Source organism: Podarcis pityusensis, assembly GCF_964106645.2.
Source record: "Podarcis pityusensis genome assembly, chromosome: 8".
In the NCBI taxonomy this organism is placed as follows: Eukaryota; Metazoa; Chordata; class Lepidosauria; order Squamata; family Lacertidae; genus Podarcis; species Podarcis pityusensis.
Window position 1 is genome coordinate 33,577,839 of NC_138033.1, and position 144,179 is coordinate 33,722,017.

The 144,179-nt window shown below is 44.7% G+C and overlaps 2 long non-coding RNA genes across 4 annotated transcripts; one reads left to right on the top strand and one right to left on the bottom strand.

The window, feature by feature from the left end:
* Window positions 1–42,806: 42,806 nt before the first annotated feature.
* LOC308483346 lies at window positions 42,807–109,780 on the bottom strand. 3 transcript variants are annotated; one of them, XR_013989638.1, is made up of 3 exons: window positions 109,652–109,780; window positions 48,251–48,339; window positions 42,807–43,067 (listed from the first exon to the last, which is right to left on the bottom strand). It is a non-coding gene; the product is annotated as an uncharacterized lncRNA (long non-coding RNA). The 3 variants fall into 3 exon arrangements; XR_013989639.1 differs by lacking the exon at window positions 48,251–48,339 and adding an exon at window positions 89,517–89,599; XR_013989640.1 differs by lacking the exons at window positions 42,807–43,067; window positions 48,251–48,339 and adding exons at window positions 57,524–58,287; window positions 89,517–89,599.
* A 1,051-nt stretch (window positions 109,781–110,831) lies between these two features.
* On the top strand, window positions 110,832–114,003 carry LOC308484049. The gene is made up of 4 exons (XR_013989884.1): window positions 110,832–110,925; window positions 111,311–111,637; window positions 111,758–111,897; window positions 112,463–114,003. It is a non-coding gene; the product is annotated as an uncharacterized lncRNA (long non-coding RNA).
* The last annotated feature ends 30,176 nt before the right edge of the window (window positions 114,004–144,179 follow it).

Sequence of the window (144,179 nt, forward strand, 5' to 3'; positions counted from 1 at the left end):
ACAAGAAAAGCCAATAGGGTCAATTTTCATTTGATCCTAAATTAATGTGCATGGATAGGAATGAGGCTCCCATCTGTTCCCATTCATGTCTCTAGAGGTGGTGGCGGCAGCAGCAGCAGCAGCAGCAGGGCTAATTTCTCTCACTGTTCCTCATGCTTGCCATTTTATTTACCCACAATGTGCTGGATGTGGTGTGTTGTTCCAGCGTCTACAAGGCGAAAAATCCCCAGCCTCTCAGTTGCATACATTGAAAGGCAACTTTATTCATCTTTTGCTGTGTGGTAGCCACCATTTCTCAGAGCAAGGAAATATTTCAGAATAAATAAAAGGATGCTGTCTCTCCCCATGGGACACCTTTTGCTACCACTGCCAAACACAGCCCCCTGTAAACAATTGGGTTAACAAAAATAGAACATGAGCATGGATGTCATAAAACAAATTTAATTTGTGAAAATGACTAATGAAATGATGTGCTGCTTAATAACAAAAATGAACTAAATAAATAACCAATGCAAACACCTCTGCTGTTGTGTGAGTAGATGTCCAGCCAACAGTGGCAATCCCCTTTTCCTGAATTCACCCAGACCTGGACTTTGAGATCCTTTTCAGGTGTGACTTTTAGGGCCAAAATTTGAGTTTCAAATGCCTGGGATTTGTACACACTTTGTGATTTTCACCTCATTTTTTTCTGGTTTCTGAAGAGCAATACCACCACCTCATTCAAGTCCCTGGAGCAAGATGGGCTGTCCTGAAATTTAACAAGCAAACCAGAGACGAAATAATTGCAAGTTAAAAATAAGCAGTAATAAGCCTTCCTCTTCTTTGCTAAAGGAGGCAAGTGGCATAATGTGCGTGAAGCATTTTGAAGGTTTGAAATGCTCTACATAAATGCTCTGATTATTATTAATTTGCAGAAGCTCATTTCAAGTTGCTGCGTTTAAATATATTACTTGAATGCATCCATGTGTTTCTAAAGCGAGGTAGGAGCGGAGGCTGCCTGCCTGATCCCTCGAACAAAAGGCTGTTCATGTTTTCAATGAGTTCATTTTGTTTGGATCTCAAGTGTGATTTGATCAGCAAATTGTCCTTGGCATTTGACATGCCTGTCACCACCACCAAACGCCATGATTCCTGCCTCTGGGAAATTAATTTCCCAGCCAATCTCCTGAGCAGCCTAGGCTTTTCTCTTTACAATCGCTCCTCTTACTAGCTGCCCACTTCATTCTCCTGCAGAAAAATATGTATTCCAGGCGGTTTATTAACCAGCGGCGAAGACTGCCAAGCTTTCACAATCCTCCTGCCGTAAGAAAATACAGGGCTGTAGTGTATCAGAGATCAGCATGAGCTGTTGTGAACAATAACAGTTCGTGGAAAATTCCAGCTGGGAGGAGCATTGAGAAATGTTCAAGGGCAGTTTCCCCCTCATGCGATGATTGTCAAGGAGGAAAGAGACCTGGGATGTGAATGGGAGGTAAAATCTGTTATCAAGGGAGGCCATTATGATACGCCAGGAGAAGAGAGAGAGAGAGAGAATTGGATTTCAGAAGAAATAGAGGCAAGCCAGATGTCCCACCGAAGCAAACTTTCTGAAATAGAAGAAATTGCAAATTTTCCCAGAGGGAAAGTTGGCAGGCAAGAAGGAGGGAGCCTGGAGGCACTCTGCAGGCATGAGGAACCAGCTTGCCCCTTTGAGGCAGCTCGTTTGGGGGAAATCTTCTCTGGGGCTTAATCTCATCTTAATCTCAGCATACTGAGTTGTAGTAAAAAAAAGATGCCTTATTTCTTTAGACAGCTGGGAAGAAGAAGAAGAAGAGTTTGGATTTGATATCCCGCCTTTCACTCCCTTTAAGGAGTCTCAAAGCGGCTAACATCCTCCTTTCCCTTCCTTCCCCACAACAAACACTCTGTGAGGTGAGTGGGGCTGAGAGACTTCAAAGAAGTGTGACTGGCCCAAGGTCACCCAGCAGCTGCATGTGGAGGAGCGGAGACGTGAACCCGGTTCCCCAGATTAGGAGACTACTGCTCTTAACCACTACACCACACTGGCTCTCTATATAATACCAATAAACATGTCACCAGTGTACCAAGTTTATTTCCTACTGGAAGGAAAGGAAGGCAGGCAGGGAGGGGAATATATATTGCTCCTTTGGAACTCCCTTCCACTTGAAATTCACCCACATCCAAGGGTGTGTACACATTACTACCCTAGGGCACAGTGAAGTTGCGTTTCATAGCTCTTCCCCACTGACTGCTCACAACAGCATGGCTTCATTAGTGTCAGGTTCATTTCTGTTTGTATGCATACCCAGGTGCATTGATGGAGCAGGGATGTCTTTACCCTGTGCAAAGGTGTTTGCACCTTGGCTAGAGATGAATTAGGAATGGCTTAAAGGACTCCAGCTGGTTTGAGAAACAATAGCATCAGACAAGAGCCTCTTATAATAAAGTATAGGATACACCTGCATTTTGGATAAAATGTGAACGCAGATTGAAAACCCAGCCCTGGAAAATACCACTGTGGGTGCCCAGTCAGCAGGAATGTGGACACAGAACTTTCTTTAAAAAGTGTTTCCATTGGGGCACAGATTTTGAGGTTGTAGTTTCACTGCCTAGATACTTCACTTATTGTGTGGCATATAACGGACCCTCCAAGTGTCCCTATTTTCCAGGGTCGTTCCTGATTTGCAGAAGCTGTCCTGGTTTCTGATTTGATCCCAGAAAGCCCCACTTTTCCTTAGCCTGTCCCTATTTTATTGGAGAAATGTTGAAGGTTATGGAGGTATCCAACCCCTGAGCTGTCTGAAGGCAATCCTGTCTAGAATTGTTTTTTTAAAAAAATTATTATTATTATTATTATTATTATTATTATTATTTGGAAGCTGCCCAGAGTGGCTGGGGCGACCCAGTAAGATATGTGGGGTATAAATAGTAAAATTATCATTATGGAATGGGACGTCTCTATTTTCTTCAAAGAAATGTTGGAGGGTATTCACATAAGTACATGAAATAAATAAGTATATAATTAAACCATCTACATCTGTCGGGCTGTTGGTCACTTTGGTCTGTTGGTCACGCTGAACTTCCAGAATGATCAATGTGACCAGGGGATAGACAAAAGGGGCCTATCACTCTCTTGGGGCTCCCATTCTGTGAGGAAGTGCAATTCCAGTGAAGCTGTCAATGGCGCTGGTGCTGCAGCCAGAAGCAGGTGAGCTACCTGCCCCCCTCCTTTGGCTCTAGCTGGAAGGAATGTAATCCATAAAGTTGTGTGATTCATGTTTAAAGATCCTTTTGGCTCTAATCTCTTTAGCCACATTGCTTTCTCCCTGAGCTCCACAGTAGGATCAGAGAGCCTTTGCTGCTCCCTCTCATCCTGCCTCTGGATTCCTGTCCCTCTCCTTGTAAGCCTCCCACATCCATCTGATGTAGCCCCCTCCCCCTCCCTCAGTGGTGGGGATTTAACTTCCCTCTGAAGCCTGTGGCTGAGATTGCTACTTCTGCCTCCAGGATGGAAGGTCTGGAGAAGGTTTTTGTTGTTGTTGCTGTTATTGAAGAGAATCCTTGCTTTGTTCATCTGTGTTGGCCCACAAAGGGTTAATAATCTCCCCCACGAAGGAGGGGTGGGTGGGTGGGGGGACGTGGAGCAGCTCCATTTATCCACTTTGGTAATTGAAATCAATTCCAGGGCCTTATCTTTAGGAAACCTATAGAGGCAGACACTAATCTGCAGTCTGTGGCATTTTTAAAGGAGAAATCTATCTGAAAGAGAGAGAAGGGGGAAGCATTATCCCCTCTCCCCACCTCCCTCCCAAAACCAATCTCCTGCTTTTCCTTTACAGGAAAGAATACGACTCCCCTCCCTGCCCCATGCAAGAGAGTTTCTTTTCAAATGTTAACACAAAGTATTGTTCAGGGCTTGGAGCAGCGGAGACAAAAAAATTGCTTAGATTTGCCCTCTCTCGGCCTCCTGCGATCAATTAGCTGATATCTTTGGATTTGCTCAGGCAGGCAAGGTGTGGGGGAAGGCGGGGTGGCAAAAGTTTGGATTTGTGGGTGGAGGAGAAAGGATGCTTCTCAGTTGCTGAACAGCCTGCCCAGAAACCTGGAGTCCAGGTGAAAGAAGATGAGAACAGAGAACATCAAACGAGCCCTGCAGATGGATCAGGGCAATGGAGTCCTGTTCTTACCTAATAACCCTAATATAACCCTAATAACCCAGGCATCCAAATGGAAGAAGAGAAGAAGAGTTTGGATTTGATATCCCGCTTTATCACTACCCGAAGGAGTCTCAAAGCGGCTAACATTCTCCTTTCCCTTCCTCCCCCACAACAAACACTCTGTGAGGTGAGTGGGGCTGAGAGACTTCAAAGAAGTGTGACTTGCCCAAGGTCACCCAGCAGCTGCATGTGGAGGAGCGGAGACGAGAACCCGGTTCCCCAGATTATGAGTCTATCGCTCTTAACCACTACACCACCCTGGCTCTGCTTCTGGACCTAGAAGTTCCACAAGAACTTAAGAAGAGCCTGGCTGCTGGATCAGGCCAAAGGCGGACCATCTTAGGCCAGCATCCTGTTCTTAAAGTGGCCAACCAGATGCCCCAATGGGAAGCCTGACAGCAAGGAAGTCAGATATGGAGGAGAGGGCTATTGATGACTACTAGCCAGGTTCACTCTGCTCTGCCTCCACAGTTGGAGGCAGCAATGCTTCTGAATACCAGTTGTTAGAAACCGCAGGAGGGGAGAGGACTCTTGCGCTGGAATCCTTTTCCGTGACTCCTCTCCACTTAGCACATGTTCCTGAAGGATGGATTTCAAAGAGTCCTAAAAAGTTTCCATCACTTTGATAGGATGAACCCGTAAATGCTGGACCATGTTCTCCCAAGAAGAGTACAACCTCAATGGTACACTTGTACAGGCAATGACCATTTCACACGGGGTTGTGTTCCTGACCCCCGCGGGCATTGGTGGAACACATGTAAACCCACTGTACCCCATTGCACACCCACTCCATCCCCCTTTTCAGACTTCCGGGGTGCAGTGATGCCCATGTGCAAGATCACACATTTTTTGAATCTTGAATGCTTGAATCTTGTGAAACAACACATTTTGCTTGAGAGGCAATCTGCAAAGTACTTTGCAGTAATAGCAGATTCCACACCAGATTCTTCCCATATCAAACAAGCAACATTTCTATGGAGATACATACTTTTGAAAGAAACACTGCATGAGAGTCAAGACAGATTTCTCAAGTTTGCAGATCGTGGCAATGAAAGCGGGGAAGAAATCGCTCATTTGATAAATGATAGATTGAAACAACATGCTATTCCTCTAAGTGATTGTAGAGCTCAACCCTATGATAATGAGGCAAATATGACCGGAAAATGCAATGATCCATAAGCAAAAATGCAAGAACAATACCGAACAGCAATTTTTTCACCTTGCAGTTGTCACACACTCAACTTATGTGAAAATGGTGACGCTGAATCCATTCCTGCTGCAATAACCTTTTTCAGAACAATTCAAACTGTGTACCACCTGTTCAGTTCCAGTCCTAAGCAGTGGGAATTACTACAAAACCATATTGGTTGTTCTCTTCAGGGTATGTCTGAAACAGGATGGTCAGATTGTGTTGAATGTGTACAGCCTTTTGCAGCTCCCTTGCCTGGCATTAAATTAGCACTGGAAGACCTTCTAGAACTAAATGTGACGGTCAAAACAACAAATGAAGTCCATGGAATTTCATTAAATGTGACATCTTTTGTCTCTGTGTTAATGCCAGCCTTGTGGTACAAAATACTAGCTGGCTTAGATATTTGCAACACGGTCATCCAAACTAGAGATGCCACACTGGATATTGAAGTAGCAAACATAGAAACTTCTCATACAGCTGACAAAATGTTGAAACAACTGGAAATGCATGTGGAATAAAGCCAAATTGGTTGTGTCAAACCTAGATATAGAAACAAAACTCTCCCATAGATGTGATGGAGTTAGGCGCAAGAGGGTAAGGCCGCAAGACACCTGATTTGGCTGACTTGGAAGAAGTGAATGATACAGATGATACTCCAGAAGAGGCCTACTTCAGAATTTGTGTGTTTTATGTTTCTGCAGACAATGTTGCAGCAGGATTAACTGTCCACTTCAATGCTACTAAGCAGTAGGCAGAAAAAAAATTGATTTCTTGTGGAAATATCTCACTATGTACGAAAGTGATGTGGAGAGAAAAGCTTTATCTTAATCAGAGCAACATTCCTTCTGATCTTAATGGTGATGATTTTGGAAAAGAAATGCAACATTTACCCTCAGTACATAAAGCAAATTTTGTAAATGCATGGTTAAAGCCATGGGATCTGTTGAATTTGTTAACACGGTACTGACTTGGTGACTTGTTTTCAAATGTTTGTGTTAGCTTAAGAATACTATTAACAATTCCAGCAACAGTAGCTTCTGGGGAGAGGTCATTTAGCAAACTTCAGCTAATTAAGAATTATTTAAGGTCTACAACGTCTTAGGAGCGTCTTGTGGATTTGGCCAGGCTAAGTACTGAATCAAACATTGCCAGAACAATTAATTTTCATGCTGTGAATTGAAGTTTTTCATGAAAAAGGTTAGAAAAGCCCTTCTTGGAAAGCAAATAGTAAGTTTACCTACCTTATTTTTAACCAATGGCTATTGTTTTACTAATACTAATGGTGATCTGATCTGTACTGCAGTAGAAAAGTATGTTTTGATATGAATTCTTTCTCATTTTCTGTATTGTAGCAAAAACAAAAATCTCTTTTATTTCTTTATATTTATTGTGGAGGAAGTATAAGAGCACATAAGGTCTTAAATGCAGAGAATGAACAGAGTGCTGCGCTGCACCCCTCTCTTGTCTTCCATACCCTTTTAGACCTTACAGGCTACAGCTCATGGCATAAAACTGTTGTGGTTAAAACCAGAATGATTAATGGAGAAGGGAAATGGCCCCATAGAAACTTTGTATCCCATGATAAAATTCCTCTCAGAGGTCCTGTTCCTGAGTTGCTTCCTTCCTACGCCCTACAACTCTGAGGAGGCAAGATGGATTAGCCCCAAAGGTGATCCAATGGCTTCCAGAGATCAGCAGTGGAGACTGACAAACCTCAGCCTGCTTACAACCAGACAAGGCGGATGGACCTGCCAGTCAGCTTCCTTCTCCTTAGCTTCCATGTTGCCCTTGTAGGACTCAGCAGGGAAGGGGATGGGGACAAAAACAAATTTATTTATTTATTTAAGTGTGGAATTACTTGCCTGCCCTTCACCACAAGGTCCCAGGGCGGATTGCAGAAAGAGAAAATGCAATTATGAAAACAGATAAAAGCATTACAATAATAGCATGCAGAAAACCGTTCCAACTGGAGCAGAACAAGATCTAGTCTGAGAAAGAGGTAGGTTCCACAAAACAAAACACACCTTAGCTGTCAAAGGCCAAGGTAAAAAAAGCTGCATCTTAAGGGTAGGAGCTGTACAATGAAAATGCTAGATGTACCTCTGTGAAGAAGGGACACGGGTGGTGCTGTGGGTTAAACCACAGAGCCTAGGACTTGCTGATCGGAAGGTCGCGGTTCGAATCCCCGTGATGGGGTGAGCTCCCGTTGCTTGGTCCCCGCTCCTGCCAACCTAGCAGTTCGAAAGCACGTCAAAGTACAAGTAGATAAATAGGTACCGCTCCGGCGGGAAGGTAAACGGCGTTTCCGTGTGCTGCTCTGGTTCTCCAGGAGCGGCTTAGTCATGCTGGCCACATGACCCGGAAGCTGTACGCTTGCTCCCTCGGCCAATAAAGCGAGATGAGCGCTGCAACCCTAGAATCGGTCACGACCGGACCTAATGGTCAGGGGTACCTTTACCTTTACCTCTGTGAAGAGGGAATTCCACAACTGAGGGGCCGTCCCCTCCTGGGCTGCCCTTCCTTGCACTTCTGAGGGTGGGTGGCAGAACTAGCCAGAGATTCCCCAGCTCTGCAAATCTTAATACCTAACAAGGTCAGCAGGGATGGAGATGTCGTTTCTGCTCACCATTGTTGTCTATAAGCTACTTGGATGTCTTGAAGGCATTGTGTTCCCCTGTATCCCTAGCATGAGGGCCACATGGATGGACTTTGTAAGGATCCACCTTCCTGTCTTTCCCAGGCTCCCCCAAAGCCATGTTCTCTTCAAAGAGCTTGTAAGGCCTTGGAAATCCCGGATAACCTCAGTTGAAATGCCCATGTGACTGATGATGATGGGCAAGAGGCATGTGAGCATGTAGGATGGACATCCACATGACTCAGCAAGGGAAGTGGCAGTGCTCAGGATCCGGTCCTGACACCTACATTCACTCACACTTCTATGGAACTAATTCATCTTCCCAATCACGACCTTCTCTGTCTCTGTCATTGGAAGGGAGTGGGCACCAGCCACCACTGTCAGATGGCCATCCATCAAGGCCGGATTTAGGTTTGATGAGGCCCTAAGTTACTGAAGGTAATGGGGCCCTTTATATGTCCAGCTGTCCTTTGTCAACAACAAATTGTCACTTTTTTTTGTCTTGAATATATGCTATATGGTAATTTATGGACCCAATAGGTATCTAAAGCCATTTGCACATAACAAACAGGAGCCTACACAACACAAAACACTGCCGCTGTATGTAGGTTTTATTTGCTTTTTATCTTATATTTTGGAACTGTACATCTAGGTTTTTTTCCCTTTAAATTTTTTTGGGGCCCCCAAGAGAGTGGGGCCCTAAGCTATAGCTTGTTTAGCTTATACGTAAATCTGGCACTGCCATCCATGCAAGATGGTGCAACACTTGTCTGGCATGTTGAGGCACCCCTTTTCAGAGCCCTATGAAGAAAGAGGAATCCTGAAGGACCACCTCCCCCACCTCCCCCATTAGCCAGGAAGGATGGGGCAGTCAGACTGACTTTATAAACCTTCAGTTGCTGATGCAATGACTTCCTAGCCCAGCACAGAGTTCTAGAAAGTTCCAGGATTTGGCCCTCTAAAGTTCCCATAACCTTTGGGAAAACCAATGATATATCAAACCAAACCACCACACCCAACATCTGGGTGCGTAGAAAAATGATTGCTTGGTTTACAGTTTCCTGCTTTAATATATGGTATGCGCTCCTGGAACTGACAACAGCAGCAAGAAGAAGGACATGGATTTAGGCATGTGCTCTGTGGCTCACATGACATCTCACATGTGTCATGCGCAAAGCACATGTATCCAAGGTACCACATCCTATGGGCTCATGGGAGGCAAAGCCCTTGGTCTGACTGATCCTTGTAGTTTCTGAAAAAAATAATTGCACCCAAAGGAAAGTAAACAAGAAAACCAGACACAACAATGTTCCCCCATAATCGCTTGAAGTGAGAGTCCAACAAAGGGAATGGATTTCTAATTTGAAGCCAATCAGGCTTGAAATCCCGGCTGTTCTGATTGTAATTACATAGATCAGGTAATCGATAAAGAGTTATAATGCACAGGCCCTATAAATGCAAAGTGAAAAAGGGAGCGAAAGAAAGGAAAAAATGGGGAACAGCTTTTGCATCCTTGCAACCAGGTGGAGGGCGGAATGGGAGCTGAGATGGGTTGAAGATGTCAGTCATTCAAGAGGAATTCAGGATGACACTGGGGAGATAAAGGCAAAGGCATGCAGCCAATTCAGCCTCCTTTGATCTGAGGCAAGGTCCTAGGAAAGGTTTGTGCCAACAATTTTCACGGTATTTGCAAGTAGCTGGTGCAGCTTGAATTATGGTGCACTGAATTATGACTGGTGCACTGAATTATGACTGGTGCACTGAATTATGGCTGGTGCACTGAAATATGACAGCCTTCCCCAACCTGGTGCCCTCAAGATGTTTTCGACTACAACTTCCACCATTCCTGATCATCGGGCTGTTTGGCCTGGGGCTTATTGAATCTGGAGTCCAACAACATTTGGAAGGTACCAGATTTACCTTTCAGGCTGAATTATTTGGGGCCAGATACAAATAACCCAGAGGGCTAGCAGAAACCAGCTCAGGGGTTTCCACTACACACACACACTGGGTGCCCCAAAGGAAAAGGTTGTGGGCAGATCCATAAGTGGGGTGAAAACCCTTTTGGGAGTGAAATAGCTCATAAGCAAAGCGTGCAATAAGGAATACGTTCTTCTTAAAGTGATGAACCTGCTTCTCCTCATTTGCACTTATTAGCAGTACAACAATTGCTACCTTGAGGAAATATTCTTAAATTGTGATGGCATCCCTTTGAGCAAGACAGAGTCACTCGAATTTTGCCGCCTTCCCTAACTCAGTTGTTTCCCCCATCATTTCTTCCTCCTGTGAATCAATTTATCTTAAAATTTTGGTCTTTCTCAGTTTCTACATCTTAAATTCAGTTCTCCACATTTCCACATCAGTTTGCATTTTTTTTTTTAAAAAAAAACAGCAACTCCCCATTATTATTTTTACAGAATTTGGGTGCAAATTTGTCTTAATATGCACTTTTTAAATGCAGTTTTTCATAATATAGACTTTTGAAAACATTTTCCCGAGCATAATGCATTTTGATATGTATTATTTGCTTGAAGAAATGCATCACACAAGTCAGAGAAGTGCAAATCCTGAAGGACAAGTGCATTTCGCTTTCCAAATGGTTTGGGGAAATTTGAATTGCAAAAGAAACCAAATTTCTCCCCTATCTCTACTCTCTTCACTTTATCAATCTCCCTTATCTTTTTTTTTTTAAAAAATATTTTGCTCTGCTTGAGCAAGTCTTCACTCCCATCCAAATCTTTGCTAATAGAGATCTCTTGACTGATGGCAGAGTAGGATTTCTCCCTCTCAAATCTCCTATTTTCCTGTAAAAAGTTAACAATTCATAGTTTCCTCCAAACTTCTTCTGCAAGACAATATAATTAAATGAGGCACATTAATAGCATGAGATAAGCCTCACTGGTCACATTTATGACAATATAAAAAAAGAAAGATGGGGGGAGACTAGGAGCAAAGAACAGAACCCTCTTAGACACGATAAATCAATGCATTTTGATGCATAAAATTTGGAAATACAACTCTATGAATTGTAATAGAGCGTGACGAATTCTCATCAACAGAAGTAAATATTAAAACTGCAATGACAAATCGGCGCCTTGCATCCCGATGTTGGAGTGTTTTCTTGAGACGCAAACCTCCAGCGTGGCAGCTCCTCGAACTTCATTCCTTTTTAATATAGATAATTTGCTTAAGTGCTCATCACGGCTCACAACTGACAATTGCCCTTTTAATATTCTGCTAATATGAATCTGCTTTTCTGGTGCTTGATGAGGCTGGTTCCCTTGTATTTGAGCCTGGCACTTCCACCGCAAGCGGGAAACGGAGACCAAAATGACAAACTGGGGGGACAAAGAGTGAGGTGGAGGAAGGCAGGCTCGAGTCCCAGGGTTGTCTATGGCTGCGTTCACACTACAGTGGTACCTTGGGTTACATACGCTTCAGGTTACATACACTTCAGGTTACATATGCTTCAGGTTACAGACTCCGCTAACCCAGAAATAGTGCTTCAGGTTAAGAACTTTGCTTCAGGATGAGAACAGAAATCGGGCTCCGGTGGCGCAGCAGCAGCAGGAGGCCCCATTAGCTAAAGTGGTACTTCAGGTTAAGAACAGTTTCAGGTTAAGTACGGACCTCTGGAACGAATTAAGTACTTAACCCGAGGTACCACTGTATATCTTTAAAGCACAGTTGTGAGGTGGGGGTGGGGGGTCTGTATGACACCCTGAGTTCCTTGCAATTCTTGGATTCCTGTATCTGTTAGGGTAGAAAGTATGAGAGCAATCCTGACAAACCAGTCTCAGTGTCTAGGCCAGTGGTTTTCAACCAGTGTGCTGTGGCACCCTGAGGTAACTTGAATGATAGTCAGGGGTGCCGTGGGCAACACTGGCCTCTGTCCCTTTCCCCCTCCCTTCCTTCTCTGATGCCCTCTTGTGTCTCTGCCTCCCAAAGGCTTGCTTGCACAGCTGTTTGTTGCAGCAGACCTGGCTACAAGCTCACCAGGTAAATAGGGCCTCTGGGTCTAGCCAGGGCATGCTTCCCAGGCCCCTGGGCAGTGGGAGGAGGCACTTCTCTTTGGGGCAGGGAGGCAGCTCAGAGACCAAGTGCAGTGGCAGCGACTGCCCAGAGGACTACCAAGGAGAGAAGAGAGGAGGCTGAGGAAACACTCCACAAGGGAGAGTGTTTGAAAAAGGGTGAGAGGCTTTCAGCTTGGCAGGCAACGGGTGACATAACTGGGCTCCTGAGCCCCACAGGGTGCCGCAGAAAGAATGTAGTTGGTCAAGGGAGCCATGGACTCAAAAAGGTTGCCTCTGGTCTAGGCAATGGTTTTGGCTGACTAGTTAAGCACCACAACCAGCATAACCAAAGAAGCTGCTCTGTGCCATAGAACAAATGGGTGGAGGAACAATAGCTAGAGAGTTGTATGTGAGTAAACTGGAAAGCAGTCTGGAAGCTGGACATAGAAACATGCTTGTTCTGTGTGGATACAAAGCTGGGACTAATGGAGAAGCAAGATCTGTTGGGGTGTTACACCCAGGTTGTCTATAGGTATCAATAAAACCATATATCCTAAAGACACCAACATCTTTGTTGACCTTAATTCCAAGGAAACCATACCTGGGTAAGTGCTAGGACCCCTGGAATTTTTCACTGCTCAGAGATTGGGGTATCTTTAAGATATATGGTTTTATTATACACCCCATTCTTGTTGTGAGCTGGGGGGGGGGGTATAGCAGTTAAAGTGTCAGACTAGGACCTGGGAGAGACCAGGGTTCAAATTCTCATGAAGCCATGAAGCTCACTGGGTGACCTCGAGAGCCAGTTGCTGCGTCTCAGCCTAACTGACCTCACAAGGTTGTTGTGGATTAAACAAGGAAAGGGAGAACTCCTTGCAGAAACTCCTTGGAGAAAAAAGTGGGATATAAACACGAAAGAAAGAAAGAAAGAAAGAAAGAAAGAAAGAAAGAAAGAAAGAAAGGAAGGAAGGAAGGAAGGAAGGAAGGAAAAAAGAAAGGAATTGGCTTAAGTTTTCTAGTCTTGAGAAAAAACACAATGCTTGTCAAGAATTGACAGGGTTGATATGTCATGTATATGCAGCTTCAAAAACTAACAATAGGAGGAAATTGGACACAAGATTGGTCATGAAAAGACTAAGTCATTCTTTATAGTTTAGAAAGTGCCTAAAGGTGCTTGGAGAAAGATGCAGAAGATTGTGGACTCCTGCCAGCAGCAGCATCTTGTGCAGGACTGGCCAGCTCTGTCATGCAAGCTCCACCTGCTGAAATCCTGCTTCTGCTCAACTCTTACAGAGCCCATCCTCTTTTGCGTTTGGTTACCCTAAGATAGCATAAAGATCTGAGCATCCGTGAGGGAGGGTGGATCACCTGATATAACCCAAACCAGACGGGCTCATCTGCTTTCTGACCCTCCCCTCCCACCCTCCCCAATCATTTTTGATAAAACAACCACCTCTCTTCCCATTCATGCTGGCCCATTAGCATACCGTCACGCTTCTCTTGGTCCAAGGAAGTGGAGGCTATAATTGGACCCTTTTAACAAGGTACACAAGGCATTTTCAATGCAACTGCTTTCCTCAAATCGTGTTAACCTTTTCAGCGTTGTGCAAAGGAAATTAATTACTCGTATCAGAATACGTGACCTTTTCACGGCAAATGGGATTAGTGGCTGCTGTTCCTTTCTCTCTCTCTCTCTCTCTCTCTCTCTCTCTCTCTCTCTCTCCCTCTCCTCCCCTCCCCTCCCCTCCCCTCCCCCTGCCCTTTTTTGAGAGGTTTCAAGCTTGCATTGTGTCCAAAGCCAAGTTTGGTGTTTGCACACAGGTTTAACTAACTGCAATTTTTTTTTTAAATCATCTCCATGAAGGAAACAGCCCTCATTTGTTTCTTTCTCCATCTTTTATGTTTCTGTTTCGGTGCTTCCATGACAGAGGCAGAAGGGCAAATTGTTTGTTTATTTGTTTGTTTATTTCAAGTTCCGTATTTTTCGCCCTATAGGACGCACCGGCCCATAGGACGCACCTAGTTTTCGGGGGGGGGGGGATCAAGGAAAAAAATATGATCCCCCCCCCCCGCAGCTCTGGGAGCAGCGGACAGGCTGCACGCAGCCTGTGCGCTACTCCAAGACCTTCTTCCTGCTTTTGTGGGAGGTGGTGGAATTCCCCCACCTCCTAGAAAAGCCAGCAAAGCCGCGCAGCCGCTTTAAAGAGCTCACGGCTTTTGCCTGCTTTTGTGGGAGGTGGGGGAATTCCCCCATCTGCCGCAAAAGCCCACAGGAGCGAGAAGGGACGGACTCCGACAGTCTCCCTGCTTTCCCCCACCGCTAGCCTCCAAGCCGGGTTGGAGAGTAGCGGGAAGGCGTCGCACGCCTTCCCGCTGCCCCCCATCCTCTGGGGCTGGCGATGGGGGAAGCGCTGCTTTCCCCCACCACCAGCCTCAAAGAGCAGACTCTCCTGGCTTCAGCAGAAGCAACACGAAGCCTCTGGAGCGCAGGCTTCGGAGGCTTCGCGTTGCTATCGCTTAAGCAAAGGAGCTTGCATTCGCCCCATAAGACGCACACACATTTCCCCTTCATTTTTGGAGGGGGAAAAGTGCATCTTATAGGGCGAAAAATACAGTATTTTAAAACCTGCCCTTCACCAGATGATCCCAGGGCAGGAAATGCTTAGATGTTAAAAACTCAATTAAACAATATTTCAAAACTAAAGCAGATGATACAGAAACCACAGTTAAAACATTCTGGACAGTGACTTAGAATCATAGAACTGTAAAGTTGGAAGGAACCCAAAGGGGTGTCTAGTCTAAGGTTACCAGACGTCCCTGTTTCCCGGGGACAGTCCCCGGATTTACAAATCAGTCCCCATACAAAATCCATTGAAGTTGAAAAATGTCCCCGGATTCATTGAAAAAGATCTGGGAACCTTAGTCTAGTCCATCCCTGCAATGCAGGAAAAGTGACTTGAAAGTGATGTGTTAGTAATACTCACTTTTGCTGCCCCAGCCACTTTTTTACTCCAACCTTACCTGTTGTGTTGTGGTTGTTGTTGCATTCACATACTTTTTCTTCCAATGAGCTCAAGGTGGTTCTCCATCCCATTTCATCCTCATCCTTGAGAGCCAGTGTGGTGTAGTGGTTAAAAGCGGTAGACTCGTAATCTGGTGAACCGGGTTCGTGTCTCCGCTCCTCCACATGCAGCTGCTGGGTGACCTTGGGCTAGTCACACTTCTCTGAAGTCTCTCAGCCCCACTCACCTCACAGAGTGTTTGTTGTGGGGGAGGAAGGGAAAGGAGAATGTTAGCCGCTTTGAGACTCCTTCGGGTAGTGATAAAGCGGGATATCAAATCCAAACTCCTCTTCTTCTTCTTCTTCTTCTTCTTCTTCTTCTTCTTCTTCTTCTTCTTCTTCTTCATAGCAACCTTGTGAGGGAGGTTAGGCAGAGAGACACTGACTAGCCCAACACTTTATGGCTGAGTGGGGATTTGAACCCTGTCCTCCCAGGTATTAGGTCAACATTCTAACCCTTACACCACACTGGCTCTCTTTTATCCTCTGTGTGTACATACAGCATGAATGCACATTCGGTGTAACCTAAGAACAGACCTTGATTGCCTGGTCTTAAATTGAGCTAATACCCCACTGGAAGGAGTAACCCCATGGATTCTGTTCTTCCTCCCTGCAGGTCTTTGCCTCTCTTTTGGAAGCACGAAGTCCTTCCATTCCATTCATCTGTAGAGCTGCTGAGCTACAGAAAAGGGTGATGATGAATATGCTTTTGGGATGTGGACTGTCCCATCAATCACCTGGGCAAGCTCATTAACAAGAAAGATGCAGAAAACCTCAAAGTCCTTCAGAGAAGATGGCTTAATGTGTTTTCTCTGGTTGAGAAAACTTGCTTAACAGAACACCCAAGAGAACAAATTTTGATTACTAATTTTCTGTGTCCCGGGCACACAGCTCACAGCAACCATCTTTTTTCTTTTATTTGAGGGCAGAGAGAGAAAGATGAAACTCCTATTGCTTTGGCAAACTTAGTGACTGGTGGCAGAATTAAATTTATAGTGAATCTGGAAATAAATCAGCGGTCTGAGACTGTAGATTACCTTGGACATAGATCAGCATCATTGTAATGGGGAGGGAACTATGGAGATGCAAGATGGGGCAGAATTAAGGCATCAGAGTTTGCCAATAGCCCAATGAAACCATACCTCGAATGGCTGGATATATGTATATGAATATGGTACCTATGAAATGGCTAATCATGACTCGTTGCAAAGATAAAATTAGTTTAACGACCTGTCTTTGTCTGTTTCCAAGAGGATGCAAAATGTAATCAGGGAAGAACAAGTATAAATACAATACCAAAGAGTAATTTCAGACATTCTACTGATGTCCTATTTATCAGGGCTGTATATTATTCTTTGGATGTATCCCTAATCCAAAAATATTAAGTTCCATTTCTTTGCCTATTAACATCAGGTAGGCACCTTCACTAAACCCTTTTAGATACCTCCAAAAACATCTATATAATTTCATGATTCTGTTGATTTTATCTGCATATTATTGGTAAATGATTTTCTAATGTTTTGAGATTTACTTAATTTTTTAAAAATAAGGTGGTTCCTAATTTTTCCCAAACAAACAAACAGACCAAAAGCCACAATGCTGCTTTTGATGCTCTTTTGTTTTTACTTTGAAGTTGGTGACTTCCTGCCGAGTCAGGTTCTTGCTGAGCTAAGTTAGGGACTGAGATACCCCAGGCATATCCTGAAAGGCTCTTTCTGTGTTGCAGGAAAGTCCAAACAGGTTTTGCCATATCTATGGGTTTTGGGACACGCAGGTCACCAAAGTGCATTCTTGAAGTGTGCATAATATGGTGATTTTCCCCAAATCTACACATCACAGCATCATACATTTCTCTTGATTGATTGATTCCATGTGGGCTTTGCTTATTTTAGTCAAGTGACATGGAGGCAGAAGCAGCAACTTTAAAGCCTGCTGGGTTTTTTTTTTGTTTAACTAAAGGATTAAAGTGAAATGGTTCCACACTCAAGTTCATTGTAAGTGGGAAGTTTTCATTTTCTTTGGAAAGTAAAGGCTTGTAGCAATGAACACTGTTAAAACTGCAGAGTTTGGATAATCGGTCCTGAAGACCACACAAGTGCAGAAAATATAAATTAACTCCTAATCATTTTTGTTTTGAATAACAAAAAATATTAGCTTTCAGTGGAATGTAGCCAGGGCTTGTTTTATATTTACAGAGTCAACCTATGAGGGTTGAATTTTTGGAATCACTATTGCATATTTAAATGCAGATTTTCTTGATAACCAATTAACACTTTACAATTCACAATTTAATGTGGAAATATGACAGACATGACCTATGGGTGAAAGTGAGATGTGAAAGTGATAAGGACTGGAAAGAGGGTGATGAGTGGGCCAGCCAGGCTTCCTGGCTAGACAAGAAACCACTCCCACTCTTCCCTGTGGGCTGCCTGGGGATAAGATTCCTGAGCACTACTCTGGGACATACGGTACTTTCCTTCACTGCTGTTTTGAGAACCAAGAGAGGAGGGGGCCATCACACCCTACTTCCTGTTCTCTCTGATGTGTTTCTTCCCCCCCTCTAAATGATTGTTTTTATTATGGCTTACCACCCACCTTATATCTGAGGGCACCCACAGTCTTCTTCCCAACCCATCCAAATAAATCTACTACTTTTTACTGTAGATCGTATTTTTCAACTTTTCTTTAATTTCCTTCAATTGCTCCTCGAGTTGCTGAACTCATCACAATCAAAATGCTAGAGTCAGCTCTGTGTCGGGACTACATTTCAAATGGTGCAATATCACTGTGCCTTTCACTTGTTAAAAGAGAGAGAAAGTGGGAACCCTTAAAATGGTTAATTGTCGTTCCTCCTCATCTGCGCCATTTATTTATTTTTGCCCTTGCTTCAGTGATGCAGATATCAAAAGCCTAATGTTAAAAATCCAATTTAAAAAGCATGGAAACAAACAACGGGTACCCAGGTGCTGATTAACTGTGCTTTTTGTTAAGAGAGGAAAACAGCATTAAAAAGAACAGTCTTTGAGAGAGGTCACAGTGATTTATTGCAAAGCGGTCTCATTCATTCAGAATAAAAGAATGTTTCATTCAGAATAAAAGAATGCAGAATGGAGGCAGTTAAGAGCTCTAAGCAAAAACAGGCTTGGCTTTATCCAGGGAGGTGCCCCACACTCATCCTCGGGTGCGAGTGTGAAGGTAGTTTTCCTTGGTGAGCCAGCTCTACAATGCAAATGCTATGAAGAATGAAAAACCCCACATTGTAATAAACAGGGTCTCAGAACTGTTGGTGGGGCTGTAAAAAAAGAGGCACTTTTTCCATCTATGGTGGGACTGCCCAAAGATATTCATGATCTGGACAATGGTTTGTCAATAAATGACAGAAATCCTAAAACATTTCATCCCAGCTTCAACACAGCTTTGTTTACTAAATATATGGGATGATCAGCTGAAAGTTTTCAGCTCTCAGGAGCTCTTGAGATAGATGTCGGTGGCTGCCATAACCTCAGTTGCCTCTGAATGGAAAACACTATGCTGTTGGGTGGGATTTTATCTTGTAAACAACAAATACAGGCACTCAGGACTGCCTCTCTGCAGAAATTTGGCTTTTCTAATCACAGAATCATAGCATCGTAGAGTTGGAAGGGGTGGTCTTAAGTACTCTACCAATTGAATGGTCACCCATGCCCCCCTCAAAGTCCCATTTCTCCCCTCTACCACAATTTCTGACTATGGACCAGTCTAATATATGCGGCAGAATCCCAGGGATGAAGCAGATCTCAGTGGTGGAACACTTACTCTGCATGTTGAAGATCAAGCCCTGGCATCATAACTCAGAAAGGGTTTAGATCCACCACCAGCCACAGCAGACACTCCTACAGTAGATGGAGCTCAAACCACTTCATACATTCAACCAAGACCTTTCCTCTCACTTTCATCATGGAAAAAAGCTGGTTGCAGTATCTTGCAGGGAATGTCCATTTTTATAAATTCCTTCTCCATGCATGTTTACCACAGTCATACCTTGGTTCTCGAATGCCTTGTGACTCGAACATTTTCGCTCCCGAACGCCGCAAATTTGGAAGTGAGTGTTCCGGTTTGCAAACTTTTTTTGTAAGCCGAACATCCAATACGGCTTCTGAGGCTTCCGATTGAGTACAGGAAGCTCCTGCAGCCAATCGGAAGCCGTGCCTTGGTTTTTGAATGCTTTTGTAAGTCTAACGGACGTTCGGAATGGATTCTCTTTGAGAACCAAGGTACGAGTGTATTTGAAATGATGTTTCCATCCTGAGAGCAAAATCATGAAGGATCCACTCCAAAGTTAATCCATGAAACATCTCCAGTTCCAAATTGTTCTGTCCAGCTGCCAGGGTTTGTTTGGGAACAGTGGTGCTCGGCTAAACAACATGACACATTGAACAGGTGGAACAATGGAGTCAGGCCCATTACCAGCTGTGAATGTTAAATGAGCTATTTCTTGCAACGAGTAACAGACATGAAACACTGTCATTTTGTGGACAGTTTGAAATGATTGCAAAGAAGAGAAGGCAGAAAAAAGAGAACAGCCAGGGAGAGAGAATGAAACACAAGTAGAAGAATGAGGCAGGTAAAATGTCTGGCCTATTGATTTAAAAATAGCATTTTTGTCAACCTGAAATTGTTTTAAGAATTGATCATGTTCCTTCAGTTTGCCAGCATTCTTACTCAAATGATGAAGTCCTTCTATCTTTTTCCTAAAAGCAAAATAGCTCTCCCATTTATGTGCAGATACTGTTGTCAAAATATGAGATACAAATATGTTCCTTTTAAAACTGAGAAATAAAGGGGAAATTTCAGCAGAATATTTTATTAGTGGCAAAGTATCCTCCCCTTAACAGGGACGCAGGTGGCGTTGTGAATTAAACCACAGAGCCTAGGACTTGCCAATCAGAAGGTCGGCAGTTCGAATCCCCGCAATGGGGTGAGCTCCCGTTGCTCGGTCCCTGCTCCTGCCAACCTAGCAGTTCGAAAGCACGTCAAAGTGCAAGTAGATAAATAGGTACCGCTCCAGCGGGAAAGTGAAGGGTGCTTCCGTGCGCTGCTCTGGTTCACCAGAAGCGACTTAGTCATGCTGGCCACATGACCCGGAAGCTGTAGGCTGGCTCCCTCGGCCAATAAAGCGAGATGAGCGCCGCAACCCCAGAGTTGGCCACGACTGGACCTAATGGTCAGGGGTCCCTTTACCTTATCCTCCCCTTGGTGATTTTTGGTGTGGGGGCACTGTGAAACAAGGTAAAAGTGTCTACCTGTTCCAAGTGAGGGAAATGGCTTCCAAAGCAATGCTTTCATTGTGTTGTCTGTCCAATATTGCCAAGCCAAATCTGTGTAGTGTCCTGATGACAATGCACCATCTGATCTCTAATTGGCTGGGGTTATTCTCCTGGCAGAAGAAGATCCAGTGGCACCACAGCAAAGTCCAGCTGGGAATGAGCAGTCGGAAAGTGGGGTAAGAAAAGAGCAGGGGAGCTGGGGGGGGGGAATATCCCCACCATCACCATGAAAGCACTATAAGCCTGTTGCCAAAATATAAATGGATCACTGTGTTTGGCACAGTGTGGATCTGTTTCTTTCAACAGATGGGCCTCCCCAATGCATTCAAAAAATATTGGGGGGAGGGAACCATGGGGTCACATGCACTAACCCTTCCCTCCATCTGTGTGTTCAGCATGTGACAAGGGATTATACCCTTTGGATAAGCAGATACAGGAGAATTGTTATATAAGTCCCCTATCATTAGTACTCTGGTCGGCATCATTGGCTGTTTCCTTTCTGCTCACAGTTCTTCGGATATAACTCCATAGTTTGAATCCAAACTATTATATTATATTGTTATAGGTGTGAAAGTAGAATGCATAAGAGGGAACCTGGTTAGCCAGTCAAACCAGCTCCTTTCTGCCACTAGCTGGCCAACCAAGCACTGCCATATACAAGTTCCAAGAGGTTGCCATAGAGTCTTTTCCTACTTTCCCTGGCTGGATGCCACATCCACAGAGAGCAACAGGCAAAGGGAGTCTGTATATGGAAGAATTGTGTGGGTGAGAAAAAGATTTTAGCTGTTGCTGGAAGCTAGAGACACAGAGTCATGTCTGCCAGGGCCGTCTTTACCCGGGGGTGCAAGGGGTGTGGTGCACCCGGGCGCCGACTTCTGGGGGGCGCCCGCCGCTGAACCTGCCTAAGCTCTTAACCGCGACCCCTGGGTGATTACAGTCGATGGATCATTTCTCTTCTCTTTTGCAGAAGAGCTGCAGAATCAACGTATCTGGTGGCACCCCCTACTGGTGTCTTTCATTTTCACATGATTGCAAAAACGGAAAGACCGAGTTATCACTGCTGCTTTTAATTTTTTTTCATGTTAGCGGTTTCCACTGCTCCTCTCCTTAAAAGCTCAACAACTTTCAGCTGCCCCCTTAGTACAAGCTCAACAACCTTGACCTGGCCTCCCTAAAAATTTGGGGGGTGCTGGGCGGATCTTTGCACCCTGGTGCCACATAAAGACGGCCCTGATGTCTGCTTTTCACCGAGCCCAAAGCTGTAACTTGGGAATCTTATTGGGAAACCTAATTGAGAAGCAAGGGCAGCTGGAGTGTTAATGGGGTGAGCCTTTAAATCCTATGCTTAGGTTGCATGGATGTGTAAATAAAACCACATACTCTAAACTAAAGACATCTTCCACTGACCTTCATTCCAAGGAAACTGAACCATGGAGGAGCACTGGAACCCCTAAAGTCTCTTGCCATTTGGAGGTTGGAGTGTGTGTAGAAATACATTATATATCTAATTAGTCACAACAAATACATTTTACTGCTTTGGCTTAAACACTGCTGTTGCTTCTAGCTGACACTGACTGCCAATTAACAACTGGAGGGCAAAATGTCCAAAGGCTTTACTTCATTGGCAAGAGGAGTTGCAGAGCAAATGAGACACACCTTTTCTAGAAGGGTGCCAAGTCACAGCGGGCAAACACTGCAGGGCTGGCTTGCAAGAAGCAGGCTGGTGTTGATAGTGTTGCTATGGTTACAGTGAGCTATAAACAGTTCAACCCAAGAAATGGAGCTTAATATTACGATTGTGAGTTTTTGGGTTGGTTGTGTGTATGTGTGTGGAATGTTGCCTTGAGTTCCTTCCAGTTCTTGGGATCCTGTGTCTGTTGGGGTAGAGTGTGTGAGAGCAAGCATGTCAAACTAGTCCCTTTGTCTAGGGCTAGGCAATGGTTGCGACTGGCTAGTTTAAGCATCGTCTTTGCATAACCAAAGAAGTTGCTCTGTACCATAGAATGAATAGGTGGGCCTCCTCCCCTCCCCTAGCTGCTAGGTAAGAGAACAATAGCCAGAGTGGTGTGTGAGAGCTCAGCTAGAAGCAGGCTGGGAGCTGGACACTCTGAGACATGCTTGCTCTGTGCTGAATCCAAAGCTGTGACTAATGGAGAAGCAAGATTGGTTAGGGTGTTAGGACTGTGAGCTCTTCCATCATATGCTTGTGGGATGTGTTACATCAGTACAGTCAATTACAACATGCTTTACTTCCTAGAGTGGATGCAACTTCCTGTTCCTGCAGATGAGTGTTACTCTATAAAAGTAGTCACGCAGCCATTTTGGTTCTGTTCGATTCAACTCTCAGTTAAGCCTCATCCATTTTGTTGTCTGCTGGCTCTCAGCCAGCAGCGCTTGGGCCCATCCTCACAAAGGATGTAAGCCACGTTATATATTTGTAACCAGAAGCTTAAAGCCTGCCTTCTAGGATGTGTACTGTGAACAACTTTTGAGTAAACTTATTGTTATGCTTTCAAAGCCAGACTCATGAGTCTTTATTGTATTTTAAGAGGGAGAAAAGGGGACACCAGAGATCATCCATCTGGGCAAGCCAAATTGGATTAGTCATTTTGTAGAGAGTCAAACGAATCTGTCAACTAGCTTCTGTGAATATAGAGGAGATTTGCTCTGCTACATCACTCACTAGCGTGAGTGAAGGAAGGATAATATTTAACAAATATTTCCTTGCCTGTTATCCTAAACATACCCACAATGCTCAGGTTGTAGAGATGTGTAATTAAAACCATATAGCCTAAAGATACCGCTGTCTTCATTGACCTTTGTTCCAGGGAAACGGATCCTGGATAAGTTTTTAATGTTTGATGTTTTATTGCTTGATGTTGATGAGGATGATGTTGGTGGGGTAATAATAATAATAATAATTAGTTCCTGGAACCCCAGGAGTCTCTCATCGCTCAAAGATTGGGGTGGCATCATGTAACTTTACTTTTGCTTCTGTTTGATGAAGTTTATGCCATAATAAAATCTGTTAGTTTTTCAGGCACAATGCAAAATGCTTCATTGATTTCACTGCAGCAGACTAGAACAGGGCTGCCCACCTGGGATTCTTTTTTTTGAAGTGTGATTATAGGCATATTAGGAATTACTTCTCTTTCTCGGTTTCCTCTGCTAAAACTTAAAAGCACATCCTTATTTGGATTCTCCTCCCCCCAGTAAAATGAGTGGCATTTTGCAGTAACCCTGCCCACCTCTTGCTTATTTCAATGGGGCTTGTGTAAGAGAATCTCTCAGGATACTGTGTCCTTCAGTGGTCATCTATCGAATGCAGTAGCTGAAAATGTAGATTGCCGCCAGTGTTGTGCAACCTGAGGAAGGCAAAGATCCTAGCATCTCTTTCTGCCCATCCTGAATCTTGCCAAAGGCAGCAGGAAATAATGGAAATGTTTCAGTCAGAGCCATGGAGAAAGATGCATACAAAGGCGATGCGATGCCTCAGACGGGCTGGTTTTGTTTGAAGAGTTTCATCTGTCTCAATTCAGTTCTTCCAGATGTCACCCCAATACTTTATTCACTGCTACAAATCACACAAACAAATGAAAAATTAAAACTATTGTTATCTAGATAATCCATCAGGGGGTTGCTTTCCCCCCTCCACATTCCTTGCATATTTATAATGCCTCTGTAGGCAGAATGTCCAATTAGAACAGATGGTTGATGGGTTGCATTGACTTACCTATCCAGAGAAACTGGGCAGGTAGCCACAGAGACTTGATGAATGTATTCCAGAGTTGTATTTTTAAATGTGGATTTTAACCCATATGATGCTATGGTTGCCGACCAACCAACTAGAAATATCCACATCTATCCATCTATATCCCAGCCTGCTTTGCAAGCCCTTGCCAGCAGTGTGAATGGTGAGGCTGTTCAATTGCAAAATAAACAAATCCGTGCACCTCTGGTGAATAGACAGCTTTTGAGCTAGACTTCACCCACTCAAATCCACAAAACTCCTTCTGGGAATCACTCCTGGCTCTAGCCCTGGAAAAGAGGACTCCACCCCAACCCAGATGGTACAAGAGTGCTTTACTGAACTATTTCCCCCAAAGAGCTGCCAACCTTGTCCTAAGCCCAGCAGCTGCAGAAGGACAACATGTAAAAATGGTGATCCATCATTTGAAGGACTTGAATATGAAACAGAATCACAGAATTGTAGAGTTAGAAGGGACTGAAAGGGTCATCTAGTGCAACCTCCTGCAATGCAGGAATCACAACTAAAGAGTCCTGGACAGGTGGCCATGCAACCTCTGTTAGAAAACTTCCAGTGAAGGAGAGTCCACCACTTTCCAATGCTGTGTGTTCCACTTCAAAAAGCTCTTACCATCTGAAAGTTCTTCCTGATGTTCAGTTGGAATCTCCTTTCTTGTAACTTGAATCCATTGGTCCAGGTTCCACCCTCTGGAACAGAAGAAAACAAGCTTGCTCCCTCTTCCATGTGACAACCCTTTAGACAGTTGAAGATGACTCTCATATAATCTCTCACTCTTCTCTTTTCCAGGCTGAACATATCCAGCTCCCTCAAGTGTTCATCATAAGGCTTTGCTTCCGGATCCTTGATCCTCTTGGTTGCCCACATCTTCACATGTTCCATGCCCCCTATGGGCTCTGGAAGAGAATCCCAGGGCCCTAATCTCAGAGAGGGATAGCTGATATCAGATTTCCCCTCCCTGTCCCCACAGCAGCCCTGATTTTCCCAATGGCAGAGCTCTGATGGTGGAGCAGAAAGGTGTTTATCTCAGGGAAAGGCCAGGGAAAGGTCTTGGGTGCAAAGTATCCATCAGGGTTAGTAACCACTGAGCTTCTGTATCTTCCATGAATTTCTCTACTCTTCTTTTTAGATTCATAAGATTGCTCTGTCTGTGCGTTGCCATCCATACTGCGTGGGTTTTTTTGCTCTTTGTGGTTTGTTTTCTTATTGATTTGTAAAACTTAATTTAAAAAAAAAAAAAAAACAGCTTTGGGTGGGGGCAGTGGAACATGCTGCTCCCTAGTAACAGCCTTGTGTGAACCCTGGCTTTCCCCCTTGTTTTCAATGGGCAGGCATCACTTCTATTCTGGGGGAGAGAAAAAATGCAAGCTGGACAGGTTTTGTGAGGTAAGCCTACAGCTGAAACACAGAATATCCATTGAGATTAAACGGGAAATGGAAATGCAGAGGGAACCGAGTTATTGCTTTTCCATGTTATTATGAAATTGTTTTGCAGTGTTTACTTTGAAATACATTCCTGTTTCCTTTGTTGTAAGCTACTTTGAGAATGATTTTTGTGTGTGTGGAAAAGTGGCATACAAATAATGGATGAATGAAACTGACTAGCTGAAGCCCCTGGGTATTTATAGTATTTCCTGCTATAATCCCCTCCTATTGAGGAAAGGCAGGATCTCTCAGTAGTACAACATCTGCACTGCATGCAGAAGGACCCAGAATCAATCTCCAGGCAGGGCTCGGGGAGACCCCCTCTCTGAAATCCTAAATAGCTATTGCTAGTCAGAGTAGACAGTGCTGAACAATGGTCTGACTCAGTATAAGGCAGCTTCTTATGTTCCTATTGCTACAGTAAAAAACTCTGATTTAGGGCTGATAGCTATGCCCTTTAGCACTAAATAATATAGAGGTTTGAGGCTTCAGGATGAGTGTCCTCTGCAAGCTCCAAACAGTCTTACAGGACCCCTATTCCAAGCTGGCTGGAACATGGAATGAGCCCTGGTGTGATGTTTGCACCAATGATATAATAACATAAATGTTTCAAAGTTATTTCAAATATGCAACAGACAAGGCCTGCCATTTAAAAAAGGTCTTGAAGTTCCCCAGCTCAAAATAAACCCCTCACCTTGACTTGACATTAGACTTATTTCCAGAAATCTAATGTATTAATTGCTGAAAGTTACCTTCTGCTCTGTTTTGTCCCTCGTGATCTCTCAACCCTTCACAATTTTGTACCAGTTTTGAAATTAAAATGGCACCAGAATTAAATCTATTTGCCTGAAGATAATGAAGCCCTGGTATATGTGTGACTGTATGTGTCCGTTTACGTATGATTTATGGGTTTTTCCTCCAACAAAAATGTCTTTCGAACAATTGAATTTCTCTTTTGTCTTCTGTATTTAATTTTCCCGTTAAACTTAAAAATTTAAATAATAAAATGATTTACAATGTACGACAACAGAGGCCCACATTATTCCGCTCATGGTCCTGTCTAATTTAAATTCTTTCAGCACACTTTGCAAGAGCTGATTTAAAATGAAAGGGCAGAGAAAATAGACCAGCGCTACAATTGACAAAGGGGAATTTGCATTAAGGTTGGAAGTCCCCTGGGTCTGCAAACAAGAAAAGAGAGAAAAAAAGATGATGAACCAAAATGAGAACTAATTTTCTTATTGTAGCTTCGGGGTCTTGGGATGGGGGATATTAGCAAACACATTTCTGCATAGAAATTGGGTATCTGGTCATCTGGCAGCTGAAACAAGCAAGGAAGCCATGGCTTAATTTGACTCAGGGCTTTCCCTGGTACCTATTTCCAGCACTAACAATTAGCTAAAAATATTAAGGAAGACAGTATAGTCATACCTTGGATGTAAAACAGAATCCGTTCCGGAAGTCCGTTCGACTTCCAAAACGTTCGGAAACGTTTCAAAGATAGTTCTCAAACTGTAACAGTCACTTCTGGGTTTGCGGCTTTCTGGAGCCAAAATGTTCTGGAACTAAGCTGTTCGAAAACCAAGGTATGACTGCATATCTCAGAGTGTGTACAAAAGAACATGTACTTTGTGGAGAAAAAGCCCTGATCTCTTGCCCTCCATTTCACCTGAGTGAGCCACATATGTTCTTCTGCTGAGCTCCAAGAGCCACAAACACAGCTGTATCTGCATCAAGAAGTCCTGGTGATAATTGATACTGAGATCAAGGCCACTGAGTGCTGGATCAGGGCCCCCAGCAAGGGCGGACCGGCTAAAAATCTTTACATAGAATTTATATGGCACTTGATTGTAAAAGTGGTTTACAAAAGATAAAAGAGTGCAGAAGCATCATAGCCAGACACTGCAGAGACCTGTCGGGAGTTAAGCACAGACCAATGGTATCAAATAGTATGGGAAACAGCCTTATTAGAAAAACTGACCAACAAACTGAAACCAACATGGGGACAAATAGAAGAAGATGCCTTCACCTCAATATGGTTACCCTTTATCACATACACAGACCAACAAGACAACAACAAGAACCCACTAACAGCACTCGAATCAAACTGGCTAACCTGATCCAAAATCTGGCTAACCTGATCCTGACTCAGTAGCAGAACAGCAACCAGTGTAGATCTATGAGCCCAGGTGTTATATGCTGACAAGGCCTCCTTCTCAGCAGTAATCATGCTGTGGCATTGTGCTTTAACTACAGCTTTCGGATCAAGTATGAGAAAAGCCCAGTTAGAGCGCATCGCAGTACAATGGTACCTTGGGTTACAGACACTTCAGGTTACAGACTCATCAGGTTACAGATTCCGCTAACCCAGAAATAGTACCTCAGGTTAAGAACTTTGCTTTAGGATGAGAACAGAAATTGTGCTCTGGCGGCACGGCGGCAGCAGGAGGCCCCTTTAGCTAAAGTGGTACCTCAGGTTAAGAACAGTTTCAGGTTAAGAACGGACCTCCAGAACGAATTAAGTTCTTAACCCGAGGTACCACTGTAATCCAGTCTTGAAGCAAGTAACACATGAATTACTGTTGCAAGACTTTCCTGTTCCAGGAATGGGCATAGCTGTCGAATCAGTCCCAGTTGGTAAAAGGCAGTTCTAGCCACGGAGGGTACCTGAGTCTCCAGTGATGGAGCTGAATCCAGAAGCATCTGCAAACTGTGAACCTGCTCCTTTGGTGCAACCCTATCCATGGTAAACAACTGACCAATTTCTCAGACATGGGAACTATTCACCCCCCAGTGCCTCCATCTTGCCAGTATTCAAGCTCAGCTCCCCCCATCCTTTTCACCACTGCATCCAGGCAATGGCCCAGGACTGTGTGTCCCCTTCTGATTTAGATGCTAAGGGAAAACAGAGCTGAGTGCCATCAGCATACTGATGGCACCTTGTCCCGATACTCCTAATGACCACTCCCAATGGCTTCATGTAGATATTAGATAGCACTGGAGATAAGCTAGTCCCCTGTGGCACCCTATAATGTAGTCTTCAGGGGAGTGAAAGGAACTCTCCCAATGCTCCTGGAGGAGACTGCTTTTAGACTGGCTGTCACATGAGAGCAGCACCCAATGAGCTAAAGCTGTGGTGGGCGAGAAGAGTGTAGCAGACTTGGAGCCTGCAGCCCATCTTGCTGGCACAAATCTGACTGGAAACATACAAGCCCCCTTCGTGGAAGAGAAAATCTAACCGCAGGCAGGAGCAAAAAAGGTCAATGGGAATATTAATTGGATATTATTTCATAGTAGGATTTATGCTTAAAATATACCTTTAGCTGGAAGATCTCACTCAATGGCCTGCTGTGTGTCCCCCCTAAAGCCCCCCCCCCAACCAGGCACCAGCATTCTGTCGGTTTTATAGGCATAATTCTTTTCTTTTATGGAGAATCCATTTTAATCTATTTTATTTTTAATGCCACCCCACTGAATGCATAAATCCATTTAAATGTCAGATTAAACAACAGTTGCGCAAACCCTGCAGGATGTTCAGACAGCAACATTATTTTAAAAGAGGAGGCTTGGTGAGATGCGAAGAGGTTGTGCTTCCTATATGGATGGGATCAAAAGGAGATTTTCTTTCCTGATCGTTGAGCAGAGCATGTTGAGTCAGGTGTATTTGGACAGTGTTTGTTGAAGGAGCACTTGGCACTTCATGAGATACCTTATCAGAAAGATAAACACTCTGTAGGAGAAGAGATCACATACAGCCAAGAAAAAAAGAGAAAAGAGAAAGCTGGAAAAAGCAACTTGCATGCAGTGGGTGGACACTTGTACAGCCTTCCTCACTAAGTGAGATCAGCCCTTTCCCAACATGATATCAAGCCCTTTCCTTCTTCTTCTTCACTAATAAATGTCCAGTCTTGTTAAGAAGATAAGAAGAGTCCTGTTGGACCAGGCCAATCTAGTCCAGTCCAGCATCCCATTCTCACAGTGGCTAACCTCTATTGTATATTGTTTATATATGACAGTGGCAAAGTGTGAGTTGCCAGTGCCCAGGGTAAGGCAAGTATTGTGCCCCCTAACCTGTGGAGAGAAGCAATCCTGCGTCACAGACAGGATAAAGTCTGGGGAGCCCACCATGCAAGAGTTGGTCCCTACTCTGCTCTTCAGGGTTTGGGGGCATCTAGGACCAACCACTGACATCATCACAGTTTATGGTGAGCACAGAATAATCCTTCAGAAAGGAAAAGTGCTCTGATTATGCTTTCCTTTCATCAGCATGCGCTCTGCACAAGCTCTGTGGCTCCATCCTATTTGCACATGCGAGGAGAGCCCCACGCTTGGAGAAAAAGGTAGCAGCAGATTTGGTTTTGGAGAGTGGTGCATGGCAGTGGAGTTCCCTCCTTGGGGGACTCAACTTTCTCCATTTCTCCATTTGGAAAACTGTCCATTTATTCCTACTCTCTGCTTCCTGCTACTTAACCAATTCCTGATCCTAACCAACTTATTCTGTGACTGTTAAGCTTACTCAGGAGTCTTTGGAGAGGTACCCTGTGGAAAGCGTTTTGAAAGCCCAAGTACACTATGTCAACCAGATCACCTCAATTTATATATTTGTTGCCACTCTCCAGTAACTCCAATAGGTTTGTGAGATAGGACTTACATTTGCAGAAGCCATGCTGGTTCTCCTTTAGCAAGGCTTGTTTTTCTATATGCTTAGTTATTTTATCTTTAACAATACTTTCCAACAGATTTCCTGGGACAGACCTTAAGATAACAAGCCTTTAATTTCCAGGATCCCTCCTGGATCCCCCCCCCTTTTTTTTTATTAAAAAAAATGGTGATACATTGGCCACTTTCCAGTCCTTGGGTGCAGCATAATGGCTGATACAGCAGTTTCACATTTGAATGCTATAAAAAATGGACTTGTTGATTTGCCAGTTTTTAATTTGTCTAAACCACAGGGCCTAGGGCTTGCTGATCAGAAGGTCGACGGTTCGAATCCGTGCGGCGGGGTGAGCTCCCATTGCTCGGTCCCTGCTCCTGCCAACCTAGCAGTTCGAAAGCACGTCAAGTGCAAGTAGATAAATAGGTACCACTCCGGCGGGAAGGTAAATGGTGTTTCCATGCGCTGCTCTGGTTCGCCAGAAGCGGCTTTGACATGCTGGCCACATGACCCGGAAGCTGTCTGTGGACAAATGCCGGCTCCCTTGGCCAGTAAAGTGAGATGAGTGCTGCAACCCCAGAGTCGTCCGCGACTGGACCTAACAGTCAGGGGTCCCTTTACCTTTAAGGCCTGGAACTTTGTCTCTTGCCACCACTCTTGCCTCAGCTCTTTTGTTTCTCCCTTTGCTTCCTCCCAAAGCAAGTTCTGTTCTTGTTCTGCTTGAACCTCCTTTGCTAAGGCCAACCATTTCCCCATTACTAAGTTCAGCTCATTTGTCTCCTTTCCCACTCAGGAAGTTTAGTCCCCTTTTTCTTCAGTTAAGGGTGAAGTAGAAATACAGGTGATGCTACTTCAAGTGAGTGGGAAGGAGAAAAAAAGACAAAAGCTATTTCTGTTGAGGACTTCTCAGAAAGATGGGCTGAAGCCACTTCTTGTGAGGCCAGAGGAGAATGACAAGTGGGACTACCTCAACATAAAAGGGATATTATTTTAATGGTGAGTTCATTGAAAATTTCATATTTTACATAAAAAAAGCATTCGATGCAATAGGTGAGCACAAAAAGCATTCAATTCAGCCGAACTGGACGTCTGATTGAATGCCAACAAGACTGAAACCGGAATGAATCAGTTGCTCAGCCCATCTTGCGAAGGTGAAGCAGAAACACTGGCTGAAGCCAGTTGAGAACAAAAGGCTACCAGGGAAAGAGAGGATATTGTGCCCTGGTGTTCCCACCAAGTGGAGGCAGCCTGTCTGAAGTGCTGCTTTGTGACAGAGTCTGCACACAGACACAGGCAGCCCCCACCTGAACTGGAAGCTGCAGAAGGTTGGGGCTGGAGATCAAAGCCAATCTCACATTTGCATTGGATCCCTGCAAAAAAGGGAAAGTGGTGACACCACAGCTCTAATTAAAAGGTTCCTCATGCATTCTGTTCTCTCTGCCCAAAGCCAGGTGTCTCCAGGGGAAAGCAGTACCTGGAAGCTTTGGGTAAATTTCAGACAAACATCTGAACCTGCCTCCGTTTGAAATGAACCTTTGAACTACCAGAGTTTGCCCGCCAGCAGCTGACGAACCTACCTTTCCCTAGAAATCCGAGCTACGGGGACCAGCCGATGTCAGCGCAGGAAGAGAATAAAAATGTAAATTTGATTCTTCCGAAATTGCCTTCATGTTCCTCTAAGTGTTTTTCCTGGATAAGGCAATGTATTTAACTAATTGATCCTGAACATGGCTGTGCGCTTCGAAAGCGCTCCCCACCAGCCACAGATGATGCATTATACAAAAGCATCAACGGACTCTTTGGTCTCTCATTGAGAGACTTCATGCATTTTGTTATTTACATGCATATAAATTAACCACTTTGATCTGAGGTTGTTAATAAAACAACTAAGCCTTGAAGTCTCCCGGAAGGAAAGCGAGGCGGGCTTGCGCTAAGATGCTTTTAATTAATAAATCTGCAAGTGTTGAGGAAAATGTACACACTGAGCATTGGGGGTAGGTGGGGGGGGGGACAGCAGAGGCAATCCTGGCCCATTACCATTTAAAAGGCATTGTAATTGCATGCCCTTTGGAATATGGGAGCTCTAAGCTGGTTGGATAACCCAGGCATTTAAGCACAAAGGAGCAGAAAAAAAGGGAATTCTAGGTGAGCCAAATCCCATCAGTGAATTAAAGGATGACTGTCTGGCTTTGGAAAACAGAGCCTGAGAGGGGCTAATGAATTGTCATACTGAGATTGCAAGCACAATGTCTGCACAAAGCAGAGCTACCAGGATCTGGTCCAATCCCTCCCCTGCAATCAGAGCCACCTCAATACATTTTGCTGCCTGAGGCAAAGAACAATATGGTTCCCTGCTTCCATGTCCAGAAGGTGACTGGACTGAGAGCTGACTCAAACTTCAATGCTGGCAACAGGATAGCAGCAATTCCCAGCACACCTGGGGGCTGCTGGGTAGTTTGAGGGGTGTGCAGGGAAGGCCACCAACACACCTGCTTCTGCCCTCGACAGAGGGGAACAGTCAGGGAGGTAGTTTTGCTGCCACCCATCAGCAACTGCCACCTGAGGCAGTTGCCTCCCTCTGCCCAATGGTTGTGCCAGCCTTGCCCTCAATTAAAACCACGAACCTGAAAAAAGGATGGAAAGAACCCAGGTTGCCAGATTAAGATTCAAGCGACACAACTGATGCACCAAAGAAGGCAGAATCAGACCCCCAGAAAGGAAGTTAGAGAATTCTGGCGACCTGCGTCCGGGCAAGGTCCAAGAAAGAAGAGAACTTCAGGGCTTGGATGGTTGCAGAGCTCAGGCTATGTTGCTAGTTTAGGCTGCAGACGCACCATACTCCTAAAGCACATTTCCCATCCATCAGAGAACCCTGGGAACTGTAATTTGCTAAGGGTGATATGAATTGTAACTCTTTGAGGCATAAGCTTCCCATTTTGGGGGGGCAGGGCGGAAAGGAATATGCTTTAAATATATGGTGTGTATGTAGCCTATATAAGGGAGGCATCGTCAGATGATGGTGTAGTTTGCATGCAATCTGCTGGAATCTGCTGACTATTAAAGGTACAGGAGCCCTATCCTCTTTTTCTTCTGCCACCCATGGGAAGGCCTGCCCCCCTCCATTTCTATCATTTCTTGCTTATGTTTGAGAGTTTGATTTAAGCATGAAACTTTAATGGCTAGTATAGCAAAGGCTGTTTCCACGCTAACCCTCTCAGCCCTGGAAGTTCTAATTTTTGTTCATTCATTCTTCAAACTTCAGCTGCTGTTGTCAAAAGAATTGATGCATCCCAGTGTTTTCTGTGTTTTTAAATACCCTGATATGTGTTAAAGATTTTTGAGGTTTCTATGAATCATAGAATCCTAGAGTTGGAAGAGACCACAAGGGCCATCGAGTCCAACCCCCTGCCAAGCAGGAAACACCATCAGAGCACTCCTGACATATGGTTGTCAAGCCTCTGCTTAAAGACCTCCAAAAAAGGAGACTCCACCACACTCCTTGGCAGCAAATTCCACTGTCGAACAGCTCTTACTGTCAGGAAGTTCTTCCTAATGTTTAGGTGGAATCTTCTTTCTTGTAGTTTGGATCCATTGCTCCGTGTCCGCTTCTCTGGAGCAGCAGAAAACAACCTTTCTCCCTCCTCTATGTGACATCCTTTTATATATTTGAACATGGCTATCATATCACCCCTTAACCTCCTCTTCTCCAGGCTAAACATGCCCAGCTCCCTTAGCCGTTCCTCATAAGGCATCGTTTCCAGGCCTTTGACCATTTTGGTTGCCCTCCTCTGGACACGTTCCAGTTTGTCAGTGTCCTTCTTGAACTGTGGTGCCCAGAACTGGACACAGTACTCCAGGTGAGGTCTGACCAGAGCAGAATACAGTGGCACTATTACTTCCCTTGATCTAGATGCTATACTCCTATTGATGCAGCCCAGAATTGCATTGGCTTTTTTAGCTGCCGCGTCACACTGTTGGCTCATGTCAAGTTTGTGGTCAACCAAGACTCCTAGATCCTTTTCACATGTACTGCTCTCAAGCCAGGTGTCCCCCATCTTATATTTGTGCCTCTCATTTTTTTTGCCCAAGTGCCTTTAATGTGCTTGTTTTGATACATCTGTGCTCCGCCTTGGATAACCCCTTATAAAGTGGCTTGCAAATTTTTAAAAACAAGGACACATCACAAAATCAACAACACACCATAAGCTCACAATAATGTAAAATAGCATAAAATAGCATGGATATCATACCAGTCGATCCAAATGATAAAAGTGTTTACTAACAAAAGCATTTTCAAAGCATATTTGAATATAGAGAGAGAGGAGGCTTGCTAAATTTCTCTAGATGTGAGGTTTGCAGGTGCAGTCCAGTTTATTGCTTCCTGATGATTTGAGGAATAAGCAATGGGTGACCTATGTCAGTTTCTGCTGCTGTGGGAGGGGAAGGCTTTAATAATTGATTTCTACTTCTTATTTTTTATTTTTCACTATAAAAAATGAAGAGGAAAAATAGGCATGTAACCTGTAATTAAAGCTTCACTCAGCTGAAGCAGATGCTGACATCAGGGCAATTAAGAGAGGCTTTTTAAAATCAGTAACCATTCACCAATGCTCATCAGAAAATAAGACTACTAAGAGGAAAGCTTTGAGTTATGCTACTGGAATCTTTGCTGAATGGGACTGATGTGTGAACAAAAAATATAATAGATTAATAATATTATTTGTTTTTATATTGTTTTAATTCTATTAGTGTTTAATTACTTTTTAACAATTAATATTATATTATATTATAATATAATATAATATAATATAATATAATATAATATAATATAATATATAATTAATATAATATAATATAATATAATATAATATAATATAATATAATTAATATATGTAATAATATACTATAATTATTTTTTGAATTTGTCAGTCACTTTCTCTTGCCCAGGGCAACCCAAAGCAACTTACAACCAAATAAACAGATAATAAACCTCACATTAAAACCAAGGGGAAAGAAAAATAGATTAAAAACATCCTGCCCAGAAGATTTTTAGCTGTATGTATTTTGTCTCTGTTGATTTTAATTTGTGTAAGCCACCTTGAGTCCCAGCCTAGGGAAAAGGTGGGATATAAATAAATATAGCAACAACCAACCACCAGCATTATGGGGGTATATTATTCCACAGGAAAGGTATGGAATAATAGCATCATTGTAGAGTACAACTGAATAAATCTGGAATTGTCATCAGCCCAGAACCTGTAGCACCTTCTTTGGTGTCCCCAGGATGAACCACAACCCCCAGATTCAAAGCCTTCGTTTGTTTTAATTTAAGAAAGAGTAGGTTTCTAGCAGCCTGGGATATAAGCAATCAACAGCCCCAATGCCAGTTTCTATTCCTGAGAAGCAGGGGTGAGAGGCATTAATTACTCGTTTCCTCTTCTGAATTTTCTTTTCTTTTAATATTTAATGGACATATTTAGATATGAAACTGAAAATACCTTTGCTAAATGGAGCTTGTTGTGGGTATACATTATTGAAGTTTCTAGGCTCTGAGAGTAGGGATGGCTACATAATGCTTTGCAATATTAAGCACTGTTTGGAACTTCCATTATAATGTCACAATTCCAAATAATTGTGGGGAAGCAATGCCTCAGCCATGTTAAAGAGCTCTAGTTTTGTAGGAAACCCGGTTGAGCAAAGGGGCAATGGTCCATGCAAAAAAGAAGCGCCACAGCTCAAGATAAAGTTTGGGGTGTGTGTGTTGCAATTCCGTGCCATTCTCACTGCAAGCCGCCCCCGAAGAGGGTTATCTGCACGCTGCACAAATGAAGTCTGCTCTTACCACAGGCAGATTGCTGCCTTCCCAACCTGCAACGCAACCCTCTGTGGACACAGAAGATGGAGAGCAATTTCATTGTAAAATATTCATAGACAGCTGCTCTATCGCGTTTCATCTCAGTGTCGGTATAAACCGGAGCTGGTCTATAATTAAATCATTTATGTTTCAGATGCTTAACAGGGTGTTTTAAATGTTTGGGTCTTGTAAATGATGTTTATTTATGGGGAGCTAATTAAGCACTCAGCCAATGGGTCTCCGAGCCAGTCCAAAGGGCCAGTCACGGACTCTTCCTGCTGGCTGCTGCTCCTTCCTTTCAATGAGGAGCAAGGAAAACGGTCTCTGCACTGTGACAAAGTCAAAACAGGGGGAAATCACCCAGGATGAACAAAATGGGGATGAAGGGACAGATCTGGCGAGCATCACTAAGACCTTGATGCAGCATCAGCCCAGAGGGTCAGGGAGGAGGTGTCACCATTGCCCATAGGCAGGGCCGTCTTAAGCATATCCGGCGCTGTGGTGCAAAGATCCCTCCGGCGCCCCCCCCATTTCCCAGAGTTGTCGACTTTTTTTTAGTTTAGGGAGGGAACACCAGCAGTGGTGGAGGAAGGCTGTTGGGACAGGACAGCGCTGCTGGAGGAGGCGGGCAGCAGCTGGAGGGTGGCTCCTCCAGAAGGGAAGAGGCGGAGGGCACCTAGTTGGCTAAGGCTGAGTTGGACTCATGAAGGTGCTCTACAAGCACCTGCAAACTGCAGCTCCATGAGCCTCCCATCACTGGAAGAGCCTGGATCCAGATGGCATTGTCCTTTGCCAAATGTGGCACTTGAATCCAGGACATTATCTGTGCCCCAGGAAGCTTTAAGTCACATCAGTCTAGTGTACAGCTCGGCATTATTTGAACATTTTGCAAATAGGTGCATTTAAAAATCCAATGAATGGAAAAGAACATTTCATGGGCTGGTGCAAGCTGGTGGTCAATTCCCAGAGCTCAGCAACTTCTGATCTCCTCTAGAATGTAACTTTGTTCAGAGTGATTCTGAAAGGGAAGATGCAGCAGAAATGTGACTAATTACCGTACTTTTCTGTGTATTAGATAAGGTTTTTTTTACTTTAAAATAATGTTTAAAATGGGGGGGTAGTCTTATACACGGATAGTGCAGAGGGGGGAGACGTTTGATTGGTTGTAGCCACGAGCAGGAGCTTGTCAGCAGCGATTGGGTGGGTGAATGGTGTCTGTGGCAAGGGCTGCTTTGGATTGGCTGCTGCTGCAGTTTGGTGGATTATTGATGGATGTGACAAGGGCTCTTGTGGATTGGCTGCCACTGTGGCAATTGGGCTTCTGCAACCCGTTCAATTTGTAGCATTTGTCATTTGGGTGACTGATTTTCTGCATTCTCCCCCCAAAAAAGCTTAACAAATCTTGGCAATTTCCCCCCATTTTCTTAATTTGGAGTCCCCAAAAGTAGGGGCATCTTATACACGAGGGCGTGTTATACACGGAAAAATACGGTACATAAATGTTCTTCTGTATATAAAATTATTCTTTTTTTCTACTAAGAACAAAAGAACATAAGAAGAGCAAGCTGGATCAGGCCAATGGTCCATTCGAGCCACTGATAGCCATACCTCCATGAATTTGTCTCATCCTATCAAGGTTCGTGGCCATCACTGCTTCCTGTGGGAGTGAGTTCCATAGTTTAACTACATGCTGCATGAAGGACTTTTTTTTTTATCTTCCAACATTCATCTTCATTGGATGGCCATGAGTTCTAGTGTTGGGAGAGAGAGGAAAAGCTTTTCTCTATCCACTTTCGGCATGCCATGTATACTTTTATAAACTTTGACCATGTCACCTCTTTTCTAAACTAATAAGTGGCAAATGCTGCAACCTTTATTCATAGGGGAGCCATTCCATCCCTTTGATAATGCTCAGAGATTCCTAAGAACAGAACTAGGAAAGGTGGTGTAACGTAGAGATTCTGACCTGATTGAGCCAGCATGGTGTAGTGGTTAAGAGCGGTGGACTCGTAATCTGGTGAACCAGGTTCGCGTCTCCGCTCCTCCACATGCAGCTGCTGGGTGACCTTGGGCTAGTCACACTTCTCTGAAGTCTCTCAGCCTCACTCACATCATAGAGTGTTTGTTGTGGGGGAGGAAGGGAAAGGAGATTGTTAGCTGCTTTGAGACTCCTTAAGGGGAGTGAAAGGCAGGATATCAAGTCCAAACTCCAACTCCTCCTCCTCCTCCTTCCCCCCAATCTCCTCCTCCTCCTCCTCCTTCCCCCCCATCTCCTCCTCCTCCTCCTCCTCCTCCTCCCCCCCTTCTTCTTCTTCTTCTTCTTCTTCTTCTTCTTCTTCTTCTTCTTTTTCTTCTTCTTCTTCTTCTTCTTCCTGTAACTTTCTCCTCTCTATAACTTCTATTCCTGAATCTATAATCTGTGCATGTGTGCTAGCTGTCTCAAATAAACACACCTGACTTAAATATCGAGTGAATGCAGCTTAAATTTTCTAGTTGGATTGAAGCTGCTTTGAGAAATGAAACACAACAGTGGTATTTCTGAAGAAACTATAGGATTGATAAATTGCATGGTTGATGTTGTATGTGGAAGTGCACAGAATGTTAAGAAAATGCTCATGTATAATACCCTGAGATCCTGAGAATCCTTGGTTCGAATCCCAGCGTTGCAAAGAACTTGCTTCCACAAGCCCCTCCTAGCCTTCCCTGCAAGCTCATGGCCCGATAACTTCAGTTATGGGTACAAAATGTTACAATGAGAGAACGATTTACAGGAAGAGCCTCAGTAAACTGTAAGTGGCAGTATAATGACTTATTTGAGGTCCAAATGGTGGAGCTATTTAGAAACTGTTGCCCTTAGAAGTGACCTTGAGGCTGCCCTTGGAAAAATCCTGAGTTATTCTTTTTAACACCACATTTTCAGTCTCCTTCTCTTGCTGTCTAGAAACTTTGCCATTGTTGCTCAAAAGGGTAAGTGTAATTCTCAGGTGGGTTTTTATTGTTTTTAGTCTTAACATTTTGATGTTGTTTTTCACTGCCTTGGGCATTATTGAGAGCAGAAAGGCAGGGTAAGCATGCCTTAATAAGCCAATGCATTAAAAATCACTACATCCAATATAATGATTTAATATTAATCTCAGGAAAAGCCTGGATTGGTTAGATGGACATATGTGGGGAGACCTGGCAATCCTGCCCATTCCCCCACGTCAAGGGATGGGCTGGATGGCCTTTGTTTCCCTTTTGCCTGCTTTCTAACTTTTTGAGCCTCGGTAGGAAAATTGAAACTAACGCAGGCAATTCTGGAATGCTCTTTGCTCCCCTCCCAGTGCCATCGCAAAAGCAGCTTTACAGCAAAGTTAACAATGTGGAAAATATAGGACAGACACATTCAACAATGAATGGCTTCCATTTGCTTAAAAGGGATTTAGCCCTTTATGGGCTTTAATGCTTCCTTACTGTCCTCTTTAAAAAGTTGCTGTAATCTGTTCCACACATTTCCCCTAAATCACAATTAGGTGCCATGGGTCAGTGGACGACATGGGCCACTTGGTGGTATCATGATTACCCTCTGGTTGGCCCAGCCATGGCTTTTAGGGACATATCACCTTGGGGTTATTTTCTCCTTTTTCAGAAAGATGGTAAGCAGAGGGTGAAGAGGCAGCTCCAGGAATCTTCTTCCTTCCTTCCTTCCTTCCTTCCTTCCTTCCTTCCTTCCTTCCTTCCTTCCTTAATATCCCATCTTTTTCTCCAAAGAGCTCAAGGTGGCATACATAGTTCTCCCCCATCTCATTTAATCCACACAACAGCCCTGTAAGGAAGGTTAGGCTGAAAGGCAGCAACTGGCCCAAGATTGACCAGTGAATGTCTTGCCCGAGTGGTGAGGATTCAAACTCTGGTCACATTGGTCCTAGTCTGACACTCTAACTGCTGCTCCACACTGGCTCTCTTCCTTGAGGGCAGCAGCAGCAGCAGCGGCGGCAGCAGCAGCAGCAGCAGCAGCACTTCAGCCATATAGCACCCTTCACCCTCCAGATTTTTTGGATTACAACTCCCATGAGCCCCAAAGGCACCTCCCAACATTTGGCTGACTCCACTCTTTTCTGGACAGGAAGGAGTATTAAAGGCTTCTTGTGGCAGTTGAGTCTTGCTTGAGCAATAAGCTCTGACTTGTTCCTCCATCCTTGGTTACTCTTTGGTTCTGACTTCTGGCTGGTCCCACCAGAACTCTGGGTTGAACCTACATTGCTGTCCATGGTCCTGACTAAGCTTGGGCAGCCTGGACACCTCTTTGCTTAGCAGATGCATACTTCCTATGGAAGGCAGCATAGGGGGAAGAGGCAAGTCACCAAAAGCCTCACATGAACATGAAGATTTCATTCTGTTCATTCCCTCAAATGGGGTAGACCTCAATGAATTTATTGGCAAGGAAGAAGGAGACTGAGGCACACAGAGGGGAGGGACAAAAAGATAATGGCATAATGTCGGGGACTCAAAGAAGCCAAGGGGAAGCCAATAATTTGCTTTTGGGGAAGGGATAGGAAGGGAAAGGGGGAACTTCCACTGCAATTTGCTCTCAAGATTGCAGGTAGGAACTGATCTAGGCACAAATGGCTGCAGGGTTTCTAGGACTGGACCCTCTTGATGCCTCCCTGCCCCCTTGGGACATGGTTGTGGACTTCGTTGGAGAGAAGAAGATGGCTTCTTTCTAAAAAAAGAAAAGAAAAAAGGGGCCGTAAAAATGTGTTTTAATTTGGTATTTATATTATCGTTTATTTTAATGATTTCTGGACTTCCGGGTTAGCGCGATCGGCTAATGGCGGATTCCCTCTGAGCTCCGGAGGGAATCGGCTTGACAGGGGCTGGGTCTTGCCGTGCCAGCGACACGGGGACCCTCAAAAACCACGGGCATAGGAGCTCGTGGACATGGTGACTCGGCGGGCACCGTTAGCGCCCTCCCGACGCGTGAAGGAGCCTTTTTAAAGGCTACGGAACGGGTGCCGGGGAGTGGCGTGGTGCTGTGAGTCTTCTGCTTCCCCTGCCGAGCGAAGCCGCATGCCATTTGTCGGAGAGCGCTGACTTCTTCCTACTAAAATTTGGACTCAAAATCAAGAACAACAACTCGTGAGTAATTTGGAAATTGGATTACAAATAATTTGATTTTGGATTTGGTACGAGTGAGGGAGGTGAAAAAAAGGGAAGTCCGCCTCCCCCTTATTGCAAACAGTTTGAAGCAAGGATCTGTCAGCTAAGGTTGTGAGAAGAATTGTGGTGATTGGATTAAAGATATAAATTCCACGGATTTGGACTAAGTTAAAGTGCCGGAGGAGAAGAGTTTAATTGTTTGGATTAAGTACCACCTTTCTCAAGCCCGGGAGTAACCCGTGAAAAGAGCCTGCGAGGATTTAGAGAACTTTTGACAGCTGTCAAACTAGCTGTCAAAGACAGGAAAAACAAAGCTTAAATTTTTAACCGGTGATATTGCTACAAAATATTGAAAGTAAAGAAAGACTGTTACAAACAAATCTGACTTTTGGATCGGAAGGGAAAAGAATACTAAGTAACCAGAATCCCTCTAGAGGGGATTCTAGGATATTACAAGAATGGAGCTAGGTCGGGAAATACGAGCCGATTTGCAAGAGCTTACCTTTCTCATGGGAAAGCTGCAAGAGAGGATCGAGCAAGGCCATGTTTTGTCTACAAGTCCTACAGAACCGAAGTTAACAGAAAATATATTTACTGAGCTGGAAAGGGACTTGATGCTCAAAACACAGGCAGCTAGACAAGAAAAGAAATCAAAGATTAAGACATCAGCTGAACAGGAGGAACAGAAAGAAGGGATGGTTGAAAAGTTACAGAAGATGAAAGAGAGCCGGAGACCTGCTAAGAAGAATTCGAACGTGACTAAGATGAAAACTGGACTATTTGGGACATATAGACTTAAGAAACAGAGTTGGAGCTCCACCTTTAAACAAGTAGGCCTGGCTGGAAGAAATATGGTCAGCATTGAGAAGGTATCTCTTCGATTTGGGGTGTCCAATATGAAAGATCTTCGAAGAAGCCGGTTGAAAGGGACTGAGAGAGATTCGAGAGCCTCGGACGTAAGGTCACCAGGCTAAAAAGATGGACTAATTGGACTTTGATTTGGGATTGAAACCGGGAAGAGAAGGGTGGGGTTTAGGAGTCCAAAGGGGGTTTGATTTTTACTTTGTAGTGTAAATTTATATGTTCTTTATCATTATAAGAATGGGGAATCTGTGGATGGGAACCAGGGACAATCTTAGGAAAGGTATCTTTTTATTTGTTGCTATATTTCTTTTTTCCTTTTTTATATATGATTAAGCTATATATTTTAAAAACTGTTAAACAAATTAAATTGATGGATAATAATGAATTAAGGTCTAAACTTATTATAAAGAATCATATTAACAAATGATGGTTAAGTAAACTAACAAATTATGATTAGGACATTAAGGATAAAAACTTGTTTGAACAAACAATTGGAGTTGGAATATAATAAGGGGAGGCGTGGGGAAGTCTTGAAAAGAAGTAATTGAAAATGAGATCTAAAAGGTGGAATCTTTTATGTTGTTTTTTTTTGTGTGTTTTCTTTTGTGTTTCTGTTTTGCTGCTTGTAACCTTTTGAAAATTTAATAAAGATTATTTAAAAAAAAATATTTTAATGATTTCTGAATGTTTTAAATAGCCTGTTTTAACTTTCCCCCTCTTACAGTTTCATTGTTTTATTCGCTTTGTAAATTGCTTGTAAATATTGGCCCATCTCCAGATGTATCTCTCATAGGATTAACTGCTCCAAAGCTTTGCTCCTTAACATGAAACTGCTGATATTTATTCCTGATCTAGATGGTCATGATCTCCTGGGCCCACATCAAGGGGCTGGCGGGGAAGTGTGCTGTGGCCATCTATCTTCTGGTCATTGCCGAGCTCACCTGTAGGAGAATGGAGAACAAGCTCTCAATTGATATTAATGCGGCAGTGCAGTGGCTCAGAACACTCTATAGGGAATTTGGATATGTGAGTTGTAATCCTGTTTTAGGGGATTTTCCTCTTTCTAGTTCCAACCCTCTCACAAATTGAACTATATTCAATAAAATACAATGCATACTACTTGTATGATTTTCGGTTTTGCATTTTGAGGAGGATGCTGGGGAGCAGCGATTCAGTGTCTCTCTGAATGTAAGAACCCCTAAGAAACATAGTTCTGTTCATTAATCCTGCCTCAAAGAGGTTCGGGGGGGGGGGGAGCACATTCCTATGAAGGACTAGAAGTGGGGGCATTAAAGCCAATTTTTTTACCTCAGCATAATCACCAGGGGTTGGGAGAAGGAGCTTTAAGGCTGTTGTTGCTGTTGTTATTTATTAAATTTGTATACTGGCCTTCATCCAAAGTTCCCTGGACTGTTCACAACAGAAAAATACAAAATGTCTGCTGGCCTCCTGCTTCCCTGCTCTGTCATGAAGTTCACTGGGTGACCTTGGGCCAGTCACAGTCTCCCAGCATAATCTATTTTGTTGTGAGGATAAAATGATTTAGAATATGTAGCTCTTCTGATCTTTCAAGCCACATAGGTATTTAAATTTACTAAACAATAGTAATGACAAAGCCCATGTAATGCAAGCTGAGGGGAATCTGCTCATGCTGAGGCAAGAGGGAATCCCCCAGCATCCTTTGCACACCCTTGCTCTTGCCAAGGCATCTGCATAGGCAGGAATGGCTGGCCTTAGGCACTTAGAGCTGGGCTGATTCAGCAACTGATTGATCCTAGGATCTGTGGCACCAGCCATTTGTGTTGGTGTTAGGTGCGGGAGGACAACATTTTGCAAATGAAAAAGCAAGACATAAAGGGCAAGTTCGAAATGCAACTTTTCTTTCCCTGGTGGCAGGCAGAGTGAAGCAAAATAATTAGAAGGGAGGGGGCAGGAACGGAAGGGCGCCAAGGAAACTTTACAGCACTAAAACCACATGGCAATATATGGAAATGTTGTCAATTACTGTAAAGCAAAGAAATCCAGGATTGAATTTTCCATAAAGTGTTTAATACAGTCTTTCTAGTGATCCTCAGAAAGAAGTCTCCGAAATGTCAGTGAACCAGAATTGATTTTGGATGTACCATATCCATTAAAGCAGGAACATTTTCTTTAAACTGCTTATTAATCTAACCTTGCCTTATAGGTTTTCCATGTGAATCCTTCCCTTCAGCCTTTACAAATCAGGGAAGTGTCACCCCTTGATTTACTGACAAAGCCGATGAGTGACATAATTTACCTCGCTTGAGATCAGTTCATCAAACTGAGGAGTGCTTTAGTGGCCATAAAAACCCAGGCATTAGATACAATTGCGCCTGTTTAAAATGCAAAAGGGGTAACCTACATTTTGAAAATGCGGTAAAAGAGAACAAGAAGCGATGCCAGGATGAAAATTTATGAGGCACGGAAAGCCTGCATATGAATTCAGCAATTGCTGTGTGGGGTGGAATTGGCTTGAAAACTCGGCTCCCGCTATCTAGTTTCCACAGGCTCTTTGTTGAAGAGGAGCATTGTTAATGGATACTTCCAAGCAAGAGGGGCTGAGATGTTAGCATTCAGGCTGGCAGTATTATCTGGCCTCATGCTGCATGGGTCTTTTTAAAACACACACATTTTCCCCTTAGCATCACACTGGGGTGTTGCAACAGGGCTGTCTTGTTAGTGATACTGTGTAATAGCGAGGAACAAGCCTCCTGACGTATCAAGTGGCAAAGGTAGGCAGAACACAGAAAAATGTGGATCTCACTGAGAAGAGATACTGAAACTCCTGGCCAGTTGGCTTTGACAGAAAGGGAAAGACTTCCACCATTTCCCTAAGGGTACTGCAGTGCTTCTCAAATGCTCAGAACCTCCGATGTCGTATAAAGGTTCAAATTAAAATGCAAAGCTGGCTTTTCTCGATAGTTAGTCAGGATTCCTCCATTTAGTCATGGAATACTTTCTGTCTACAGTTCCATCTTTGTGACCAGGACAGCAAGATATGAATGGGAGATCTGGGTGTTGCTTCCATTTCATCTGCTTCCAGTGATGTTCTGCCTTCAGAGGCATATCTATGCCCCCTTACGCTGTTGGCAAAGGGATGTATTGGTACCTCCAAAGCTGGGAAAGATCATGGACCAGAAACGCAAAATGTTTGCTTTTTGTCACCTTTTGTGCTCCATCAGTGACTTCCATCAGCCATCAGGGTTGGATTGGGCCTGTTCTCCTCCTCCTCCTCCTCCTCCTCCTCCTCCTCCTCCTCCTCCTCCTCCATCATCTGTTGTCTGTCTGCCTGCCTTCCTTCTTCCCTCTGCTTACTGATTTCCCCTTCCACCTCCTCCCTCCCTCCTTTCCTTTTTCCTCCTCTTGCAACTCTCACCTGCTCTCTCCATCTTTCTTCCCTCCAAGCCCTACTGGGCACTCCCACTCCTCTAATAGCACTGCTGGCTGACTGGGCAGCCACCCCTCTAGGGCTGCTGCAATGGCTCAGTGACTGGCCCCCAAGGTCACACCCAGTGAGTTTCATGGCAGAGTGAGGATTTGGACACCTTGCAATGTAGCAATGTGTCAAAAAAAATGCATATACTAGGAAAATTTGCCTAAAGATGAATATATTATGAAAGATAACCTACAAAAAAATAGGGGAAATTTGATTGCAAAAACATGTACATTGGGCAAAATTGCATACACTTAAATTGCCAGGGGCTGCAACATCTAGGCCAATCTTTATTTGAACTGTCCTCCTTGCTTGCCACAGAAAAAACTGCCTCAGATGAATCACGGAAGAAATCCTTCCTGTTTGGGTTCAGAAAGTGGTAGAAATGCCCAAGTTCAACCTCAATCAAGTTTCCAAATAATATTTATCAGATGTTCTATGGTGTGCTCAGGGCAGTTCAGTTTCCTGTTATCTGTCAAAAGTGTTGCATCTTGGAAGGCAGTGCTTTGATAGCCTCTGTTGCCTGGGATGGGAGGCAGAACTATTCCTAGTGGCTTAGCAGGAAGGACTCCTCTCTAAAAGGCTTCCTTAGAAACACTATGACACCACAGTGTGGCTCCTGTTTGACTCCCCGCTTCCTTTTCAGTGGAAAAAGCCAATCTATTTATGTACATATAGAGCGGAGAGTTTCTTCTTCCTCTAATCACAGAAACTGAAGGCACTGGCATGTGTTTTTCTAAAAACATTTTCTCTCTCTCCCTGAGATGCCCAACCTTCAGACATAGTGGCAGGCTGAGCAGTCAGTGATATGTCACCCTTCACCTGAGTAGACAGGATACATTCTTCACAATTTGCTTCTTCCAGTTCTCAACAAACCTAATATATTGTTGCCAAGGTTCACTTTCATCACCTGTTTCAGCCTCCAGAACTCTGTTTGCAGTGTCAAGGCTTCCAGAGCGTGTAGGAACAAGAGTGCTTCTGAGTACATGCAGACTACTTCCCCCTTTTCACTGGCAGCTTTTATCCTTGAGTGGTGAGTCTCACTTCCAAGCAGGTTTGAAGAAGAAGAAGAAAAGGAGTTTGGATTTGATATCCCACTTTATCACTACCCTAAGGAGTCTCAAAGCGGCTAACAATCTCCTTTCCCTTCCTCCCCCACAACAAACTCTCTGTGAGGTGAGTGAGGCTGAGAGACTTCAAAGAAGTGTGACTAGCCGAAGGCCACCCAGCAGCTGCATGTGGAGGAGCAGAGACTCGACCCCGGTTCCCCAGATTACGAGTCTACTGCTCTTAACCACTACACCACACTGGCTCTCAAGAGAGGCTGCATCATCAGAGCTGTGCCATTGGTAAGGAGCTGTATTGGTGCTTCCCCTTGTCCCTTGCGCTCTTCTCGAGGAGATGTGTCCGCCATCCCATCTCCAGAAAAAAAAGACATAATTGAGTCATCACAAACAACTCTTAAACTGGGCATTTAACAACACAATAATAGAATACAGTGGTGCCCCGCAAGACGAATGCCTCGCAAGACGGAAAACCCGCTAGACGAAAGGGTTTTCCGTTTTTGAGTTGTTCGCAGGACGAATTTCCCTATGGGCTTGCTTCACAAGACGAAAATGTCTTGCGAGTCTTGAGATTTTTTTCCGCTCCCCCCCCCTTTTTCTAAGCCGCTAAGCCGCTAATAGCCTTTTAGCAGCTAAGCCGCTAAGCCACTAAGCCTTTAATAGCCGCTAAACCGCTAATAGCGCTAATCCACTAAGACGCTAATAGGGTTGCTTCGCAAGACGAAAAAACCGCTAGACGAAGACACTCGCGGAACGGATTAATTTCGTCTTGCGAGGCACCACTGTAATAGAATTTTGCAGTTGGAAGAGACCCTGAGAGTCATCTAGTCCAACTCCCTGCAGTGCAGGAATCTTTTTGCCCAACTTGGGAGCTTGAACCCACAAGCCTGAGATTACTCCTAATAAAGTGGGTACACAGCGCTGCAGCCTAAATCTGGGAAGCCAGAAGCAGGAACTTCTGGCAATACCACACTTGCCTTTTTGTTACTTCCAACAAGGCACCAGTAGAAAGGCACTAACCTGGAGGTTATGGCTCGGTGCACCCTTTACTTGGAAGTAAGCCCTGCTTAAGTCAATGGTAAACATGCTGTGGCACATATACTGGAAATTGGTCCCGGCAGGAAAGAAACCAGGGAAAAGCAACTTGGCTGCACATCCAGCAAAAAAAAATATGGGTTGAGTAAGTATCTTCAAGGACTGTGATTGGATGAGCAATGGTGGGGCAAAGGAGGGGCAGAATGTGGTTGGGGAGATCAGTAGAAAGGTCTCTATGAACTGAAAGCAGAGACACTGTATGTACTTTTGTTACCCAAGAAAATTTTCAATAAAAACATTTTTTTAAAAAAACCCAGCCTATATTACATATATCATAATGGATATGCTCTCACAGACTCTTTTGGACTCTGTCCAGTAATGCATTACTGAATAAAAGTCTGACCAGTTAGGAATCTGGTTTGTGCATCCATACTGAACCCACGAAGAGAGTTTTCTCCCATCGCTGCAACTGACAGAGAGTTGCCAAGGGTGTCCTTTATGGGTGCTGTGCTCTTGCAAACAACTAAGGTGCATTTACAGACCTGTGGGCTGCGACGGTACATCCACTTACCTAGGAGTAGGTCCCTATGAACTTACTGGAACTTACTCCCAAGTAGGCACGTGTACTGTTATACACAGCAAACATGTCCAGATCTTGTGCTTTTGAAGAAAAAAAAAACCAAAGAAGCCTGTTATTTACTTAAGCCCAGAAACTGACCCAGGATGTAATAAGAATGTTTTAAAAACATTTTTTTAAAAAATGCCTGAGACAAACAAGAGGCACCTCTCAAAGCCATCTAATATTTTAATGCATCACTGCTAATAACTTCCGTTATGCATCATCAAGATATGGGATGCATTAAGAAGAAGATTAGAAAAAGGAGCTAGGAAGCAAGATTCCATTTTAGATGCATGCATGGCGGCAGCGGGAGGCGGGAGGCGAATTCCAGGAACCAAATCACTGACACATGGCAGCTGTCACTCCAACTTATATGATTAAGGCACAAAAATTACATGTTCTTGCAGTGGAAAATAGGGAGGGTTGATAAGAGGAACAGCTGGAGTTCAGCTTTCTTATCTGTATTTTACACACATCCCCTTGCATTTCACCTTCCTCCTCAGAATCCCAAGGGTTTAAAAATTCTCAGTCTCCACCCCAAGAATGCTTCTGTTTCTTACATGCAGTTGTGTTATTGGTCTCTCTCTCTCTCTCTCTCTCTCTCTCTCTCTCTCTCTCTCTCTCTCTCTCTCTGTGTGTGTGTGTAGAGCATCCTTCACCAACTTTCTGCTCTCCAAATGCTTTTGGACTACAACTCCCATCAGCCCCAGTCCGTGTGGGTTTGCTAGGGCTGATTAATGGGATTCAGGTGAGGGTCAGATGCCTTGTCAATCCCAGCAGGTATATAAGAGGACGATGCGGCCTGCCCAGGCCATAGGTTGCACTGACTGGATGTCCCCCGCCTGTGCTCACTCTAGGGAAATAAGGAGTGTTGCATTTGACTGTACCCAGCGCCGGATTTAGATGAAGAGAGGCCCTAGGCTACTCCACTTGTGAGGCCCCTCCTCATCCCTCATCCTCACAACTAGAAGAAAATGGAAGAGTGTTATAAACAAAATTGAGTGAAGCCAAGTATGATGAAGGGTATTTAAAACTCTACAATTCACAATTTCTCCTCTAAAGGACACAAGGTATTATTGTTAAATACCATGGTGACGGGCCGGGTCGTCCTCTTATATACCTGCTAGAATTGACAAGGCATCTGACCCTCACCTGAATCTCATCGCTCTCCTGTAGCTGCCTCTGATTAGTTATCATTTAACTCTGGGGGGAAAGAATTAGCATCAATAGTGCCAATTTGTTTTGTACGATTCCTTGCAAATGAAGGAAAACAACTTTTCTGCTTGAATATGTTGATAATATAATTTTGGTCACTGAGGACAAACAAGATTGTACAAAAACAAAATTGGGTGCAGGCCAGGCCAGGACATAGGCATCCTGACTGTGACAAAGGTGACCTGTGTGCATGCTTGCTTGATTAACAGCTGTTGGGAACTTCCCTGCTCTCCCTTCTTATGGTCTTTGTACTGGACCTGGAGACTCCAATAGAGAGCATTCCATTTCAAGAAGGAGGGCAAGTGGGCACTCTATCAAATGACAGGGCAGGAGTTACATGGATCAGGGCCTTTTCACTGGTGGTGCCCATTGTATGCCTCGCTCTTCCCAGACCTGCTCTCTTTTGGCCAGTATTTTGGAGCTTTATAATTTAGGAAGACTTTGGAAGAACTGGTTGACAAGTCTTATCAGTTGCTGACGTATGAGCGGATTTTATTTGCTGCTATTCTGTGCTTCTGGTGCACCAGGGTTTACACCAGTGTAATAGAGTTGGCCAGGATGCCAGAAGGGATACAATTTATGAGCTTTCTCCAATTTTGGGAGAGGGGAGACTGCCCCCCAGGGAACGGGAGGGCTGGTGAGGCCTCCTAGATTTAGAGGCCCTAGGCTTCAGCCTACTTAGCCGATACATAAATCCAGCACTGACTGTACCAGTGGATTAAAGGTAAAGGGACCCCCGGCCATTAGGTCCAGTCGTGGACAACTCTGGGGTTGCAGTGCTCATCTCGCTTTATTGGCCGAGGGAGCCGGCGTACAGCTTCCGGGTCATGTGGCCAGCATCACTAAGCCACTTCTGGTGAACCAGAGCAGCGCACGGAAGCGTCATTTACCTTTGATGTGCTTTCAAACTGCTAGATTGGCAGGAGACCAGTGGATTACATACCACATATAGTTAGCAGCAGAGTGGAGAAATACCAGGGAAATCTGCTGGTTGAAAACTTAAGGTGTACTACTGCTGGGGAGCAAAGTCATTCTGAGTACAGGCTTTCCTGTGGCCATTATGGAGGTATGAGGTTAACACTAACACCAGCTCACTGGCGAAAAAAAGAGGAAGGAGGTAAAGCCTTAGAAACAACCCGTATGCCAACAGTTGCTTAAGAAGGAATAGGCAAGGGAGTATCGGTTGCCTTTCTGTCTATCGCCCCCACAGTTCAGGTAAAGTATTACAAGCATTGCTGCTTTACTCCCAACACCAGTATGAGAAAGGGTTAGGGATTTCTGCTTCTGCTTCCAGATAGCTCTATCTTGGCCTGTGCATTTTACTACTCTTCTCCTGCAAACCCTATTCTCCAATTGCAAAGCACAGCTGGTTTCTGGGCCTGTTACTTTTCTGGAAAATTCAGATAGACTTTGCACCAAGTGAAGATATGGAAAACAATTTCCTCCAGAGAGATCCCTGTTTGGGATTAGTGCATAATTTTAACCCAGTATGTATTGCTTTCACAGACATCTCTAGAAACAAAGAAAAAAAAACCAACTCTATAAACCCATTATTTTAAAAAGCTGCATGACTTGTCATCTCTATAACGGAATCAACAATGGGCAGAACTGCGAGCTTAGTATCCAAGCTAGGAGGACACTGCAGTCCAGCATTATACATCTCCCTTGGCTATATAACAACCTTATCTGGTGGAACTCACACAAGCCCAGCCTGGAGCATCCATCAGTTTATTTCAGCTCTTTGATAAATAGTTCTTTCAAAGTTTAGGCAGAACCCTTTGCTTCTGCTTTGCCAAGTCCTTTAATTTTTAAAATCAGTTGGCCAAGGTGCATTGATTAGGCCCATCTGCCCTGGAGATAAAGTGCCAGGACACCCTTGTTTTTCCCCTTTATTCAGCCTTTGGGCTCATTCAGTTAGTCACATGCAGACAAAGATACAGATAGGAGAATTAATCCAAGCCAGTGCCCAAAGACTGAATGAACTGGGCATGGCACCCAGGAACAGGGCTCAGGAACTGTCCCTCGGGGCAAACGGCAAGCCTACTATCAAGACAGGGGGACATTATGGTAACTTGCAGATCAGGGATGGGGAGACCTGTGTTTTTGGACTACAGCTTTCATCATTCCTGACCGCTGGCCATGCTAGCTGCATGGGCTGATGGGAGCTGGAGTATCACTACGTCTGAAGAACTGCCACAGGTACCAATTCTCTGTTGGAGACCATGCTTGAGGCTGACTATGCAACATTATTTTCTGTATCCATGGCCTGGTCTGCATGTCACGCTAAGCCAAGCCATGGCTTAGCATGAACATAAGAACCTAAGGAGAGCTTGTTGGATCATGTACCAAGTTGACTGAGCATATCATCTGAAACCTGGACTTGTGGTTTGGCTCTCTCCTGACTACCCATGAGCTTGAACCAAGGTTTTAGGCTCATGGTTCATTAAGGAGGACTAAAGCATGAGCCAAGGTTTGGCAATGGCTTAACTCAGCATGGTAGCAGAATGGCTGGGAAGAGGCAGAGCAGCCACCATTTCTTTTCTCAGAGCCTGTCCACTTGTGCATCTAGCATGATTTGCAAACCAGGTCACAGAAAGGAGATTTTCTGGAGCCAGTTAGAAGCAGCATTAAGCTGGAATGAGCAACATTTCAAATGGGATACTGCTGGCCCAGGCCACCTTCTAGAATAGAGAGAGTGGGAGAGAATAACTTCTTGGTCCCTGCTGGCACTTCCTATGCACAGGCAGACAGGAAGAAGCAACAGGGTTTGGCAATTGACTGGCAGCAGGAGGGACGGACAGGATGAGTCATAATCATCAGGGCCATTGAGATGCCAAGCAGAGTGGAGCAACTGCTGCTTATAGCATTGATGGGTCCCAGAACATCTGGGAGGAAACGAGTCAGACCTCTGGTTCCCAGCTTGCATAAGAGAACTGACATGATGAGATCCCAGGGACAAGGAACAGCACCAAAATGGGATTTGTGCCCTATCTGGTTATAATTCCAAATCAGACAGCTGGAAAAACCAAAGGAGAAAGCAAAGGGGAATAAAACACCAATCCAATCTTCAACTTTTCAAAACAGGCAAGGGATCATTGCAGGGAGGGGGCAGGCTTGCACACTGCCAAGGAAAAGCTGTTGATCCCATGAGCTTAGTTTAGATCCCAGATGTACATATGTGCAATTAAGGTTTGTTTTTGCCCTGACAAGCATCACTTTACAGTTCTTTACAATGAATTGCAATTGCTATTTTACCACCCATTCATTCAGTTTGGAGACGTCCTTCTGGAGCTCATCACAATCTCTTTTTGTCTGACTTGTGTCATAAAAAGAGTCACTAGGGCCACGCTGCATATGCTCCAGGATTGTGGTGGGCTATTCTTAAAAGAAACTGCAAATATTCCCTTGGTTGATGTCATATTTCTGTCTGGCTTGTGCTCTTTTTGCCTTTTGGAAGTACTCCCATAACAGATCCTAGCCAATCAGGGATCAAAAAGCAAACAGGGTGATGCCACATTGCTACATAGATTTGGCTCTGCTATGTAAATAAATGCATAATGTACATGAATGTCACTGAGGAAAACAAAATCAGTTGAGAATGAATTCCAGAAAGGCCAATATAAATGAACTGATGAGTATTTCGGCAAGTGGCACTGCAAAAAATCACCAACAGTACTGAAAATGTTCATGAAGTCGATTTGGAGTCGATTTGGCTCAGCCCCAGTAAGCATTTATTTCTCCACCAGTTCTGTTTTGTTGCTAGGGAAAGCTTCTTTTTAGAGGACAGAGAGAAGCTGTTCTATCAGAGTGTCCCTGTGCACGCACGCACACACAACACACCCTTTCTCCTGGGGAACACTGTGATTGAAATGGGTCACAGTGCCTTCCCAGAGCAGGTAACCAGAACCCATTTCCTCTCCCCTCCCTCCCCTCCTGGGATCTGTCCCAGCTCCTCTTCACATGCTTGGCAAACCCGGCATTAAATGTCCTGAAGCTGTGAATTAAGTGGCAAGATGCTGGTGCTGATGCATCTAACGATGCTCTTATCTGGAGACATCAGCCGAGAGCCAGCTTTGCCGGAGAGTTTCAAGCCATTAAACTCAGGCTTCCTTCCATTATCGGGTTAGCATTGTTGATTAGAAACAGCCTCTTCTTTTCCTCCTGACTAGCTGAGCTGTTTAATGATAGGCCTGCTTTCTCTGCTTCATTTAGCCGTGGGGACAGGAGCAGGGGATGTGTTCCAGTAACCCTTGCCTGACTGGCTCTGTTTGCCAAAAGAACTCCAGGATGTTTTTCTCACAGCCTGGGGCTGAATGGGAATTTCTGGCCTTTATCACGGACCCTGCCTGGTGGTCCCACAGGAAGCAGTGAACACCTTTTCCAATGCCCAGGAACACCCTTCCCTCTGATGAAGCTAATATCTCTTGGCTGTGCTTTTGGTTTAAGTTTGTTGTGTGGATAAGTGACCACCCTGTAGATTTTGTGACACGGCAGGGGGGGAAATGAAGGTAGAGAATTTGGGAAGATGAAGCTTTTCCATTGGAATTTTTGCTCTACACACACCTCAGGCTGGTTTCATTAATAAACCAACTGTAAGGCCCAGCATGGTGAGGAAACTTTGCAGAATTTTCTGGAAGGTTTGGCTAGAAAGTGTGAAAAACAAACACTGTTCAGACACTAACTGGAGCGGCCTGAGAAGTAGTCACCCGAACAGCAGCTGGGCACTCCTAAAATGCAAGCTACCTACAAATATCCTCAGCAATGGCCCAGTTCTCTCAAAGTGGACTGACATAGTTGTGCATCCTCCCTCCCTGCAAAACCACCCACGCTGTCTCTTTCCTCCTGCCCCTCTCCGAATGCTGGATTTAGCATCCAACTTCTTCAGGTCAAGTTCTGTCACTGGGAAAAAACACCCAGCATTACTTACGGCTGTGAGCAAAGTGTAGAAGCCACACCCTGGGCCACCGCCTCCATCCCAGCTGCTGCCAGGAGGCTGCCCCTCCCTGAGGAATCAATTCCGCGTTTGTGGACTAGAAGGGAAGCATCAGTGCTGCTCAGGTATTTAATGCAAGTGGTCCCCCCCCCCTTCTTCTTCAGTGTAAGAGCCCTGGGAAGATTTTGTGTGCAGTGACCTGTAATCTTGTTACTTTCTGCCAACCTGCTAGGAGCAGGAGTTCTTGTTTTCACACATGGGAGCGTAATAGAAAAGCGGCACTGGTGGGGCCAAGATTTTGCTAAACTCTTTTTCATTTTTGTAACGCTCGGCTGAGCTCTTTTTATCTTGTTGAAGTGGGTGGATTGTTGAAATCCTGAGTGTCTCCCCCCCCCTTCACCCACAATTTTGCCTGCTCACAAAGACATCTCAGCACAGAAAGTTCCACATCCGCTAACAAAAAACCCCCTGAGATATTGTTTTGAAGTTTGCTTTCCAGCGGAACTTGATTGACCATAAGAAAAGCATGCTGGATCCGGCCGGTGACCCATCTAGTACAGCATCCTCTTCTCACAGTGGCCAATCAAACGCCTGGTATTACAAACCCACAAATAGGATTCGAGCACATGCAGAGAGCACAGCCATCACGGCTAGTAGTAATTAGTAGCCCTCTCCTCCATGAATTTGACCAATCCTCTTTTAAATCCATCTAAGCTGGTGACCATCACTGCCTTCTGTGGGAGCGACTTCCATAGTTTAGCTAGGAGTGTGTGAAGAAGTCTTTTCTTTTACCTCTGCTGAATCTTCCAAAATTCAGCCCACAAGTTCTACTGTTATGAAAGAGGGAGGAAAACTTTTCTCTAGCCACAGTTTTCTTCTATCCCTCCTTCCCTCTAACCTCTGCTGTTCCTTAAACCACCATTTCCCTCTGTGTCCCTCCTTTCCTAAGTGGCCTTTGCCCCCCCACCCTGACTTCAGGCAAGTCAAGGATTTTTATGTGGCACTACAAATGCTCCAGTTGGGCTGCGTGATAATAGCCTTACATTTTCATGTATATAGGGGGATATATTTTTACATGAATGTTATTTTGTATTTGTTTTTCACTATTTTATATTGATTTTGCACTATGCTGTCGTTTTCTTAACTTTATCATTGGTCCCTGCCTTGAATACTTTGTAGAATGGTGGGACATCCATAGCAGCCTCTGACTAACCAGAAATAGCAAATAAGCTCTCTTTCTTTCTGCAGTTTCATTCCAGCTCATTCCCAGTTCTCCTGGTCAGATGAGTTCCTTTGCTTATTGCAGCAGCAATAGTGGACCACAGCCCTGACTCTGCTTGCGTCCAGCTCTGATTGGCTATCTTTTTGGGTGTTTGTTTTGCAAAGCTTGGTGATGGCAGTGGGGGGGGGGGGAGAGGGTCCAGCCTGCCAGTCACTCTGCTAAATCACACGCTGTGAATTCTCGTCTTTCCAGTTGCCGTACCAGGCTAATTCAAAATCTTTTCATACAGACTACACATTTGGCATGGTAATTTCCAGTTGCTGTTGAGAGCCAAAATGTACACACAAAGGGAGAAAAGGTTTTTATTTATTTTAAAAAACAGCATTTTATACAGCCTGACTATGATTTTATGAGGCTTCATTGAAGCATATCAAAGGAAAATATATCTACCTCTATTGATACATGTTTTTTAAAGTCTTGTGCAGCTTTATTTTTCTCTTCACAAAAGAGAGAGACAGGTTGCCGTTGGCATCATGCCAGCACTCAGCCAGCTGTAAAGTTGGCAAGTGAATTAATTTTTAGTGCTTCCATGTGTTTTCCACTGTGTCCACTCACTGCCCATGGCAACCTCCCAAGAATTGTGAAACATATTTACCTACCCTGCCACTGCAAAATACTTCTGACTGACCACCACAGAGTAGGATCATACCAGGAAGGTCAAGTGGCCCTCTCCTGTCGTGAAATGTTGTTTGACCTACTAGCTATATGTGTGAGGTTAGAATGCATTGCATGAGAATAAGACAGAACCAGGTTCAAATCCCGATGGAGCCACGAAGCTCGCTGGGTGACCTTGGGCCAGTCATTATCTGTCAGCTTACTTTGCAGGACTGTTGTGTAGAGAAAGCAGGTGGGGTGGTAAACTGCTGTGAGCCCCTTGGAGGTGTGGGGCGGGGCTCAAATTGAAATACATAAATAAAAGGTACATGCAGGCTTTTATTCAGCTGGAGCTCACTGGAGTTCAGCTCTGGCACCTCTTAGGTGGGCACCATTGCCATTCTAAGAGAAGAAGGGAGAAGTTCATGGTGAGCTCTGGCACCTCTTTTTCTAGAAAAATAACACTGGGCACATGTAAATGTTACATGTTATGTGTTGCCTGCATGTATTCTGATTCACATCTTCACTTCTTTAATTAGATTGGGAACTTGTCTGTTCTAGTTTTAATTTTGGAAAAGCACCTCATGGTTTGGAGTATTTTAAATAATTGCCCCCTTATTCATTTATTTTATTTAGTTCTCGCAGAGTGACCCAAAGCAATTTACATGAAAGCCAACTAGAACATCCAATAAAAAAATCTAAAAGCACAGTTAAAAGAGCTAAAACAGACCAGGATTTACTGACCCCATCTCACCAAAAGAAGCCACATGCCACCCTTCAAATTAAAGGCCAAAAGTCTGGGTAAAGAGAAAAGTCTTTGCTTTATTGAAAAATGGATAAAGGCGTGCCTCCCTGGAGAGAGCATTCCACACATTGGGAGCCATCACTGAAAAGACCTGATCTCATGTTGCCACCCTCTGAACCTCACAGGGAGGGGACACATGAGGAAGGGTCTCAGGTGATGATTGCAGGATCTGGGTTGGTTCATGTGAGGAGAGGCGGTATTGGGGTCCTGAGCTGCATAAGGCTTTATAGGTCAAAACAAGCCCTCTGGATTGAGCCTAGAAGCAAATTGGTATGGAGTGCAGTCCTGCCAGAATTGGTGTTATATGTTTAGACCCTCTTGCCATGATAAAAATCTGGCCACCAGATTCTGCACCAGCTGTAGTGTCTAAACCATCTTCAAAGGCAGCATGACATATAACTCATTGCAGTAGTCCAACCTAGAGGTTATCTAAGTTGTGGTTATTTCATTCACATAACATCTCCATGAGGTTGAGTGAGCATCCCTCACCCAGCAAGCTTCATAGCTCTGAGGACTTTTCATCTTGGGCCTCCCTGCTCCAAGATCTCGACTGCTATGCTGGATTTATTTGCAAGGCACTTGGATGGAGGTCTAAGAGTCATGGTATTGATAGTACATGCATTATCTTAAAGCACCTGAGAGAGGCGGCAGCTTGGGATTCAACTGGCTCTTCCCATGCTCTTGAAGAGACCACTACAAGGTAATGGTAATGTCAGGCATGAGCCAGCTCCCAGTGAAGGTTTCCAGCCAACGGAAGAAAGCAGCCAGGAACAGAGAGAGTTAACTTTCATGCAGGATGAACAGCAGCTTGTGGGGTGTGAAACACAGAGCAGTCAGATACAACATTCCTAGAGTTGACATGTTTAGACATGAAGATTGATGTTTGTCCAGCCAGTAGATAAACTTCCTCTTTCCTCCTGGGCTGGGACAAACTTCCTCTGCATGTGACCAGAGGTGGGCATGACCTCACCTGTGCAGGTAACAAAAGCACAGGGCTGGCCACCACATATCTCTCTTCTCCATTTTGCTTTCGTTGTAGAAGCATCAGCCTGAGATGCTCTCTTGGCTTCCAGCCAAGAGAGGACAAAGGAACTATCTCCTTATGGGATAGATTCCAAGTGTATATATTTTGTAACTGAAGTCTGCCTTCTGGGATCCATCTGTGAACAGAATGTGTGAGTAAACTATTTTATACATTTTATACAAGATTGTGTCGTGTCTATTCCTTTTAGGAGGGAATAAAGGAGAATTACTAGGAAACTTATTTTAGAGGCTTAAGCAAGCCTGGCAAACCTATCTGCTGTGTAAATTAACCCCCCCCCCAAAAAAAAAATTATTATTATTATTTTATTAAAGATTTTCTTGTTTTACAGAAGTATGTGTAATGTCTCTCGTATTTTTTTCCATGTAACATTTTTACAAATCAGTTTCATTTGTTGAGACATTAGGAAGAAAAGGGGTGGGGGGGGAAAGATGGGTGGGGTCGGTGGCGATGTTTCTATTTTGCTTAATGTATGTAGGGTTTGGTGTTAGCGTTACTCATGCCGGTTCTCTGCTGTTCACTTGTGTTCCTTTGGTGGTGAGAGAGGTTGGGGTTGGCCTACGGTATGGTTGTTTGTTTGTGATTGGCTGTGGTGATCTTTGTTTTTGTGTGTGAGTGGGGTGGGTGGGTGTTTTGGATCAGGTTAGCCATATTAAAAGGGGAATGTTACTCTGCTAAATTATAGAACTTGTTAATGCACCTTGGAAAGGATATAATTAAACAATATATCCTCACCAGCCTCCCTGAACATTCCCACACAGGTAGTGCCAACTCCTCCACCCCTTGGAATGCCGGGGGATAAGGGAACAGCTGAGAGCAGGCTGGAACCCAGCCAAAGCTCTTGGGAAGTTCAAACAGGAGTGAATGGAGAAATAAGTAGTTTGTCAGAAAGGGAGGAGGGGCAACCTGATCCAATCCCTCCTCAGAGTCGGCTAAGGAGAGGGCTGTTAGACCAGAAACAAAGCAAGAGATGTAAGACGCAAAAGTTCTCTATCTTCTGTAGAAACCGGAAGGCATCTTCAGAAGGGTCATCTTGATTGATGATGTCAGAGGCTGTATTAGAGCTGTCCGGAGCTATCTGTTTGTTTTGACAATAAACCATCCTTTTTAATTAGCTACGCTTACTGTGTTGCTGGGAACCTGGACTCCTGACAGGTAATCCCATACCCCTTGCTCTAGCTGACACGCAGACAAGGGATGGCAGGAGGGAACAAGACTAGGACAGATCCCACAGGGCTACTAGGTTGGTGATGGAGCAGAGGACCACCCTACTGTTAGAAAGGCTCTGTAATTTCTGATGATATTACAAAGAATGAGAACATAATTAATTTATTAATTCATTGGTGCTGACCTTTAAAGCCCTAAACAGCCTGTATACCCTAAGGAGCATCTCCACCCCCATCGTGCAGCCCAGACATTGAGGTCCAGCACCGAGGGCCTTCTGGCAGTTCCCTTGCTGTGAGAAGTGAGGTTACAGGGAACCAGGCAGAGGGTCTTCTTGGTGGTGCCCTCACAGTGGAATGCCCTCCCATCAGATGTCAAGGAAATAAACAACTACAGTGGTACCTCAGGTTAAGAACTTCATTCGTTCTGGAGATCTGTTCTTAACCTGAAACTGTTCTTAACCTGAAGCACCACTTTAGCTAATGGGGCCTCCTGCTGCCGCTGCGCTGCCGCTGCACGATTTCTGTTCTCATCCTGAAGCAAAGTTCTTAACCCGAGGTAATATTTCTGGATTAGCAGAGTCTGTAACCTGACGCGTATGTAACCCGAGGTACCACTGTATCTGACTTTTAGAAGACATCTGAAGGCAGCCCTGTTTAGGGAAGTTTTTAATGTTTGGTCTTTTATTGCATTTTAATATTCTGTTGGAAGCCGCCCAGAGTGGCTGGGAAAACCCAACCAGATGGGTGGGGTATAAATAATAATAATAATAATAATAATTCTCCTGGAAGTATCAATAGGCTGGATAATGGTGCAATATAGAGAGATAGATATTATACTACAGAAGATAGAGAACTTTTGCGTCTTACATCTCTTGCTTTGTCTTTATAGAGCTTCAAGCAAATAGAGGGTATGTTTTTTGGGGGGGGTCTTTGAGCACCTTGTGGCTCAAAATGTATCAGAGTTTGTGAGAGGTGAATGAACTGCCTCCATGTTGTGGGTGGCCCGCTTTAAAACAACTATTGTGACTTCCTGCTTTTCTTCCAGCAATGGAAAAGTATCTTCACATAATCTGTTTCTGTGCGTATCTTGCAGGACTGTCGATTATTCTTAAGCAACGTATGGACTAGGAAACTTGGGAGAAGGCATGGGTTGCAAATGATAGCTTGTTTTGTTCCAAGCAATTTAGACAAATATGATAGATCACTTAACAGATGGATTACAAGCATCTCTCTCAGTGGAGATGACAAAACTTCAGTATGTTTGATGAATAAATAGAGCTGGGTTCTTTTTTTTTTTTTTTTTGTCTTCTCTGTTGACTTGCGAAATGAGGTGTGCTTAAGTGGAATGTTCCATCAATACATAGACATGATTTGTTTAATGGACGTCTCATCCAACATTCCTTCTGCAGGTCTTTGCTGTTCACCTACAACAGTCTTCTCCAACCTGGTGCTCTCCAGATGTTACAACTCCCTCCAGACTCAGTAGGCATGACCATCACTCCTCCTCCTGGCCCTCATGCATGAAGCTACCAGTGTCCTAAAGAAACTGATTGGCCCAGCAAGGCAGGCAGTGGCTGTTCAGCCTGAATATGAGATTTCCTGCCGTTTCCTGAGGCCTTGTGAATAAGCAAGGTCTGCCTTCCTTCTGAGGAGGGGCCATGAAGTGGATAGAACAAAACTTCTAAATTTAGCAAATGAAACTATAAATGTCTCCAGGCCTTTATAATCTCCACATCAGCAGGACAAGATGCTTACTCAATAAAAGAGTTGAGCTAAGTGTTCGCAGCGTGTAATTCCATAAGGATTTTTTTTCCAGAGGAAAATGCTATCATTTTCCATCTCTGTTTAATGAATCATGTGAATTATAGGAACATTTACAAATGACTTTCTCTGCAGCCTATTAGTTTGTTTCTGTAGGGTTCTAATGGAAGACATGCCTCATTTAGAGCTCGCCTTGCCCCGAAGCCATAAAGAATAAATTGTATTATTATAAGCAGTTACCTTTGAAAATGATCTTGTAAAAAAAAAAAAAAAAAGTACATTGCATTATTGGCAAAATGGGTCGGGTGGAGGGGGGTGGGTGAAGTGCTGTCATTTTAGACCAAACGCTGCAGGCGGTGGCTTGAGTGAGGTTTTATTTTTGTGGCTGTTACCAGGCACTAAAGGAAGGCAGCTGGAAGAGGAAGGAAAATGCAATCTGAAGAAGGTAACTTGGCCCAATAATAACCCAGGCATAGGTGGCAGGCATAGGTGCCAACTCCTGCAGGCCCAGCTCTTTTGCCTGCCCTCAATATTTTTGAGGGGGCAGTCATCCAATGTTAAAAACAATCAGGGGGCGGAGAAGGCTGAGCATGGAGCTGAGAGCAGCATAACTTCAGTGGCTGGCTCCTCCTCCTCCTGCCATGGGGCAGGATGGGGGGGGAGCAGTCCTTGGCTGAGAATCCTCCAAAAAACAATCTCTCAAAGGACCTGTTGATGGCATTTTACAATTGTACTGTTGAGAGTGTATTAACTTATGGTCTCTGTGTGTGGTTTGGGAGCTGCGTGGTCAGGGGAAAAACAATGCTGCCCAGGGTTGTAAAGACTGTGGAGAGAATAATTGGGTGCACTCTTCTCACCTTGGATCAAATCTATGCTTTCAGGTGCCATAAGAAAGCTGCAGAGATAGTGCAGGATAGTGTACACCCCAGAAATGATCTCTTTCAGCTTCTGCCTTCTGGAAGAAGGTACAGGGTTATAAAGATTAGGACTAGCCGCCTCAGAAACAGTTTCTATTCAAATGTGATTTTGGTTTTAAATGCAGTGTAAGGAGTCTCTATGGGAGTATACTGTATTTAAAAATGGGGTATCAGAGTTTTTAGGGGGCTAACCAGGTTGGGATAGCTGGGATAGCAGATTTTTCAATTTCGTTGTTCTGTATGGGACAATGACAATAAATATTATTGTATCGTATTGTATTGTGGTAGTAGTGGCAGGAGAAGGAAGAGGAGACTGATAATGGAGCCAAGTGCAGTGCAGGGCAGCTTAAGTGGCCAGCGGCTTCTCCTTCTCCTGATACTTAAGGGAAAGACGGGGGAAGCAGTCCTCGGCTGGTCATGGCGGCAGGAGGAGGAGGAGGCCGAGCGAGAGAAAAGAGGAGTTGCCAACCATTGAAACCATGCTACTGCCATGTTTGGCTCCACCCAGGCTCCTCCCAACATCCCGATGTTGCATCCTGACGTCATGCGCGCAATGTCCCCATGTCATGTGTATGGCATCAGCCCCCCAATCTTCTGCACACGTTGGTGCCTCAGCTAGCAGGGATGATTTAAGACCAGGCAGGAAAGCCAAGCACCTGCCTTGGATGCTGGGGTTCAGAGCTGCTTCTCTACTCAATTGTTCACTCAAAGGAAAACAGTAGGAGCAGCCCATCTTCAGTTGTCAAGCTGGCAGCCCTGGCCTGGTTGGCCAGCATTATGGTAACGGCACATGCTTTTGTGCTGCAGTCATAGGGATACTAATTTCAGTGCCAGCATAAATATAGGTGTGCATGAGAATGACTGTGATTAAGGCAGCCCTGTTCAGGGAAGTTTTTAATGTATGATATTTTAGTGTTTTTGGTTTCTATGGAAGCCGCCCAGAGTGGCTGGGGAAACCCAGCCAGATGAGTCGGCCAATCGGTGTTAAAGAAGGACAGAACTTTCTTTATGTATGCTACAACAGCAGCAAGAATACTTATTGCAAAGCACTGGAAGACACAAGACCTACCCACACTGGAAGAATGGCAGACGAAAATGATGGACTACATGGAATTGGCGGAAATGACTGGCAGAATCCGAGACCAGGGAGAAGAGTCGGTGGAAGAAGATTGGAAGAAATTTAAAGACTATTTACAGAAATATTGCAAAATTAATGAATGCTAGAATGATGTTGGATTGAAGTTAAGTGGTTTCTAGCTGTAATGGTAAAAGAATATGGAAAAATTGGATTTTCAATAGGTCAAAACTTAATGCTGTAATATATTAAGATTAAAGATTAGGATAAAATAAGGAGGGAAAGGAATTGCTGAACTAATAAATTGAACCGGAATACAAAAAAGGGAGGCATGAGGAGGTCCGGGAAACAAGTAAATGAAAGATAAGTGATGAAAAGATGGAATTGTTTTTAATTGGTTTTTTTTTTTTGTATTTTGTATTTTTCTTTTCTCTATTTTTCTTTTTCTTATCAATGTAATCTTTTTTTGAAACTTTAACAAATATCATTAAAAAAAAAAGAAACCCAGCCAGATGGGCGGGGTACAAATAATAAATTATTATTATTATATTATTATTAAATCCGGGTGTGCAAATTTAGCCTCTTCTACAGCAGGGATAAATGTTCACGCAAGTTGTGCAACAAACGCAAGAAAGTGAAATACAGTGGATTTGCAACTGATGTGTGCTTAACTTGCATGATTTCAACTTTATGTGGTTGATGGCTGACTGGCTGAAATCACACAAACTAAATGCATGGAAGATGGGGAGCTTAAAAGCTCTTCTTGTGCAAGGTTTTCCTGCTATGGAAATAACTTTTCAGCTCTCAGACTTGCTTACTGGGCTCTGGGAAGCTCTGGCAAGATCTCACAGAACCTTGGATGGCCCTGTGAGATCTTGTGACATCTTGTAAGAGCCTTCCAAAGGCTGGGAAGCTTGGGAATTATTTTGTTGTTGTTGTTGTTGTTGTTGTTGTTGTTGTTGTTGTTGTTTGTTTTAAATAACTTTTTTATTCAAAATTAAAACAAAACATATTATCCAGAAACATATTACCCTTATTTCCCCCCATTTTTCCTCCCTCCCCCCACAAAAACCCACCCACCCCACCCCCGACTTCCCTCAGTTCCAGTCTTTGATTTCTCTAAAAATGCTGTTTTCTGTATGTTACACAATTGTATAGATCCTCAAACTATTTACCGTATTTTTCGCCCTATAGGACGCACTTTTTCCCCTCCAAAAATGAAGGGGAAATGTGTGTGCGTCCTATGGGGCGAATGCAGGCTTTCGCTGAAGCCTGGAGAGCGAGAGGGGTCGGTGCGCACTGACCCCTCTTGCTCTCCAGGCTTCAGGAAGCTCTCCGCAAGCCTTGGGAGCCCGCGGGAGTTCCCGTTGGGCTCCCTAGGTTTGCGGATAGCAGCCTGCATCTCGAAGCCTGGTGCACGCTGCACAGCACGCCCCGGGCTTCGGTTCCCCGACCTGGTTTGGAGGCTGGCGGCGGGGAGAAGCGCGCTTCTCCCCGCCGCCAGCCCCACACGCTCGGGGGACAGCGGGGAGGCAGAGCGCCACCATCCCGCTGTTCTCCGACCTAGTTTGGGCTTCAGGCAGATATCCGCAAGGCATGGGAGCCCGGCGGGAAGTCGCGCCAGTCTCCCAAGGCTTGCGGAGAGCTGCCTGTTCTGGGGGCTGGGGTCAAGGGAATCTCGGGCTTCCCCAGCCCCTGCCCCGTGCCTGGGGGGGAAATAATTTTTTTCTTTCCCAAAAAAAACCTAGGTGCATCCTATGGGCCGGTGCACCCTATGGGGTGAAAAATACGGTAGCTGATTTATCAATAATAAGTTTGTGAATGTTTATTCAAAGCCAGCCAAGGAGTCCAGTTCGCTTTGTTGCGTCTTCAAATACTTTGTAAAGGGTTCCCATTCATCTTTAAAGTCACAGTTATCCTTGCCCCATAGCTTATATGTCAGTTTTGCCAGTTCTGCATAGTCCATCAATTTTTCTTGCCTTGATTCTTTAGCTGGGATTTCTTCAGTCTTCCATCCTTATGCTATTAAAACTCTCGCGGCCGTTGTTGCATACATGAAGATGTTTTTCAGCTTTTTTGGCAGATGTTTCCCTACAATCCCTAACAAAAATGCTTCAGGTTTTTTAGCAAACGTTAAATGGAACATTTTATTCAATTCGTTGTATATCATTTCCCCAAAATTTTTAATTACCTTACAATCCCACCACATATGATAAAATGTCCCCTCCTTTTCTTTATACTTCCAACATATATTTGAACTAGTTTTGTACATTTTCCCTAACTGCACTGGTGTCGTGTACCATCTTCATGTAATTCTCCTTCAATAGGAACAATCTGTAGATTTTAAATCAGTTTTCCATAATTTTTCCCAATCTTCCATCATAATGCTGTGACCTACATCTTGTGCCCATTTAATCATAACTGATTTTAGCTCTTCATCTTTCGTCTCCCATTCTAATAGTATGCTGTATACGGCCTTCAGTAATTTCACTTTCCCTTCGATCACTTCCGTTTGAAATCTAAATCTTGTATAACTGAATCCTTTCTTGCTGTCTTCTTTATATGTTTCATATAGTTGTCGATAATGCAACCAACTCTGAAAGTCATCTTTGATCTCATCATAATCTCTTAATTTCCATTTTCCATCATGGTCCTTTAATAAATCAACATATGTGAGCCATTTTCCTTTCTTTCCAAGTGGTTTGAGCAGTAATTCTTCATGTGGTGAAAGCCACCACGGGGTCTTTTGTTCCAATAAGTCTTTGTATCTCTCCCATACTCTCATTAGTGATTTCCTGATTATATGGTTGTAAAAACTTCTATGAACCTTCCCTTTTCCATACCATAAGTATGCGTGCCAGCTGAATCTGTTACCATGTCCTTCTAGTTCTAATGCCTCTTGCTTATCCAATCTCATCCAGTCCCTGATCCATACCAAACAAGCAGATTCATAATATAATTTAAGGTCTGGGAGGGCAAACCCGCCTCCGTCTTTTACGTCTGTAAGTATTTTATGTTTTATCCTTGGCCTTTTGCCCCCCCCCCCCCCGATAAATTTTGAAATCTCTTTCTGCCATTTTTTAAAACATTCATCTTTCAGGATGACTGGTATTGATTGAAAAAGAAATAGCATTTTTGGCAACACATTCATTTTAATCACCGATATTTTTCCTAACATTGAGAGATTCATTCTGCTCCATATTTCTAAATTTCTTTTTACCTCAAGTCACATTTTTTCATAGTTATTTTTAAATAGGTTTATATTTCTTGATGTTAACCAAATCCCTAAATATTTAACCTTTTTTATGGACTTCAATTATGGATTTTTTTTGGGGGGGGGGGTTAAACCCTGCTCAATGTTTCAGTTGCAACATGTGAAATTACTCATGTAGGGGCAGTTCTAAGGGGGTGATTTGACTATATGAAGGTTTTACCCAGGGCAAAAGAACCCAGCTAGCCCCCCATGGATGCAGCTCTGACCAGCCTTAACCTAAAAAAATCTGAAAATGGAACAATGACAGATTCCTAAAGCATTATTTCTACTTCACAAAGGCAATTTGGGATTAAGGAATCTGGTGAGAAATACAGATGAAGTGAATCTCAGAAGCAACTCACACTGGAAGGGGACAGACCAGAAGAGAGGCTCTTTTATCCATAAGTTTTCTGTGAAGAACCTAAAGTTTATCATGACAAGCAAAGCTGATCCAACATCTGTGTGATAAAATCCAAATAGCTTTTCTCCCTGTTCTAGAACTAAAATAAATAAACAACAGCAGTAATAGCAGAGCTAACCACTTGTCACAGGTCAAATTTTCCTCCAAGCACGTCTGCACCTTCATGGTAGATCTGATGCTGATGGCAGGTGGAGAAATCTCTCTCCCTTTGGAAGCCCTGTGCGGAAAGAAATTCTCTCTCCTACTCTAAGAGATAGAATCACAGAATTTCAGAGCTGGAAGGTACCCAAAGGTCATCTAGTCCAAGCCACTGCAATGCGAGAACCACAGCTAAGGAATCCCTGACAGATGGCCATCCAAGTTCTGTTTAAAAACCTCCAATGAATCACAGAATTGTAGAGTTGGGAGGGATCCCAAAAGGGGCATCTAGTCCAACCCTTCACAATGCAGCAATCCCAATGAAAGAATCCCTGACAGATGGTCATCAGACCTCTGTTGAAAAATCTCCAATGAAGGAGAGTCCACTGCCTTCTGAAGCAGTCCACTCCACTGTTGAACAGCAATTACAATCATGAAGTTCTTCCTATTCTTTAGTCAGAGTCTCCTTCCTTGTAATTTGAATCCATTGGTTTAGGTCCTACCATTTAGAGCATCAGAAAACAAGCTAGCTCCACCTTCCATGTGACAGCCCTTTAGAATCCTTGTAACCCACACTGGCAGCTTGTTCCATGAGCTGCTCTTCACAGGGCTTCTCGGGATACAAGACAGATCTACCTTAGACACTGAAAGGCTGCAGGAATTCAGAAAGCTATTGATTATAATAATTAGGTAGTGGAGGGACATTGACCTGTGTGTCTGAGCTGCTGGAAGTGAGAGAGGAGGCGAAATTTCATGGTGGATTATGCTATTTGACTATTTCTCCCCCATTATGCCACACAATGAGCAATTTCCCAGCTTTTGAGTGGCTGTATGTCAGGATAATTTGCACTTAATAGCTCTTCTCCCCTTCCCCCATTGAGGAGATGAAGGGGAGCAGTGTTACCTTTTCAGTGCAATTGCATGGAATGGCCGGCCTCATTCACCACCGGGAATGAGAACGATGAACAGGCTCTCATTGACAGAGGCAGTGAGATGTAATTTGAAAGAAGGTGGAATGGTCACATTGGATGTAAGATGCGACAAATGTGTGCAGGTGGGATGTACCAATTGCTCTGCAATCCTCTGGAATGGCCCGATCTGTCAGAGGATCCCAGATCTGGTAGCAGGACTCATTAATCCAACTAAATCCAGTTTAAATGCAGAGTGCAAGCATCACACATTAAGCCAATTTAGTCACGGGGTTGATGCCACTGCTGTTATCTAATTGTCTTCTTAAAATGTTAAGATGCAAATGTGGTCAGTGGCTCCCAAACCTGCCCCGCCCCCAAATACCACAGACTGCTTGAAAATTGAAAATTTAGCCTGATATGATAGCTACCTTGCAATATCTGAAGGGCTGTCTCATGAAGGATGGAGCAAGCTTGTTTTCTGCTGCTCCAGAGGACAGGATCCAAACCAATGGATTCAAATAAGGAGATTCCAACTAAACATCAGGAAGAACTTCCTGTTTCTAAGAGCTGTTTGAAAGCAGAATGGACTCCCTCGGAAGGCAGTGGACTCTCCTTCACTGTTGGTTTTTAAGCAGAAGTTGGATGGCCATTTACCAGGGATTCTCTACAATGAAGGGGATTAGACCAGATGGCTTCCGGGATCCCTTCTAATAAATTACAATTCTGTGATCCTATGCTGATGGTCTTGGTGGACCATTTAATGATTTTTCAGCCAATTGTAACAACTGTAAGTACTAGATGCTGTACAATTTTCACTGTTGTTTTTATTGCTTACTTTCGTTTCTTATATTGTATTTTATTTCAATGTGTAATCCATAAAATTCTAATTGTAATACAATAAAAGATTATATAAGAAACAGAATAAGCAATAAGAAGCAATTAAAAATCAATAGGAATATTTCATGCAGAAATGGATGACATTCGCAAACCGCTGGTGGTCCATGGACCACAGCTTGGGAGTGAGCTCAGCATTTCAGGATGAGGCCTATTTTAGAAAATGTCCAAGAGGATCAGCATAAAAGAAGGCGGCAACAACCGCCTGTGTGGGCAGGCACAATGGCACTCCACTTTTCTATGCAAACTCCTAAGTGTAAAGGACAGTGATACACTCAGCAACATCTCCCCTTCTGAATAACAAAAGCCTCAATGAATGCAAGCCTGAAGTAGCCTTTTAACTGAAGTGTGTGGGGATAATTGCTTGCTGGGGAGAAAGGATTTTTCAACATGTTGTTGAAACCATTTCTTCATTGTTGCTATCAAGCAACTTCTTGAACATCTGGTGTGGGCCTTGCTTTTCTTCTGCAGTTGCCTCCCCGTGCCTGTCACTGATTTTCCAAGAATTGTTTGAAAGGCAGGATGTAGGAATATACCAAGTCAGAATGCTGAGTGCTGTGGGTGGTGGTGGCTCTTTGGGTTCTGGAGCTCTTTTCCATCACTTGATGCCTGATCCTTTACTTGCAGAGCAGTAGTTACCAAATTGGGTGGTTCAGCCCCCCCCCCCCGGGGGTGGCAGTGGAATTATGGTGTGTGTGTTAAGAGGCAACGGGGCAGCAGGAGGGCAATGGAGGTGTAAATGACTATCAGACTTTGAAAAGCTAATATCCCTGGATCAAGTTCATCAATTTATTCATTCATTGCATTTATACCCCACTCTTTCCTCTCCATGGAGCTTGAGGTGGTTCTCCCACTCGTGATTCAATCGCCACAAAAATCCTGTGAGGTTGGTTAGGCTGCGAGGCAGTGATTGGCCCGTAAGGTCAGCCAGTGAGATTTGTGGCCAAGTGGAGAATTAAACCCTACCCTCCTAGGTCCTAGTCCAGCACTCTATCCACTATATGACATTGGGAGGGAACATGGTTCCAGGGGGCAAACCCTAATCTTCACAGCCTCCAAAGGCTCTCGGCAGGTCACATAGCTGAGAATACAGACTACAGAGGCAGCAAATGCATTACAAAGTTTAGTATGTAGTATTTAACGACGACAAGCTGTGTTAGGGGCCATGAATAATGGTTCACTAAACAGGCAAAAGAAAAAATGCCTGCCTGCCTAGAGAATCAGTGTTCATAGTTACTAATAAATGTGTCTGCTTTACTGGAACGCAAAAGCAACATCTTACAATTTCAGGAAATTAGAAACCATCATATCTATGAACATTATTTACAGTTACTAAAAGCAGAAATGATCAAACAGAAATGTGCGAAGAGCACAGTTATGCCCTGTGGTAAATTTCACGTCGTTACCATCATTTGTGTGTGTGGTGTGGGTGGGTGTGCGTGGCCTACAGGTTGGACCCAGCCCATAATGGTATAAGAGGCTGCTAGGGGGCCACCAACCTAAATGGCTTTTAAAGTGGATTAGACAAATTCAGGGAGGAAAGGGCTATTGATGGCTACTAGCCACGGTTGGAGGCAGCTGTGCTTCTGAATACCAGTTGCTGGAAACCACAGGAGAAGCAGGAGCCCTGTATCTTGGAATGCCATGAAAATTGCACCCTTTTACTGTTGTGCACCAAATTCCAGTAGTATGTTATGCATAAAGAAATTGGTCCAGTCGTGGTGGAAAAATTCTGAGATATATAATGCACACGGTCTCCAGCACTGCCTTTTGTCTTCTAGTGCAGGGCTGGGGCAACACTGGTCCTACTGTGGGATCCAGTCTCTCCTATTTTGGGGCCATCAATTATTGCAAAGAATTCAACAAAGGGAATAAATATGGCACAATCTCTTTTGCATGAGCCTGCTATAAGCCTTTATAGGGCCTTTATCTACCCAATATAACAAGGTGCTGATAACAGGCTGCTTTTAAACTTATCTTGTAGGTTTAACTGTTCGGCTATTCAGCGCTTGTAACTTGTTGCTAAGTAACTATCTGTTAAAAGCGAAACAAAGCCTTTTGAAAGTGGGAGAGGAATGATAATGCTGGTGCGCTTGTTGGCGCAATTCTGTCCGATGGAAGAGGTAAATGTGGGCAGCTCAGCCCAGCCGCCTCTGATGGCAAATGGCTGACAGGTCTCCTTGGCCCCCAAGACAAGCAATTCATGCTGTTATAATGATTTTAAGCTCCACTTCATCTTGCCCATAATATTGGGAGTCTGCTCATGCCACCCTAGTTATGTTGCTTGCAGGCAGGTATGCATGTGTTCCTTCTTCTTATTAGATAACAAAAGCATCATTGCGTGAGGGGGAAAAATCAATATTGTGATATCCACAATCTGGATCAGCAGAACATAGATGGCTTCCAGGAGTAAGCCTGAGGTTGTTGAGTGTGTGCTTGTGGGCTGTGAGACTCAGAATTTAAGAGACATACATATAATCTGGACACATAGAAAGGAAGAATGGGGTAAGGGAGTTATATGTTAATCCAATCTGGTTCTGTACGTAATTTGTTTTCTTTGTTGCAACATAGAAATTTCTAATCTCAGGTGAAGGGGTAAAATATATTATGATGGTTAACTTTTGAAGTGTGCATTATCTGTTCACCTCTATGGGATTCAAGTTCTACATCTGATAGTGCAATTATATATGCACATCTATTCAGAAGTAAGGTCCAATGAGTTTCTCCCAGATAAGTGTATAGATGTTACCTTTACAGATGACCGACAATAAAAGGGCAACTAGTGAAATAGTAAAGTTTGTGTTTTTCTTTGACAATAAGGCATTACCATATAGATCAAAATGTATTTTAATTGGTGGGGTTAAGAGGAAGGGGATGGCTTGAAGAAGAAAAGCAGAATCCATGGGCTCACTGATACATGGTGCCCAAGGGCACACAGAAACCTGCAGCTGGCTCTGACTCAGGTACAAGAGCATAGAATCATAGAATTCTAAGGTGAGAAGAGACCACAAGGGCAATCTAGTCCAACCTCATGCAATGAAGGAATCACAGCTCAAGAATCCCTGACAGATAGCCATCCAACCTCTGCTTAAAAATCTTCAGTCAGCGGTAGGCAACCTAAGGCCCATGGGCCACAAGCAACCCACGGGGCATTGTTTAACCGGCCCACGAGCTGCCCCCGAACCAAGCCACCAGCTCAGCGAGTCCCTATGCACTGCACTAAACTGGCACAGTGCAGCGCGGGGACTTGCTTCCGTGGTGCCAGAAATCTCAGCTGCGGATGCGCAGACGCTGGAAATCGCGTCTGTGCAGATGCCAGAAATCGTAGGCATGCGTGTGATCCAGCTCATGGTGGGATCTCCACTGGAGTGAACCAGCCCAGACGAGATAAACCTTGCCGACCCCTGCCTTAAGTGAAGAAGACTCTACCACCTTCCAAGGGAGTCTATTCCACTCTTACTGCCAGAAAGTTCTTCCTAGTGTTTAGATGAATCTCCTTTCTTGTTATTTGGATCCATTGGTTCAGGTCCCACCCTCTGAAGCAGCAAAAAACATAAAGAGGAACAGGACGGAAAAGACTGAAAGAAGCTCACCCAAAATGAATCAGAAGCTCCTCTTCATCATGATCAAAGGCAATGCACAGAGGTTCTAGTCTCACTTCACTAGAGGCTAAATTCAAAATGCAGACACTTGATTATCCGAAGTTCTCTCCCCACATCCTGCTGTCCCAACCCCAAAACTCCCCCTTCTCTTCCTAAACTGAAGATCATCCTTTCCAGGCCCTCAAATCTCTTTAAAAGATCACTTAACTAGATCCAGCAATAGAGGGGCTGTGAAAAATATTCATTGGAGTGACCCCTCCCAAGAGATTATGTGGTAAACAAAAGTTCAGTTCAGCCTGAAGAGCACTCAGGGCCCCTGATCACTCATGTGTTCTTGAGGTGTCTTTAGAAGGAAACTTTGGTGGCCTTTGCCAGCCATCAAACCAAGCACTGTCTGTTTGGAGAAACAGAATAATTATCTAGGTATGAATAGAACCTCCACCCCACTTTCACACATGCTCTATTTGCAGGTGGCAATTTTGGGGTGGTGGTGGTGGTTAATGGGTGTTAGAGAGTGTGGAACAGAAAGGGGTGTGTGTGACTCATTGGCATTCCTCCTAGCAGAGGCTGACCGGCAGTCATCATGTTTACATCTTGGAACCCCCTTGGTACACCTTGGGACAGCCTTCGGAGGAGCACAGGAAAATGGTAGCCCTCACAAATTTTGCAATGGTGGCAAACAGTGGTGTGAGGGAAAGGTGCAGTCATTTTGCCTACCCCTTTGCCTCTGAAACTACCCCATATTTTTGGCAAACGTTTTCCCTGGAGAACCTTTGTCTCTACACTAAAGTGACCACTCCTGTAGCTGGAGAAAGTCCTTGTAGGGGAGCCTTCTTTAGCAAAATCTTCTTCTCAAAGCAGAAGGAGTTGAAAATATCATGTAGACTTTATAAATTTTGCTCCTTCTGTTAGACATCCTTTGTGGCTTTACATAGTCACCCTATTACACCAAAAGACCTCAAAATAATCTGGGTTCAGCACCTGGAGGCACATGACCAATGTCATGGATAACTCTCCCCCTTCCCCCTAATAATAAATCTGTCCTTTTCAGAAATCTAGGAATTTCAGACATGTCAGAGCTTGTCAGTCAAAGGAAATGATGCTGATCAGACCATCATTTCCACAACCCTGCAAAATAATTCCCTGGGATTACAGTCCCTGGCGTGTCACCAGCATGGAGCTGGAGGGAAAGGCCAGAAACATGGTCAAGGTTTGTAGGTCAAGGGGAATGCCACTGTTTTGTCTCTCCTAAGGGAAGAAAAACATTTTAAAAAGCAGTGCTGGAGAAAAAGAGGATAGATTCACAATGACACTAAGATATAGGAGGAAGTTTAACAATAATGTCTCCTGCCTGAAGCATTTGGTGGAAAACTTCTGCAGGAGCACTGAAAGGATAACATGTTTTCTTTCTTTCTGTTATTATTTATGTTACATCCCAGAATAACAGAGAAAACATGGGTATTAACACAACATAAGCAACCATCAACAGAGGCCCGGAACAATTGCTAGATTCTGACAGCATTTTACAAATTCCCTTGGAATTGCTGATCCATTTCCTTTATGTTCTTACATCTTAACATTTGAAAACAATTTGCCAGAAGTAACAGAATATGTTCAACCGAGAGAGAATAAGGAGCACACAGGCTCATTTAGAACAAAAACAGGTTGTTGTTTTTTCATCAAATGCATGAAAGATATAATTTGGATACTGATAGATTTAGGAGTTTTGCAGTGACTTAAAGCTATATGAATAGGTTGCAATAGACAACAAGAAGTTGAGTTACTTAAGAGAATAAGCTACAGTGATTTTGTGCTGTTTGTTATATTGTTGTGGGGTTGGGGGGGGGGGGCTTAGTCTGCATGAAGTCCTGAGTCCCTTCCAATTTCTGGGAAGATATGAATTCCTGTAGAAAGTATGAAAACAAACTTGCCAAACCAGCTCCATTGTCCAGGCAATGGTTGTGACTACTAGCTAAGCACCCTGATGAGATGTCAGGGAGTGGCAGGGCACTGATGAGTGTGTGATGGATACAGGGGAGCTGGAGGCTCACCCAGGAGAGGGGACCAGTGATTTTTGGAGTTTGGTGCCACCCATGAGGCAGGAGCCAGGGTGGGAGGAAAGGGAATGGTCTGAGAAGTCAAAGATGGAAGAGGGAGAGCAAGACATATCAGAAGCAGAGAAAGAGATTGTTCAGGTGAAGGGCAGGCCAGTTGGATCCCCATCATTCCCTGCCCCACCACCTCCTAGAACGAGGAGGGGCTTGAAGAGGGAAGCACAGTGAGATCTTCAGAGCAGGAGAAGTCTCAGGTTGCATGCGCGCACTCCATCAAATGAAGGTGCATAGTCCTAGGGGGTATGTGTGACCCCACTGTTGGTTCAACTGCTCCGCTGGGCACAAATGTGGAAAAGTTAATGCCAGGTAAGCATGTGTGCATGTGTATCTGGTGCACCTTTGGAGCTGCTGTAAGTGTGTGCTTTGGGCAATAAAGTATTAATTATCGGCTGTTTGTCTTCTTTGGCTGGGTGTGAGCAGGACAGATCAAGGCAACCTCAACCTCTTCCAGCCATCAATCATATAACATGAGGAGCCAACTCCTCTCATCTAGTCCAGGATCCTCTTTTCACATTGGCCAAACAGATGTCTCTGGGAAGCCTGCAAGCAGGACCTGAGCATAAGAGCCTGATCCCCTCCTGCATTTTCTAACAACCACTATGAAGAAGCACTGCTGTCTCCAGAAGCAGCAGCCGAGCATAGCCTCCATCACGGCTGATAGTCACTGATAGCCTTCTCCTCCTTGAATTTGTCTAATCCTCTTTTTTAAGTCATCTAGGTTGGTGGCCATCACTACCTCTTGTGGGACTGACTTCTATTATATGTGCTGTCTGAAGAAGCACTTCCTTTTTTCTGCCCTGAATCTTTCAACATTTGGCTTCACTGGATGTCCTAGTGTTTCGAGAGAGGGAGAATAAACTTTTCTCTATCCACTTCCTACCACGTGAAGTTCACTTCTAAGGAAATGACCTCAGACCCAACAGCAGTTCCTTGGACTGTAGTATCCCCACAGGATCAGCCCAACTGATGGCTGCAGACTTGGATCCTCACATGTCTGTGAGTTTGATTCCACCTACAGCTGGCCAGGTTTAATGAGGGCTGGGTGAGAGGAGTGTGATCAGTGTAATGCAGGGGAGAAAGTGTTAATTTCACTTGCCACAGACCAGGATGCTATACTGGCTGGTAATCCTTCTTCTTCACAACCTTCATTTCTTTTAAGTCTATAGCTCGCTTTCTAGCCCTCTTGGGGATTTCATGTTTTGAAATGTAAAATGATTTAGCATCACAATGGATATGGTTGCATTAGTTACAGAAGAACTGCTACTCAGACACATTCTGCAAACTTCATTTCTTGAAGAGGGAGTGGTTAGAGGGGGTGAAGTGGAGGGGATCCCAGGACCCTTTAGAAGCATGCACACACAGAAAAGCAAAACTGGGGCCACCTTTTATCAGGACCAGAAAGAAGGGACAATTGACATGTCTGGCTTAGAGGGAGGAATGGAGCCAAAAGTCCAGCCATATGTAGGATGACAGGAATTGGAAAAACTGCCACAGAGTCAACCCTCTGAAGAGCAGCTGATGAATGTTGCAAGCCTCGCCATTAGAGGCAAGATTTGTGAGGGTTGCCTTGGTCCAGGGCAGAGCGCAGTAAGTGACTTGAAACAAATTATTTAAAGCTTGAGAGAGACAGAGCAAAGCCTTTCTGGGGTTTCTGACGGCATGTCAAAGTTCTGAGGCTTGCATTTAGAATCCCCTCCTGAGTGCCTGCATGTGTGAAAGAGGGGGGGGGCAGTCACTCTTCCCTGCAATTTGTTCATCAGCTGATGCTTCTAAGTATTCTGGCCCATCTCCTCTGGTCCCGGCACGCTCTTCTCTCCCCAAAGTTTTTCCGACACTCCTTGTCATGTCAAATCCCATCTTAAAACCACTCTATTTCCATAATCCTCCTTCCAGGGCCTTCAAAGGCCCTCTTAGCCTCCCCCCTCCCCCCCTCTGTTCCACCTCCCCCATGTGTCCTCCGTGTAGGTGAAACCAACATTAAATGCAGGAATTACGTTGTCACTCTGTGATAACTTTTCTACCATTCTGTAGCATCTTGAAGATGAAAGGCTTTATGTTGGCAAGAGGAGTTTTCACACACAGTGAGTCAGAACCCTGATTCAAATCTGCCATCCTGCTCATTTTCCCACTGAGACACCTGCCTTACCCTGGTTCACTTTAGAGCTGGCCCTGGTACAGTGTCCCTATCTCCCCAACCTTGCAGAATAAAAAAACTGCCTTGCAGGGGTTGGACTGAATGACCCTTTGGGTGTCTTCCAACTCTACAGTACTATGATTCTATGTAATAAGGCAAAGGCCCTTTATCTAGTTAGCCATATCTTCCAGAGAAGTGGATCTCACCCTACTCCATGACTGGCCTGCCTACTACATAAGACTTTAGCTGGCTATACAGTAGCTACCTCCAGAGACTACCGCTTCAATGGCTAGCTTAGATGGGCTTGTTGGAGCTGTCCAAGGTCCTGAATGCTCTTGCTCTCGTGAGCCTCAAGCACCCACTGAACTGTTATGTTCTTGGGCAAGATACAGTCCCCCGGTGAGTCCACCACTTCTTCGTCATTATCACCAGCTGCTCTTGCTCCTCTACCACTATTTGCTTGTTTGCTAAGCAGAGAACCGGTGAGCAAGCATGTCTACGGTTCCTCCTTTGCCTCCTGCTCCACCATTGTCTGGGCTAGAGTGAGAGATGGGAGAAGACTTTTGGAGAGCCACCTCTAATCAGAGTAGGCCAGACTTCCCCAGCCTACTGCTCTTCAAACTTTGGTGGATGACATCTCTCACCATCCTCGATGGCCATGCTGGCTGGGGCTGATGGGAGTTGGAATCCAACAAACAACAAAAGCTATAAGCCCGTAGGAAAGGAAAAAAGAGTTGAGCCACAAATTTGGCTCTTAATTTCCTGGCAGCCAAATACAGAAACAAGCCAGGAAATGTATTTCTCCCCACATAAAGCAACACACAGACCCATTTGATGTAACACCCCCCTCCCCCCCGGAATCCAAGACAGAATCCAAGGTAAGAAAATAAGAAAAGCCTATTGGTTCAGAACAATGGTCCATTTAGTTCAGTATCCTGTTCTCACATTGGCCAGCCAGATGCCCCAGTAGGAAACCCACAAGCAGGACCTGAGCACAAGAGTACCACCCCCTCTTGTGGTTTCATTGGGAGGGCACCAGATTAGGAAAGGCTGACATATGCAGTCTCGGGATGGATGGGCAAGTGCTCTGGTTCATTTTTGTTGTACATTTCCACTGCAACCTATACTGCCCCTGAGCAGCTCTGGGATTTGCATACTTTTGAGACCACTCCTTTGTTCCAGACAGATCCCTGCAATAACCCATAAGTAGCCTCTAGGCAGCAAAGGCATTTTTTAAATCCAACCTCGACACCACCGAGGTTATTTTGCTCGTTGAAATCACCCCATGCTCGATTATGCTTGCAACTGCTGACTCTAAGGCATCTTTGCGGTTCAGAACATCTGTCTGCAAAGCCACGCAATAAGAAGCGACGTCGCTAAGCCGTTTGATGGAAAACGGCCATTTTTCATCCTTGGCATTAGCGTTCTTAATGTGACACCTCTTCTGTCGAGAAGCCCCCCTTGAGCTCCCACAAACAGCTCCCTGGCTGAGCAATCTTGCTCTCTAATTTAGAGTTTAAGTGTATTTACTAGGAGATCACCCCTAAAGAATACCATTTACCAAGCTGACAACCCCCAAATTGAATTTCAGCTTCCGCTACTGTACGTCAGTGACAGAAGTAGCAATCAGAATAAAGACTGCTGAGGCTGCATTTAACACACACACACACACACACACACACACACACACTCGTCAGCCATGGCTGGGTTCAAATTTCTTTTCTCTTTAGTTCAAAAAGTTTAAATTTGCAACTGGTTTTGCCTCACCCTCCAGCCCTGGGACTCCTCATAAGAAAGCTGTGCCTGGAGGAAGAACTGTGAGGGGAGAGACTCCATCAGGCAAGGCCTCCTTCCACCTGCCTTGTCCCACCGTCTTGTCTCTGCTTCTCAATTTGTATTGTATTATTTTATGCACTTTGGCTTGCCATTGTTTTATTGATTATAGTTTAAAAATTATTTATTGTAACTGTTTTTTTTTAAAATAATATTTATTAATAATTTCAAAATTACAAAAAAAGACAAAATAAAGAACAACACTACAATATAAAAAAGAGAAAAACACAGAACATAAAAACCAATACAACAATACAGCAAAATAAAAATAAAAAGAAGAAGAAAAAAAGACACAAATCCCAAATTGCATATCTATAATTTCCATTTGCTTGTTTCATTGACCTCCTCACACCTCCCTTTTTGTATTCTAGTTTAATTAATTATTTCAGCAAATTCTTTCCATCTTTCTCAATTTTTGTTAAAAAATATGTCTTAACAATTTAACCTAATAATTAACTCAACAAGTCCTTTCCATCTTTCCCCATATTCTGTTATTCAAATTACCTTAATTTATTTAACCTTATCTTACCCCAAAATACCTTAAAGCTTAAATCTTAGTTTTCAAATATACATAGCTCCTGATATCATTTCTGCTAGAGTCATATAGTTTCATTCCAACATTTTCCCTAATATTCATTAAGCTAAATCTAAATAAAAAGTTTCCTTTATAAGTTTTCTTCCAATCGTCATCCAGCTTCTCTTCTTCCTGGTCTCGGATCGTGTCAGTTCTTACTATCCATTCCATCTAGTCCATCAACCTAGAAGCCTTATGTCCGAGGCTCTTAAGTCTCTTCCATGTCCCTTCTGCAGTTCTTCTTCTTCTTGTTTATATTTGCCCTTTTCCTTGTCTTTTGTTGGTCTCTTTCTTAATTTCTTTCCTTTCTCATTGAGGAGTAGGTCTCTGGGGGATTCCAACCCAAAATTGTCTCCATTTCCCTTCATCCAGCCCGCCCATTCCCCACAGTCCCACTCCCCACAGTCCTCGATATAATCCAAAAAGTATTTAATATCATATTTCAAGGTCTCTCCAAAGTTAGGAACCTCCTCATCTCCAAGCTCCCCCTGGCCCACTTCAACTTCAATCTTCAATGACAGCGGCTTATGCTCCTGTAGGGCCTCGGGTCTCTCCATTTGAATTATTTGACGTGCAACCGCATCTTCCTTCATCGTCATCTGCACTTGCCCAGTCAGTAGAGAATCATAGGTTGGTCCCTGGATGATTTCTGTATCAATGTTCCCTGTTTGTCCACAGTTATTAACCACAACAGTCAAATCCATTTTCTCATTCATCAAGTCCATCTTCTCGTGCATCTGTTCCAGCAAGGCATTTGTTTTGCATAAAGCAAGCACCCAGTCTTCCTCCCAGCTCATCTTTGGTCAAGGTCAGAAAAGACTGTTCCCACAATCTTAATCTCACAGATGTTGGATCCTCAAGTATACTGCAGCAACAATTTAACAAGCTCCCTCTAGAGGAGACAATTTCTCTTTGTATCCATTTTTTTTTAAAGGCAAAGGAAAGTTACTTTCATTTTCCAGATATTTCAGATGTTTTTCAGATATTTTGTTTCTTTAAAATGCAAAAGGCAACATTAGAATCAACTTGTCTCTCTTCATTAGCTATCTGTCAAAGTATTCCATTCACAGTTAATGAGCCACTCCAACAGTTTCTGTCTCTGACACCCCGTTCCCAGGTTAAAGACGGTGGAAACTTATTCTTCTTCACTCCCTCTCCTGCTAGGGTTAAACAGAGTCCCCCCCCCTTTTCTCCTGCTTCCAAGGGGGGTTTCAGTGATTCTGAATGAAGGAAATTTCGGCTTTTTTGACAGCTTTCTCGGCTTTAGCTTACAAAATTTTTGCTTTAGACTATATACAAAAAGCGGAAGGCGGACTTCCTGTTTGCACCCTCCTGCTTCGATACCAAATTAAGCAATTTCTTGATCCAATTTTCCGTTTCTACTCACGGGTACTTGTTTTAAGTCCAATTGTCCACAGGAAAAAGTCAGCGCTCTCTGGCAATGGCTGTGCGGCTTCACTCCGTGAAAGTAGCAGTCAGTTCGCAGCACCGCGCTTCTCACCCCACTTTGCTCCGGAGCCCCTAAATGGGATTCCCCGCGAGTAGGGGGCGCTTCTGGTGCCCTGCCGAACCCCACGTTCCCAGGCTTCCTCTGCCTGGGATTTCTAGCGGGTCCCCACCTTCGCCGCGGCGGGAAGACCCAGTTTCCACGGAGCCCATTCCTCTGGTCGGAGGAACTCCGCCATTCACCAATGGCGCTGACCCGGAAGTCCTATTTATCGTAACTGTTGAGTGGATTTCTACTTAACTTTTATGTTATTACAGTGGTACCTCTAGATACGAACGGGATCTGTTCCGGAGCCCTGTTCGCATCTAGAGGTAAACGTATCTAGCGACGGCACATCTGCGCACGAACGCGTCACTTTTCGCCACTTCTGCACATGCACGTGATGCCATTTTGAGCTTCTGCGCATGAGCAAGCGGAGAAACCCGGAAGTAATGTGCTCCGTTACTTCTGGGTTGCCACAGAGCGCAACTCGAACGTGCTCAACTTGAAGTGTATTTAACCCGAGGTATGACTGTACAGTGGTGCCTCGCAAGACGAAATTAATTCGTTCTGCGAGTTTTTTCGTCTTGCAAATTTTTCGTCTTGCGAAGCACGGTTTCCCATAGGAATGCATTGAAAATCAATTAATGCGTTCCTATGGTCAAAAAAAGTCCAAACAAAGCCAAATTTGGTACAAAAAGAGTTTATTAAGTGCTCTTTAAAGTCACACATACTGTAAAGAGCATTTCAAAAATTGAAGGAACAATAATTTAAGTTTCTAAACATGACAGAAAAGCATTTAAAAATCACCAAAGTGTACTGTACATACATTTTCTAAGACTCTGGGGGACAACTCGAAGAAGGTTCCTCTTCCACTCTTTGCTTCTTGCTGAAGAACCTGTCCATGGTCTGCTGCTTCATCCGCCTTTTCAGCACCTCCCTGAAAGACGACATGACCCTCGTATCAAAAGTGTTCGCAAGGTCACGTGTCAGGTCCTTGTCAGGGTGGTGCCACTGTGCAAAAGCCTGCACATCTTTCCACTTCTGGCAAATGTCCCTCAATTCTTTAGAGGACAGCCGTTCCTCAGTTGCTTCCTCCTCTTCCAGCGAGGTCTGCTCCTGCGCAGCCTCTGCCTGCAGTTTGACCAGCTCCTGGGTGGTCAGCTCGTGGTCGTGCTCCTCCACCAGCTCGCTGACGTCCTCCTCTGTGACCTCCAGGCCCATGGTCCTCCCCAAGGAAACAATGTCCTGCACCACTGTTGACTCTGGTGCATCAGTCACTTGGTGCCACACAGTCCGGCCACAGGCTGCGCCAAGCGCAATTCAGAAGAGCAGGGTCAGACGGTCCTTCATGGGCTTGTGGCCAGGCAACTTGGCCTCCTCCTGAGTGATGAAAGTCCTTTTGGGCATCCTCTTCCAAAACAGCCCGGTCTCGTCGCAGTTGAAGACCTGCTGTGGAACGTAGCCCTCCGTCGTCACAACCTCCAGGAACTCCGCTGCAAAGTCTTCAGCCACAGGAACATCAGAACTGGCAGCCTCTCCATGCCTGACCACGCTGTGGATTCCAGATCTCATCTTGAACCGGTCAAACCAGCCTCTGCTTGCCTTGAAGACTTCTGACTCGCCTGAGGTTCTGGCTGTTGCCGGACGAGGCCTGCGTGCAAGGCCTTGGCCTTCTCACAAATGACGGCCTCAGTCACTGTGTCCCCTGCACGCTGCTTCTCTTCTAACCAGATGAACAGCAACTTCTCCACCTCCTCCAGAACAGCTGGGTGGTTCTTCACGATCCTGGTGACTCCCTTGGCTACATAAGTCGCAAGGATCTTCTTCCTCATCTTCAGGATGGTCCCGATGGTCGATGGATTCCTCCTGTACTCCCTGGCGAGGTCTGTCACACGCATTCCACCGTCGTGCTTCCGGATGATCTCCTTCTTCATTTCCAGCGTAACCTTCTCCTTCTTCCTCTCGCCGGCCTCTGCAGCAGCAGTCTTCCTGGGCCCCATGGCAGCACAGCTCCTACCTTTGCAACCCCCCCCCCCCAAAATCAGTGCTTCACATCCAAAAAATTCAAAAGCACCAAACCTCCCAGAAAACACACAAGCTTCCAGATTCTTGCAAACCCCTTCTCAACAATTCCCTGACCCCCCCAGCCACCCACCACACAGAAATCCAAACCCAGAAATCTTTTTTTAACAACAGCAGAGTGCCCCAATGGTCACAAAAAATCATAAAAATGCAGAAAAAAACACACAAGCTTCCAGATTCTTGCAAACCCCTCCCCAACACCAAGTCCTTGAATTCCAAACACCCCAACCCAAAATCTAAAACCCCCCAAAAAAGTTTTAAAAGTTTAACTTACCAAATGGCTGCAAAAGAAGTTTTGGAAAAGCTTCAAAAATCACCAAAGTCTTCAAAAACCTCAAAAAAGGCTACCACACCGCGTGCTATGAGTTGCTCCTCGAAGTCAAGTCGCAACTGCACCTCTTCAAGCAATGCACCCTGGGTATTAACGGTTTTAAGAAAAAGGAAACAAACTTGCAAGACGTTTTCGTCTTGCGAAGCAAGCCCATAGGGAAATTCGTCTTGCGAAGCAACTCAAAAAACGAAAAACTCTTTCGTCTTGCGAGGCATTCGTCTTGCGAGGCACCACTGTATTATTATTTAATACTATTCTAATGATTGTTGAATGTTACTTTTTTGATGTAGGTTGCCTGTTTTAAATTTATGTTTTATTATCACATTTTTGTATTGCATTAGATTGTTATAAGATGTACATTTTTTATTACTTCAGCTTGTAAACCACCTTGAGTGTTGTAAGACAGAAAGACGGTATACAAATTAAAAATGATGATGGTGATGATAAAATTGTTTTCCAATTTGTTGCTGCTAACATGGCATATTTTTAGGACATATGACATACATGTTGCGATTGTCATTTGTTTTAAACTGCTTTTAATATTGTGTTTTAATGTTGTAACCTGCCCTGGGACCTTAGGGTAAAGGGCTGGCTATTGATTGATTGATTGATTGATTGATTGCATTTATAACCCACCTTTTTCTCCAAGAAGCTCAAGCTGGCTGTCAGGAGTCCAAGTTCCCAGCATGATAACACAGTAAGCGTAGCTAATTAAAAAAGGAGATTTTATTGCAAAAACAAACAGATAGCTCTGGACGGCTCTGAGAAAGCCACCGTCATCATTACTCAAGATGACCCTTCTGAAGATCCCTTCCAGGTTTTGCGGAATATATTGAACTTGCGTAGCTTACATTTCTTGTTTTGCTTCCTGTCTAACAGCTGTCCCCTTAGCCAACTCTTAGGAGGGATTGGATCAGCTCCAATCTCTTCCCTTTTGGACAGACTACTTCCTTCTCAGTCCCCACCTGTTGGAACTTCCTGAGAGCTTTGACTGGGTTCCTGCCCAGTCTCAGTCATTCCCTTATCAATCAGCATTCCAATGGGCAGGGGAGTTGGCAATAGCCAATGTTCATCCTGCATGACAGTTAACTCTCTCTGTTCCTGGCTGCTTTCTTCAGTTGGCTGCAAACCTTCACTGGGAGCTGTCTCATTCATGACACTGGCTCACATGGTTCTTCTCCCCCTCCTCATTTATAATCCCCACAACAATCCTATGAGGCAGGTTAGGCTGAGAGGCAGTGACTGGCTCAAGGTCACACCCAGTAAGCTTCATATGGTGGAGTGGAGATTTCAACCCTGGTCTCCCGGGTCCTAGTCTGACACCCTCACCACTGTGCCGCACTGGCTCTCTATATAGAATATAAATGAATAATTCAATTTGGGTACATAATGCTGCAAATATTCTTCCTCGGTGTTCCAAGCGGCCTTCTCCTCTTGAGCTTTTGGGATAGTTTGGATCTTAATGGCCAGCAATAAATGGTTCTCATTTATGGCCATGGATTGATCTTGCCACAATGTTTCATTAAAACTAAAAATGTAAAAATTATCTACCTGCCCCTCAGCCACCTCATCTAATCCTGTCCTCAGACACTTAGATAGGCCACCACCAGGAAAAAAAACCTTCAAGAAAATGTCACCACCTCCCTCCATTTGTTTGCCTTTCCCTCCACTATTGTCCCAACACAAGGTCCTCTAGACCTAATGTGCCCTTGCAGGTGTGTCAGGGCAGGTGTGTGGGTTTGTTGTTGTTGTTGTGGTGGTGGTGGTGGTGGTGCAATCTTGAATTTGGTTAGAGAAGGGGAAATCATTTGAGTAGATCTGGTTGGAGAAGGTGCTTTAACTGGTTTCTGGCTGGCTGACTAAACTTGCTGGACTCTTCAGGCACTGAAAGGCAAATCAGGAAGAGAAATCAATCATATCAAAGGTAGAAGATGGATTGAAAAGAAGAAGAATGGGCAAGAGGCTGTATGTGATTTAGCCAGGAGATCATTAGTGGGGACAGGCACAGTCAGGAGAATGGAAAGAACAGAAGCCAGGATGAAAAGGAGCAAGACAAGAAAATTAATAGACTGGAATAAGCAATATGCAATCAAGGAGCTTCGAAAAGGAAAGTGATGGGGTGGTAATTACTCAGAGCCTTGCATCTGGGGAAGCTGCATTTTACATAAAGGGGAGAGAATTGCCTGCTTTGAAATGAGAAAGAACAAGAGGAAAGGAAAGGGAGGCGGGCAGGGGAATCCTATTGCCGTGTATACAGAAGCAAGACCCATTGGGGTCAATAGGACTTACAAGCATAACATTGCAGCTGGAGAATACAAACTAAAAGGAACAACAGAAAGGAAGGTGGAATAAAGGGATAAACTAGGAGGGCGAATGGGTGGTTAGATTTTGAATTCATATTATTACACACCACCCAATCTCCAAAATGTGAGAGATTCTAGCGGTTCCAGAATCGGTTTCCTTGGAATGAAGGTCAGCAGAGACTGTGGTGACTTTAGGACATGTGGTTTGTTGTTGTTGTTTAGTTGTTTAGTTGTGTCTGACTCTTTGTGACCCCATGGACCAGAGCACGCCAGGCACTCCTGTTTTCCACTGCCTCCCGCAGTTTGGTCAAACTCATGCTAGTATCTTCGAGAACACTGTCCAACCATCTCGTCCTCTGTTGTCCCCTTCTCCTTGTGCCCTCAATCTTTCCCAGCATCAGGGTCTTTTCCAGGGATTCTTCTCTTCTCATGAGGTGGCCAAAGTACTGGAGCCTCAGCTTCAGGATCTGTCCTTCCAGTGAGCACTCAGGGCTGATTTCCTTCAGAATGGATAGGTTTGATCTTCTTGCAGTCCATGGGACTCTCAAGAGTCTCCTCCAGCACCATAATTCAAAAGCATCAATTCTTCAGCGATCAGCCTTCTTTATGGTCCAGCTCTCCCTTCCATACATCACTACTGGATATGTGGTTTATTTACACATCTATAAAGCCTGAACCTAAGATGGAGGGGGTCTCAGCATTAGCACCACAGCAGAATTTGCTTCTCCCTTCATCACGGCCTTAGATTCCAGCACAAATCAAGCCTGCATCTGTATCCAGTTTCTCAGTTTGTTTTCTTGCTGCCTAGCTCATGCACAACAACCCTGGCTATCACTGTTCTAACTACCAGCCGGGTGAGGGGTAAGACCCACCCACTTCCCATTTGGCATAGGGCAACTTCTTTGGTGATGTTAATCCTGGTGCCAAAGTGGCCAGCTAAGACAATTGTCTTGCAGTTGCCTAGATGAAGTCTGTGGGCACTGGTAACTACCCATTTATGATAGTTTTTATACAGCAGATCTTGAGAACAAAGCATTTTAGAGCTAGTTATCTGACCAAACTCTCACCAGCTTCCTTAAGAAATGCATTTATTAAGCCACATTTCCAAGTGAAGCCTACAGCAGTCTTAGATGGACACTACAATAAGGTCCTGTATGCAGACAGACTTTGTGTTTGTGGTCAGCCTCAGGTGGAAGACGTTGCTCATTTTCTGTTAGCCTGCCCCTTATATAGAGATCCAAGAGATCGCTTTCTGAAATCCATGTTCACACAAGCAAGCAGGTCCACCCTGGCAGACATGGTCCAGTTTCTTTTGAGTGACAGTTAATAGCTTTGTAACACACAGAGTGGCCCACTGTGCACTGACTACAAATAAATAAACAAATTTTAAAAATCAAGAAAAAACAAGTTAGAGTAAATTGCTAATCAATTGTTGTGGTGATTCTGATGTTTAATTTGAAATCAAGATGGATTTGAGTTTGTTGGTGTCTCTGGTAGCCTCTCTCCAACATCATGGAATTTGGTTTATATTCTGGATGCATGATCTGTATTATTTTATTGGTACAGTGGTACCTTGGTTCTCAAACTTAATCCATTTCAGAAGTCCATTCCAAAACCAAAGCATTCCAAAACCAAGGCGCACTTTCCCGTAGAAAGTAATGCAAAATGGATTAATCCGTTCCAGATTTTTAAAAACAACCCCTAAAACAGCAATTTAACATGAATTTTACCCTCTAACAAGACCATTGATCCATAAAATGAAAGCAATAATCAATGTACTGTGCTATAAAATAAATAAGACAGTATTGTAGATGATGAAAAATTAATTCTTACTTGCTCTGATGATAGTCATTTTTGGAGGGGGGACTTTTATCCATTTATGCAGTCACACAATCAGTCAGCTGAACTGGGTTCTACACAGTCACAAAAACAAATTAACCGAAAAAGCCTCAAAAACAAAAACGCAAAATAAATAGCAAAACCAAAAGCGCCAAGTACAGTGGTACCTTGTTTCTTGAACTTAATCTGTTCCGGAAGTCCATTTGACTTCCGAAATGCTTGAAAACTAAGGAGCGGCTTCTGATGGGTGCAGGAACCCGGAAACAATAGCCAACAGCTGCATCAGGTGTTCGGCTTCCGAAAATGTTTGAAAACCGGAACACTTACTTCCGGGTTTTCAGTGTTTGGGAACCAAGGCATTTGAGAACCAAGGTACCACTGTACTGTAGTTGTGGGTTTGTCATGGCTTTGGCTAGAACAATAAATATATATTGAAACTTAGTTTTTGGTGAGGCTGTGGGAGTCAGAACTAATTTCCCCATTAACTGCCCTTTATTTAGTCAGCCTTTGTCCTCCCCAGGGCCAAAAATATTGCTAGAATGGGTAGGAAGGAGGGGAAAAAACAAAGTAAGTGAGTAATTTTGTACCTCTTCCCTGCAGGGGACAAAAACAGACTAAGTGAGGGGCAATTCTGCACTAATCCCACAGCCCAAATTACCAAGAGTGAAAGTGCCTGAAGCTTTACGCAGTAAGCTTTCTGCTTAAAAGGAAGCATTTCCTCTTGAAAGCCCTAATGGCACACCGTGAACAAGCTGTTGCTACAACTGAGTTTCATTGCAGGTATGGTAATCATGATAACACCAGAAAATTGTGGAAGGATGGCATTGAAAACACTGGAGTGCTGCACCTTAACAATGCTGCCATGTGGACTGACTTCCTGTTAAAAGGTGCAAGGACAAAGGAAGTTGTCTTTTGCCGAGTCAGTCTTAAATAATGTCTACACACTGACTGGCAACAGCTATCTAGGAGATGAACCTGGGAGCTTTGACATGCAAAGCAGGTGCTCTATGCCTTGAGAAGAAGGGCTGTATGGAAGCAACCCCAGTTTAAGCCAACACTTGTGGCTCATGTCTTTATTCTGGGTGAAGGCAACCAAAATGTCAGAAGCAAAAAGAAAGAGAGAGACGAGAAGCCAGGCGTACCACCTTGCCCTCATGACAGTGGTGCCCAGGGCATGCAGACGTCACAGCAGCATGCGTGCGTGTCATGTTGGCACATGCCGCGGCATGCTGACGTCACTTGCACATGCCACAGGGACCCAAGCCAATGGATTCAAATTACAAGAAAGGGATTTTGACTATACATTAGGAAGCACTTTCTGGTGATGAGCGTTGTTCGACAGTGGAATGGATTACATCAGAAGGTAGTGGGCTTTCCTTCATTGGAGGTTTTTAAACAGGTTAGATGGCCACCTGTCAGGAGTGGAATCTACACACACATTAAAAAATGCTGTGAAAATGCTTTTTTAAAAAAAGTTTTGAAAAAGACATTGAATTTGGCGTAGCTCACTCTCGCCATCTAGTGTCGTATTGGAAATTTCACTTAACAACACATTTAAAACGTTTTATTTGCAGCTGTGTAGCTGAGTCCGGGGTTTCCTTAGCTGTGATTCCTGCGTTGCAGGAGTTTGGACTAGATTACCTTTGGTTATCCCTTCCAACTCTACCATTCTATGAATTATACACCCACACTCCTAACTCTTCATTCCCCCCCAGAGGAGTATTTCCTCTGACCAGAGGGGAAGGAACATAGCCCAGCAGTGGAGCATCTGCCTTGGATGCAGAAGGTCCCACATTAAATCCTTGGCATCTCCAGAGAGGACTAGAAGACACTCTTGCCTGAAATGCTGGAGAGCCTCTGTCAGTGTAGACAATACTGAGCTAGATGGACCAATGTATAAAGCAGCTTCGTATGCTGCTTTGCCGAGAGCCCCTGAACACTGCCCCCTCCCCAGTCTCCAATGCATCATGTGCTGCCTTGCATGGACCAGCTTCTTATCTCCTACCCACCTGACAGTTGACCCTTCTGGAGAGCTGCCTGTCCTTGCCATGTTCTTCCTTGCGGCTTCTGCTGTCTCTGGCTGCCCTTTACCTGCTCCAACCTAACTATGATGAATTTCAAGCCCAGCCGTTCAGACTGTTTCTTAAACAGCACCAGATGGTTTCGCAGCCACCTAGGCGTACTCCAGAAGGCAGCCAGATCAGTTTGGAAGCCTGACATAAGAAGCATGACCGACTAGGTGAGGGAAAGGAGCAGAATCAGGACCTCGGAGAAGCAGGAGGCATTCGACACAGATCAAGAGGTCTGGTCGGGCTGATCTCCCTGGTGGGGATTTACTGGAGTCTGGGGCAAAGATGGCTGCCTGAAACACACAGCTACCCCATGTTCTGTTTCTTGCAAACCAACTCTTCAGGGTTAAATATGTGCATGCAAAACAGCGTTCCAATAGCTAAGAAATTGCAGCATTGGATTTTATGTTTGTTTATTCATTAGGTGCATCTCTTTCTTACCTGTTCTGCACGTGTGGGTCTCAGAGCAGGGTATAATAGTTCTATTATCATTTCAGGATGCACTTAGAGGAAGCAATTAATAACTGAAATTAATAAATAAAACAGTAAAATAACAATTATAATTTCAATTAGACAATAAACGAGATAGATGACGATGGGTTGTAGTCAATGCTAGTCTTAATTGAGAGTAGACTTGCTGAAATGAATGAACCTAAGTTAGCCATATTTGTTAGCCTTAATGGGTCTACTCTGAGTAAGACCAGTGTTGGATGCCAACAAATTACATCATAAAACAAAATAACTATACCATCATACATTAAGTGAAGATGTCTGTAAAAGTTCACCACCTTCTTGGCTCCATACTTATTGGGCCATCTGTAATTCACCTAAATAAATACTATCCTTGAACCTGGTCTGAATAGAGACATTGGATTCTTATCTCATTATACGTGATAAAGCTATTTTTAGCCATCTCACCCCTTGCTTTTTCCTGTAAGACCAATTGCAGTCGTTAACAGTCGTCAACAGGTTTACCACACCTATCAGCCAATCACCCATTCCCACCACCCTTCTGAGTAATACCCTTCCCCACCCTCTCACTATATATAAGGGTATGGTCATGATTTCGTTTTCAGTGTATCTGAAGAAGTGTGCATACAGACAAAAGCTCATACCAATAACAAACTTAGTTGGTCTCTAAGGTGCTGCTTGGGATGCGGGTGGCGCTGTGGGTTAAACCACAGAGCCTAGGACTTGCCACTTAGAAGGTCGGCGGTTCAAATCCCCGTGACGGGGTGAGATCCCGTTGCTCGGTCCCTGCTCCTGCCAACCTAGCAGTTCGAAAACACATCAAAGTGCAAGTAGATAAATAGGTACTGCTCTGGCGGAAAGGTAAACGCCGTTTCTGTGCGCTGCTCTGGTTCGCCAGAAGCGGCTTAGTCATGCTGGCCACATGACCTGGAAGCTGTATGCCGGCTCCCTCGGCCAATAAAACGAGATGAGTGCCGCAGCCCCAGAGTTGGCCATGATTGGACCTAATGGTCAGGGGTCCCTTTACTAAGGTGCTACTGGAAGGATTTTTTTTATTTTGTTTCGACTATGGCAGACCAACATGGCTACCTACCTGTAACTATCCTTGAACTATTAGGTCTATAAGTTTTCTGGTTTTTTGTTTTTTTTTACATTGTGTTTTTTTCTTCACCATTCCCATGGTTTTTTTTTTTAAAAGTGTAAGTAATTTTTAAATATCAGATTGCTTTTACTGTCTTTAAGCCACTTTGTTGGAAGGTAAAGTTTATATTGGCTTCAATCTGATATACATCCTGTGGCCTTACTGATGAGTGCATATATAATACTGTTAATTGCCTTTTGGCAAATTCTGCTAAGCTTCATGAATGGAAATTAATAACAATCTATTCTCCTCTCTGCAGCTCAGCACTTTGCAACAACCAACACTACAACATGGCGTAATTATATATTTTTTTAATGTAATCTTTGCCATAAATTGATTTCTTGTTTTCTCGTGTAGGACCAAAGGCTTTAAACAACTCCTCCCCTGCATGAGATTCTGAGTCACATTTGAGATTCAAAGAGGTCTTGAGATTCAAAGAGGTCCTTAAAGTAATCAATGGCTGCTAGTTCCATGCGAAAAATATCTCCTTCACATTATTATTTTTATTTATTTTACCATCCTCTATCCGTTTGTGAGAAAAGAAAAGTCACTGGAAAAATTCAGTCAAATTATTGGAGTCTCTCTGTGGCGCAGCTGTTCTTTCTGGGCTCACTTTACTTTTGAAGTGGCCGAGGGGTGTTCCTGAAATTCTGCAAATCATCTCTTAAGCAGTCTCTGCTCTGCAGCTTTCCATTGTGCCCCAATGTTTCCTAAAAACCCCCACAATATTCATGTGAAACTGGAGAGGCTGCCTACCATCCACATGGCAACTGTCTATTGTTAGTGGTTTTTAAAGTTATGATGATGATGATGATGATGGTGGTGGTGATTATTGTTTTACATAGGGGTAAAAGGAACAAATTCAGCCAACAGGCTGGTCTTGGGTGCTCACTATTAAGCCTTCCTGACTTTTTATTTTTTTTAAAAAATTATACCAGCCTTCATCCATAGACCTCTGGGCAGTTCAAAGCATAAAAAGCATCAGTCAGGGGCAGATGTAATGAGATTTATTTATTTGGTTAATAAAAGTAATATACTGCTTGGTTGCAGGAAAAAAACCAACACCTCAGAGCAGTTTACAAGATAAAACAATAACATTATCACGCATATATATATATATATATATATACATATATATATTACAGCTGTAATTTAAACATGCAGGAGATTTAAACTGCAATAAAACAGACTGACTAAAATGAAAACTCCTACAAACTTTCTAAACATTGGAGCAGGCTTATCTAAACAAGAATTGTGGTATGTAATCCACTGGGAGAAGTCAAATACAACATTGTACATGCAAGGGAATGTTTGGTCCAGCCAGTCGAAACTTCCTGCTCCTCCTGACCTGGAGCATCCTTCCTTGCATATGACTAGTGGGTGGGCGTGACCTTTCCAGACCTGGTAAAAGGCCAAGGCATGCTGCCACACTCCCTCTTTTCCATCTTCCTTTGGTCCTGTGAACTTCCTGGACTGAGCTGCTGGCTGCCAGCTGAGCAGTCCCCCAGGTCATCTCCCTTATGGGGTAAACCTGTCTGTACATGTTTGTAACTTTAAGCCTAAAGCCTGCCTTCAGGGATTACACTGTGCTCTGCCTGGTCGGGAGTAAACTTTCTTTTAATTTCTTATGAATAAGACTGTGGTGTCTTTATTCCTTTAGGAGGGATTCAAGGGGTCTTACCAGGAAAATATTAGAACACATTTCAAGCTGGACAAGCCAGACTGAATTACGTATTGTCTTAAGAAACTCACACGAGTTTGCAACTAGTTTTCTGCTGTGTAAAGGGGAATGCACTCTGCTAAGTACAGGAACTTGTTAGTGCAAGTTAGGAAGGATATTAATAAACAATATATCCTTTCCTGCCACCCTGAACATTCCCACAAGAATGTCTTCAGGAGGCACAAAAACAACAACAAAAAACAACCAGTGGAGGTGCCTGCCTCGTATCACTATGCAGGGAGTTACGATTGAGTCCTCTGCTAGGGCTTGTTCAGCTCAGGAAGCCCAGGCAGCTGGGGAGAGTGCGGGAGACTGAAGAAAAGTTCAATAGGAAGAAAGCAGCACACTTTAAAGGCCTCCAGCCCCCTTACAAGATAAGCTCAACCCCCACAGCTACTGAAATTATGAAGTGCCCTATGGATTTCAACAAAGCAATCATTTCTACTAATCGCAAACAAATTCCTTTATTTTATTTTTTTATATATAATTTTTATTAAATTTTCTGTTTTACAATTCAGAATACTCATTTAAACACCCTTAAAATATCAATGACTTCCTTTCTTCACTTTCCATGGTTCATTTTCCATATCATAAATCCTTGCATATTTTACATAAACTAAACCATTCAGTGTTCCATTATTACATCCATCAAAACTTATTTACACTGTTGAATTTATCTTAATGCTGACAACATTTTCAAGTGTACACAATTCCCCCCATATATTCAATAAACATTTCCCAATCTTCTCTAAACGTATGTTCTTCTTGTTCCTTTAAAATGGCACTCCAGAACAATCCACCAACTATTATTTCATTGATAATGCCAGTTTCTCAAAGCTCTTGTGCTCAAATCCTGCTTGCAGGTTTCCCACAGGAACCTGGTTGGGCACTGAGAGAACAGGATGCTGAACTCATTGGCCCACTGGCTTGACCCACCAGCAGGCTCTTCTGATGTTCTTATGGCTGTCACATGATGAAAGACGTCTTAGTCAATCACATCAGTTTTAGTACATCAATCAATTAATCAAGCAATGAAACCTCTAGGGTAATTTTTCATTTCTGGATGACACATAAATGTTGCGTATCCTGCTCTTGAACTTGCAATTGGTTGTATTACAACTAAATACAATATTCGCCATGTGCAATCTGATTTACTTAATCCAAATGTTTTTAAAAGCAATACTGTGATTGATCAAGGAAACGCTGCAGATCTACTGGGGTGGCTTAGGCACACTAGTGGCGCTGGGTATTGAGCGTTAGTCACCAAGAAGGTGCCGAGGAGAACATTATTGGCATTAGTGTCCCTGCTCATCACAAAGACATCATGGTGGTGGGCTACCTGGGCAGCTGGATTGAGCACAATTGATACCTTTCCATGGCTAAACTGTGCTGAAATAGAAGCTGAAATGGGTTTTCTGCTTCAGGTAGCTTCTTTGGTTATGTGTATGCTCTCTGGGTTCCATTCATGGAGGATAAACCCAGGACTGCCAAAAATAAGGCAAAGTATTCATCTTATACCGAAGTCATTACTTTTCTCAATGAAGTTCCAACAAAAGATGATGTTGGGAATTGCGAAGGGTTGCAGAACAAATCCAGATCCTTCGTTATATGGGTATGCAAACAAATCTCCATTGAACTATAGAGATAGGCTGTCAAAAGTAATACTGGTTTTTTTGTTTTAAATTCAACCTGGGACTTTCTTGATGGTTTGTGTCTTTATTAGCATTTAAAGGAAAAGAAAATTAAAGGGTTGTAGAGGTTTGAAAGCATCTCTTTATTTGAAAATGGCAGAGGAGTTGGGTTTGGGCCAAGTAATTAGGCACCAAACTTGAAATGAAATGTCTCTCTTGAAATGAGAATTTAAATGAATTAGCTGTATCTATCGCTGGGCTTTGAAAGAGCTGCTTAATTTGAGGGAGGGGGAGAGGAGCTAGGTATAATCCCAGTTTGGCATTGTACAACTTAATTATAGGCAGGCTTGACAACAAACAAAAACGCCGAGCCATGCATGTGGGTTCTGGCCTGCTCGACTTGGGGGCTCCGTTAATTATTTTACAAGTATTGGAATTGCTTCCTAATTAATTTTCTGTGTTCGACCCGATTGTAGGTCTGAGGAAATGAGGTTAGTTGGCTTGATCCTTTTCATCGAATTATGCAATTTCAAGTTTAAACTGCTTAGCCATTAAGGTTACGTTAGGATTTATCGCTGTTGACAAGTTCCTGCCGCCTTGGCTGGATATGAACAAGCTCTGAGCCAGATGGAAAACTTTTGGCCTTCTCAGCCATAAGGGGGAGCAAAAGCATTTGCACAGAAGAAATGGTGCCAATGACTTTAGAAAGGAGAGTAAACTTTTTTTTTTTAATATTTAGCCCTTTTCTTCAAAGGCAATAAATACATTTAGAAACAGAAGCACGCAAACATTTTTTTTAAGCTCTCTTTAGCCAAGTTTGAACACCATACCAAACCATAGCTAAAAACAAGACTATGGTTTCATTTGAACAAGCAGCATGCTTAAAAGTTTATTTAATGCTACTCACTGGCACCTGCTGCCCTGCTCAGAAACAAGAGCAATGTAGTTGCAAATCAAGCTAATGCAATTCTATGCTGCATTAATGGAAGTATAGTGTTCAGAAAGGGAAGTAAAAGTATCACTCTATTCTGCCTTGATCACACCCCAACCGGAGTCCAGTATCCAGTTCTGGGCACCACAGTTTAAATTGGATATAGACAAGCTAGAAGGTGTGCAGAGTAGAGTGACCAAGATGATCAAGGGCCTGGAAACCAAGCCATATGAGGAATGGTTGAGGGAGATGGGTATGTTTAGCATAGAGAAGAGAAGATATGATGTGATAACTAAGGTTACCAGACGTCCCTGTTTCCTGGGGACAGTCCCCGGGTTTACAAATCAGTCCCTTGACAAAATCCATCTATTTAGTAGAAAGTTGAAAAGTGTTCCCGGATTCATTGAAAAAAATCTGGTAACTTTAGTGATAACCATCTTCAGTATCTAAAGGGCTGTTATGTGGGAAATGGAGTAAGCTTGTTTTCTGCTGCTCCAGAGGGGAGGACCTGATCTAATGGATTCAATGACAAGAAATGAGATTCCAGCTAAACACTAGGAAGAACTTCCTGATGGTAAGAGCTGTTCAACTGTAGAACAAACTGCCTCAGAAGATGGTGGACTCTCCTCCACTGGAGGTCTTTAAACAGAGGTTGGGTGGCCATCTGTCAGGGCTTCTTTAGCTGTGATTTCTGCATTGCAGGAAATTTCACTAGACCCTTGGGGATCTCTTCCAGCTCTGCAGTTCTGTGCTTCTATGAAAACTTGGGGATCTCTTCCAACTCTGCAGTTCTGTGCGTCTATGAAAGCAGGGTATAACAATAACAACAACAGCAGCAGCAACAGCAACAACAACAATGCTGCGCCTGGAGTGTCCTGACATCCAAATTTGGGCTCCTGGATGTTTTTCTTCCAAACAAGCCATGAATGTAAAAGGAGAGAGGAGGCCAGAAGGAGTGTGAATATCAGCTGATAAAAAAGGGCTGCCCAAATCTCTGAGCCAATGGCTCCTTTGAACAAAGGATATGCAACATGCATAATTATGACATTTATCAGGATTGGCCATGGGCTCAACTGGATGTGCTTGGACAAGCCTTTCTCTTGGCCTCATTTTGCCACTTGTAAAATGGGAGGACAACAATTCATTTGCTGTAAGTTTAGTATTTCCCAAACTTAAAATGACTATGTACACCATAGTTCCCTCATCTCAACATCAAGCTATCTAAAGAAGCAGAAATGAACAAGATACATTTCGGCCTAGCAAAACAAAGCTCCCATAAAAACTCCCTGGCAAAAGTGTTCAAATGTGTAAAATAATATTAGAAAGGGTATGCAGATTGGCTTTTCTGCATGAGGAAAAGGACAAGAGGGAACTGGCCTGTACTTCAAAAAGGTAAATTTAAATGTCAGTAGGAAGCCATATGCTTAATTGGGTTGGAGAACTGATTCCCACAAGGGATGTGCAGGCGTCCCCAGCCTGGATGTAAATCTATTTTTTAGTATAATTAATCCTGGCTTCTGTGTCAGGAGATGTAAATGGCATTTAAGATCTCTTTTAGAACTTTTCATCTATGTTACTAAATTGATGCCAAGGTTGGGAGGTGTGTGTGGGAGCATGTATGCCTCCAATTTTAATGTGTGGATTATCCCAACTGTTGTTTTTTTAAAAAAATATTTTTATTAAATATTTTCTTGGTTTACAAAAGTACATGTGTTGTCTCTTATTTTCAGGTTGTACAGGCTTTCTTACAAATCAGTTACATTTGTTTTGAGACATTCGTGTTGAGTACAGTATAAGGTTGGGGAAGAAGAGGGGTGGGGTGGTGAGGTTTATATTCTGTTGTATAGTGTACGTGTGGGGTTTTATGTACCCGTCAGCTGGGTAGGTTCTCTTTCTATTCATTTATTACATTTTCTTGGTAGTGAGAGGTATTGGGGGGGGGGCAGGGTGTTGCTTGTCTGTGGCTGGCTTCATTGGTGTTTGTTTGCATTTGTGAGGGAGGGATGGCTTGTTGGGTTAGGTAAGCCAGATTGATTTGTATGCTGTTGGTATATTCTTATTGTCTTGTTGGGCTGTGTATGTGATAAAGGGGAGCCATACTGGGGTGAAGGTGTTCTCTTCTATTTGTCCCTGGGTAAGTTTCAGTTTATTGGTTAGCTTTTCTAGTAAGTCCGTTTCCCATACAATTTGATACCATTAGTCCATGTTTACTCCTGACAGGTCTCTCCAGTGTCTGGCTATGAGGCTTCTGGCTGCTGAGAGTAGGTGGGTTATAAGCTCTGTATAATGTGAATGGTCATTATGATCTTGAAAGATGTTCAGGAGGGCCAGTTTTGGGGTGAGTTCTAATATCTGATTACCGTATTTTTCGCTCTATAACATGCACCCCACCATAGCACGCACATAGTTTTTAGAGGAGGAAAATCCGTAGCGATGCCACCCGTAGGCATTTCCTCCATAACACGCACAGACATTTCCCCTTACTTTCTAGGAGGAAAAAAGTGAGTGTTATGGTGCAAAAAATACGGTAGTTATTTTGCATATCTCTAGTAGGACTGCTGTCCAGAAGGGTTGGATTTTAGGGTATTCCCACCACATGTGGAGGTATGTGCCTGTGGAGGTGCAGCATCGCCAACATCTTGGTGAGGTTCTTGGGCGTATCAGTGCCAATTTCCGTACCACCTGTAGGTGAGTTTCGGAGTGAGTTCCCTTCTTTGGGCTGATATGGACTTAATGTGAGGTTTAGACCACCTTCTAGTCCATTGGGTGGGGTTAATTTCATAGTCTACGTCATGCTCCCATTGTTCTTTGATTGTGTCAAGGGGGTTTGTGGGATTTTGGAGCAGTATTTTGTATATTGTGGATACCATCTGTTTGCCATGTCCCTCTGCTGTCAGGAGAAGATTTTTGAAGTTGTTCAAGGGCCTAGCGGCTGCTGATTTTACTACTGGATTGTTTAAGAAGGCATGTAGTTGATGGTGTGTTAGCGAAGGTATTTGGGTGTCCCTTAGTTTGCCATGTATTTCTTGTGTTGGTATGGGTTTGTTGTTGTTGTAGAAGTCTTTTAGAGAGTGTAGGCCTTTGGCTTGCCAGGTTTCTATCTGGAGGTTTTGTGCTGTGTGTTGGAATAGTGGGTGACAGGCCAGGGGGCTTAGTGGGGATGGGGATAGTTTGCCTACTTTTCCCTTTCATGCTTTAAGCATGGACTGTGTGAACCTGTTCAGTGTTGTGGGAATTTTCTTTTGTTTGTTTTGGCGAAATTTGGCGAAATGTATGCTGTTGTGGGGATGTTTTCAATGGCGTCTCTCTCCAAGTAGACCCATTGTTTCATCTCTTCTTTTAGAATATACAGGACTATGTGGCATACCTGGTTGGTGATGTCCCCATTCTCCTTCTGAGGAGGGGTGGTGCAGGTATTTGGGGCTTATTCTTGGCTTTTCGTGTGAGAAAATAAATGAGTGTAGTTTTTTCTGCCACTTCTGGAATTGGGTCGGGGGAATCCATATTGGAAGGGTTTGGAATAAGTAGGTTAGTTCTGGCAGGTCCTAATGTCAACCTACAATTTACATAGGGTTGCTGCATTTGCATTTCTCCAGTCGTTTGCTACAGATATACGTGCCTCGACCAAATCCACCCTCCCACAATCCTCACAGCTGTAATTTCCATCCGGAGCACCTCCAGAGCTTTGGTGTCCCTGGAGAAATCTGTCAGCAGGACCAGAAGATGAGGAAGCTTATCTACTTCAGACTCCATCATTTTCACTTGCCTCTGTTGTCCTTTCTGCAGCCCTGTGTCTCAGGATGGCTTATCAGCCTGAAGTGGAAGAGGCACAAGAAGAAGGTAGCAGCAGAAGTTGTCCAAGAAGTGTGGCTAATGGCCTAGAAAGAGGGTCAGGAAAGTGGTTCAAAGAAAACCCCTTGCTACCAGTTAGCCCGGGAGTGCTGGGAACCCTAAGCAAAATAATGAAGTAGGCTTTGTATTTGTATCTGAGATGCCATTCAGCTTCTATGAAAGCAACAGCAAAGGTTAGTGTAAAATCCAATACCTTTCCCAACTGCTGAGGTGTTCAGAAGGAGAATTTCTGTGATGCGATGCTAAGCCAGAAAGCAAAAGTCGCATCTTGTTAGCCTTGTAATTTTGCATGCAATATTTACTTAACAATCAAAAGTGTTGTTGTCACATTTTGAAAAACACATCATTAACTCCCTTATTTGTGCCATTACTACAGCCCATCATGCATACAAGCCCACCAGAACTCAGCTTGCAGACCAAACTGGTTTCCCGGAGCAAGACTCCATGCTCTCAGCCCTGATTATAAACCAGAGCTGGCAAAACAGAGAGTGATTTAATGAAGTTTTGATACAGCTCATCAAATACTGAAATGGGAAGTTGCAATATTAATTTAGAAACTCATTATCATTTCAATTCCACTCATTCTAAACTGCATTAATAACGGGGCAGATCGTGGCATTTCTGAAGGATGATGTATCATTCAAAGGGCAAAAATATCATTCAAAATTACATTTCATTTGACACCCAAACATCAAGCATATTCTTCTTATAACCATGTAATCATTATTTTTCTTTTGCCATGTGTTTCTTCCCACCTAAGTGTGGGGGAGAGCATGGAGATGTCTTTCAGGATGCTGTGACGATCTTTCGGATGAGGCCACACAGAAAGCTTCTGTGGTTGGAGAGAAAGAAGTGGAGAGGAAGTGACCAGCTGTGGCTTGTCATGGTTCTTCAGCCTTTCAGGAAGCAGGAAGAGCTTTTTTAAAATAGAATAATAGAATTGTAGAGTTGAAAGGGACCCCAAAAGTGACCTAGTTCAAGCTCTCTGTTCTCGTTCTGCTTCCTGGAGATACACCGGACTAGACCCAGAACCTTCCCTGTGCAAAGCATCTGCTCTGCCACTTGGTGGGAGACTTAGAGCTCTTATGAAACAATTTCTAAACTAGAATCATGGTTAGCTTGGTAGGCAGGTTCAGATTTATTGGAGCAGGAGGCGTTGTGCAAAAGAGGCCAGAGAAACCAACCAACTGATGAAAATGAACAAGAAACAAATTGTTATTACAGAGACCACAATAGTTAAAAACAGCAATGGAATGAACTCTGCTACTTTGATCAGTAATGAGGCACAGGAATTAAAATTATGAATTGCAATCTGGATGTAGTGGGCACCCTCTCCAGTGTTGAACAATTGTAAGACTTGCTGCCATCATCAGGTAAGTTATGAAGTCCTTCAAAGAATCATAGAATTGTAGCATTGGGTAGGATACCCAAAAGGTAATTGAGTTTAACCCCCTGAAATGCAGGAATCACAGCTAAAGAATCCCTGACAGGTGGCTATCCAATCTCTGCTTAAAATTCTCCAGTGAAGAGATCTCCTGGTCCATCACCTTCTGAGCTAAGCAGCTCTTACTACCAGTAAGTTTTTCCAAATGTTTATTCAGAATTTCTTTTCTTGTCAGTTGAATCCATTGATTCAGGTCATATCCTCTGGAGCAGCAGAGTAATATGCTTGCTCCTTCTTTCATGTGACAGTCCTTCAGATATTTGAAGATTGGTGAGGTCCTGGCAGGGCCGGCCTACCCATGAGGCAAGGTTAGGTGACTGCCTCAGGTGGCAGAATCCACAGGGGCAGCAGATCCCAATATAGATCTTTATCCTGCCCCCTTGTTTCTGATGTAGATCTTCACTTACCCCTTCTTCCCTGGTGAGGAGGGGGACACCATTCTGTGGTTTGCCTCAGGAGCCAAAATATCTTGGACATTTATAGTGTAGATGGAAAAAGACCAATCTCATGGTTTATATCAATTGTCTGAGCCATGGTCAGTTCAAACATTAACCCTAAAGGGGTGTACTCATGGGCAGGACCACCACATATGAACAAAAGACTCCAAGTTGCCACAATTTGTCCAGCATTGTGACAAGACACTTTTGATAACTTTACTAAGCAGAGACGGATATACCGTATTTTTCGCTCTATAGGACGCACCTTTTCCCTCCTAAAAAGCAAGGGAAAATGTGTGTGCGTCCTATGGAGCGAATGCAAGGGGGAGGCAGGCGGGAAAAGCCCCCAAGAGCCGCACACAAGCTTCGTGCGCTCTTGCGGGCTTTTCCCCAGGAGGGAGAAGGGACTGACTGGCTGCATTAGTCCCTTCTCCTACCTCCCAGAAAAACCAGGAGAAGCCGCTCAGCCCCTTTAAAGAGCTGGTGGCTTCTGCCGGTTTTGCGGGAGGTGGGGGAATCCCCCCACCTCCCAGAAAAGCCAGGAGAAGCCGCGCAGCCCCTTTAAAGAGCTGGCGGCTTCTGCCGGTTTTGCGGGAGGTGGGGGAATCCCCCCCACCTCCCAGAAAAGCCAGGAGAAGCCGCGCAGCCCCTTTAAAGAGCTGGCGGCTTCTGCCGGTTTTGCGGGAGGTGGGGGAATCCCTCCCACCTCCCAGAAAAGCCAGGAGAAGCCGCGCAGCCCCTTTAAAGAGCGGGCGGCTTCTGCAGGCTCTCCGGGAGGTGGGGGAAGCTGCAGCGGATTCCCTCCTCCCCAGCTCCCTTTGAAGCAGCAAAGTGGGAGGGGAGCAGCTTACACTCGTGTAAGCAGCTCCTCTCCCACTTTCCTGCTTCAAAGCAACCAGGACGAGGGAAGGAAGGGGATCCATGCAGCGGATTCCCTCCTCCTGGGCTCCCTTTGAAGCAGCAAAGTGGGAGGGGAGCAGCTTACACTCGTGTAAGCAGCTCCTCTCCCACTTTCCTGCTTCAAAGCAACCAGGACGAGGGAAGGAAGGGGATCCATGCAGCGGATTCCCTCCTCCTGGGCTCCCTTTGAAGCAGCAAAGTGGGAGGGGAGCAGCTTACACTCGTGTAAGCAGCTCCTCTCCCACTTTCCTGCTTCAAAGTGGATGGAATCCACTGCAGTTGCGAGCAGAGGATCCATGGCTCCGCGTCCTTCCCTGGAAGCAGGGTGCGGGGGTGCAGGGGAGAAAGAGGGCAGGAAATAGATGCCGGGCAGGAAGACACAACCACACTTTGACCACTGGAATGTCCACCCCAGCCTCCCCAGATTTCCACTGAGACGGCCAGGCTAATCTCGATGGCCATAAGTCAGGCTCAGCATTATTGACTGGACTTAGATAAGCCATGGTTCCCCTTCCTACCCTCCTCTGAGGCTCGATTTAAAGCAGCAAATGGACAGGAGCCGCCCACTTTGCTGCTTTAAATAGTTTAGTGCAACATTTGATTCAGAATATTTTTGTATGTGTTTTCCTCCTCTAAAAACTAGGTGCGCCCTATGGTCAGGTGCGCCCTATGGTGCGAAAAATACGGTAAATACCATCTATGTCTTAATTTGAGTGCATTTCATCTTTCACCAAGGATGCTTATCCCAAATCTGACTTCAACAGATATAACCATTGAGCTCACCCAGGTCTCTCTCCTAAAGGTGCTTTAATGTTATCAAGGTCTCTGAGGATTTGCTCACCTATGTATCCTGCTGGATGTAACTCTTCATTCAGGGAGACCCTTCTAATGTTGCTTGAAGGCAACACCCAGGAAGCAGAAAGGCTTCAAAATACAGTCACAAGCAGCAGGATTAAACCCTGGGCTGATGTCGTGCATCCCAACATTTCTTCTACGTCTTACACTTTGTCTTTTTATTCAGATGCCAAGGGGCATTTTGCAGTCAACATTCTGACCATGTTTTAAGTGTATTTGTCAATCAAGTAATTCCCAGGCAAGTCTACTCAGAGTCCAAAGCAGGTGGTGTTTGCTTCTAGCATCATCAAGAACACACACACACAAAAACAGTTAACACCCTGGGAAGCTTTTGCACATGCTCCATTCGTCATCTTTGACTTGTTGCATTTTAATCTAATTATTCTCTCATGGCTTTTTAATAAACCTACCGCTGGCACCTGGCTTGATGCTGACAGGTTCCCTGGGACTGCAGCTGTTTGGCTCTGAAGCCGTTTCTGTCAAGCAATGGGGCAGGCAGCAGAGCATCCACCCAAAGGCTCTGCCTCGCTCTGCCTTTCTGTCACTCCTCAAGAAGGTTCCCAGAACCCATTTCCTTCTTCCTTCAGAAAGGGGGACCGAGTGATTGATGGCCATTCACAGCCTCCAAGGAAAGAGAATTGGTTCCAGCAATGCGTTGATGTGGACTTTGTAATGCCAGATTCAACTTTCTCTCTCTTTAGAGAAACTCCACTTACTTTACACCATGGAAATAAAAAAACGCAGCCACACAATCTATGTGTTTATGTGAGTTTTGTTTTTTTCAGGGTATGAAGGAGCGTCTCCACCCCCATCGTTCTGCCCAGACACTGAGGTCCAGTGCTGAGGGCCTTCTGGCGGTTCCCTTGCTGCGAGAAGCCAAGTTACAGGGAACCAGGGAGAGGGCCTTCTTGGGAGTGGCACCCACCCTGTGGCATACCCTCCCACCAGATCTCAAAGAGAAAAACAACTACCAGACTTTTAGAAGACATCTGAAGGCAGCCCTGTTTAGGGAAGCTTTTAATGTTTAACAGACTATTGTATTTTAATATTTTGTTGGAAGCCGCCCAGAGTGGCTGGGGAAACCCAGCCAGATGGGCGGGGTATAAATAATAAATTATTATTATTATTATTATTATTATTATTATTATTATTATTATTGATGCTAGGGCTATGTCCCAGATTTGGCCCATTCACAGACCAAATTGGGCCAATTCAGGACCTGGGCTGAATTAGATTAGCCTTGGAATAGCCCTGGATTGCCCTGGGTCAGTTCAGCCCACCTGGAGCAACCCAGAGCTGTCAAAAGGTGTGACTGTTAGGTGGAAGTGGTAGGATGGAAGGAGAGAAGGTAGACATTCGTACTAGAAAGTAAGCCCCCTTTATCTCACTGGGAATGGTGTTGTTGCTTAGCTGACTTCCCAATACCATGAATTTCTGCCCATTACTGAGAGGGGGAGGCAGTAGGCAGTGGAAATCTCTGATGCTCCTGTCACTGTTCCCAGGCCATATGGATCTCCCCACAGCTTCACTCATGTGCAGTGCTGGGAGGCCAGGTGAGCAGCACCACACTCCCTGCACTGCCCCACCAGCCACTACTGCTCCCCACACCCCAACCACATGAGCTAATGCAATTCTAGGTTACATCCTCAGAAGTATAGTGTCCAGATCAAGGGAAGTAATAGTGCCACTCTATTCTGCCTTGGTCAGACTCCGCCTGGAATCCCGTGTCCAGTTCTGGGCACCACAGTTTAATAAGAATATTGACAGGCTGGAATGTGTGCAGTAAAGATTGACTAAGATGATCAAAGGTCTGGAAACCAAGCCTTATGAGGAGCAGTTGAGGGAGCTGGGTATGGTTAGTCCTCTTCAAGTATCTGAAGGGCTGTCCCATTGAAGATGAAGCTTGTTCTCTGCTGCATTACAGGGAACTGGAATAAATGACCCTTTGGGTCCCTTCCAACTCTACAATCCTATGATTCTGTAATGAAGAGGGAAATAGAATTGAAAGGTAAAGTTACAGCGGGAGATGGATGAATGTGCCAGTCAGAATGTGCCAGAATGTGCCAGTCTGAGTTTCTCATTTTTACCGTGTTAAATCCATTTCTTCACATTTCCACATCAATTATCTATTTTTTTAAAAAAAACCCTCATGAAAATTCATCAGCATTTTGACGCAAATTTCCCCTTATATACATGCTGTTGTATGCAGTTTTGACTAATATACACATTTTTGTACGCACTTTCCCCAAACAGAATGCAGTTTTGTATGTTATTTTGACCAATAGATACATTCCATTGCACGCTTTCCCCAAATATATGCAATTTTAAAAACACATTGGTTGGTTGAAGAACTGAATTGCAAAATTCAGAGAATTGCACATTTCTTAGAAGAATCATATTTTGGTTTCTGTATTGGGTGGAAAAGTGTGACTTGGATCATTTCTCATTAAAAGGCAAAAAACCCCTGAATTTCTCCTCCACCCCTCACTGCAGCACTAAGATCTGTCAAAGATACCAGGTTTGTGTCTTGTGGTGGAGGGAACAGGGTCTTTAGGTATTTTTTGAGATGCCGAGGGGGAAACAAGGATGCAAAACCAGCAGGACGGAGTTCCTGCCAAAGCAAAGGCAGGGTGACAGCTGCCTTCTTGGACAGAAAGATCCCAACGGCAGTCCTCCAATCCAAGCAGGCCTAATTATGGGCCACCAGCTCATGCAATCCTCTTTGAAGGAGATCTGCCTAGAAATCCCCTCCTGTTTGCAAGGTGAGCACAGCAATTTGCAGGCTGAGCAGCGCCAGCAGGTTTGAGAAAAGGTCGAGGGCCTGAGAATCCACACCCCTTGCCTTCTGGGATTCATGACATGAAACAGTGGAAGACGCTGCTGACGCAGGAACTGCCCTTTCGCAAAGGTCATGCCTCCTCCTCCTGATTTTACTACAGAGCCCCCAGAGAAAATGGAGAGGAGGCAGGCTAGTGTGGAAGTCAGAGAACTCATGCTCTGCTCCAAATGGCATCAGAGAAAGACATAGGCAAGAGAGGAATCTGCATGCTTCAGGAGGTGATTTCTTCCCCCTTTCTCTCTCTCTCCTTCTGAGAAAGGGCTGTGAACAGCTTTGCTTAGAAACAGGTGTGGAATAGTGGTAAGCAGTGCTTTCCCCCCTAGAGAAATAGGCGCCGGTACTCACCATGAAGTTGTTACAATAATTGCCACACTTTTTAACCACAAAAAATGCCAGTACTGCGTACCCTTGAGTACCCCCTGGGGAAAAAGCACTGGTGTTAAGAGTGTCACACTGGGATCTGAGCGACCAGGGTTTAAATCCCCACTTCAGCCATGGAACTCACTCGGGTGACCCTGCACCAGTCACAGTCTCTACTACTAACTTACCTCACAGTGCTGGGTTTATGTATAAGCTATACAAGCTATAGCTTAGGGCCCCACTCTCTTGGGGGCTCCAAAAAAATTTAAAGGGAAAAAACCCTAGATGTACATTTCCAAAATATAAGATAAAAAACAAATAAAATAAAACCTACATACAGCAATGATGTTTTGTGTTGTGTAGGCTCCTATGATGTAAATAATGGGCTCCGCCTGCTAGGCTTTTGTTATGTGCAGATGGCTTTAGATACCTATTAGGTCCATAGATTACCATATAGCATATATTCAACACAAAAAAACAGTGGCAATTTGTTGTTGACAAAGGACAGCTGGACATATAAAGGGCCTCATTACCTTCAACAGGTTAGGGCCTCATCAAACCTAAATCTGGCCCTGCTCACAGGTTATTGTGAGGATAAAATGCATACCACCCTGAGCTCCTTGGAGGTAGAGGGTGGTGTATAAATGCAATTTTTAAAACGTGGCTTTCCCTGAGCTCACTCTTATCAATTTGATTTGCACAGGACACTTAGGAAACTATTTGCATCTAGCAAGGAAACAGATGTGGGTGGCGCTGTGGGTTAAACCACAGAGCCTAGGACCTGCCGATCGAAAGGTCGGTGGTTCGAATCCCCACGGCGGGGTGAGCTCCCGTTGTTCGGTCCCAGCTCCTGCCTAAATAGCAGTTCGAAAGCACCCCTAAGTACAAGTAGATAAGTAGGTACCGCTTTATAGCGGGAAGGTAAACGGCGTTTCCGTGTGCGACGCTGGTGCTGGCTCACCAGATGCAGCTTCGTCACACTGGCCACGTGACCCGGAAGTGTCTTCGGACAGCGCTAGCTCCCAGCCTCTTGAGCGAGATGAGCGCGCAACCCTAGAGTCGGTCACGACTGGTCCTGATGGGCAGGGGTACCTTTTTAAGGAAACAGAAGAGGTGTGAGAGCTGTCACTTCTCAGTGGCAGAGCGTAAGCTCAGCCTGCAGAAGGAGTCCAGGTTTGTTGCTTGACTTCTCCAGTTCAAAGCTCTCAAATGGCAAGTGCTCCACCTTAGAGAGCCAACACCTATCCAAGCGGATAATGCAAGCCTAGATCGACAACTTCATGTGTTTCAATCGGCTAGAGATGGAGAAACTCACACCACTAGAGGGTAGCAGAGCACATGTGTGGGATTGCTAACTTCAGAAGATAAGGCCTCAGGGTCCACCATGTTTTTCTGCAGCAATGGACATGCACCAGTCTCTGCTAGGGGGACAATATACTGTGCCAAAACTGTTTGCATGCAGATCTCATTTCATTATATTTCATTTCCAGTTCCATTAATCTCATTTTATTGTATTTTATTTTTATACCCAATTCCATTAAACAGCACAGCTGCTCAAGCAGCTAAGTGAATATAGCTAATGAACAGGCATGGCAAAAGCTAGATGGTTCAAGAACTAAATTGCCTTTGGAGTGAGCAAAGCAGAATGAGGAAAAGAACTTGTTTTGCAAATGATTTAAAAACTTGCATAAATCGTGGGAGTCTCTTTTTTAAGTGTACAATGTGTAGTGTTAAGTGGGTACACTTGTTGCAATTAAGTTAGCAAGGGAGGGTGGAAATCCATGGTCAATAATGTACTTTAAGCACATTTTCTATGTGGCTATTGATACAGACCACTTTTGACAAGAAACTGATATAGTGTAGCACAAACAGGAACAGAGAAGAGGAGCTTAACAAGAGCAACACTGCTAAGGGGAATAGCAAGGAGGGGGCCAAGTAAGCAATGGATTCTGGCTATGCTCATGAGGTGATTGGGAAATATAAGTATGGATGTATGAAAGCCTCAGGCAGAATCATATAGAAAATTCTGTGCACCTTATCTTAAAAAAATCATGCACACTCCAGTCTTGATTCTGCCTCGACTCAGTATAAGAAGAGCCAGTTGGATCGGGCCAGTGACCCATCTAGTCCAACGCTGTGTTCACACAGTGGCCAGCCTGATGCCTGTGGGAAACCTGCAAGCAGGACTTGAGAACAAGAGCCCTCTCCCCTCCTGTGATTTCCAGCAACTGGTATTCAAAAACATTGCTGCCTCCATTATGACTAAGAGCCATCAATAGCCCTCTCCTCTATGAATTAGACAAATTTCAAAGTCATCTAGGTTGGTGGCCAACCTGGAGAGATCGGCTAGAGAGAGGATCCTTGGTGTGGCCCAGTATGGCAGGTCTGAGGTCACTTTGTGCTCTCAGCCTTAAGCCTAGGATGGAACCAGCTCTCTTGAGTGGAAATGTGCATGACTTGACTTCCTGACCCCATTTTCTTCCATATGGTGCCCTGCAAGAGAGAAATGTCCCATCCAGATCTTTTGGATCTTTTTTTTTGCTGTCAATTTAACCCGACTGCCTTGCCTGGGACTGTCTATTTCAGCTCAGTGCAGCTCTGACGGAACAGCAAATTCATGAAGGAAAAAATAAACCCACACAAGTTACAATAATTTAAATAATTGGGTGTTTTTGTGTGTGTATGTGACAGCATCAGGAATACACAATGCTCATCCACTGTAAAATCCTGAGGGACTGCAGAAAACAGGAGCAGATGAATCCTTGTGAAAGAAAAATGCTATTTTCATGCAAATATCCCTCCGTAATAAAATACCCAGGGAATATAAAATGGCAAGGAAATGCATGAGATACATACTGCCTGGTTTTCAAAACACAAGTGTGCCTCTCCTTAAAAAAATAGCACTGATTGTATTAACAGTAATGAATGAAGGAGCATTTTAACAACAGAGCAACAAGGAGGGCAAAGAAGGCAGGGGTGTGTGGAGGACGATGATGACACACTGTCTGGTTTTTATTGTGAAAGGCAAAGAGAGGCCAGGTCTTTGGGAATAAGAGAAGCCAGGGAGATTTGTAGAACCAGAGGAGGCATTCTTTAAGAACATGCCACACCAGACAGTCTCCTGCCCCCATTATATACTACACAGTTCCACAAAAGCATCAGGGAAGGGGGCAGCCAGAATTCAGCTGCAGAGGAGACTAGTTCATCTGTCTGTGCTTCTCATGAGTCCTCTCCAATTCCCAAACATATGGGGCCCACTACATTCTTCCCATCAGATATTCTGCAGCAGACTTCCCAGTGCAATATCTTGCAAGCTATTAACAAGCTGTTAACCTGTTTGTGTGTGGGGGGGGGGGGGAATCCAGTGCACTGCTTTTTGGAGCTTTCCAAATTAGGTTTATTAATGTCAGATTATAGAAACGGTTTGAAAACAAACGATGGGCTGGGAGATTTCTCAGCACTAAAACCAAGCAAAACAAAAGCACCCCAGGCCCTATTAATCTTGCCGCTAATAAAAATGAAATAGACCCATGGCCCTTTTCTGGAGATGAAGTTCACTGTGATTATTTCTCTGCACCAGCCGTGAAGTGCTCGACTCCAACCCTCCAGAATACATCGGCTGTTTGGAGAGAGATCATTAGCTCGGACAGCGGGGGAGGTGTCACAGTACGGTAATTTATCAGTTGCCTATGGAGAAGTGAACAGCTTTCTCTGGATCATCTGAAAACGCCAAGAACATTTTCTCTCTCGAGACCAGCAGCGAGGGGAGATCTTAAAGCTGGGATTTTTATCTGCTAAAATAGAGTTTCGTCTTCTACAACTGGGCGTATTATGCAGTGCATTTAAAACAGCAACAGCAACCATTTTTTAAAAGCCTCCACGCTCTGAAACAGCACTTGAAGCCGTGCATTTTAGAAATACCATTAGCCTGTTTTATAACTGATGCCGGAGAAGGGGAGGCACTTCAAACCTGGATAAGAAAATGTCAAATTTACCTGTTGCTTTTCAGAGATGCAAATATATTGGTGCATCATCCTTAAGCTGGATCGTGCAACCATTATAGTAACCACAGAATCCTTTGAAGCCCCAGCACTCAGCTGAGCAGAAGCAGGTGATGAAATCCATGCCGCCAAAACGCCAAAGCGAAGTCTCAAGCCATGTGATGACTTCTTGTAAAGGCCAGTGCTGGCACTCTTCCAGGGTGGTGGTGCAGCCCCCCACTTGAATACTTTCCATTTATCCCATAACCCCCTTCTTCTAAGCTAGTGCCCCTTCTGCCCTCAGATCCCTGAGTGCTTTTGAAGCGTTGTTTTCCCTCAGTCAGTTGGGAGAAGAAATAGCATTTCCTATAGAGTTATGTTTAATGGCAATTCCCTTCTCCATGGATAAGATTCTTCTATAAAGCTTAAAGGTAAAGGTAAAGGGACTCTTGACCGTTAGGTCCAGTCACGGGCGACTCTAGGGTTGTGGCACTCATCTCACTTTATTGGCTGAGGGAGCCAGTGTACAGTTTCTGGGTCATGTGGCCAGCATGACTGAGCCGCTTCTGGCGAACCAGAGCAGCACACGGAAACGCCGTTTACCTTCCTGCCGGAGTGGTACCTATTTATCTACTTGCACTTTGACGTGCTTTCGAACTGCTAGGTCTATAAAGCTTACTTGGAGGCAAGTCTATGTCAGCAGAGGTGTCCTGAAGCTTTAATTAGATGCTTCCTTCTTGCAGTTTTTGCCCCTGCCATTGCTTCCTGTTCAGCATAGCCTTTACGAATGCACAGACTCTTAATTGGCCCTTAATCAAACCATTCTTGTTCCTGGGGCACTGAGGCAGGGGACTACTGCTTTCCTCTCTTTGTTGTAATTATGAAATAGCATTATTTAATGACAAAGGGGGGCATGCTATTGGTCTATGCGGTTCTTCTCCTGATTGGCTCAGGTGTGTTTGGCAGGGACTCCTTCCTATCATAGTGTGGCGTTTTGCCCTCCATTCATACCATGGACCCTCAGCTGGTAAAAATATGAGCTGTTGTACCACACCAGAGCCCCTGTAATCCTGGGATGGGATGTCCCATGGCGTATATGACTGATGCATGCAGTTCTCACTGAGAGTTCAGGGGCTATTCTGAAATATTTGCAGTGTGGATTTGCATCTCAGAAACTCCTCCTCTTTCCCCCCATGACATTCCTTTTTTGGTCTGGGCATGCAAAAGGGGACTGGAGGTGTTTTCCCCTCCTGCAGGGGTGGCTCCAACTGCTGTCTTCAGTGTCAGGAGTGTGTACAGGCCCTGTGACCAGTAGGGCTTCGCAGGACTGGGGCCTTCCTAAGTTTGTTGTGGAGAGGCAAGACGCAGCCGTACAGGTGAGGCCACTTGGTAACTCACTGCACCTGGTGGCAAGAGCCGGGAAGGGATATAAGGTCAGCATTGCCCTTTGGTTCTTTGCCACAGCAACACGTTTCTTGCCTTGCTGCGTTTGGCTTCTTGATCCTCAGACCTCGGCTTCTTGACTCCTTGCTTCTCGACCCTTGGACCCTTGATTTTGTGACTCCCTGCTTCCTGACCCTCGGACCCCTGGCTTCTGGACTCTCATTCCTGCTTCCACCCTGCCATCTTGCCCCCGGTCCCGATGTCCTCAGCCGGGACTTCGATCGCCCGTAGCACCATGCCCTGTGGAGGGCACTATACTGTGACTGTTGGAGTGAGGAGTTTGCGGTGGTGTGATGTCCTGGCAAAGGCAAATGTAGGGGAGCACCACCGGTTCAGTTGCACCAGATGCAAAGCTTCTGGGGGGCCACAGTAGGCACCTCAAATGACATCCGACAGAAGGTGAGAGGCCGGGTGGGGGCAGATTTTGGTGTTGCATGGGACGCCCCTGAAATTTGAGACTGGTCCTGGATCATCACAACAGAGGGGAGGACCTGAACCAAAGGATTCAAATGACAAGAAAGGAGATTCCAACCAAACAGTAGGAAGAACCTTCCGTAGGTAAGAGTCGTGGAATGGACTACTTCAGAATGTGGTGGACTCTTCTTCCTTGAAGGTTTCTCAGCTGAGGTTGGAGGTCCACCTGTCAGGGAGTCTTTAGCTGTGATTCCTGTGTTGCAGGGGGCCATACTTGATGACCTTTGGATTCCCTTCCATCTCTGCAGTTCTATGAGTCTAACATCACTGGCTGCCTCCATTTCCAGGTGACATGTCGGTATCATTGCCAGCTCTGTTCCCGACTGCTCGCTCTGGTGCACCAGGTAAGGGGAGGTCAGTTGCATCTAGTCCGTTGCACCAGGTAAGTGGGTGTCTGTCAATTACCCCCTCTCCCTGTGTGTATGTGTATATCTCCTTTTCTGGGCTGAGCAGGCATTGCATACAACATGCCTTCTGGTGATGTGGTGGCAGCATAACTTCAGTGTAGTGTAAATTTGAACCTAGGATCTCTCTATCCAGCTCTGTACTACTGCATTATACTGTGAAGTGTTGCTCAGTGGGCCCAGGTTCAATTTCCAGCATTTCCTGGTAGGGTTGGGAAGGATTTATGCTTAAAACCCTGGAGAGCTGGTGCCAGTCAGTGCCAGCAATACTAGGCTCGATGGAATCAATGACTTGGGTTCCTGAGTTGTTGATGATTATTCCATTGTTATTTTATTCTTAACCTTTGTAAGCCTTTTAGGACATTCTGTAAATATCCACAACTTTTATATTGATTCTATGCCTGCTTAACTATGATGGCTCCTAGGAGTTGTAATTTTGAGGAGGCTGCCAAATATTCTTCACTAAAGATCCCAATGCCTGCCTTCTTCCTTCACATAACTGCAGTTCTCAAAGTGAGAAGAATGACGGATTTTATTGAACCTGTTTAAGAGGAGTCCAGTTCATCACCACCCCTGAATTCTACGAGACTTCTCCTTGCAACTAAAACTTGACAAATGTCATGTCCCCTTCTTCAGGAAATTTGAGGCTGGCAGCTTTCTCCTTTTTCAGAATGTTCCAAAACAGTTGCAAAACTGTCAGGTGGAAATTGCCACAACAGAAATCATATTGAGCAACATTTTGACAAAACCTCTTTTTTATTTTGCTCTAAATTTTCTCTGCTGTTGGGATTTCAACCCAGCTCAAGTGAATCAAGGTTTACTCGGAGCATCGTCCGGGAGCCTCAACACTCACTCTTGTTTTGTGTGTCGGCATAAAGATAGATATAATTTTGAAAATTGCAGCGGAAAAAGAAAGACACAGAAAATTACCTCTTTCAACAACGTTAAGCCATTCTGTTCCATTAATATATTTCTGAACCTGAATATTGCAAAGGGAAAAGTACATTATCTCAGAGGACGAAGCAACCTGGTAATGTATTCTGGCCATAATGCGGTCTCATTCAGGATGCAAAATGCAGGGTGTTGGAAAATGTAAAAAAACCACAGAGACTTACTTAATGTGGGGTTTGAAAAACAACTAAATCAGATGGATGCATCATCCGTAAACTTCCCAACCTGCCACTGGCTTATGTTAATTTCTTTTTTCTTTTATTTTGAGGAAGGGTTCGCAATGTTTATTCTTCCTGTAATTGAAAGCCCTTTCGGTCACAAGCCATATCACAGCCATTAGTCACTGCATTTCCTCATTGGAGGAATATGTAAGCAATGAGAATGGCAGGTGGCGGGACACCAGTGAGCAAGATCCTGCACCACACCTTACCCAATATATGCCCACTCAAATGTTCCGATCTGCAGAACACACACTGCTACAGATGCCACATAATACCCGTTTTGCATTTGTAAGGACTAGATCTTTTAGTGTGGCAGCCTACACTTTGGAACTCCCTGCCTATCGATACCAGGCAAGGCACCCTCACTGTACTCTTTTTCAGTGCCTGCTAAAAACATTTTTGTTTAAGGAAGCCTCTTCAAATGTTTAGAAAGCCGATGTAAGTTTTAATCTGTTTTTAAGTCTATTGCTATTTTAGCTTTTTGAAAGTATTGATAATTTTTCTTATTGATAATAGTATTATTTAACCTTTTTGGTAAACTGCATCGAGTGTTGGCTTGTCTTTCATTTTTACGATCAAGTAGCGTATAAATTTTAAGGGGAAAACAAACAAACATCCTGCCCTCTGCCCTGAACCATCTCTGAGGAAGGGAGGAAAGCAAATGGCACTGGAGGGAGAGGCTGGGATCAGTTCACTTGGACATTCTTCTGAGTCGCAGCAGAGTGGGGGGAGGGAGCAACAGTATCTAGAGTTCCCTCCCCCAAAAGGAGAATTGCTTCCTTCTCCCCAACAAGCCCCTTCCTCCAATTTATCCCAAACACGGGAGAGGGTTGAGGGAAGCCAAAAGAGTTTCCCCAAGGTTGGGTATATTTCTCAAGGGGCTACACACCCCTGGGCAGCTCCAATTCATGTCAGTAGGGCTTTCAGTGGGGATGGATAAGAACCTAAGAAGAGTTTGCTGGGTCAGGCCAATGGGGCATCAAGTCCAGTATCCTGTTCTCACAGTGGCTCTGGGAAACCAGCAAGCAGGATTTGAGGGCAAAAGCTCTCTCCTCTCCCGTGGTTTCCAACAACTGGTATTCAGAAGCATTGCATTCTCCAACTGTGGATGCACAGCATAGCAATCGTGGCTACTAGCCACTGACTGCCCTTTCCCCCATGAATGTGTCTAATCTTATTTTAAAGCCATCTAGGTTGGTAGGATTGTGCCCCATGGGTGAGACCTGGCTATCCCTCTCTCTGCTGCAGCAGTCAACACCTGCCACCTCTCAGGGGCCACCTAATGGTCAGTTTGCCTGTACTTGAAAGGGCAAGGGTGTGGTATTTAATGAGAGAGGGCATGGGGGCAATGCAAAGCATCTCAACTGGTTGAGGGTCGCAGGATCTGTGTGGCCTTGAGTCCTGGTTGCATTTCTGCATACATATAATTTCCGCCGCCTAGGAGAGGTTTGTTGCAGTGGCTGGAGGCAGCAACTGCAAGCTGCCTCGCTGTTAATCAATGCTTTCTCTGCTGTTATCTTGAGCATTGCGAGCCCAGATCTTAAGTTTCGATGAAATTAAATTAAATTAATGTATACATTAATTACCCTCAAACATCCTCCTCCCCGTCTTACACTTTGCCTCAGAGGCCACATTGGCAAGGGAGAAATGAGCGGCGCCCCCCGCCCCAAATGAAAAACCTCAATTATATTTTGCAAATAATGGGATGATTACAGTTTTTATGTTTGCATTAAATTGAGGGGAATTATGAGATATTTAACTGACATTTTATCCCGATAGCCCACAGCAAGCTAGGTAGCAGTTACATGCTGTAATAAATGTCACCATTTAAAAATTAATTGCTACACTAACTTGCTGTGGGCTGTCTTGTTAAATATTAATGGGATGTCTTGGGAAAAAAAGTGTTGTGACTTGAAAGAATTATTTAGATGCAGACGGAGTGGCTGAGGAAAAGCCACCAGCTTGTTGAGTTGAAAGCGTAGCGCTAATGACACGGGGACTTTCCCTTCTTACTGCTGCCTCATCCCCACACCCATCAGCCAGGATTATCTTTGGCAAGACCTTGCAGGTAGCATAAGGCACCTCCTGAACTCCTGAGGAAAGGGGTTTCTGGCTCATTGCCACAGAAATCCCTCATGCCCAAAATGAACATTTCAAGTCAAAACAGAAGCTGGCCAGCGAGTGCGAGTCTACACCTTTTTTTTTAGATCTATGACTCCACCTATCTCCTAGCTGCTCCTAGCTGCATTTGGTCAAGCTACGGGGTGGGAACAATCCATATTTCCTTTTCTTCAGTCTGTCCCGTGAAGCAGCAGTGGGCTTTAAGCTTTCTAGCCAGGCCTCTACCGTTGCGCACGCACACACATGTATATGCGAGGGCCCTTCTGAGCAGCCCTAGCCATCCGCCTCAATCTATGAGAATGAGGGAAGTGGGGGCACATTTACTTGACTTGCTTCAGAACCAGGGGTGACCCCCAAACCAGGTAGGGAGACGGCTTGCCATAGCTTTTAACATCTCTGTGGGGGGTAAACATAGCTGTTGTCAAACCAGCATCTGTTCAGGGCTGTCTCGAGTCGACCAACAACTTACTGTTAACAACTTCATGGTGAGTTCCTGCACCCATTTTTCTTGGGAAAAGGCATTGCAGATGCTGCTTATGGGAAACCCACAAGCAGGATTCTAGCCCAAGAGCCCTCTCCCCTCCTGTGGTTTCCAGTAACTGGTATTCAAAAGCATTGCTGCCTCCAACTGTGGAGGCAGAGTATAGCCATCATGGCTAGTAGCCATTGCTAGCCCTCTCCTCCATGAATATCTTCATTTAAAGTCTTTGCTGCCTTCTGTGGGAGCGAGTTTCCTAGTTTAGTGATGTCCTGCATGCAGGAGGGCTTTACTCTGTCCTGCTTCTTCCCACATTGGATGTTCACAAGTCCTAGTGTTTTGGGAAAAGGAGGAAAAACTTTTCTCTATCCACTTTCTCCATGCCTCACATAATTTCATCAACTTCTATCTACATCATCATCGTGAAAGACAGATGTGCCAGGAACCCGTGGCCAGTTGCGGATGTCCAGTGTGGGTCCTTCCCCTCCTTGTCCCTGAACCGTTCAAACACCAGAGGCCTCTGTGTGTCTGGATGTCATTATCACAGCAAATACCAATGTTTCTGCAGCAAGTACAGTTGTTACGTAACGTGTAAGGCTCAGGTGTGATTTCTTCAAAAGCTTTTCACAAGTTGCAAAAAAGCATCTGCTTTGGGGCGATTTGTCTTTCTGTGGGAGCACAGTGAAGAAGGGTAAAAACATTCAGAATGAGGACAATAAGTTCTTACCTCACAGAATCCTAGAATTGTAGAGTTTGAAGGGACTCTCCCCTCCACCACAAGGGTCACAGAGTCCAGCCAGGAATCATAGCTAAAGGATCCCTGACAGATGGCCATTAGACCTCTGTGAAGGAGAGTCAACCACCTTCTAAGGTAGTCTGTTACGCTGTCAAGCAGCTCTTATAATACTTTCTAATGCAGTGGTCTCCAGTGGCATAGCGACAGTTGCCAGCACCCAGGGGAAGGAAAGTATTGTGCCCCCTAACTGGCACCTCCATGTGCTGCTGCTGGATGGAGCTTGGGAGCAGCGACGGGACATGCATGTGCGCCTCCTTGGACTGGGGTGCTGCCACCACTGCAAATCTCACTTTCCGCCCGCCTCCCTCGCTGGCAGGGGATGCCACAATGGTTGCAAGGACCCATCCTCTCCCAGTTCCTGCTTGGTGTGCTGTTAAGGTGAGGTCGGTGGGTAGAATGGGGTGCACCTCCAATCAGAGTAGCAGCAGCAGAGACGCGCCCCTAAAAATATTTGTGCCTGGGGCAATCGCCCTGGTAGCTCCCCCTCCCACTATTCCTCTGATAGTGCCCTATGTTATTGACCAGATATCCTCACCAGCAACTGGCTGCCCTATTCTGCACCAGCTGGAGCTTCTAAACCAGGCCCAAGGTCAGCCCCACATAGAGCGCATTGCAGTAATCCAGACTCAAGGATACCAACACATAAGAGGTGAGTAGCTAGCTCTGCCTTCAGTGACAGGAGGACCCTCCTCACTTCAGGGAACAGTCTACTTTAAATGTCAATCACCTCCAACCGAATAGGGGAGGCTCTGCTCCCTTGGGGGCTTCTGAGCTGGGGTCCTTGGGGGAGGGAAGTGCAAGGTCCAATGCAACTGGAGAGGTGCTGGACAAACAGGGTTCCCTCATGGTAGTGTACCTGGGTTGCTAGAAACATCTAGGGCTGGCTCCAAGGTTAACTCCTGTTGTCAGTTCCCGGCCTCATATCTTGAAGATGGGGAATCCAACCCCAGGGTCATGATAAGATGATTCCGTTGTGACATTGTGGAAACATCATGTTATCCATATTACATTATCTATAACTGTTATGGATTAAGAGACCCTGATTTCCCCCCTCAAAAATGTAGTGAAAGTACTACCAAGTAGGAAAAGAACAGCTTTCAAGCAGGGTGAAATAAGTAAATGGGGGTTTGTGAGAGTAAAGCTCTCCAAAAGCACATTTTTTTTGTCAGAAATGTTTCCCTGTGTGAAGCAATGCTGCTGCCAACGCGCAAAATTACTTGGTTCATAAATTGAATCGAGTAGGTTTGCAATTCCCGAATGTATTAGCAAACTCCAGCTTTGTTGCAATGAAATGTAATATTTTTGTAATTCAAACTGAGATAGATGTGTATTAATTCATGTTTTCTCTACTTGTGTGGTCTGTATACCTGATTGTTGAACCCCCATATCATGTTTGTCTATGCTCATATCCTGGTTGTTGTAATATTTTCACATAGCCAGTCTTGTGTAGTGGTTAAGAGTTCCAGACTAAGGACTTGGGAGGCCTGGGTTCAAATCTCCACCAAGAAATGAAGCTCACTGGATGTAACCCTGAGCCAGTCACTATCTCTCAGCCTAAACAGGGAGGAGGGGAATTATGAACACCACCTTGGGCTCCTTGAAGGAAAGGTGGGAGATAAATATAAAACATGTAATACAGGTAACACATACTGTCAGGGAACTGACATCAGAGCCAGAGGCGGAGGCAAGGCTCCCAAGTGATGCTGGAGAAGGGCCCAGCAGGGAGAGAGGCAGCTCATCAGCTGGGGAAGGAAATCAGCGTAACACCAGGGATAAAGGGGGGCAGATGGGGGAATCGGCGAGGGGGCTCCAGGACTCCTCGCCAGAGACCAGCGGGGAGAGCACGGGTCCTCCGCTACCCACACCCTCCCTGCTCAGAAGACTTCCGCGCAGGGAGAGTAGGAGGAGACTTGGTGTCAAACAGCTTTTATGCTGGAAAAGGTTTAAGAAACGCCCACTGACGGATTCTGCTAGCGACTGAAACAGCCACGAAATGAAGGGCTGTCCAGACAGAAAAGGTTTAACCAGGCAACCTAGCCAGGCATGGCGGCAACTTACGCACGAGCAACCCCTATAATTATTACAGCAATCCGTCAGTCACTGACGTTGCTTGTGCGCAGCGACAGGCAGGCAGCATAATGAGCCAAACTGGAGAAGCCGACGCCATGGAGGGAGCAGCTGGAGTGCAAAATCTGGTGGAGAGGAACCGAGATTTGGAACAGCATGTGGATCTTCTGACGGCGCGGTTGGACGAAAGGCGGGCTCACGATGCACAGGTCAGACCCACCCCCGTAGCAAGGAAGGTACCGGGACTGGTACACAAGTTTGGGGGGAAGCCCCAGGACTACAACGCGTTCCGAAAGGAAATAGAGTACGCTTTGAAACTGCAGCAGAATGATTTTGCTGACGATGGGGAGAGGGTGGCCTATATTGTCGGTCATCTACAGGACGGGGCCAGGGAATGGATCAGGCCCCTAATGGCAACACAAAATGCCGCCCTGAAAGACCTTAAAAAATTCTTCCAGGCAATGGATGCGATGTATTCCAGTGATGTGCAGCAAAGTGTGACTCGGCGGCAACTGATGGAGTGCAAACAGGGGAACCAGTCAGTTAGAGACTACTGGTCGCGCTTTGCAATGTTAATCCACCGACGTGGTTGGGAATTGGACTCCGAACCCATTCAGATGTTGTTTGAGGAGGGGTTGTCCCCAACGGTGAAGGACGAGCTTTCCCGTGTGCCATGCCCGCAGTCGATGGATCAGCTGACCAAGGCTGTGCTTGCGATTGGCGTAAGACAGGAAGCGCAGGCTCAGGAGAAGCGCAAAGGGAGAGGGGAACGTTGCCATGACTACCGCATTCCTGAAATACCGAGGCAGCCTTCCCCGCCGGCTGAGCCAATGGAAATAGGTGGCGCGCGCGAGGTTTCAAACTCCAGTGAAGGTTGCAAGAGGGAGGGAAAGGATTGGAAAACCACCAAGAAGTGTTTCCTCTGCTAACGGCCAGGACATTTTGCCAGGGTCTGCCCTCAAAGAAAGGCCTGGCAAGGGATGGTGGGAACTGCTGGCGGTGAGGAGGAGGGGGAAAAGGGGCAGGAGCAGGGAAATGCCAACGCTTGGCTGCCAATCAGCGGGCACAGCAGCCAGGCCAGCAACCAATAGAAGTGCCCCAGCCAGACCCCCCTAGGGCGGCTATAGCCATAGAAGTGGTGCTAGAACTCCCGAATGGGCACCCAATCAAGGTGAAGGGGCTGCTGGATTCAGGCAGCTCCTGCAATTTCTTCAGCAAGGACTTCGCCCTAGAGCACCAGCTCCACCTGCTGCCCCTGGATTTTCCCTTGCAAGGGACCACCATTGATGGCATGGAGCTTCTGGGAGGGGAAGTGACGCACCAGACCCCACCAATGAGAATGAGGGTTTCCAGGCACACGGAGACCATTGCCTTTCACGTAGCCACACTGGCAGGACCCCCAATAATATTAGGGATGAGCTGGCTGGCACTACATGATCCAGTAGTGGCATGGCATCAGCGGACAGTCACCTTTGGGTCAGCTTACTGCTTGGAACACTGTCTAGGGGGAGAAACCCCAAGAATGACAGTGGCCAGGGTGGCTGGGGTAGCTGTGGAGCCGAAAGGGGAGGTGCCACCACAATATGCTGACCTGCAGGAGGTCTTCAGTGAGAAGGAGGCGGATAGACTACCCCCCCCATAGACCATTTGACTGCCAAATCAACTTGCTCCCAGGGGCTCAGCTGCCGGTGGGTAAACTGTATGCCATGTCGGACAGGGAGATGAAGGAGTTGCGGGAGTTTATTGACAAGAACCTGAAAAGAGGTTTCATAAGAGAATCAAAGGCGGTGGGGGGCAGTCCGGTGTTCTTTGTGGACAAAAAAGATACTAATCAACCCAGGCTTGTTGTGGACTACCGGGGCGTCAACCTGGTGTCAGAACCCGTGACCTTCCCAATGCCCAGGATTGATGACATTTTAACACGGGTGAGGCAGGGGGAAATTTTTACCAAGCTGGACCTCAGGGGAGCATACAATTTGATTAGGATGAGGGAGGGGGACAAATGGAAGACCACAATGTTCACCCCACTGGGGGCCTTTGAGTACTTAGTTATGCCATTTGGATTACAGTCGGGCTCCGCCTGTTTTCAAGCTTTCATGCACCATGTGTTGGGGTCCCTGATGTACAAGAACTGCGTAGCCTTCTTGGACGACGTCTTAATCTATTCGGACAATGAGAAGCAACATGTCAGAGACGTCAGGGAAGTGCTAAAGAGACTGCAGAAGCACCAGTTGTGGGTCAAGCTGGAAAAATGTCAGTTTCACGCCAGAGAAGTCAAGTTTCTGGGGTACAAGTTGTCAGACAAAGGCCTAGCTATGGACCCAAGCAAGGTGCAGGCAGTGCTGGAATGGAAGGCCCCTAAAACCCGGAAGGACGTGCAGAGGTTCCTAGGGTTCAGCAACTTCTACAGGAAGTTCATCAAGAACTTCGCCCACTTGACAGCGCCCATCACAGATTGTCTCAGTAGCAAAAAGAAGTTCGTCTGGACAGAAAGTGCCCAGCAATCTTTTGAAAGACTGAAGAAGGCGTTCGCTTCGGAAGAGCAGCTCCTGCACGTGGATTTGCAGAAGCCAATGAGACTGGAGACCGATGCGTCAGACCGAGCCATTGGAGCGGTACTGTTGCAGCCTGGGGCCCAGCAGCGCTGGAGGCCGTGCGCCTTTTTCTCGAGGAAGCTGAGCAAGTTGGAGCAAAACTACACGGTGTATGACCGCGAATTGCTAGCAATTTATGCAGCATTTCGACGATGGTGACATCTGCTAATAGGGGCGCAGCACAAGATCCAGGTGTGTACGGATCACAAGAACTTGGAATACTGGAGGACTGCGCAAGTACTCAACCAGAGACAGATTTGATGGGCACAGGAGTTCTCCAAGTTTTCCTTCGAGATCCGGTACGTACCGGGAGAGGAAAACGTAAGAGCAGATGCTCTCTCCCAGAAGCCGGAGTACATGGAAGGAGAGGGACCGCCGGAAGTCAGACACGTGTTCCCTGAGAACCGATGGGTGTGTGGGGGAGTGTTGGTTGGGAAACGAGAACTGGCCAGGCTTACTAGAAACGACGAATTCGCTCAAACTAAAATCCGGGGAATCCGGGACGGAAGGGAAAACCATGGAGGGTTTGAGGAAAAGGAAGGGCTACTGTAATACAGGGGGGGGGGCGCTGTATGTACCGGGGGAGACCTTGAGGGGAAGGGTACTCAAACAACTCCACGACAACCCAACAGCGGGGCACTTTGGTCAACACAAAACCATGTTGCTTGTCACCCGGCAGTTCTGGTGGCCAAGGGTAAGGGAAGATGTACGGGAATATGTACGGGGGTGCGACCGCTGCCAGAGGGCAAAGGGGGAGAGGGCTGCCCCCGCAGGGTTACTAGAACCCTTACCCACGCCGGGAAGACCCTGGGAGGTGGTATCCATCGATTTTATGACAGATTTGCCCAAGTCAAGGGGGAAGACAGCAGTCATGGTAGTGGTCGATCTACTGACAAAAATGTGCCATTTCATAGCTTGCTCACATGCGGTCACGGCAGAGGAAACAGCCAGGTTGTTTGTGGATCACATCTTCAGGCTGCATGGGACTCCCTCGAGGGTCATCTCCGACCGCGGGAAACAATTTACTTCCCGGTTCTGGAGGAAGCTCATGAGCTTGCTGCAGGTCGAAGTGGGCTTCTCGACGGTGAGACACCCGGAAACCAACGGGCAAGCAGAAAGAGCGAACAGTATACTCCAGCAATACCTACGCTGCTACGTCAGCGAGAGGCAGAATGATTGGGTAGAGAAACTAGCGCTGGCTGAATTTGCGTACAATAACGCTGAACATGTGTCCACGGGAATGAGCCCGTTCATGGCCAATTATGGGTGTCACCCCAGGGCCTTCCCGGGGAGTGGGAAGGAAGGGTGGAGCGTACCTGCGGCAGAGCAGTTTGTGGAAGAAATGGAGGCCCTGCACCAGCAACTTAAGATGAACTTGGAACGGGCCAAGGAAATTTACAAGAGGCAGGCAGACAAGCACCGTAGGGAAGGGGAGACCATACGGGTGGGAGACCGGGTGTGGTTGTCAACCCAAGGGTTACCCTTTAAGGGGGGGGGTGCAAGAAGTTGCAGCCAAGGTGGCTGGGACCTTTTGAGGTAACACAGCAGGTGAACCCCGTGGCATTCAAGCTCAAGTTGCCTGACAGCATGAAGATACACCCGGTGTTCCATAGGTCCCTACTCTCACCGTACAGGGAGGGGCGGGAATTCCCGGGGCGAGAGGGAGAAGTCACCACACACCTGCAGATAGAGGAGAGGGAACACCACAACCTGGCCACGGAAATACTTGATTCAAGGTGGCGAGGGCGCCAGGTGGAGTATTTGGTAGCTTGGGAGGGAGAACCCGGGTCGGAAAACACGTGGGTTCCCGCGGAGGCAATCAATGACGGGTATCTTGTGGAGGAATTCCACAGCCTGTTCCCGGACAAACCGAAACCACTAGTGAGATTCTGGGAGGAGCAATTTGGAACCACAGACGATGAAGAGGATTTTGTGGGTTTTTCTGCCTCCGAAGAGGAGGGAGGAGAGGCTTCGGAGGAAGAAGAATCAGACTGGGAGGCCCACCCCACGGGAAGGGATCGGAGCGGGTGGGAAGCGGGTTTTGAATCCTCGGAGGATGGTGACAGCTCCTTCCGGGGGTTCCCCGCATCGTCGGCCGAGGAAAGGGACGAAGTTGGATCAAAAGGTCGGGCCGGGGGTGGAGGGGGTCCTGGGGGGGGAGGTGGATGTCAGGGAACTGACATCGGAGCCAGAGGCGGAGGCAAGGCTCCCAAGTGATGCTGGAGAAGGGCCCAGCAGGGAGAGAGGCAGCTCATCAGCTGGGGAAGGAAATCAGCATAACACCAGGGATAAAGGGGGGCAGATGGGGGAATCGGCGAGGGGGCTCCAGGACTCCTCGCCGGAGACCAGCGGGGAGAGCACGGGTCCTCCGCTACCCACACCCTCCCTGCGCAGAAGACTTCCACGCAGGGAGAGTAGGAGGAGACTTGGCGTCAAACAGCTTTTATGCTGGAAAAGGTTTAAGAAACGCCCACTGACGGATTCTGCTAGTGACTGAAACAGCCACGAAATGAAGGGCTGTCCAGACAGAAAAGGTTTAACCAGGCAACCTAGCCAGGAGTGGCGGCAACTTACGCACGAGCAACCCCTATAATTATTACACATACATACCTAATTCTGAAAGGAATGAAAACTTTCTCACCTTATATTTGAGAGGAACAGCAATCATTCTTCTTGTACCATTGACTTTGCCTCCAAGCTGCTCAACTAAACAAAGCATCCTGAAAGCAGGCAGTCTGATGCATTATTATTATTATTATTTATTGAATTTATATACCGCCGTATACCCGGGGGCCTCAGGGTGGTTCATAGAATAAAATCAAGATATAAAACCACAAAACACCTAATAAAAATAAAAACAGCAACCCAATACCCCCTCCCCCACAAAAAACACATTTTAAATGAGCATAGAATGTCAATCAGTTCAACCAAAGGCCTGGTTAAAAAGGAACGTTTTTGCCTGGCGCCTAAAGGTGTAAAATGAAGGTGCCAGGTGAATTTCCTTGGGGAGAGCATTCTACAGATGGGAGCCACTGCAGAGGAGGCCCGTTCTCGTGTCGCCACCCTCTGAACTTTTCAAGGAGGGGGCACACGAAGGAGGGCCTCAGAAGATGATCTCAGGGACTGGGTCTTAGGAAAAGCTAAATGTGATGGTGGAAGCACTTTGTGGGCTTTGAGCATGGCATTGTCCCATGGAAGTTGGAGCAAGCTTGCTTTCTGCTGCTCCAAAGGTTAAAGCCTGAACTGATGGATTCAAACTACCAGAAAGGAGGTTCCTACTAAACATTAGGAAGAACCTTCTGATGGTAACAGCCGTTCGACAGCAGAACAGACTTCCTCGGAAAATGGTGGATTCTTGTTTGTTGGAGATTTTTTAAAACAGAGGTCAGATGGCCATCTGATTTAGCTGCTATTTCTGCATTGCAGCGGGTTGGAGTAGATGACCCTTGGAGTTCCCTTTGAACTATTCAATTCTATGAGTCTATGAAATTGTGTTGAGAGCTTGGGCGCCCTGCCAAGAGATGGAATTGTGTTCCTCACAAAATATGCTGCACTAAATTTTCTACTCCACCACCAACGTGTGTGTGTGTTGGGGGGTGAACAGGCTTGTGGTACAGGAAGTCCCAGATGGTCTTGGAAGGGGGAGCAAACCAGACTTATTTCAAGCCAGCTAAAGAATTGCCCAGTAAAAGAAAGAGGCATTGAACCCCTGCCTTTGAGATCCCAAGCCGGTAATTGACGACAGGATCATCTTTCCTCTTTCTCCAACAAAGAGCCTCCAGAGGCCTCTAAAACACAGCAAAAACTCAAGTTGTTGGCTCTGAGCCACCCCACAGCCCTATGGCACTTGCTCCTTCCTGCATGCAAATTACTTCATTCATCTCTCCCCTCCCTCCCTCCGCCTAAAAGCTTTATTAGTGTTAGGGGAATAGCAAGCCTCATGTGTAAAGTATTGAGCCGGCTGAGAAAATGCATAGCTCTAAATAGCAGCAACATCATCAGTGTGCAAGGTCTTTAGCCTCCATTATGGGCAGTGTAGCACATTTTCTGCTCTGTCTCGGAGGCAGAGAATTTCTGCTTACCCTGTGCACTCCCAGAGGAAGCTGGTGCATTATTCATGCCAGTTTATTGAATCACACGTGTGCCAACAGAAAGCCTTAACCCCATTATTTCCCCTTGCTCCTTCTCCACCCACTTCTTAGTGCCACCCTGGAGAGAATCACGTAAGATCATGACATAAGACAGCCGGAAGAGCCTGCTGGATCTTGTCTAGCAACTGTTCTCACACCGACCAACCAGATGCACTTGTGGGTGCTTGTGCATGAGTAGTTTTGCACTGGCAGCCTTGTACCTGGTGTTCTTAGAAAACCCCACCAAAAAACCCCCACCCAAATCAGTGCAGTTTTGAAAGGTTCAGTCCACCCATCCGGGTTCAAAATGGCATGCAAGGGTGCAGAAAAGTCTATTTATGTACGCGACCATGGCTGTGCGATTGCTACTAGCCCAGAGATGGAAAGAAGAAAAAGTCCCTACCAGAGAAGAATGGCAGATCTAGTTGATGGACTATGCCAAAATGGCAAAAATGACCGGAAGACTCAGAAATCAGGAAGACCAAAATTTTAATAAGGAATGGGAAAAAATTATAATCTACCTTATAAACCATTGTAAACAGCTAAAATCATTAGTGGGATTGGAATAACACATGTAGTTTAATGGTGAATTTTGGACATAATGGAGATGCAAAAGATTTGGATTATTATAAAAGATGCCGGAGGAAAGGACTAACGATAGGACCCACAAAGGGGAGGACGGAAGTCCAAGAGATTATGTGGAATCTTGTTTCTATATGTTTCTATATGTATGTTGATACGTTGTTGTGAAATTTTAATTTGAAAAACCCAAATAAATAAATTTACCAACTCCCCCCCCCCCCAATGGCATGCAGACAAAGATGAAAACCTGCTCCTTTATATCAGGAACCATCATGCAAAAGTTGGTTATGATGTTATCTTAAGAAGTGTCTAGATGCACAGAGAGCAAACAAACAACTTTCCAAAATGTCTAATCAATTAGTTTGTATGTCTTACTTTATATTAAAAATAGAATCATAGAGTTGGAAGGGACTCAAAAGATAATTTGGTCTAAACCTTTGAAATGCAGATGTGGAATACAAATTATGTCTATATGTAAGGAGCAGTAGGGTACAAGAGGTTGATCCATGTGGCATCCCTGGAGGTGAGAGCTCTGTCCAGGGTGGAAGGAAGGACTTCTGGCATGGCCTAAGGCTTCCACCTCTCACATCTCCATCAGGACATACCCAGCATGACTCTTGAAGGTGAACACCCGCCATTTGCCTAGCTGCAAACCTCCTGCCACAGATCCTTTCTGGAGAAAGAGAAAGTATAATCCTGGCTGAAATTTGCCCCATCAAAATATATGCTTTCCCAAGATGGGGGGAGAAAGATTGCTCAGTTGTTCAGAGCCGGATATCAAAATTGGTCTATTAGAGCTGATTCTTTCAAGTCAAATATATGCTTACCTGCTCCTTGCCGAGAGATTCAGATCTTCGCCATGGGAAGGGAAGAGGGAGGCTTTTAGCAATTACACCTGACTGAGCCTGTCTTGTTCCAAAGCCTCAATATTGGAACGCTGGCTTCTTAAGGGATGTGGTTTTAAAAGAGTAAAGTCTTAAGGCAAATTAACTCCCGTTAGGAACTAATGAAAACTACAGCCGGTGAAGTATCAATTGGCTCTCCACAGTGTGCACAAAACCATTCAGTGGTGCCAAAAGTCCTCTTGAGAATTGCCTTAGACTCATCACAATGGGAGTTGCAGATTGATGTACTGACTGAGCCAGTTGCATCTTCTAAAACTTATTTGGGACAGAGGGGATGGTTGGCGACGGTGCTGCAAATTTAATTTGATGTATAAATCTGAATTCTGGCTGGGGTTATTTGAGCACCTCTCTTGCACTCTAGCAGTGAGAGGGGGTTGGGGGGAAAGAAATGTGTTATGCTGACATTTTAATCCTTCAATATTTGCACATCCTCTAATTTTGTGATGTATTCCTCCGAGCAAAAGATACATGCAAAAAAATGGCATTTGGGGGGAAAGTGTGCATTAAAAGGCATATATTTGTGAAAATAACACACACAATGTATTAAATTAGGAGAAAGGTCTTGTAAAATAGGTATATTGGGCAGAATTACATGCCAGCTGCTGACGTAATTTTCACGATGACTTCTTTAAAGAATTGCAAACTGGTGAAGAAAGATGTATAAGAATGGGAAAATGTGCAACAGAAATTGACAGCTCTGTCCATCCCTATCTGCTCTGCTCAGAAAGAAAGTTACCCTTGGTTACAACCCTTTGTCAACTGCTGTGAGAATCACAGAACTGTAACACTGGAAGTGAACCCAAGGTTCATCTAGTCCAACCCCCTGCAATGTAATTCACAAGTAAAGAATCCCTGACAGATGGCCATCAAATCTCTGCTTAAAAACATCCAAGGAAGAAGTCATTGTTGCTGTTGTTTCTTGCTGTTGTGAATGGAAAATAATCATTTTTTAAAAACCAGTAGCCTCTTTTCACTGCCTGTGTGTGCAGGGATGAGTGAAGGGGCACAGGTAGGTCTCTCTACCAAGCAACAAAAAGAGAGTGAGGAGCTGTACAGCTGTGGCAGATTTAGCTGGGGAGAAAGGTGGCAAGCAGGTTGCTGATCACCTGCCAATTACTGCAGCTCCCAAAGGTACCTCCACTTTGTCGTAACACAATGCTAACATATTAACTACTGGGAGAAAATGGGTCTCTTCCGATTTAGGACTCCAGTGTTTCTTTTGAGGAGTTTTCCAATGTGCATTTGTTCACTTGGTGGCTTGGCAGAGGTGAGACTGCCACCTGCTCCTTTTGGAGCAGCAATGACTGGCATGGTGACATGCAGTCAGTGAGCTTGCTTGCTAATTCCTCTTGCTGAGGAGAGCAGTAGGAGACTGATTTGTAGGCAGAAGTTCCTGGGTTCAATTTACTTATTTATTTGTTTATTTGTTAAATTCCTTTGCTGCTCTTCATCTGAGGATCCCAGGGTGGTTTACAATATAAAAATACAAAAATATGTAACATAATAATATGCAAAACGAAAACCCCCACCCCCAGTTTAAAGGGCCAAAGGTCTGAGAGAAGAGAAATGTTTTTGCCTGGCGCCTAAATATATTAGCAAAGGCACCAGACAAGCCTCTCTGGGGAGAGAGCATTCCACAAATGGGGAGCCACCACAGGAAAGGCCTGTTCTTGTGTTGCCATCATATCTTATTATATCCCAGTAAAGCTGGGACTGACTCTAGTCTGAAACCTAAGAGCACTGGTACCAGTCGTTTTAGGTGATACTAAGCTTGATAGCATCAGGATCTGGAGTTCTGGATATGGTATTAAAACAGACTGCATTCCTGAAGCCTTTGCTGTTTTGCTTGCCTCTGAGGACACACAGAACAGGCCACTGTCTCCATTGGCGGTTTGTTGAGTGAAGCATCGCCACCACTGCGTGGTTGAGACAGATGACAAAGCATTCAGAACTACAAAGCCTTCAGCAAATGCATAAGAAAAGAGACCATTTGGTTTGACTCATTGCTCTGTGACCATTAATGGAAATGCTTTGCAGCCATTGTTAACATAGATCTTCAAATTTCCGAAGGATTGTCACATGGAAGACGGAGCAAGCCTGTTTCCTACTGCCCCAGTGAGAAGGACCCAAACAGATGGATTCAAACTGCAAGAAAGGAGATTCCAACTAACGTTTAGGAAGAACTTTACAGCGGTAAGAACTGCTTGACAGTAGAATGGATGACCTCAGAAAGTTGGAGGTATTTAAACAGAGATTGGATGGCCATGTGTCAGGGATTATTTAGTTGTGATTTCTACACTGCAAGGGGTTGGATTAAAGGATTCTTTGTGTCCCATCCCACTCTACAATTCTATGATGAAGGTGGAAATGGAACTGAAAGGCACAGTTACAGCTGGAGACGGATGAATGTGCCAGTTTGGATTTATTTCTCATTTTTGCAATCTTAAATCCAATTCTCCACATTTTGACACAGTTCAACATTGGAACAGATTGGTGGACTCTCCTTCATTGGAGCTTTTTAAACAGATGCTGGTCTGCCAGTGATTTTTTTTGGCTGTGATTTCTGCATTGCAGGGAGTTGGACTAGATTTACCCTTGGGGTCCCTTGCAGCTCTATAATTTTTGGTTTCTATGATACCTTGCATGTTCTTGCAATATGACTTCTACAGCCCCTGAAGCCAAGCCATGGTTTGCAATGGCCAGATGTGACCCCCATGAGATGGATGGGGCTTCAGAACCATCTCTTCCTCAGAGCTGCAGTTGCTGGAGGACTCTGTCTCCCAGATCCAGGCCCATTACAGTCTTCACATATGCTGGACCTGCTTTTTTCCGCATTACAGTGGTACCTCAGGTTACATATGCTTCAGGTTACATACACTTCAGGTTACAGACTTCGCTAACCCAGAAATATTACCTCAGGTTATGAACTTTGCATCAGGATGAGAACAGAAATCGTGCGGTGGCGGCACGGCAGCAGTGGGAGGCCCCATTAGCTAAAGTGGTGCTTCAGGTTAAGAACAGACCTCCGGAACGAATTAAGTACGTAACCAGAGGTACCACTGTATTGTTATCAACATACTAAGGAAAAAAGAGAGCAGCAGAACAGTAAAAGTTAAAATGATGTTCTAGAGAAATCTATGAAATAGGACATTGCCATATATTTCTTATGTAGAATAAACCTATTAATATGTAATTATTCAATAAATATTAATAAGAGCTCATTTCTGGTGAAATAGGAGTTTACATGTCCTTAGAGTTTAATTAACACAAAGACTATATTAGTTCTGCGTTTGCTCTTAGCCCAAAACAACACCTCAGGAAATGCTGATGAATTTTGGTGACTTTTGTAAATATATTCTCTCTTTCCTCCTGAACCCCTCAAGCCTCCCTCATACCAGAACAGTTTTGTGGTGTTTTTTTAAAAAAGATATTCCACCGCAATCCTTCTCCCCAGAAAATATAAATTCCTTTTATCTGGATTTTGTTTTTCTAATTTCCTGGCATTTTTTATTTCTAAAGAGAGAACTTCAAACCTCATCTCAACAATCTTGACAAAACTTTGAAATGTTGTGATATTTCCAGGATTTTTGACAAGCTGGAATGTCAGTGAAATGTCATGATCAATTTGTGTTCTTTCTACGGCAGAATTCAAAGCTTCGGCTTTCCCTGTTTTTATTCATTTAATTTTTAAACGACTGGATGTTATTCTCCCACTCTGAAGGAGAAAACACATCTACGCCTCTGAGCATACAAATATTATTTTCTTTAATATGCCACCTGACTACTCTGTGTTGTTTTGGTTGTACCTCCGAGGTCTAAGAATAATGGCTTTTCACGTCTGCACACTTCCTGCAGATGGAGACTGTTTTGCAGGGGGGGGGGGCTCTTGCAAGGGGGGGGATGTCAGATGTTGGGGTTTGATAAGAATCTGGAACATTCTGTGCCTTCTAAGATCTGTGTGTAAGACGTCAGAAGGCAGTTGGTTTAAGATTGCCAGGCTTGTTTTGGTGGAAAAGTCTCCCCAGGAAGACCTGAAAGAACAAACTAGCAAATTCAAATAACACATAAAAGAATAGGGATGGGAGTGAATTTTCCTCAGCTCACCTACTTCATTTCCCCTTTCCCAAAAGTAATGCACTGACACCTCGGAATTTGCAGTCTTCCGAGGTTGCACTTCCGTGATGTAATGCAATAATTGTGCAGAAAACAATGGATCTATTATTAAAAACAAATGCAATATATTCTGGGAAATAGCTTGTAGAATAAAGCAGAATTATGTGCAAAAATATAAATCAGGAGAAATTTGTATAACAATGCATTCAATTTTTGTAAGAAATGTTGTGGAAAAGGGGAGGGGAACTGAAGTTAAGACTGAGAAAAGTGAGGGACTGAATGAAACCAAAATCAGAAAATTAATCAAACCCTAGTTTTTGGGGTTTTTTTATTATTATTTTATTAAATTTGTATACCATCAACAACTGATTGAGGTGAAGATTCATGCCTTATCTGAGGCAAATGCACATGCCTTATAGCTAAACCTTAGCTTTTAGGCTGTGCTTCTCATATTCTCAAGTATTCTCCAATAATGGTACTTTCAGATGGGTGTTTATTGTGGGGTTGGCATTCTCCATGCATGCTTTAAAAAAACACACACAACACCTTCCATATGATGTCATCAGCTCAAAATGCTAGGCTGTATCTTCATCATCCTATTTAATTCAGATTTACCCTTTCTGGGGGACACCTACCAAGTAAGAAACCTGTTGCCAATTACCTCCTTTGTGATATCTCAGTGAATTCTCTGCAATATTAAACTCCTCTCTGGAGGCACCGTGAGTAATCCTTCCCTTTCCACAGCCCTCTAAAGCAGGTCAGTTGTGTTATGGGGTAGGAGTGGAGCTGGAGGGCTATGGCTTGGCTGCAATAGATCCCACTGTGGAGAGAAGAATTGAACTGTCGCCATCCTGCCTCAAAGACTTCATTTGCCCAATCACTGCAGCAACATCCTGAAAAAAAACCTGATGTTGGGATCCCCCTCCAGGACCCAGGAGTCATCACTTGTGCAAAATATTAAAAACAGTGCTTCTCAAAAGTTCATATCCCATGCTGAAAATTGAATATGGAACATTCTCCCTAAATTGAAAAAAAAAAGTTTGAGAAACTTTGGTATTGCTCTTTTAAAATTAAACTTTCACCTTGTTTCCATGGGCAACTTTACCTTGTTAGCTACCAGTGACCTACTTTAACTATTCCTTCTCTCTTGGGGAGCCATTGATCAGAATCTCAGAGGCCTTCCGCCTGGGTTCACATTTTCAAACCCTTCAGATTTCCAGCAGGTTATTCTAAGAAGCACTATTCTCTGCCTGCGCAGGAACTTTTAGAGACCGATTGCAAGAGCATTGATGGATTCTCATTTCCCTTAGACTTTCTGCCTATTATCCCTAATAGACGTCCAAGCCTTTTAAAGAGCACTTCCCATTGCAAGCTTATTATTTTGTTAACTTTTTTAAAAAACAAAACCTCTGCCATGCATTGCTGGCGCACAAATTACCTTCTGCTTTCTTTACTCATTTCTAGGAAAAGGTGGAAAATAATGTTACATGCTCTGAGCAGTGAGAGATTTCAGGGATTCCAGGCACTTAGCCAGGGTTCGGTTTTCTTGGAATGAAGGTCAGCAGAGACTGTGGTGTCTATAGGGTATATAGAATCATAGAAGTATAGAATTGGATGGCACTCCAAGAGTCATCTAGTCCAACCCTCTGCAATGCAGGAATCCCCGCGAAAGCATCCCTGACAGATGGTTCTACTTTCTAATGTATATGAACATTAAGGTGGAGGTGCTCACAGCACTCACACCCCAACAGATCTCGCTTCTCCATTAGTCACAGCATTGGACTCCAGCACAGATCAAGCATGTACCATATTTTTTGCTCTATAAGATGCACTTTTCCCCCTTCAAAAATTAAGGGGAAATGTGTGTGCGTCTTATGGAGCGAATGCAGGCTCCTTGGCTTCAGCGATAGCAACGCGAAACCTCCGAAGTGCAGAGGGAGCGCTCCCCCTGTGCTCCGGAGGCTTCGCGTTGCTTTCGCTGAAGCCACCTGGAGTGCATTGGAAACTCCTGCTGCTCCAGGGGCTTCAAGGAGCTATCCGCAAGCCTTCGGAGCACAGAAGGAGTGCCTGCTGTGCTCCGAAGGCTTGCGGATAGCCACCTGAAGCCTGGAGAGTGAGAGGGGTCGGTGCACACCAATCCCTCTTGCTCTCCAGGCTTCGCTTCACTGGAGAGGCGCTGCAGTTTTCCCTCTCTGCACAGTGCCCCTTCAGCGAAGCTGGAGGAGAAATGGAAGGGGCTCCATTTCTCCTGCCGCTTCACTGAAGGGGCGCTGAGCAGAGAGGGGGAGAATTTGTTTTTTCCTGTTCTCCCCCTCCTGTGGTCCGGTGCGTCCTATAGAGCGAAAAATACAGTATTTCTGTCTCCAGCTTCTAGCCTGCTTTCTGCCCAGCTCACCCACAACTACATTCCTAGTGTTCTCGCCACCTAGTAGCTAGGTGAGGGATGGGGATATCCACCAATTTGCCCAGAGGACACCATCACTTGGTTGTAGCTCTTATAGCCTAGCCCATTCTTTTCGGATGCTGATGGATATACCTAAGTGGCCAGCTAAGGCCATTTTCTTACGATTGCCTAGTTATTATTTGTTTATTTAATAAAACTTGAACACAGCTTGATTGCAAAACAACAACCACCTCAAAGTGGTTTACAAAGATAATTAAACAATGAAATTACCAGTAAAAAACAACGTTCAAAAGATAAAATCAGTAATCAACTAAAAACAGATTAAAACATACATCAACATTCTACATGTCGGGACAGGCTTGCCTAAACTAGAATGTTTTTTGCAGGTGCCAAAAAGAGTACATTGAAGGCACCTGCCTGATGTCAATAGGCAGGGAGTTCCAGCGTGTAGGTGCTGCAACACTGAATTATCAGTTCCTTGCAAATGTGAAATGGGTATTTTTTGGCACTCGTAACAGTGCCAGTTCCACAGATCAAAGTGGCCGAGTGGGCATACATGGGGCAAAGCAGGTAAACTTTATATGCTAAGAGTATATGCAAGAACCTGATTCAATTGCACGAGGATCACAATCACAGCTTGTGCTCCTGAGCTTTGAAACGCCTTCAAATCTAAAAACAAAATCCGAGCCTGTGATGAAAAACTATTGTACTAGCTCCTCTATAGCTACCACAGAATTCAGCAGAGATTGTTTTGGTTTTGGCTGATAAAAGGCCTCCTGAGGAATGAGGCAGAACATACTCTGTCACTAAGAAGCAGCATGGGCTTGCTTACAGAGGTCTATGCCCACGTAGTTGGCACATGTACAGAGCCCTTTCTCACATGTATTGATGTGTGGACAGCAGGTAGGGGCAGATTCCGAGCAGAATAGCAGATCTGCTTCCAAAAGAAGTAGCAGGAGTTAAGGTTTCCTCTCAGTTTCTCAGTTGCCAATCTTCAGCTCAGTTCTCTATATTTCCATATCAGTTTGGAATACATTTCCTTTCTTTTCTCTTCTCCTCTTTTCTTAACTCCTCATGAAAATTCACAAGCATTTCAGCACAATTTTCTCCATATGCACACTTTTGCATGCATGTAAACATATTTCATATGCAATTTTGCCTAACAGACACATTTTTACCCAGCAATTTCTCTCTAATATTTTTGTTTGTTATTTTCACCAACATGTTCATTTTCATGTGCACTTTCCCCTGGTATATGGGTTGTTTTTCTTTTTTTACATGGTGCTTTGCTGGAGAACTGAATTGCAAAATTCAAAGACGTACACAGTTTGAAGGACGGGTGTGTTTTGGTCCACATATTATTTCAGGAAGTGCAAATTAGGTAGTTTTGCTTTTAAGGTAAAGGTAAAGGGTAAAGGGACCCCTGACCATTAGGTCCACTTGTGGCCGACTCTGGGGTTGCGGTGCTCATCTCGCTTTCTTGGCTGAGGGAGCCGGCGTACAGCTTCCAGATCATGTGGCCAGTATGACTAAGCCGCTTCTGGTGAACCAGAGCAGCACACGGAAACGCCGTTTACCTTTCCGCAGGAGCGGTACCTATTTATCTACTTGCACTTTGACGTGCTTTCGAACTGCTAGGTTGGCAGGAGCAGGGACCAAGCAATGGGAGCTCACCCCATTGCGGGGATTCGAACCACCGACCTTCTGATCGGCAAGTCCTAGGCTCTGTGGTTTAACCCACAGCGCCACCCACGTCCCTTAGTTTTGCTTTTAAGTGCAAACTTAATCAAATATGCCCCCACTCCCCAAACCCCTATTAGGACCTCCTGCATCTGTAATGTAAGTTGGGAGAGAGGAAGGATGTGGTGCTCTCTTCATCTCTTTAGACTGGACAGATTGATGCATTGCTGCTAGTCCATCTTAATTTGTAGCACCACAAGGCAGAAAGTGTAAGCAACAGTTCCCAGGAGTGATCCATGAGGTGACTCTGTTGTTTTACACCCTTGCTTCCAGGAGAGCCACACTGACATGTCCTAAACAGCCATGATTTGTGCCGCTAGGAATCTACAGCCAGTGGCTGCCATTTTTGTCTGAGGTTATAAACACATTATGTAGGCAGTTTTGCATCGGACAGATCTAAGTTGACGACTTGCTATTATCTCAGATCAGTCTAGAAATGCACACACTTTCCCCAGGCTTCAGCTGAATGGCTGTGATGTCATAGAACGTTCATGAACATTACTTCTGGGGGCAGAGAGCGGAATGTCAACTTAGCTGAAGCCAATAAATAAATAAATAAATAAATAAATAAATCTTCTCATGGAGATTAGGGAGGAAAGAGACTGAGGAAAAGGGGTGGGGAGACGCAGGGGTGGAGCAAGAAGTCAGGAGAAGGACTGGGCAGTGTGTGTGTGGGGGGGGGAAGAGTTGCTATAAGCCATACACATAGGCCATAAAGGGTGCAGAAGAAGGCAACCAAGATGATCAAGGCTCTGGAAACCAAGCCTTATGATATGATGGTATTAGTAAGAGGATAGGTTAATTATATTTAATCCTCTACAGACCCACATGTGTGGGTTAATGGAGAAAGGAGAAAACAGCTGCTGCCTGTTTTTAAAACTGTGGGGTGATCACATAAGGAGCCCCAGTAGCAAAGTATTAAATCCCATTATTAGGCAGATGAATGAAGCATAGGAATAGGTTATTAAACATACTTTTATTCTGCTCAACTGACTCCCATTTTGCCCCCTTTTCAATGAAACATACCACAGACTACAAAGTAAGTTTAAAACACTTTACTTACCATTTCTAGTTCTCTTTCCTTACACAAGAGCAATAAAATAACGCAGATAAAAATATTCTTAGAAATACAGCAAAGCAGCCTTGAACATGTGTCTGAGGCTGGGAACTAAGTTGAGGCATGCCTGCCTTTGTTGTTTGCAGCATGAAGAGAGGGGGAGACAGGAAACAGGCTTTACTTCCTCTCAGGAGAAGAGGGTGTGTCACCTCACTGAGTCTAGTCATTAGAACTCTGTGGTCTTTAACCCCTTGTTTTCTGCTGCTCTAGAGGTGAGGACTCTAGCCAATGGATTCAAATGACAAGAAAGGAGATTGGAAGTCACTTTGGAATGCCGTGGGCAAGATAAAGTGACTAACAAGTTCAATAAATAATCAGAACAGGCTAAACATTAGGAAGAACTTTCTGACAGAGCTCTTCAACAGTGGAAAGAACTCCCTCAGAAGGTGGTCTCTCTCGTTCTTTGAAGGTTTTAAGCACAGCTTGTATGGCCACCTGTCAGGGATTCTTTAGTTGTGATTCTTGCATTCCTGGAATTCTATGATTATACATCCTGAAATTATTCCCACCAAGCACTTTCGTTGTAAGCTTGTGGACACCAGAAGTCCAGTCTGCTCTCTGTGTCTGCACCAGGTACCTTAAATAAGCCAAATGGAGATACAGAGGGATGCTTGCAATTTGTCTTCCTTAAAAAAAAGGTTCTCCAAATTTGCTGCCATAGGAAATGCAATCTGTCTTGCTTTCCCTCTTCTGCTGACACAGTGTTGGACTAAGGCTGGCTCCTTCAAAATTAGGCCAGCAGATGCCACTTTCCTTGGTTTTTATGGAACATTTTTTTAAGGCAGTCTGTAAATGCTTTGCCATCTTGGTAAAAAGCTCAATATGAGGGCCTGAGATCCACAATGGCTTGCCTTACTTTCCATTTGTTAAAAGCCACTTTGACTGACCTTTTCCTTCTTCTTCCCCTCCCCCCTCCCTGATAATTTGAGAGGAGCCCCAGAGTCCCCTGGGAGAAGAACAAATTGAATACTTCCACTGTGGCACTTGAGAAACGTGGATTCAGAAAGCCTTCAGAGATATAACTAAATGTCGCCGAGGAATTTCTCATCTCTTGAGGCAAATTAAAGAGATATTGGTCTCCTTTGCACGTCTGACAGCTGCAATTCAAGCTCCCGAGGTACCCTCTCCACACCACCGCCACTCCAGTTTCCTTCTAGAAATTCATGTCAAACTGTCTGCACATTGGAGCCACTTTTTAATAGCTGTGCTGAACTTAAAATGAAATAGAGATATGCTTGCCCACAATTAAATTTTCATGCCAATCATATTCAGAAAAAGAAGGCGCTGGTATGAACTCCGGAGGACCTTAGCCCCATTACGACTGACGTTTGAATGTACCCTTTGCACACAGACTGTGGTATTTTAAAGGTTAACCTCATTCACACTTGAAAGTAAGATGGAGAATTCTTTCATTATTGCTGCCGCAGAGGTTTGCACGGCAGCAAAACACCGCAGGATTAGGAGACTAGCACAGATCCCCCAGAAAGATTCTAGGGCAGCAGGTATGCCCTCTGCCCCAATGTTCTTGGTTATTTGCAGTATCTTTAGAGGCGACTCAGGAAGCAACTGGGCAGGGTGGCTTCCAGTGGCCTGGTGTCAATTTTATTTATTAAGAACATAACAAGAGCCTGCATGATTTGGCCAATGGCCCATCTAGTTTAGCATAGACATTAGGATAAAGACCTGCCTGCACTCCACAGATTGAGCAGGCCTTCCTTTAGCTGGGTTGTATTTACCGTATTTTTCGCTCTATAAGACGCACCAGACCACAAGACGCACCAAGTTTTTGGAGGAGGAAAACAAGAAAAAAAATATTCTGCGCAGTGAAAGCAGCAATCCCTCTTGCTGTTCTGGCTTCTGTGAAAGCTGCGCAGCCTGCATTTGCTCCATAAGACGCACACACATTTCCCCTTACTTTTTAGGAGGGAAAAAGTGAGTCTTATAGAGCAAAAAATATGGTAATTCACAAAGGAATTCACAACATGAAGGGAGTCCCAAAGTCTGGGAGCAGCCACCCAGGCTGAATCTAGACGTACAGTGGTACCCCGCAAGACGAATGCCTCGCAAGACGGAAAACCCGCAAGACGAAAGGGTTTTCTGTTTCGGAGGCGCTTCGCAAGACGAATTTCCCTATGGGCTTGCTTCACAAGACGAAAGCCCATAGGGAAATCTCCGGGGACCTGTTTTAAATTGCTGGCGGTCGGGAGCAAAGAATTTCGCCCACAGCCGGCCTTCAGAAGAGGTCCTGGACCTCTTCTGAAGGCCGGCGGGGGGCAAAAGTCTTTGCTCCCCCCCGCCTGCCTTCCCGGGACAGCGGAGACTTCTCTGCTGTCCCGGGGAGATTTTAAAATGCTGGGGGTCAGGAGCGAAGCGTTCGCTGCCGACCCCCAGCATTTTAAAATCTCCCCGGGACAGCAGAGAAGTCCCGCCCCGCTCGGGATGGCGGCGCAGAGCTGTCTGCCGTGCCGGGATCAGCGCAGCTCTGCGCCGCCATCGGGAGCCGGGGGCGAAGCCCGCCCCGCTCTGGATGCCGGCGCAGAGCTGTCTGCCGTCCCGGGACTGCAGGCAGATCTGCGCCACCATCCCGAGCGGGGCGCTAAGTCCTGCCCCGCTCTGGATGCCGGCGCAGAGCTGTCTGCCGTCCCGGGACTGCAGGCAGATCTGCGCCACCATCCCGAGCGGGGCGCTAAGTCCTGCCCCGCTCTGGATGCCGGCGCAGAGCTGTCTGCCGTCCCGGGATCAGCGAAGCGTTCGCTGCCGACCCCCAGCATTTTAAAATCTCCCCGTGTCCCGGGGAGATTTTAAAATGCTGGGGGTCGGCAGCGAAGCCCTTGTCCCCCCCCCCAGCCTTCAGAAGAGGTCGGGGGACAGACTGTCCCCGGACCTGGTCTGAAGGCGGTTTCCCTAGGAACGCATTAATTGATTTTCAATGCATTCCTATGGGAAACCGTGCATCGCAAGACGAAAAACTCGCAAGAAGAAAAAACTTGCGGAACGAATTAATTTCGTCTTGCGAGGCACCACTGTATATAAAAAACCCCTGTGAAAATGTTTTTTAAAAAACAAAAACAAACACATTTTAAAATATATTGAATTTGCCATTAGTTTACCATCACCATCTAGTGTCACATTTGTATAATGCATTTAAAATACACTTAAAACATTATATTTGCAACTGTATAGCTGAATCTCAGTAATGCCTATGACGGTGGCGGGACTGCTAAAAGATGGAACAGAATGTCTCAGAGGAAAAACCAGACTGCAGACTTTGATGTAATGTGTGCCTTGCTGGGTATCAACAAAGAAGTAAGGGAAACATAAGGGATAGGGTAAACAAAGAGTTACCAAATGTTATTTTGTCAGGATAGAGAAAACACTTGCTGTGAAATGCATTGCCCTCTGACATTAACTGCAGCTGTGGTTACAAATGCAAATTGAGATGCTATCAGGGCAGGTGTCAGAAGCAGGGCAGCGATAACTCTCAGGGTGTCAGTGAAGTTAACGCTTTATTCAAAGAATCAAAACAGTTCAGGAAGCCAGGCCTAGTGAGCACAGCAACTTTCCCCCATAGATCTTGCCCCAATGAGGCAGTTGTGAGGACTTCCCACAGCTCCCTGTCTCCTCCTCCCCTGGGTCCTTCACAAGCAATCTGAGACACCAACACCTTGTCATTCTTTGCTCCACCCTCTTCATACCTCTTTGGGTTTGAAGAGACCAGGGGGAGCTGGGCATCACAGGAGGGGGAGACAGCCTGACTTCCTCACCAGCCTGACTCATTGCTGCCTTTTGCCCTCCTCTTCTCCAGCCTCCTCTTCTGCCTCTGGTTCTGGACTACTTTCTGCCACAGACTCTTCCAGATCACTAATCCTTGTCAGCCCTTCAGCTTCTGACACCTCCTCCCTGTCTGCTTCCTCTTCTCCCTATGACCACTCATCATCATCCCACCACTGGCCCTGGCTCTGAGCCTTCATCCCTTGGGGGTTCCTCAGCTGGTGCCTTCCATCACTCCTCTGCATCCAGTCAGTGCATGACAGATGCTATCACCGGAAAAATTAAATTTTGCTGAGATTTCTGCATGCTGCTGATTCGGCTATTTATTTTTCCTGCTATGCAGTGAACCTGGAGTTTCCGGAAACAAAATATCAGCTAAGAAATATAGCCAACTTTTATGCAACAGAACAGAGAACTAATTACAGTGGTACCTCGGGTTACATATGCTTCAGGTTACAGACTCCGCTAACAAAGAAATAGTACCTCGGGTTAAGAACTTTGCTTCAGGATGAGAACAGAAATTGTGCTCCGGTGGCGCGGCAGCAGCAGGAGGCCCCATTACCTAATGTGGTGCTTCAGGTTAAGAACAGTTTCAGGTTAAGAACGGACCTCCGGAACGAATTAAGTACTTAACCCGAGGTACTACTGTATATCGTAAACCACCCCATGATCGTTGGATGAAGGGCAGTATAAAAATTTAATAATGAATAAAAAAAATAAGAAGACCAGGTTCACATAAGAGAATATGGTCTTTCAGATAACCTAGGCCTAAGCTCTATAGGGCTTTATAGGTCAAGACCAGCACTACTAGTACCACTCACAAACTTTACTTCATCTCCCAGACAAGTTGGGAGTGTATGATGCCTATGGACAGACTCACAAAAATGGACCAGGGGCAACCAAGACAAAACTGCTGTGGTGCCACATGGAAGGTGGCCCAGGAATAGGAAAATTGAAATGCAGTCTTAGAAACAGTCTCATGTTTTCCAGATGGCTGCATATTTGAAACTGCTTTGCCAGGGCCAGGAAAAGGTTCTCTCCATCATTTTTCTTCTTATGGTGAGAATCACATCTCTTCCCTCCCCCCTACTCCCTCAAAAACAGTTTCTGGGCATGTAAGAAAATAGCCTCTGCTGGGCTCTGAAAGAGAGTCTGGGTTCCACACAAAAGGGCTTGCCTCCGAGCCTCCGTTTGAAATGCAGGCTGTTCCTCTGCCTTTAAACGGCGGGCAGGCTTTTCAATAAAATATATAACCCACAGACTGCAAAATGATTAATGCGATAGCATTTCAGAATTTTCCAACCTGCAGGGTATCCCCAGCACTCGCTCCACATCTCAGAGCAAAGCTGATTAGAAATTCTAATGGGCCATCTCATCTCACCTGGTAATGAGATGCCTGCCTACCTCGCTGCCTCTTTGCACAAGGCTGGCGTGCCAGTGATGGAGCCGCACGTTTGCCTGGTCACGGGTTACTCTGCAAGGTTGATGGGGAGGGAGACTTCCATTAACCCGAGGAAGGGAGGGGAGAATTGACTCCATGGGTGTGGTGGGGCCGTCCATCTTTCCCTGAAGGCTAATGGCACAAGGAGGGGATGGGTTGAGGCCTCAATCACAATTTAGACTTCACGTCTCTCAGAGAGACTTTGACACATACAAGGTCTCCTACTTCCTTTGTGAAGGGCACAAGGGGGTGGGTGGGATGGCAATAATTGACTTGGTGCCCTAATACAGAGCTTGGTCTAGTTGGCGCCAGTAACTGGCAATACCACCAGCAGCAAAATGAATCTTGTCTTCCGCTTCCCTTCTCTCACAGAATTGACTGATGAATCACAGAATTGTAGATTTGAACGGGATCCCCAAGGATCATATAGTCCGACCCCTTTCAATGCAGGAAGCACTGCTAAAGAACCCCTGGCAGATGGCCATCCAACCTCTGTTGTTTATTTTTTTTTAATACATATAATTTTTATAGTTCTTAACAATAAATATAACAAGGAAAGAGAAATAAAGACCAGAAGAGCCCACCACCTTCTGAGGGGGTCCATTCCACTGTCAAACAGCTCTTACTGTCAGAAAGTTCTTCCTAAGTTTTAGCTGGAATCTCTGTTCTTGCCATTTGAATCTACCTGTTCTGGTCCTCCCCTCTGGAGCAGCAGAAAAGAAGCTTGTTCCACCTTCCATGTGACAGCTCTTCAACTATTGGAAGATGGATATAATATCATATCTACCTCAGTCTGCTCTTCTCCAGACTAAACTTACCCAGTTCTCTCAACATTGGGCATAGCCGGGGGAGGGGCAACTGCCCCCCCATCAAATAGATAAATAAATAAAAATACTCAGTGCTTTTTTTCTTTTAAAAATGTTTAGGGTACTCCTGTGTCCCCCTAGAAAAAAGCACCGGAAATACTTAACTAACTGACCAATTGCATCACAGATAACTCAGTTCTGCCCCCCCCCCAACTTAAAACCTGCCTCCCCTAAAATAAATCCTGGCTACACCCCTGTTCTCAACCATTCCTAATGAGGCTTGGTTTCCAGGCCCTTTATCATCTTGGTCACCCTCTTCTGCACATGTTCCAGCTTGTCCATATTCTTCTAATGTACCTCACAGGGTAGTTGTGAGGATAAAATGGAAAGAGGAAGACCTCCAGCTTTTTCATACTAATACTAATACTAATACTAACACTAACACTAATACAGTGGTACCTCGGGTTAAGTACTTAATTCATTCCGGAGGTCTGTTCTTAACCTGAAACTGTTCTTAACCTGAAGCACCACTTTAGCTAATGGGGCCTCCTGCTGCCGCTGCGCCACCGGAGCACGATTTCTGTTCTCATCCTGAAGCAAAGTTCTTAACCTGAAGCACTATTTCTGGGTTAGCGGAGTCTGTAACCTGAAGCGTATGTAACCCAAGGTACCACTTTACTAATACTAACAATAATACTAATGCCAGCAGCATCCCCCACACGCAAGATCTGCATGGGACAATATTAGAATATAATAGAATATTATACAACCGATACAAATAAAATAGCATATTATACAGCTGATACAAATTTGAAACACCACATCTCAGCAGATGCATTTAAAAGGCAAAGGTTTACTAAAAATCAGACCTCTTGGTTCCCTCCTGACCTGACCTTGGCATGCCACGTTTCAGAAACTCTGAATATGCCATGGGCCTCAAGCTGAGGGCGCTAAATTGTTTACCTGTTGAAGACTGAATGAACAAGAGAAGGTGGAAACAGTGCAATCCAATGAAAAGGAAAATAAATCTGGCATTGTTGACATGGCCCAATATCCAGCTCAACAAGAATTGTCTGCATCCCTTCAATAAGAGGATTGAGCTGGCTCTGTCCATTAAAAGTGAATGAAATAGATTCATACACCACAGAGGTTTAAAATTTAGGCTGCATGTTATGAGCATTCATGTTTACTATACTCTTCCAGTTTGATATCTCTGTTTTCATCATCTGTAATGGAAATATAATAATCCTTTCAATATTACCCTTGCATTCTTGAAAAGTATTTCTGTGGGAGTCAACCTGTCGTGTTATATTAAATTACAAAATTGTGTATCTAGCTGATTAGATAACCATAAAATTGTAGAATTGGAATGGCATCCAAGGGTTATATAGACCAACTCCCTGCAATGTGGGAATCAAAGCTCAAGATTCCCAGACAGATGACCATCCAACCTCTGTTTAAAAGCCTCCAAGGAAGGAGAGTCCGCCACCTTCTGAGGGAGTCTGCTCCACTGTCAGACAGCTCTTACCACCAGAAAGTTCTTCCTAACTTTTAGTTGGAACCTCCTTTCTTGTCATTTGAATCCATTGGTGTGGGTCCAACCCTCTGGAGCTGAAGACGAGCTTGCTCCATCTTCCATGTGACAACTCTTTAGATATTTGAAGATGGATCTAATATCACCTGTTCGTCTTCTCTTCTCCAGGCTAAATATACCCCCCAAACCCCACAGTCTTTAAAGGCTGCACCTCAGAATAGCACTTTTGAGAAGAATTCTAAAGCAATAATAAAGAGGGGTGGGATTTCTGGTGAAAAGCAGATGGGGTACTGGTTACTTTTAGTTTGACAAATAGGTCCTCCATTCTTTTTTTTGCTTTTTTTGTTTTTTTAAAAAATATTTTATTAAGGATTTTCTTGTTTTACAGAAGTGTAGTGCCTCGTATTTTTTTTTTCATGTAACATTTTTACAAATCCGTTTCATTTGTTGA